At 37.6% G+C, this 126,474-nt stretch overlaps 12 protein-coding genes across 23 annotated transcripts; 5 read left to right on the top strand and 7 right to left on the bottom strand.

Annotated features, from left to right (window-relative positions):
- Window positions 1-1,099: 1,099 nt before the first annotated feature.
- LOC101169903 (solute carrier family 22 member 7-like) lies at window positions 1,100-5,661 on the bottom strand. The gene is made up of 9 exons (XM_004084289.5): window positions 5,173-5,661; window positions 4,985-5,088; window positions 4,729-4,883; window positions 4,436-4,604; window positions 3,999-4,122; window positions 3,816-3,925; window positions 2,609-2,823; window positions 1,546-1,654; window positions 1,100-1,422 (listed from the first exon to the last, which is right to left on the bottom strand). Exons 1-9 carry the CDS (start codon window positions 5,554-5,556, stop codon window positions 1,191-1,193), a joined length of 1,602 nt encoding a protein of 533 aa, XP_004084337.2. The 5' UTR covers window positions 5,557-5,661; the 3' UTR covers window positions 1,100-1,190.
- A 1,699-nt stretch (window positions 5,662-7,360) lies between these two features.
- LOC101170147 (solute carrier family 22 member 7) lies at window positions 7,361-14,389 on the bottom strand. Its single transcript, XM_023961116.2, has 10 exons — window positions 13,910-14,389; window positions 13,736-13,839; window positions 11,596-11,750; window positions 10,616-10,784; window positions 10,395-10,518; window positions 10,196-10,305; window positions 8,649-8,863; window positions 8,449-8,557; window positions 8,129-8,335; window positions 7,361-7,552 (listed from the first exon to the last, which is right to left on the bottom strand). Exons 1-10 carry the CDS (start codon window positions 14,288-14,290, stop codon window positions 7,510-7,512), a joined length of 1,617 nt encoding a protein of 538 aa, XP_023816884.1. The 5' UTR covers window positions 14,291-14,389; the 3' UTR covers window positions 7,361-7,509.
- A 1,163-nt stretch (window positions 14,390-15,552) lies between these two features.
- On the bottom strand, window positions 15,553-21,033 carry LOC101172381 (solute carrier family 22 member 7). 3 transcript variants are annotated; one of them, XM_078943480.1, is made up of 11 exons: window positions 20,601-21,033; window positions 20,402-20,505; window positions 20,265-20,312; window positions 18,055-18,209; window positions 17,809-17,977; window positions 17,598-17,721; window positions 17,424-17,533; window positions 16,345-16,559; window positions 16,161-16,269; window positions 15,870-16,076; window positions 15,553-15,714 (listed from the first exon to the last, which is right to left on the bottom strand). In XM_078943480.1, the coding sequence occupies exons 1-11, from the start codon at window positions 20,979-20,981 to the stop codon at window positions 15,642-15,644; spliced, it is 1,695 nt and encodes a 564-aa protein (XP_078799606.1). In that variant the 5' UTR covers window positions 20,982-21,033; the 3' UTR covers window positions 15,553-15,641. The 3 variants fall into 3 exon arrangements, with proteins under 3 accessions (XP_078799606.1, XP_023816770.2, XP_078799607.1); XM_023961002.2 differs by lacking the exon at window positions 20,265-20,312 and having other exon boundaries at window positions 20,601-21,032; XM_078943481.1 differs by lacking the exons at window positions 15,553-15,714; window positions 20,265-20,312 and having other exon boundaries at window positions 15,761-16,076; window positions 20,601-21,032.
- A 4,532-nt stretch (window positions 21,034-25,565) lies between these two features.
- Window positions 25,566-31,868, top strand: synpo2b (synaptopodin 2b). Of its 3 annotated transcripts, none has more exons than XM_078943478.1 (3): window positions 25,566-25,677; window positions 26,322-27,607; window positions 31,260-31,868. In XM_078943478.1, the coding sequence occupies exons 2-3, from the start codon at window positions 26,648-26,650 to the stop codon at window positions 31,737-31,739; spliced, it is 1,440 nt and encodes a 479-aa protein (XP_078799604.1). In that variant the 5' UTR covers window positions 25,566-25,677; window positions 26,322-26,647; the 3' UTR covers window positions 31,740-31,868. The 3 variants fall into 3 exon arrangements, with proteins under 3 accessions (XP_078799604.1, XP_078799603.1, XP_023816567.1); XM_078943477.1 differs by having other exon boundaries at window positions 26,322-28,315; XM_023960799.2 differs by lacking the exon at window positions 31,260-31,868 and having other exon boundaries at window positions 26,322-29,803.
- A 1,876-nt stretch (window positions 31,869-33,744) lies between these two features.
- LOC144990313 (myozenin-2-like) lies at window positions 33,745-38,377 on the top strand. Of its 3 annotated transcripts, none has more exons than XM_078943488.1 (5): window positions 33,745-33,961; window positions 36,407-36,573; window positions 36,954-37,038; window positions 37,611-37,773; window positions 37,853-38,377. In XM_078943488.1, exons 2-5 carry the CDS (start codon window positions 36,415-36,417, stop codon window positions 38,076-38,078), a joined length of 633 nt encoding a protein of 210 aa, XP_078799614.1. In that variant the 5' UTR covers window positions 33,745-33,961; window positions 36,407-36,414; the 3' UTR covers window positions 38,079-38,377. The 3 variants fall into 3 exon arrangements, with proteins under 3 accessions (XP_078799614.1, XP_078799612.1, XP_078799613.1); XM_078943486.1 differs by having other exon boundaries at window positions 37,608-37,773; XM_078943487.1 differs by having other exon boundaries at window positions 33,840-33,961; window positions 36,411-36,573; window positions 37,608-37,773.
- Window positions 38,378-39,412: 1,035 nt separating this feature from the next.
- Window positions 39,413-60,142, top strand: usp53b (ubiquitin specific peptidase 53b). 2 transcript variants are annotated; one of them, XM_020699703.3, is made up of 17 exons: window positions 39,413-39,861; window positions 40,878-40,993; window positions 41,677-41,837; window positions 42,454-42,546; window positions 42,679-42,813; window positions 43,002-43,115; window positions 43,226-43,308; window positions 43,780-43,885; window positions 46,687-46,833; window positions 47,011-47,160; window positions 47,265-47,433; window positions 51,461-51,580; window positions 52,016-52,697; window positions 54,162-54,223; window positions 55,211-55,289; window positions 56,400-57,217; window positions 57,322-60,142. In XM_020699703.3, exons 2-17 carry the CDS (start codon window positions 40,900-40,902, stop codon window positions 57,396-57,398), a joined length of 3,090 nt encoding a protein of 1,029 aa, XP_020555362.3. In that variant the 5' UTR covers window positions 39,413-39,861; window positions 40,878-40,899; the 3' UTR covers window positions 57,399-60,142. The 2 variants fall into 2 exon arrangements, with proteins under 2 accessions (XP_020555362.3, XP_078799602.1); XM_078943476.1 differs by having other exon boundaries at window positions 39,467-39,861; window positions 40,808-40,993.
- On the bottom strand, window positions 60,137-61,478 carry fabp2 (fatty acid binding protein 2, intestinal). The gene is made up of 4 exons (XM_004084292.4): window positions 61,323-61,478; window positions 60,800-60,972; window positions 60,439-60,546; window positions 60,137-60,334 (listed from the first exon to the last, which is right to left on the bottom strand). Exons 1-4 carry the CDS (start codon window positions 61,387-61,389, stop codon window positions 60,284-60,286), a joined length of 399 nt encoding a protein of 132 aa, XP_004084340.1. The 5' UTR covers window positions 61,390-61,478; the 3' UTR covers window positions 60,137-60,283.
- A 4,301-nt stretch (window positions 61,479-65,779) lies between these two features.
- On the bottom strand, window positions 65,780-82,600 carry gucy1b1 (guanylate cyclase 1 soluble subunit beta 1). The gene is given in 13 exon segments (NM_001104653.1): window positions 65,780-66,957; window positions 67,189-67,343; window positions 69,612-69,752; window positions 70,308-70,545; window positions 71,596-71,793; window positions 72,533-72,666; window positions 75,372-75,488; window positions 75,600-75,830; window positions 76,832-77,029; window positions 80,203-80,321; window positions 80,399-80,499; window positions 82,151-82,224; window positions 82,496-82,600. Coding segments are annotated over 13 exon segments (1,845 nt in total). The 5' UTR covers window positions 82,499-82,600; the 3' UTR covers window positions 65,780-66,821.
- A 1,143-nt stretch (window positions 82,601-83,743) lies between these two features.
- Window positions 83,744-97,844, bottom strand: gucy1a1 (guanylate cyclase 1 soluble subunit alpha 1). Of its 3 annotated transcripts, NM_001104652.1 has the most exons (9): window positions 95,851-96,258; window positions 95,540-95,607; window positions 94,813-94,901; window positions 93,956-94,671; window positions 92,549-93,034; window positions 88,838-88,981; window positions 85,289-85,443; window positions 84,537-85,005; window positions 84,008-84,042 (listed from the first exon to the last, which is right to left on the bottom strand). In NM_001104652.1, the coding sequence occupies exons 1-8, from the start codon at window positions 96,088-96,090 to the stop codon at window positions 84,867-84,869; spliced, it is 2,037 nt and encodes a 678-aa protein (NP_001098122.1). In that variant the 5' UTR covers window positions 96,091-96,258; the 3' UTR covers window positions 84,008-84,042; window positions 84,537-84,866. The 3 variants fall into 3 exon arrangements, with proteins under 3 accessions (XP_078799377.1, XP_078799376.1, NP_001098122.1); XM_078943251.1 differs by lacking the exon at window positions 95,851-96,258 and adding an exon at window positions 97,746-97,844 and having other exon boundaries at window positions 83,744-85,005; XM_078943250.1 differs by having other exon boundaries at window positions 83,744-85,005; window positions 95,851-96,323.
- A 4,568-nt stretch (window positions 97,845-102,412) lies between these two features.
- Window positions 102,413-107,678, top strand: LOC144990311 (ufm1-specific protease 2-like). The gene is made up of 12 exons (XM_078943482.1): window positions 102,413-102,545; window positions 102,779-102,860; window positions 103,036-103,210; window positions 103,643-103,709; window positions 104,254-104,408; window positions 104,492-104,684; window positions 104,834-104,980; window positions 105,061-105,225; window positions 105,334-105,458; window positions 105,536-105,612; window positions 107,239-107,363; window positions 107,446-107,678. Exons 1-12 carry the CDS (start codon window positions 102,543-102,545, stop codon window positions 107,530-107,532), a joined length of 1,401 nt encoding a protein of 466 aa, XP_078799608.1. The 5' UTR covers window positions 102,413-102,542; the 3' UTR covers window positions 107,533-107,678.
- A 1,130-nt stretch (window positions 107,679-108,808) lies between these two features.
- Window positions 108,809-116,177, top strand: LOC144990312 (cilia- and flagella-associated protein 97-like). Of its 3 annotated transcripts, XM_078943484.1 has the most exons (6): window positions 108,813-108,932; window positions 110,968-111,003; window positions 111,429-111,812; window positions 112,255-112,535; window positions 114,677-114,848; window positions 115,408-116,177. In XM_078943484.1, exons 3-6 carry the CDS (start codon window positions 111,461-111,463, stop codon window positions 115,494-115,496), a joined length of 894 nt encoding a protein of 297 aa, XP_078799610.1. In that variant the 5' UTR covers window positions 108,813-108,932; window positions 110,968-111,003; window positions 111,429-111,460; the 3' UTR covers window positions 115,497-116,177. The 3 variants fall into 3 exon arrangements, with proteins under 3 accessions (XP_078799611.1, XP_078799609.1, XP_078799610.1); XM_078943485.1 differs by lacking the exon at window positions 110,968-111,003 and having other exon boundaries at window positions 108,809-108,932; window positions 111,514-111,812; XM_078943483.1 differs by lacking the exon at window positions 110,968-111,003 and having other exon boundaries at window positions 108,809-108,932.
- Window positions 116,178-121,534: 5,357 nt separating this feature from the next.
- On the bottom strand, window positions 121,535-123,324 carry LOC144990467 (ADP/ATP translocase 1). Its single transcript, XM_078943890.1, has 4 exons — window positions 123,090-123,324; window positions 122,018-122,504; window positions 121,800-121,940; window positions 121,535-121,722 (listed from the first exon to the last, which is right to left on the bottom strand). Exons 1-4 carry the CDS (start codon window positions 123,198-123,200, stop codon window positions 121,565-121,567), a joined length of 897 nt encoding a protein of 298 aa, XP_078800016.1. The 5' UTR covers window positions 123,201-123,324; the 3' UTR covers window positions 121,535-121,564.
- Between the last annotated feature and the right edge of the window lie 3,150 nt (window positions 123,325-126,474).

Genomic DNA, 126,474 nt, shown 5'->3' with positions numbered 1-126,474 from the left:
TGCAACATGGTCAAAACAGTGATGAGACAGTTGATGCTAAAAATGAAACATGACAAAAGTGGTAAAGAGAGCACATCTAGTAAATGGAACAATGATGAAAGAAAAAAAGGCAAAAGAAAATAAGTAGGTGTTTAAAAACATTAAAAACCAGTGGGGGGGCGGCTGATGCAATAAAGTCGGGCTACAATTTCGAAGCGCTTCTTAGCTGTTAATAAAATACCTTAACGGACTTTAAAATAGACGACAGCTTCAAGATTGATCTGAAATATGATACACAGTTGGGGGTTAAGCCTCATGAATTAACTGCAACTTATAATATTTAAAATCAGTTGACTGGAAACTTAATCCATATGGAAGTAATCAACCTAATCCAGCCCATCACTTTGTCTAACTTGGGTATGAAAGGATGACAGCAGGAACAATTCATTGTAAGAGTCGGAACTCTTAAATTTGCCACTTTTTGAGTGAAGATTCTAGAGGATCTTCTATTTGAGCAACTTGAGTGGTTTTAAACGTAGAATCCATCTCCTCGCGCAAAACTTCAAGTTAAGAGTTTGTTGTAAAATTGCTAAACAAAGGGCAAACACTCCTTACAGATTTGAATCTGAATATTGGCAAACAAACACATCTGAATGAAAGTGACATCATTCAATTGTAGCTCCGGTTTCACCAGAATCTAGGATGGTTCTGCTGGTCAACAGCAGTCAAAGTCAGTGCAAAAACAGCTCAAAAGGAACTCATAAAATTTTCATAGCTTTAGTCATTTTCACTTCAAGTATTATTGATTTCAAGTTATTAACCCTTGGGCTATCCTAGGCACTTTAACGTTGGGAGTTGGGTCATCTAGACCCACAAGACAGTGCGCTAAACCTTTTTTTTTTCAATGATTTGTGAACCTCACTGGTGTCCATGGATTACATGAAATCTTTCCACCTTTATCCACCTTTGTCATGGTAGGGAGAACACATCAATGTAAGGGTGGGGTCATCTAAGATAGCACAAGGGTTAAAGGTTGGGAACTCTTGGTTTATACATCGTCAAGACATTTTTGGAATCAAAAACCATGTTGCTTAGCATTTTGCAAAATAAAGAAACAAAAATCGAGAAATACTTTAATACAGAAATCTAGTTGTTGAAACAACAGTCTATTCACTTTTGATTTATTTTAGCTGAATTTGGACCACGCCTGTTCATGACAGCGGCTTCTTGTTCTTCCACTGCTGTTCAATGTCCTCTATGGTCTCTGGCAGGAATCTGTTGCGTGTTTCTGAAAGCGTCCTCGCCACCAGTCCTCCTGTTAGAGCCAGAAGGCACAAGACCAACTGTGGGAGCTTCTCCCAGACCTCATCGAGTAAGAGGATGAAAGGGGCCAAAGCAACACCAAGACGACCCATGAAGGAGTTGTAGCCAAAGCCGTTCTGCCTAAAATACACAAAAAGATGCAAATATTGTGGAAGCAGTCGTGATTCAGTCCCTGCTATGCGGATTTATTGCAAGGAGATAACACATTTGAGTAAAAGTGTGCACGTTTCTGTGGGTGGTTACCTCAGCACAGTGGGATAGAGCTCAGAGCAGTACAGCACAACGGTTGAAAAGGATGCTGAGGAAAACCCTTTCCCAATGACTGCAACAACTGTTCTGGGGACAGACAAGTCTGGCAAAAACCAAGAGGCCAGCCATTACTGTTTATGTTTATCTAAACAATAACTATACAAACATGTTTTCTTCTTGTTTAAAATGATAGGAATATCAGAAGAAATACTGCATCCTGCAGGAACGCTCTCAAATCTGTGGTCTGGGATAAAAGTCCTATTATTTTATGTACAAAGGAGCAATTTCATATTTAGCACTGAAAAGAATATGAACATTGTTGATTCCTTGCAGTGCCACAATTATACAGCAAATTAAGAAAGTAGTAAACAGATTTTCAGACTTTAAACATGAACTGGTAAAGAATGACAGGTTTTGCACTGAAGTGAGTGAAACTTCAAGACTCAAACAAATCAAATCAAACTTTATTTTTAAAAAAATGGGCTTCTCATACTTGCGTAGCTTGAAGTGCTTTGGTGTTAAAAACAAAAACAGACAAAATAAATAAATGAATACTTAAAAAAATACAAATAAAAAAAACCCAGCCCCCCCTTTACCCTCCCCCCTCCCTCTGTTAACACCCATGACCCCACACACAATAAAAACTTATAAAAGTAAATTCTAAAGGTAACTTAAGGCTTGGGTCTGCTGTGAGGAAACAGTATTTTGAAGATGAATGAATGGATTTATGAACCAACAGTGTTTTGTTACAAATTTTTGAGTTTGCTGCATCAGTGAAAATTCCTACCTGTTCTTTAATTGATTAATATGTGTTTTGAGTAGCTGTGATCTATATTTCAAAATGCATTATGAATAAATGTTGTTTGCTTGTTACATACACCAGATATTCCTTTGGGAATTAATGAAGTGTTTTTGAATGTAATTGAGTTGAAATGACCACTGCTTACACATCTCAAATCTCAATGTCAAGTCTCAGTTCTCTGGGTACAAATCTTAAGCAAACTTTAAAGTCAGAGAATGTGTCAAGATAAACTCTAACCTGGAGTATTGGGCTTACCTTTCGGGATGACAAGGTTGATTCCAAGACAGATAGCGGCACACAGCAGAGCTCCCATCTGTGTGGGTCGTCTGCCAATCTTATCCAGTAAATAGTAAACTGTCCCTTTGGCTGGCAGTTCAATTAAAGAATAAACAAATTGAGTGAGGTAGATGCTGAGGCCTAAGCCTTGGATGTTGAAGCTGATGCCATAATATGCGGTTGCCAAACAGAACCTGAAAGCACAGAAATGTTCAAGTCCAATAATATTTTTAGAAGTTATACAAGCTATAATTAAAGAGAACACTACCATAAGAACAACACCAGAGAAGATGCAGGCAGACATTCTGGATGGAAAAACCTCTGTGGATTTATCTGTTAAAACCTCTGACACCCCGCCCACCCCACTCTTTAAAATACATCCGAGATGTTTCATCTGCATTATTTTTAACTTCTACTGTCAGGAGGAATGCACTACAGTTTGTCTTTTGTATTGTTTGACCTTTTGAAAATAAAGCAGACAGAAATTCGATTTCAGTCCAAAAATGTATAAATTTACCTTTATTACTATAACCTTTTGACAGATGAATGAAAGTTAAGAAAACAGAAAGGCAATGAATTATTTACAAATCTTTATGGATATTCTGTAAGATTTCAGCCTTTAAAACCTTTTATTGTAAAACTGTTTTCAGAACCTCCTTACTTTGCTCATCCCTGCTGTGCCAGAATTTCAGAATGACTACAACAGTAAAAGTTATGCAAAGCCTAGATTATCATAACCCCCCCACCCCCACCCCCACCCCCTTTTTTAATATTGGGTGATCCAGAACAAATTGTAATTGTTATCTGTTAGCAACTTATTCAATCCAGTTTGCTGCAACTGGGCTTTTGGTATGTTAGACTTTATCCATTGTTTATAATAAATAGTCAAATACATTACTGATAAAAAAAAGCTGTGGTAAGTGTATAAGAAAAGAAGTAAGCAGCAGTTTTTCTTCGCCCTCATAAATGTATAGCAGAAAAACGTCTGCTCACGCCACTTCCTCTCCTTGTCTGTAAGAACAGTGGCGACCTGCTTCTATGGTAAATCATTTAATCTGAATCCCACTGATGATGGCTTTTTCCTGTTAGCTGGTGAAATAAACAGTAAATCAACTCAAATTTCAGAGCTTGATTCAGAGTTTATTGAACCCTGACTTATGTCATTTTAAAAGATGAGTATACATACCACAATATACCTGTACTTAGGGCAATTTTTCTCATTTTAGGTGTCCTTATCAAATCAAGGTAGGAATAGGTTTGATCAGTTTTCTTCGTCTCAATGATCGTTGCTAGTGTCTGAAAGTACGAAAAAGAGATATAATCACTTTGTATTTTCTGCTCTGTTAAGTTGAGCTTGAAGTATGCAAACCTCTATACTCAGGATGGGACTTGACTCTTCTGCTCCATTCATCTTGGCACATTTCTTTAGATGAATCTGAGCTTGTTCAAACTTTCCATTGGCAATAAGCCATCGCGCTGACTCAGGCATCCATCTGATGCAGAACGAGAGGGAATTGTTTGTAAACAAACATCCGTAAAAAACACTTGTAAAATTAAGTTTTGCCCTCCCCAAATGTCCACAGAATTTATTTATTTTCAGTGTTTGGAAACCTGAAAATGTTTTAAGATAGTAATTTTAAAATATGTACTCGAAATCACATTACATGCACAGAACAGACAGTCTGGTTGTTGGATATTTTCTGATAATCTGATATTTATAACCCATTTAGTTCTAAAACAAATGCATTTTTAAACTTCATATAATATTTCATGATTGGTTGGAGTTCATATGAATTTCTGAGTTACCTCCAAGTGATGATACTCAAAATTAATGGTGACGAAACACAGAGAATCAGCCAACGCCAGTCAGTTATATGGTAGGCAATTCCTGGAAATACACAGTTCCAAACTGACCAGGAAAAGCTATCAACCACTCCTACCAACTTCCTGTGGTTGACGTCCACCCACTCCACACCTGTAAGGAAGTACAAATCATTGCTATGATCACCCAACAACATTTTCAAAAGTTCACCATTGACTTTTTGCAAAAAAAAGCTCACAACTTAGAATTCTTCAGATGCAAAATAAAGATGAATTACTGAGGACTGCTGAGACGATGACAATGCCTGTAATGCAAAACCCAGTGAAGAACCTCAGCACTGCAAACATCTCGTAAGTTGTGGAAAAAGCACTGGCAACAGCAAATATCAGAGCCGATATGTAGGAAACCAGCAGCATGACCCTCCGGCCGTATCTGCAGAAAGTTGGTTATTAGGTCAATTCCAGAGAGTTTAAAAAAACAACAACTGCCATTTCCCTTTTCAAGTGAAAAAATAAACACAGAAGCTGTCATACCTGTCACTCAGACTTCCAAAGGATATAGCTCCAAACATGACTCCAATGAAAAAGATAGTTGCAGATGCTTTGTTTTTATCACGCTTGTCACACACCAGATCCCACTTGAACCAAATTAAGATTAAGACAAGATCACATTGTTGACTAAGATCAGACAATAAAAGTCATCATGATTGTTGTAAACTTACCTCTGAGGTTATTGTAGATTTGAACGTTGTGTTGTCATAAACCCATCCGTTTTGGCATGATACAGTTAGCATTTCAGTAACATTAGGGGAGCTTAGCAACAACAAATGATACTGAGGCTCCACAAACATCTGACAGGAACTTGGAGTGCCATCCTGCTGGACTGGAATACTGACAAGGAGCTTCTCTTCCCAAGACAAGTTTTTAAAAATACCTTCATTGTCAAAAGATTTAATGTCACAGTGATGAGCTGGAACAGCCGCTATAAAATTACTCAACATGAAGTGGCAGGGCAAAGTGAAGCGACCCAGGAAGTTGATTCCAATGATCATGATCTGAAATTTTCCAAATCCATTAATTTCATCAAGCACATTCTCGAACTTCATTGTTTCTTCCAACTCCTGGCAGTCTGCCTCCTTTTAACATGGGCAACTAAAGCAAATTTTCTCCTGTTCTTGCACTTTTATACTAACAACAGGCTACAGTTTTGGGTGGATGCCCAGGCAAGCTAACCTTTGATATTCAACTTTTCCACTCTCTCTTGGATTGCTGATGAAATATGTTAATGTTTTACTTCATTTAACCACAAAAAAAAAAAATCCTAGATGGTGGTAATATATAAAACTGTATGTTCACTAAGCGTACTGCAATGGGTTAGTGACCTGTCCAAGATGTATCCTCAGCTTCGCCCAACAGAAGCTTGGATAGGCCAAGCGGGTTCGGAAAATGGATGGATGTTCAGTAAGCCTTAAATAAGAAATTGTTTTGTTGCTTCTTCTTTGAGCTTACATTGTACCTGAGTATTGGAAATAAACAATGAAAATAAATTTTTTATTTCCCGGTGGTACCTTTATTTGAAAACAACTCTGAAAAGGGATTAAAAAAATAGCTGGAAAATATAAAAAAGGCTTTAGCTATCCTCAAATTGTCCTCTAATTTTGAGCCATGGCTTTGATTGTGTGCACACTGATGTGTTTTTTGAACTTTTGTCCTCTCATTTTGTCAGTGTGCTCATGATTTGTGGACTCCAAAGACTGAAGTACAGCGTGAATCTGACTAGTAGGCCGAATCCGAATTGCTTTTCCTGCCCCTCTGGCTCCTCCCTATTGCTCTAATTGTAGGGGCATTTGTCCAAAAGAGTTTTTTTTTTTTTTAGGAGGAGGCGGAGCGACTTAGGCCTGGCTATTCTTCCACCAGTCGGGTGATCCTCGATGCACTTGCGGGTGGAGGAGAATGCATTTCTTCATGTGGGTGGGCTCTGAAGCACAAAAGTTGACTCTTAAATGTTAGTATTGAGTTTTCGTCTTTCATAACTTTTTAGAGTTATAAATGTTATGTATTTTCCGAGCGCTTGCAGCTAACGTAGATGACCAGCGGGCATTGAGGATGTCGGCAAGCAGTAGGAACATTCAAATTTGAAGACACTATTTTTTTTTTATCTCTCCGCTGAGATGGAAAAATGTAGGGACTGGGAGAAGCAGCTGGGGTAATTTGGATTCCGCCATACCACAAAAGTGTTTCGAGTGGTGAAGTTCAAGATAGTTAAGTCAGTTGGTCCTCAACCAGTGTCAACATGAGCTAAATACTAGGGATACCATTGTTCTTCTAAAAAACCACTATATGTTAGACTAGGAAACCGAATTGTGGCGAAAGTGAATTGTTGCATCCCTACTGCATAACAGTATGTTCCTGTTGAAATTGTCAAACAACTGTTGTGCTGAATTTAAGGGCATAGTAGTTACTGTTTTGTTACATTACACTAGGCTTAGTATGAGCCAACTGAAAGGTTTTCCTTCATTAATACGTAATAAAAAAAAAAGATTTTTCTGAATATTCAATTTTTTGTAGTTGTTTTGTGATACACAAATCATATATGGAACTGAAACAAAACCATGACCCAAAAATGGAGGTTTGAGCTGAAATTTGGGGAAACTGAATCATTGCATCACTACTAAATATAGCTTCAGAAAAACAAAGTAGGATGAGAAAAAAATGAAAAGATTCTTTGTATTATTTTCTCCCAGGACACACCTGATCCAAAAATACAACACAACCAGAGTCAAGAAACAGTAATTTAACATAGTTTTACTGATGAGCATTTAAGGGGTTAACTTTTCTTTCTCACAGTAATTATAAAAAGCTTTGAGGAAATCCTCTTTGTCTTCATGAACGCTTTTGTTTTCATTGTCCTATGCATGATACAGGATCTTTATTTTGGTTTACAGCATATTTATACAACTTTGAATACAATCACATCTAGTACCAAAACCCTAGATTGCTGTTTTTCAGCAGCTGCCATCACTCGCTGGTTCCTCCTTTGTTTGCATTGAAGAAAAACTTCATGAAGCAGATTTCTCATCACTTGTTGGAATTGATCGCCTTCTAAAAGTAAAAAAAGAACAAAAAAACAATCAAAGGATTTGTGAACAAAAATGTATAATATTTTTTCTTCATGTTAGCAAGACTCAAAGGAAAGGTGTACAAGACAGTGGTGAGACCAGCTCTGCTCTATGGGTTAGAGACGGTAGCAGTGAGACAGAGACAAGAGGCTGAGATGGAGGTAGCGGAGATGAAGATGTTGAGGTTCTCCTTAGGAGTGACCAGGTTAGACAGGATAAGGAACGAGTACATCAGAGGGACGGCTCATGTTGCCTGTGTTAGCGACAAAGTCAGAGAAGCCAGACTGAGATGGTTTGGACATGTTCAGAGGAGGGATAGTGGATATATTGGAAGAAGGATGTGGGAGATGGGGCTGCCTGGCAGGAGGGCAAGAGGAAGGCCAAAGAGGAGATATATGGATGTCTTAACAGAGGACATGAAGTTGGCTAATGTTAGGGTGGAAGATGTTCATGATAGAGTGAGGTGGAAAAGGATGATTCGCTGTGGCGACCCCTGATGGGAAAAGCCGAAAGAGAAAAAAAAAGAAGAGAAGGATCTACATAGGTTGTTTCATTCTACCTTTTTTGTTCTACGTCCTCTATGGTCTCCGGAAGACGGATGTTTCGAGTTTCAGGAAGAAAAGAAGCGGATAGTCCTGCTATGAAAGCCACGGCTGAGAAAATGGTGTTTGGAAGGTGAATCCATGTTTCTTCAAGAATCATCATCAGAGGGGAAACAGAAACTCCTATACGAGCCATGAAGGAGCTGTATCCTAACCCATTTTGCCTATGTGGAAAAAAAGAAAAAGAAATACATTACCAGTTCGCAAATACCCTTAAATTATAAGTGCTTACAATGTGCTAAAATTTAATAGCTTTATCAAAATACACTTTTTTAACCTCATGACAGTGGGGTACAGCTCTGTTGTGTACAGAAATACAGTTGTGAATGCAGCTTCAGCAAGCATCTTGCCCAAAGCTCCCACAGTGGTCCGTGCAGCCACCTGATCTGTGACAGTCAAGTTCATTTCGCAGCATTAAATAATTTAAACAACTATAAGCTTTTCTTTTAAAAGAAAAAAGAAACATTTTCCTTTTACCTTGAGGGATAAAAATGTTGCAGAAGATGCACAGTCCTGTCAATAAAAGTGTTCCGACTTGAGTCAACCTTCGGCCTATCTTGTTCAAAAAGAAAACTATGAAGGCTTTTGCTGGAACTTCTGTCACTCCATAGATGAACTGTGTGAGATAAATGTTCACTCCGAACCCAGTGACATTCAAGCTAATTCCATAGTAGGTACAAGCCACTCCAAACCTTCAAAAGATGAAAGATTATTTATTATTTTTTTTATTTTATCTTAACATATGTAGGTTTGTACACCTGTCAGGCACTTTATTAGGTACACCTTGCTAGTACCAGGTTGGTGCCCTTTTGCCTTCAGAACCGCCTTAATACTTGGTGGCAAAGATTCAGGAAGGTACTGGAAACATTCCTCAGAGAGTTTACTCCATATTGACATGACAGCATCACACAGTTGCTGCAGATTTGTCGGCTGCACATCCATGATGCCAATCTCCTGTTCCACCACATCCCAAAGGTTCTCTATTGTGTTGAAATCTGCCGATTGTGGAGGCGATTTGAGTCCAGTGAACTCATTTTTATGTTCAAGAAACCAGTCTGAGATGATTTCAGCTGAATGATATACCTGTCATCCTGCTGGAAGTAGCCATCAGAAGATGGCAAAACTGTGGTCATAAAGGGATGGACCACAATACTTAGGTAGGCTGTGGTGTTGTAACCATGCTTAATTGGTACTAAGTGGCCCAAAGTGTGCCAAAAAATTTTCCTGCACCATTACACCAACACCACCAGCCTGAACTGTTGATAAAAGGCTGGACAGATCCATGATTTTATGTTATTGATGTCAAATTCTGACCCTACCATCTGAATATGGCAGCAGAAATGAAGACTTATCAGACCAGACAATGCTTTTCCAATCTTCTAATGTCAAGTTTTGGTGGACCTGTGTGAATTGTAGCCTCAGTGTTCTGTTCTTAGTGATCCCCGGGTGGTCCTCTGCTGCTGTAGCCAATCTGCCTCAAGGTTGGACTTGTTGTGCGTTCAGAGATGCTTGCAGACCTTTGAGTTACTGTTGCCTTTGTACCAGCTCCAACCAGTCTGGTCATTCTCTTTGACCTCTGACTACAACAAGGCATTTCTGCCCATGCACAGAACTGTACTCGCTAGATGTTTTTTGGACGTTATCTGTAAACCCTAGAGATGGTTGTGGGTGAAAATCCCAGTAGATCAGCAGTTTCTGAAATACTCAGAACAACCCATCTGCCACCAACAACCATGCCATGTTCAAAGTCACTTCAATCACTTTTCTTCCCCATTCTGATGTTCGGTATGAACTGCAGCAGATCGTCTTGACCATATCTTCATGCCTAAATGCATTGGTTGATGCCGTGTGATTGGCTGATTAGAAGTCTGAGTTACCGAGCAGTTGAACAGGTGTGCCTATTAAAGTGGCTGGTGGGTGTACATGTGGATACTTATATATATGTGTGTGTTTTGTGTGGTATTCAAAATTTTGCACATTATAAACTACAGGAAGCCATCACAGTACTTGAGTAATGTAAATACCAAACTATGCCAGTAAGAAGCGCCAGTCGTCTCATTCTGGGGGTTTTCACAAGGTCCACATAAGAATATTTTCTGTTTTCATCCTCCACCAGTATTACTTTAGACAAAACCTGGAGAGTAAAGCGGAAACATCAATCAAAGAATAACATATTGAATACTGGTAATGCAAAAGAATATTGAAAAATAAGAAAATTGCTACCTCGGGCTTTAAGTCTGCCATGAAGTCCTCTCTGTGGTTTACAGTGGCACACTGATGAAGGTAAAAATGAGCTCTATCCACCTTTCCAGTGCTTATCAACCACCTAGCAGACTCAGGAAGCCAGCTGTGACACAAAGGAATGAAAGAAGTGGTTGCATGGAAGAAAAGTCACACCTGGAACAATTTTGAGTTGCATCTGAAGTCTTTTCACTTCTCCTCACCGCCAAGTGATCATAGCCGCAAGCAGCGGGGCTGTAACAGTGGCAGTCAGGGACCTCCAGTCATTCACAAAATAGGCCAGAGCAGGCAGTACTACAGTAGAAAAGCTCCAGTCCAGGCTCATCAGAACACCCACATATGTCCGATGCTTGATGTCCACCCATTCAACACCTGCAAGAGCATCATTCTTGTGTTAAAAGTTAGTAATTTTAATGTGAAAAAAAGTTTGTTTGTTTTTATTTGAGTTTTTGCAAACATACAATTTTTACATGTCGGTGTCCAAAAATTTGATTTGGCAACAGATAGTTGTTTCTTTTGTCTTTTTATTTTTATTTTTATTTTTTTTTGCACATACACTCAAAAATTTTTTTTTTGTAGATTTCCTTAAAAGCCTATGTCAGGCGGTTGCACACAACCATATTGAGTAATTGTTGTAAAGCATGATTATATAGTATGAGCTACGGAATCCCACAAGGATAAATATTCTAGTATTCTACTCAAGGGTGTTTCGTAATCCCTTGCCTAAATCGTTGAGGGATGCAAAATATTAATATTTTACTTAAGCATTTTCAAAATATGTGAAAAATTAAGAGTTAAATAAAAATGAAAAAATGCACTTCAGTGAAAGTAAAAACAGCTACAGTTTTCTTGAGTATAGCTAGTACTTAAATGCATATGCTGCTGGACATCCAGCAACAGCAACTGTCACTGCTAAGAAAACAATTGTTGGTGTATGGGTTTGTGTCAGCGCAACAGAGGGAAAATGTAGAAACAACCCTCAAACCTCAAAAAATGTAATGACAAGACACGTTAAACTGATAAAAAAAAAAATCAGAAATGTGGTATTTGGTAAACATGGCTTTGGTGCAGTTTAGTATTAACTAATAGCATAACATTTGCCACACTAAAGTCATAATTTGTGTCTTAAATCATCTTTACTTTTTGTAGTTGTAAATAGCAAAAACCAAGACGGTCAACTCACAAAGAACGATGGAAACTATACTTATTCCAGAAATTCCTACTCCGGTTAAAAACCTCATAGCAACGAACATGGGAAAATTATATGAGAAAGCACTTGCAAATCCAAAGGTGGTGGTTGCTATGTAGGACACCAGAAGTGTTCTTTTACGGCCAAACCTGTAAACAAAATATACAATATAGGTTAGGACATCAATCATATAAACATCAATGTTTCTGATGAGAATTTTAAAAGCTGCAGGTGGCTTTTATTCCTGTCAGAAAAGTTGTGACAAGATAGTGACTTTTTAGAACAAGGTCTTGTTTTTTATGTCTTTTATTAAAGGTCACTAAACAATTATCTGCCTCAGTCCTACCCTTTCCTCTTAAACATGAATGTTTTCTGTAAGCTCTAACTTCAACATCCAATCCTTCAACTAATAATATCTATGTTCAAACCCTCTCAATTTGGATTGTCTAGTTTCATTTATGAAACATCTTAAGATGAGTCGTCCCCTTATTCTTTCCATCCTCATTACTCACAAAAAACCCTCCACATCTCCAGTTCTGCACTTTTTTTATACCATCTACAGCATTTTCGTACAAACCTTTTTATTTTTAAGACTTGCTGATGCTCTTTTTGCCACACCTGACATTTACTCATTACAGCCTGCTGTCAAACAAATAAAGTTTCTCCATTGTTGTTTAATTTTAAATTGTAATTTGACTCTTGAAAACCAACTCTGAAGGTCAAAGGTCTACTTGTGTATAAGATCTTCCTGATCTTAAAAACGAGGGCTGGGTCAATAAAATCGAGTAATCGATCTGAATTGATCCAAGCTTAATAGATCAATAATCGATCCATAAAAGTTGAGATTGATCTTTCATGACTTTCCTTTTCCGGTGACCTAACGCTACTCTCATGAGATCAAGCTTTGAAACATTCATGGTGTACAACTGTGAAAACTGCTAGACAGTTTACAAAATACAATCGGAAGGTTGATGCAACATTACTAATATACTTTGATGCATCTACAATGTAATTTTAACATTAACAGCAGTACAGTCAAAGTATGCAGGCATGATGCTAACGTATAATGGAATTTCCCATAGGACAGATAATGCTAACGCTGGGTCGACCTAAAAATAAGTTGCTGACTAAAAGAAGAAGAAAGTGTAATGCTATTGCATGAGCTCCACCTAGTGGTCAAACTGAAACACCCTCCAGGAGAGGCACAACAATTATTTTTGTAACAATAATTGTTTGGAGCCTTTAAAATGTCAATGATCTGCACATTTTTGTTGGAACTTCTACCATGTAACACTGTATGGTGTTAACAATCTCATTGGTTTATTATTTCACTACTAAATCCTACAGTATATGAACTGTATCAGTTTAATATAAATGTACTCAAAAGATATGTATACATTTATAACGTATTTCTGTAGAAATATGTCTAAATGTGTAATTTCAAAACTGAGTTGAATCGAACAGATCAAAAGAAAAAGTAAACCAATCAGGCTCTGGTGAATCTTATCAAATCTATTCTGGGAACTATTGGTGAGACCCAACCCTAATGAAACCTGATTGATGGGAGGAGCTTGTTGTAAGTAAATCAAATAAAGAGCTGCTCCTTATGTGTCCGTTCCGTATTGGCAGCTCCTCAGAAGCTGCTTCCTTCAGATGTGTAGTTTGATATACAAGAAAAAGAGCAGAAAAGAATTGATCAGCACACCATTTGCCATGACAGTGTGATCCGTCACTTTCACAGGGCTTGGGGTTGAAAGAAAACTTGGTGGAAAACGGATGGGGAAAGAGTGAAAAATGAATCATTCATATCAGTCATCATACTGGTAATGCAGTGTCTAAATTAAAAAGTAACTCATAAAAGTTGTGTCAGAGGTTAAAAATATTAAATTGAAATACTGTTGTTTAGAATTTTTGGTTGCAAAAATGAAATCAATGAGATTTAATCTCTTTGGTGCAAACTGACCTTGAGACATCATTTTTTTAACTGCGGCATCTATTAGTCCCACATTATTTTGAATAATTGTTAGCAGCTTTAATTGCAGTTTTTGTTTACATATAAATGAATTATTCTAATTTCTCTTTGTAGAATTAATTTATAATTTCTAGATTTTAAAAATAGTCAAAAACCACATACCTGTCACTGAGATATCCAAAAATTGCTGCTCCAAGCATGACCCCCATGAAAAAGATGGTAGCTGTAGCTCTGTTCATGCTTTTCTTATCACAAACCAGGTCCCACTGCAGGAAAAACACACACAGAAATCAGAGGAATAAAAAATGCTGATCTGGTATGGATTTTATGTCTCACCTGTGAGGCCAGAGTAGATTTGAATGTGGTGTTGTCGTACCACCAGCCATTCGTGCATGGTATTTTGAGTGGGTCAGTGCTGTTAGTCCCGTTCCAAACAAGATGGTATTGAGGCTCTGCAAACATCTGGCAAGAGTGTGAACTCCCATCCTGCTGAGCGGGAATACTAACGACAAGCTTCTCCAGCTCAGATAAATTTCTAAAAAGGTCTCCATCATCCAGAGGGCTGATGTCACAGTGGTGAGAAGGAACAGCTGCAATGAAATTATTCAGCAGAAAGTGAAAAGGCAAAGTCATGCGAGGAATTACCAACAGAAGGATTGTCCTAATTTGAAACCTTCCAAATCCGTTAACCTCTGCCAGCACATTCTCAAACTTCATCTTGAAGATAAATCCCCAAAAATGACAGAAGGAGGAAAAGAAAAAAATTCAATGAAAGAAGCAACAGCGACGTCTTTCATCCAGATGCTGCTAAGTGAAAGATTTATTGTGCTCACTCAGCTATATAACAGGAGTCTAGTCTACAAGTTTGTTTTTTTCAATGAGTAACTTGCATTTTGTCTGCAAAATGTCAGCTTGCAGCCACCCTGAACAAGATAAAGCAGGATGAGACAGGTGCACCAAACATTAGAATTGACAAAGTTATGATAAAACTGTGTTTTGCAAAGTCTGAAAACTAATCATTTACTAATGACCTGTTCTTCTAAATACCAATTCTCACTTAAATGCCTCATAAAAAAAAGTAGAGAATTATGCCAATATTGTCTTGAACTTAATGTTTCTGGTGACCAAAATGCTGTAACCCTTGTTCTATCCTAGGCACTTTAACATTGGGAGTTGGGTCATCTAGACCCACTAGACAGTGCTCTGAACCTTTTTTCTTCAATGATTTGTGATCTTCACTGGTGTCCATGGATTACATGAAATCTTTCCACCTTTATCCACCTTTGTCATGGTAGGGAGAACGCGTCAATTTAAGGGTGGGGTCATCTAAGATAGCAGGGTTAAATTAGACATCTTACCCACCATGTTGACTTTTTTTTTTTTTACAATAACTACATATAGTGCTACTATTAGCATTATTTTAGTAACTTGTCCTAACTTTATTATTTAAACAATTTTTAAGTGCACGTATCTTATTTAAAATATTGCATAGAACAATGAATCTTACTCACTGAGCATTTCAATTATAGCAGTTCAGCTATCTTTTCCCAATATTTATAGTAATATTCTCAATTCAATATTCCCTTTGGTTTTCTGACATTCCAGTTTTTATTACTCTTTAAAACTTCATATTTTATAAAATTTAACTCTAACTCTTGTGCTCTATGCTGCTCCGACCAGGATTTTGTGAATGCTTTTTTTAAATACATATATATCATGTTTTAGTCAGTTTCTCACCCTGCATATCCTCTTAAATACCTGACAAAAAACAACATTAAATTAATAGTTATTCTTTTACTAATTTTTTTGAATTCTTATTTGTCTTTTATGTATTTATTTTATGACAATTTATTTTTCAATTCACAAACTAAAAAGTGGAACAAACAAACCTGTCACCGATGAATGACCACTGAACACTGAAGCAAGAGATGCCTCCCTGCAGCAAATACAGTCTTTTAGCTCACCAAGAAGAGACACACTTTTAGGTAAATGATTTATTGGGTTTAGTCATGATTTTGCCAGGATAAAAAAAAAACAGGATAAAACATGCGTTTTGTATTTCACGAAGCTAAGCAGAAAGGGTTGGTAACAGGTCATCGTGCATGTTTGATTGAATCTCTTCCCTCCTCACAGATTGTTTCCTGCAAATACAGATAAGACAGAGCATGCTGTAACGTGCTGAGAAATGTTACTCTGGGTTATTCTTTAACAGAAAGCTTCTACAGAGAACAATCCTTTACTGTAGATTAAATATTGGATTGCAGAACTTTTTTCTTGAAAACCGTTTCTCATTTACCTGGTTTTCTCAATGTCTTCAATGAACTCTGGCAATTGAGCGTCTAATGTTTCAGGCAGGAGTGAAGCAATCACACCTGAGCCGAGAGCCACCGCACAATAAATGCATGCTGGGAGTAGGTGCCATGCTTCTTCTGATAGAACGACCAGTGGGGAGACGGACACACCCAGGCGTGCCAAAAACGCAGTGTAGCCTAAACCATTCTGTCTGCAAAAAACAAAAGACAAATGTTGTGATGCCTGCCACATAACAACAAGGTGGGCTTAGTGACATAGTGTCTCACTGACTAACCGTACTACTGTGGGATAGAGTTCAGTCGTATAAAGGTACATTATTGTGAATGAGGCCTCTGATGTGGATTTTCCGAGAACTCCCACAATGGTACGAATGAGCCATTTTTCTAAAAAGAAAGTAAGCGCTTATCGCATATTGCTACAAAAATCAGTCAACAGTATCTATTTTAACAGAAAAGTACCTTTAGAAACAAAAATATTGATGAAGAGGAGGAGACTAGTGGCCAGAAGGGCTGTGACCTCACAACGCCTTCTTCCAAGTTTTTCTAAAGAGAAATAAACTGCAATCTTCATCGGCATTTCAATTGATGCAAATATAAATTGTGTCAGGTGAGGGTTGAGTCCAAATCCCGAAATATTCAGAGTAATTCCGTAATATGTAAAGGCAACTCCAAACCTAAAAAAGAGAGATGTCAGTTAAAAACTGATAAACGAATGTCATTGCAGTCTTTTCAAAAAATTAAAAGTTTATTATAATGTTTAAATTAGTGTGTTTTCGCCCATAAATTCAGATCCAGAATACGTGTTTATTTCTTTTAATTCTGCAAAAAATACCATTTGTATAAACTTAAGTTTGACTTTAATTGAATTGAACTAGAATAAGAGGCCTGCATTTGACAGCGTTTTAATCCAAAGTGCTTTTCAAAGTTATAATATTCTCATTCATCATTATACTTTTGTTTTTGATGCTTAGTTTTTTATTTTTACAAGAAATAAGTTCATTCTAAAAGAGATTACTGTAGCATATATGCCACAAACAATCATTTTTAAACATAAAAATGGTCTCTGCATTCCATCATTTTATCACTTTTTTATCAAGGTGTGCATATGTGTGTCTGTGTGTGTGAGTGTGTTTGAAGGGGGGGTTGTCGGCACTGTTTGTTTTGTCATCTTGTTTTTAAATTTTATTGTATTTTATGCACAGCACTTTGAGTGACGTGTTTTTTGTAAAAGTGCTATATAAATGAAGGTTGATTTGATTTGATTTGATTTGATAAATTAATACTTATTAGTTATAATAAAAAGATTGTAAATCTCCTTCGATCTTCTGAACCCACTAAATACCTTTTGGGTTCACAGGGTTGCTGGAGCCTCTCCCAGCTACTGTCGGAGTCTGGATTGACAGTCAGATTGACAGTCTGTCACAGAGCCAACATTTGAAAATATATTTTTTGCAATATTTTAAGCAGTTAAGTAGTTTTGGAGTATTTTGAAACTCAAAAAAAGACTCACGGTCCAACCACACACATTTCATACATACCAAACAATCCCTGTGCATATTGCAAGTTTTCTCATGTTTGGTGTTTTGAAAAGGTCTGCAACAGTGAACTTCTTTCCTTCACGTTCACTTTCCACAGATTCCAGTAATGCCTACAAAAAGGGTGACTGTTAGACTCACAAATCCACATAATTCATTGTTCATGTATAGACATACTTCGGGTATGATGGTGGTGAGGCCCTTGGATCCTTTGTTCATCTTAGCACATTTCATCATGTAATACTGAGCAGCTTCTGCTTTTCCATTTGCTATAAGCCACCTAGCAGACTCTGGAAGCCATCTGAAATTGAAAAAGGGTTATTTCATTTTTTGATGAAGTGTGATTCAGACAAAACATTTTTTATTAAAGTAAAGCCTAAGCTTTTACCTCCAAACCATAACAGCCAGAATTAAGGGTGAAGTTGCAGCCAGAATGAGCGTTCTCCACTCATTTATCCCATAAGCAATCCCTACCAAAAGCCAGTTTCCAAGTGTCCAATCCAAACTAATGATTATACCAGAAAAAGTCCTGTGTTTGGTACTACACCATTCAATATCTGTGGGGAAACACATTTAATAAAAGCAAAACAAATGATGCAAATATGGATGAATGTGCAATTGTTAGCCTCCTTACTTAAGGCAATAGAGATAATGCTTATTCCTGCAAGGGATATCCCAGTGAGAAACCTCATAATGGCAAACATGACAAATGACGTTGAGACTGCACTGAGAATAGCAAAGGTGAGTGAGGACAGATAGGACACCAGCAGCAGAGGCCGTCGTCCAAACCTGTTCACACAGGGAGTCATGGATTAAGTATGTAAAATATGACTGTCATATGCGACAAATGAAAGTCCATTGTTTAGTCAAAATTTAGCTTTAGTGGGAAAAAAAACAAAACTTAAAGATATTTTCTGTTTACATCCAGTGATATTTTTTGATTGAATGACATGATTACAAGACCATCAGGGTCCTAAAGGGCTTTACAAAAAAAGAAAGATTAAAAAGAAACTTAACATTAAGCAGATTAAGAAGAAAAAATAAAACAGCATAAAATTAATAATATTTTTTTTACTCATTTTATTGAATTCTTATCTGTCTTGAATTTCTGGTACCGGACGCAACACAGCCTGTTCCAGTGGTGGTCCCGGATGCACCTCAGCCCTTTCCTGTTCCGGTGGTGGCCCTGGACGCACCATAGCCCGACCCGCCTGCCCTCTTGGCTGTGGACTTGACACACTCTGACGACTGGCCTGACCTTCCAGCCGACTCCATGCCTGACCCGCCAGCCGACTCCATGTCTGACCTGCCAGCCGACTCCATGTCTGACCTGCCAGCTCGACGACTGGCCCGACCTGCCAGAGCTCGACGACTGACCGAACCCTGACTTTGCCATGCCAGTCCCAGACTCCATGCCTGACCCATCAGCCAACTACTAGCCTGACCCGCCAGCCAATTGCTGGCCTGACCCGCTAGCTGATTGTTGACTTGCCCCGCCTGCCTCAGACTTCATGCCTGACCCGGCTGCCCTATGGACTGACGACTCAACTGACCCCGATGACTGGCTCAACCCGCTGTCACCCGACTACTGGCCAGACCCGCCTGACTCTGCCACCCCGGCCCTGAACTCTATGCCTGGCCCAACACCGGCTTTGGGCTCCCTGCCGACACCTGAACCACCAATGCACCTTGACTTGGCCCCGCTAGCCCCAGACTTTATGCCAGACCCGCCTCGTCTGCCTTGCTGGACAGCGCGGCTTTCCGGCCGTTCAGACCTGCCAAGCCAGACTGCATGGATTCTGTCATGTTTGAGTTCTGTGTCCTGTTTTATTTTGGAAGGTTTCCTGTTTTGTCACGCTTTTGAGTTTTGACTTCCCTGGTTCCAATCTCCTGATCGTTGTTCCGGCCGTCCTCCGGACCTGCCATGCCAGACTGCATTGCCTTCCGGATGTCCTCCGGACTTATCGTCTCAGCCTCACTGGTGTGCCCAGCCCAGTCTCCATGGACTCTTGTGCATCAAAGTTCAACCTATGGGCTCCCTCCTCCTTGGGTTGACTTTTGGAACCTCTGTGCGGTTCCTTGGGGGGGGGTACTGTCATGGTTTGGATGTCTTTGCCTTAGTTTTTGTTTCCTTTTGTTTCTGTCATGTTTGAGTTCTGTTTTATTTTGGAAGGTTTCCTGTTTTGTCATGCTTTTGAGTTTTGACTTCCCTGGTTCTAATCTCTCCTGATCGTTGTCTTGTCAGTCCGGTCTGTATATAAGTCTTGTCTCTGCCTTCTTCTTGTGCTGGTCCATTACTCTCTTTCCTGACTGTCTTCTGCCATGTTTTCGTGTTTAGGTCACAGTCAGTTTAGTTTGGTTTCCCTGCTCTGCAGCGCTTTTGTTTGAGAATAAACCCCTTGCCCTGGAACCATTTTGGGTCCTTAATGCTCACCAGCCCTCCCTACCTGACACTATGTTTCCCAAAATTAATATGAGCTAAAGTGTGCATTAGCTTGTAAGTGAAAGCGGAAAAACAAGAGTGCAGAAAACAACAAGTGTTTCTTTTTCTGTTTATAATATCCATTTTTAACTACTGCCTCCACACTACAAATACAAACTAGTATAATCAGTATTAGCTACTGTAATAATATTAATTATAATCACAATAAAACTGCTTTTTATTTCAATTAAAAATAAATAGCTATCTATTACTATTATTATTATGTCATTTCAAAAGTTTAAATGTGTTAAATGGTCACCACCCTTACATTAGTAAAAACATATTATTTTGTAACTGTTTTCAAAGTTATGTATTAAAAACAAATAAATTGCAGTTTTTAAATATTTGATTTATTTTCTTACTTCACAGTTTTATCAAACACGTTGGACAGTACTGCACAACTTTTCTCCCTGATGGTTTTAACATTAAAAACTATAGTTCTTCTTAAAACAATGAACACTGGTACTTTAAGATATACATTCTTGCATGCCAGCCTTACCTGTCACTCAGATATCCAAACAGAGGTGCTCCAGTCATAACACCGATGAAGAAAACAGTAGCGGTTGCTTTGTTCATCCATTTTTTGTTGCACACCAGATCCCACTGCAAAGAAATCAGAGCCAATGTTTGGATGCACTGCAGTTTTAATTTTAAACCAAATACAAAAGTCCTTGAATAAATCAAATTTGTTGATGCACCTCTGTTGCCAAAGTAGACCGAAAGATGCTTTTGTCATAGACCCATCCATTTTGACACTTGACAGGATATGTCTCCTCGCTGGTGTTTGAGCTGAACAAATACTGGTACTGAGGATTTGTAAACATTAAGCAGGAGCTTGGAGCCCCATCTCGCTCTGTTGGAATGCCAACAATGACTTTTTGGTTGAAGGTTAAGTTTCCGAATAACCCTCCATCCTCGATACCTCTGATGTCGCAGTGGTGAGGCGGAACAGCTGCGATGAAGTTGCTCAACAGGAAGTGGCACGGCAGACTAATTCTAGATAACACCTGAATCAAGAAAAGCACAATTTGAAATTTTCCAAATCCATTGATTTCAGAGAGTATGTCATCAAAGTTCATTTTGCTGTGTGTCTCAGGTATCAGGAAATTCTGAATGCTGTGGAAGTCAGAGCAGCTGACCCGACTTTGTGTTAGAAATACACATTTACTTGCACAATGTTAATCATTTCAAACCAACATTAAAACAGATTTGTGACTTTACATTGTGGTGAATGCACAGAGGGGGGACTTCAGCATCCTTATTCACTGTCTTGATTCTTAAGGTAACTTATTTAACCAATTAACATTTCTCTAAAAAATTTAGATTAGTATTTAACTTTTGTTTTGCGAGAGATTCACCAGACATTTCTACATTTAAAAAAAATTTATATAACACTTAACACGAGCAGAAAAAATGCACATCTGTCAATCATTCATTCATTTATCTTCTAATCCTTTTATTCCCTTTCGGGGTCACGGGGCTGCCGGAGCCTATCCCGGCCTCATCTGAATGTGACACACACAGTGGTGGACATAATTGTTGGTACTTCTCAGTTAAAGAAAGAAATAAAGAAAGAAAGAAAGTCCTCAATGCTCACTGAAATGACCTGAAATGTTCAAAAGTAACAATAAATTAAAATTTATTGAAAACTGAATAATCAAAATCACCCATTACTTTGGAGTTGTTGATTAAGAGAATTATTAAAAAAAAAAAATGAAATAGGGCTGGACAAAAATTATGGTACCTCCATAAAAGACCGAGAAACAATTGTCCAGGGGGTCATGATGAACTCAGGTATGTCCTTTAATTGATATCACAGCTGTTTTCAAACCCATAATCAGTCAGTCTGCCTATATAAAGGGAGACAGATAGTCACGTTGTTGTTTGGTGAAAAGGTGTGAACCACACTGAACATGAACAACAGAAAGCAAAGGAGAGAATTGTCCCAGGACATTAGAAACAAAATTATAGACAAACATCGTAAAGGTAAAAGCTATAAAACCATCTCCAAGCAGCTCGAAGTTCCTGGGACAACAGTGGCAAATATTATTCAGAAGTTTAAGACCCACGGGACAGTAGCCAACCTCCCTGGACGTGACTGGAAGAGGAAAATTAATGACAAATTGAGGAGACGGATAGTTGGAACTGTATCCAAAGAGCCCAGAACAACCTCCAAAGACATTAAAGGTGATCTCCTAGATCAAGGTACATCAGTGTCAGATCGCACCATTCATCGTTGTTTGAGCCAGTGTGGACTTCATGTTAGACGACCAAGGAGGACACCACTGTTAAAAGGAAATCCTGAAAAAGGCAGACTGGAATTTGCAAAAATGCATGTTGACAAGCCACATAGCCTCTAGGAAAATGTCCTTTGGACAGATGAGACAAAACTGGAGCTTTTTGGTAAGGCACATCAGCTCTAGGTTCGTAAACTCAAAAATGAAGCATACAACCAAAAGAATACTGTCCCTACTGTGAAACATGGAGGAGGCTCAGTTTTGTTTTGGGGCTGCTTTGCTGCATCTGGCACAGGGTGTCTTGAAGTTGTGAAGGTCAAATGAAATCTCAAGATTATCAAGGCATTCGGGATAGAAATGTGCTGCCTAGTGTCAGAAAGCTTGGTCTCAGTCGCAGGTCATGGGTCTTCCAACAGGACAACGATCTAAAACACACAGCCAAAAACCCCCAAGAATGGCAAAGAGAAAGGCGTTGGACTATTCTGAAGTGGCCTTCTATGAGCCCAGATCTGAATCCCATTGAACATCTGTGGAAGGAGCTGAAATATGCCGTTTGGAGAAGACGCCCATCAAACCTGAGACAACTGGAGCAGTTTGCTCATGAGGAGTGGGCCAAAATACCTGTGGACAGGTGCAGAAGGCTCATTGACAAATACAGAAACCGTTTAATTGCAGTGATTGGCTCAAAAGGTTGTGCAACAAAATATTAAGTTATGAGTACCATTGTTTTTGTCCAGCCCTATTTCAGTAGTTTTTTTTTTAAATAATTCTGTTAATCAATAACTCAAAAGTAATGGCTGATTTTGATTATTTAATTTTCAATGAATTTTATTTTATTGTTACTTTTGAACGTTTCAAGTAATTTCAGTGAGCATTGAGGACATTCTTTCTTTAGCTGAGGGGTACCAACAATTTTGTCCACCACCGTATGTGACTATATTTGTTGTCAGGAGCAGGGGAACCAGGGCCTTTGATGTATCACTAAAATACTTCAAGGAGTCTGAGAAAATGGGAGAAAATAATGAGGGAATCTATGAGTGAAACTAAACTGTCCAACAGAACATGAAGAAAAAATTCACAAGACATCTGCAAATGTTTAACAATTTAGTTTTATTCAACCACATTTTTTAGGTCACAGCTGACATAATCTCAAGGTGCAGCACAAGGAATGCAAGAAAGACTTAATAGCATTTAAATGCATTATTATTTACATTAGTATATACACTATATATATATGATGACATCAAAATTGTGAAAGTGAAATGTTCTTAAAAGACAATAAAGCCTAGGTATAGATGCTGACCCCTCTTTTCAAGGCGACAAATCAAACCAAATGTCTATTGATGATACATGAGGTTGCTGAATGCTAAACACTGCATCTTTGCTGTTACACATTCTTTTTTCTTGGCTTTTTCTCCAAAAGAGGCAACAACTTGTAGATTTGATTAAAGCTGTGCCAAAGGTCAGGCAAAGCGTGTGGTGTCTACACAGCTTAGATCAGTTTAAAACCCCAACTTTTAACGTAACCCTCGTGCTATCCTAGGCACTTTAACATTGGGAGTTGGGTCATCTGGACCCCACAAGACTTTTTTGATCTTCAATGATTTGTGATCTTCACTGGTGTCCATAGATCACATCTCCTCTTCACCTTTTTCCACCTTTGTCATGGTAGGGATAACACGTCAATGTAAGGGTGGGGTCATAGGATAGCACAAGGGTTAAGAGTAAACTAAAGAGTGAACATCAGTAGAGTTGAGATATACAGTGGTTCAGTATGTAGTTCATCATGGTTGATCTCGATCTCAGGTGGTGATTGCACAACAGAGGTTTACCCAAAACCATTTTATTGATTTGAAATGACTCAAATAGCTAATTTACAAGGTCAAAATGGCTTTTATTCATTTTCCTGTAGGAAAACTTGAGGAGTCAGTGTCAATTTCTTCTTCAGGACAGAACCTGGACTACACCACACTCAGTTTGTTTTCGTGACAGGCCCTTCATGTTCTGCTGAAATGACATCACATGACACTACTGCTAGGTGATGTTTCGGCTCTCTGCTTTAACGGTGGCCCGTATATCCTGTTAAGAACGTCAATAATGTTGGATGAGAATGCACATTTAGTTTGCAGGATTCTCCTTTTTTACCATGTCTTCCCAAGTCTCAGAGCCTGTTTAGGCCAGATGTTGTGTTTCTTTCTAGTTTCACCCATTTCTGTAACTTTGAAATCAAGCCGACTTTTCTGTGTTGCCTTAGTTTGGGTATTGACCTTTTTCTATTTGGGGGAGACTTCATCTTATGTCTTGATGGTTTGATTCCTGTTGAAAAATTGGTCCCAGAGCAGCGCTAATCTTTTAAAAGATATTTTGTCATAAAGTTAAGGTTATTGTTGTTTTATTTTATAGTATTTTAGTTAAAGCTCACATGCCTCTATTGCCTTAGCTAGAAGCTAGAAGGATTTTACTTTGAAAGTTGATTTTAATTTTGTAGTGGTTTGGCACCACCCCTTGGTGAATATCAGGAAATGATTTTCTGATGTTTTTTTTTGCCTGCCTCTTTCCAAAAAAAGACTGTTTTAAGGCTTAATTTGGGAGAATGTGCAATAGATTTCACTTAACAGCACATTTTGTCAACTTTTTTAAAGGGTAACTGTCACTTTATAAAATAAGGAAATGAAGAAACTATTACCTAAGAGTTGGGAACACAGTTCTGGCCTTAATAGCCTGAAAATGAGAAGAAAAAAGTGCTGGAGATTCTAAACATGTGTTTAAATGTCAAAGGCAGATGAGAAACATGAAGTGAGAGATGGGCACAGCGCAGAAAAAGAAACCTCTGTGTAAACACAAGTCCGGAAAACAGCCCTCCTAATGTTTTGCTTATTCTGTTGGACGTGAATGTTGTTTGTCCCATGATATTAAATACCATTCCATTTACAGCAGTTGCAGGCCTAATGAAACTCCCAGAGCAAAGATGCTCTTCCTATTGGGGAATGGAATAATTTGAAGAAGTAAGTTAATGTCTTAGGACAATAGATGATTTCCTGCTTCTTGGTTTGAGCATGTCTTCATTGCAAATGTCTTGTCTCATAGTATTTCATGTTTAAAAACACTACTTAAATAAAAATCTGCATGTGGGAAAGAGTTAGAAAGCAACTTTATGGCAAATGTTTAAAAAAAAGAAATGAAATGGTATAAGTTGCCCACTTCTGAATCCTTACATTCAGATATGGCATGTGTCGTGGTCTGCATATCCAGAGACCCCAGACTCTAAACCTTTAGAAACCGTGGCAGCCACTCCAGTTTCTCTTGTTCTTTATCAACTTGGCCGATGCGACCCCGGTCTTGACCCCGACCACAAAACATGCCCCAGGGAATTCAAACTGGAGCACTGAACTTTCAGAGGAAGGAGGGAGTAAAGAAGCACCTCCTGCCTCTGTCTTCTTTGGAATCTTAGACGAGGGTGCTGAGCAGGCAGAGAGCTGGAACTCCGGGTCTGGTTCGGATCTGTGCAGACCGGACAGGAACAGGAGAAGGCACACAAGTAAGAGTCTATCCTCAACTCTCCTTTTGAATGAAAAAAAAAAAAACACTTGTGCAGATGCTAAAGATCAGAGTACGACTTTTTTATGCATATGTATTATTTTGTAAATGGACAGTGCAATGATAACTTTGCATGCAGGCAACCCAGAACTCTGAGTAAAAACTTTGAATATAATTTTCTAGGTTGTAATATATTTAGTTAAAAGGTAACAAAAAATGTGAGCATCCATTTTCGGGTTACAATCTTACAGTATATTCAAGGTGGACTTAAATGGTCCATCCAATGGCTTAGACGGAGCAGGATAAGAATAAAATATGACCATATGATGAGAGTGGCACTGGCGAGTTTGACAGACACCAACATGTGTCAGCCTGCTCTGTCACCGGATCTCTTTCCAATCGTAACTCTCGGCTGCAACGGAAAGTGAGCTGCTCATTTTATGTGCCTCCTTCAGTAGAGGACTTTTTTAATTATGTTATTCTTTAACTCATTGTGCTAATTTCATTTTTTTTTTTACTGCACAAAACCCTAAAAAGTATTTTTTTCCCCTGAATCATGGTGTATTTATCTTTGGATTTTTACATTTCTCTCAGATTTATTTATGTATTTTTTTTCATTCTCTTTCTGTTTTGTTTTTGTCTCAGGCACAAAAAGAGCCCTCAAAGAGAACTATGTTAAGGATAACAAGACTATATGTCATCAAATTGTCCGGGTTCTGACAAAAAAGAAAAAAAAACTGGGATCCTGAAAACAACAAAATTTGCTGTTCAACAGACACTAGTAGAGCCTCAAGAAGTACACACTGGAGAATCAGAGAAGCGGTGTTCATCCATTCAAAGCAAAGCCCTGGTAGAACGAAAACTGACTAGATTAGATCAGCCAGGTATAACAAGTGTCTGACCACAACGGAGAATATTCTATTAATTATTACCAGCATTGATTAAGTGTTAACTGGAAAAGAGTTGAAGCAATGGATGCACTACCAGAAACAAAAGGAAAAGGTGTTTTGATGTTTGTTCAAAGACGCAAACGGATTGATGAATTTATATTAGAGCAGGAAGAACTGAGCAGTAAACAACCGCCAATGGGTGCTGCAATAGAACGGCAAAGAACGGAAGAAAGGAACGTTAATGACACAATGAAAGTATATGCCAAAGAGACTAAATACATTGGTGTTAATCCAAAAAAGCCTTTGGAGCACCATCAAGATGCTCAACAGACAAACAACCTGTCCAACATGCCTAAGCCTTTGGTGCCAAATAGAACTGCAAGACCTTTTCTGGGGTTTCAAGGTGGCTTCACTGTAGCTGAGGAAACTCTTCAAGCCCCAATGGAGGAAGTAAAATTCAAACGGCCTTCACTGCCCAACAGCAACCCAAAAGTGTGGTCTCCAACAGCAGACATAATTGCCTCAAGAGATGAGCGTATATATGTGCCAGCAATAAAGACTGGCATTCTTTCAGACTCCAAAAGGAAATCTGCAAACAAGCAGCCGCCAGCATCTGCACAAGCATCTGAGCGCCAAAACAAAGGAGAGAGGAGGTCCTACATTGAACCAGAGGAAGACTGTTTTAGTTTGGGTGCTGAAGCTTGTAACTTCATGCAACCCAGGACAATTAAACTTAAAAACCCACCTCCTGTTGCCCCCAAACCCCCCATCAATCCAGCCTGCCCACCCTGGATGACAAAGAGTCCTTCTAGTGAACTACATGTTCCTTCAAGGAGTCCAATCTCACAACTATCTCGCAGTCCTGTGGGGGGTCACAGCCAGAATGACGGGGTCCAGCCTCAAAAGATGACAAGCGGTTGGCCATCAGATCAAACTCAGGCCGCTCTTCAAACACCTGCCAATGCCTGGGTTTCAGTCAGCTCCTCTCCCAAACTTCATCCCCAGCCAAGCACAAATAGCTGGAGTCATCAGCCATCATCTGTGAGTATGCAGGCCAGCAGTCCTTCTTACAGTCCCTATTCACCCTCAATCAGTAAGTCAGACAGCGCTCCAAATTTAGTTGCTTCTTCTTCATCACAGACAGAAAAGTGTCACATCCATGTAATAAATGCCTCCCAAGTTCCTTCAAAGGTCCCAACCTCCAGTATAGGTGTCAGTCAGGCTGCAAGAGGTACAGCCATGGCAGGAAAAGGCGCACAATTGTTTGCCAAAAGACAGTCTCGTATGGAGAAGTTTGTTGTTGACTCAGAAACTGTGCAAGCTCACCAAACCAGACCCCATTCGCCAACTCAGTCCCTCCCCAACTCTTGGAGATATTCATCCAATATTAGAGCCCCACCTCCACTGTCTTATAACCCTCTGCTTTCCCCATTTTACCCTCCATCCGCAGCCAAGAAGCCCCTTCCCACAAGCCCAGAAGTAAAGTCCAAAGAGAAACCTAAATCATTTCCCAAGCAGCTCAACGCCTTAGATATTATGAAACACCAGCCGTACCAGTTGGACTCGTCACTATTCAAGTATGATGTGGTCCCTGAGGGCAAAGCCCCTAGTCCTAAACCTACTCCTGCGTCAAAGTTTGAAGTTACAAAAAGCCGCAAACAAAGATCAGCCTCCCTTCGTTCCTCCTATAAAAGCCCTGAGCTTTCAGCTCAAAGCAAAGCAGAGACTCCTGCTAAGTCCTCTGAATCGGTAAGTCTCCAAGTTTTCTCTGCCAAAAACACAAGATCAGCTGGGCTGGTTGAGGCTGACAAGCATTTGGATAAAAAGCTCACTGCCACAACCACCGCCCATCGCGTAAGCAGCAAGCAAGCACCAAGAGCCCGATTTGCAAGCACATCATCCCAGCACTCGTCCCTTGGTGACAGCATAGCTTCAGCTTTCTCTCCTGCATCTCTTATTGCTAGAGGCGCACGTCAAATGGCTCCTCGGCCAAAGTTTTCAGCAAAGAAACCAGTGGTGACTAGCAAGCAGTGGAAGCCTGTTGCAATGCTTCATTCGATCTGATACAGAACATTGTGCTGAATTAGTAAAGTCTGAGACACCACTAGGCTCATTATAACTACAACTCTGTGACTTCCGCGTCTTAACAGGTCGAAACGTTAAGAGTTTTGCACTATATCTACACTTTATCCAATTTGAACCACACAAAAATTTCAACCCTTTTAAATTTGTGGTCCATGGATTAAGAAATGAACTTTATGTACTTCATTTTTATTTTATATTCTGCCAATTTGTGCCAAAAAGTAATTTCATATTTCAGAATTTAGTGCAATAATTCCCCTAAGATGACAATCGAATGAATCATTAAAAATTTTTTATTCAATTGCACGAATGATGTCTTTAAACATTTTCAAAAGGCCCTGAAAATGTTTTTGCCTCCTGAAAAGTAAGGAAAAATCATTATAGATTCTCAGGAAGGGCCATTACTTTTACCATGTCGTGTGCACAAAGGCCTATCAACAGTTTGCTCTGCTCTACATCAGCTGTTTTTTTATTTAGCATCAGAAATTATTAAACCCCTCCCAAACAAATTTTTATAAAGTTGAAATTAAACAGGTTGGCCATTTGAGGAAACAATATTTGACCTCTTTAGAAATTTAAGGATTCATTGTGTTTGGATCTAACCTGTAGTCATACTTTATTTGTGTGCACACAACTATAGATTCCTTCAGTCTCATTCCAGACTTTGATGGTGTCACAACAAATAAATGTTTCACTGCTGTGATTATGAATCCACATGACTTTAAATTTATTCATTACTGTGAGAAAGTATTTTCTGCAACCATCTGCTATGAATGAATGAACTGCTATGTCAGACAGGGTCTAAGGGCAGGGATACCCAGTTTAGTTAAGTTAAGTTAAGTTAAGTTAAGTTAAGTTAAGTTAAGTTAAGTTAAGTTTAGTTTAGTTTAGAATTTGCCTATTAAATTCTATGATTTCATGTTTACTGAACAATTACTGGTATGAAGCCCATTGAGACTAAATTATTGTTATAATATCGGGCTATATAAATACAAATGGAACTGAATTGAATTGAATTGAAAAACACTGAAAACAGAAATGTAAAGGATCTAAAATCGAATCAATCAATCAAAAAGAGAACAGAAAAACAACACTTTTGTTTGCACTTCTTCTAATGAGCATAGTCATACCATTAAACTTCTTTTTCCTCCTTTGTGTGTTTGTCTTATGCTTGATTTGTTTTTTAGTTTCCTTTTCACTGAATGCTAATTCTTCATCAACTGTCTTTCTCTCACCTTCCTGTCAGTCATTAAGGATTTACCTCTTCACTTTGGGAACACCTGTGTCTGCCTGCTTCACAGCTTTTCCAGCAGAAACCGTTTTAAGAAGCAACTGTACGTTTATTGGCATTGTATTCCCGGGTGATGTTAATGGTTGCCAAGGAAAGAAATCCACACGGAAGAGGAGTTTTCCTCCAAAAAAAATGATTTACTGGGTTTTCTGATTTCACTTGGTACAAAACTTTGAAGGTACCTCAGGTAAAGAAAGAAATGAAATATGTTACAGCAGTCAAAATATTGCCTTAGGGGAATTTAAATTATCTAAACAAATTATCTAAAAAAAATCTAAGTTGTGTATATAGTTAAAGAGGATTGTCCTCCTATCTTGATAAGAAAATAAACGTAAACTACAATCCTCCAGAAATATAAAATTTTCTTAACTGTCGAAACTAAACTCCTATCTATCAATTAACTTAAAAAAAACAGATGTTTAAAGCAAGTGTGGAGAAAGAGGACTCTTAATTTCACAAATATGTAATAAAATGATTAACATTTTCCCTATTGTATCATTGTCTAACGTTTAGATTTATAAACCGAACATGTGAAAACGTGGGCTAAAAAAGATTCTCAAAGCATCTATTTTCCATTTACACTGACTTGTATTAAATGTGTCGAGCTTTTGAGGCATTCGGCCAACAGCAGATAAAATACAACATGTGTTGGTTGAAAACCTAAATCAGACTGATGAAAGAATTACTTCACAAAGATAGCTTTGATTGATACTAAAAGTATTTGAAAAAAATTGTAATTAGGCATTAAAAGAGAGACAGCATTTATAATAAAACAATTTCTTCCTTTGGTTGGTTTAACCTCTTAACCCTTGTGCTATCTTAGATGACCCCACCCGTACATTGACGTGTTCTCCCTACCATGACAAAGGTGGATAAAGGTGAAGAAGTTTTCATGTAATCCATGGACACCAGTGAAGATCACAAATCATTGAAGAAAAAAAGGTTCAGAGCACTGTCTAGTGGGTCTAGATGACCCAACTCCCAATGTTAAAGTGCCTAGGATAGCACAAGGGTTACGACATGAGATAATAGTTGTGCTAACCCTCTATACATGTAGTCACATAACTTCGGTTAAGCAGACTTAGATACTGTGTTAATGTAACCCAAAATGTGATGTCCACATGGATGCCAGGTCTTAAGAGGTTAAACATGGATGATGATTTATTTGGACAGACTATTATATTTTAATTTCTGTAACTTTCTTCTCTTACGACAAATTTTAGTTTAAAAATCGACTCCTATAAATAAATCCAGAGGATGGCAGCAAAGGCTAGAAAGTTTCTGCTGAATAAGTACAATAACACCTGATTTTTTTTGTAGGGTTTTGGGAGGAGCCGTTCTCTGAGCCTGTCTCAGCAACTCAACTCAGCTCCTGTCTCCTCACTTCTCTCGCCTGGAGATCGGCCATCTTTCTTCCCAACAAGGCAAACGTCTTTTCAAGAAAAACTCCCCAAGCCACCAACTCCTTGGGAAGCAGCGTCTAAAAGCCCAACTGGCACCGTGGATGATGCCTTCAATGGTCTTCCATCTTATATTGCCAGTAAAGTTAATTGTGCAGCTCACCGCATGTCTCTGTCTGAGCCTCCAGTAGAATGGAAGCGCAGAGTGTCTCTTGACTGTGCAGCCGTCAGTCGTTGTCATCACTCTGCCCCGGCTTTTCAGCCTCTGTCCATGAGCTGTTCCTTCTCATCTGAAAAACCGGCCATCTACGGGCCTCCGTTCAGACCTGCCCAGCCTCTGAGGCTTTTCAGCTGGGCTGGCTCGGAATACAGGAGGAAAGGCTCAAGTCCAACAAAGTAATCTCCTTTTTATAGAGCAGAGAGTGATCAAATTAATGCCACAGAGATTAAGTCTAGCATACACCAGTTAAAGATAGACGCATATTTATAGTAATGATAATACTTCAAGGAATAAAAGGGTCAGTCTAAAGAACCCTTGATTAATGGTGGCAGATGTAGCGTTGGTTAAGATCTAAATAGTTAACTTAAAAGGACACCATAACTTACAGACCAAAGTAAGAAAAGAAAAAGAAAGTAATCAAGCAAGCAAGAAAGAATAGAACAGAGTGAAAAAGAAAAACAAGGATAAAAATCTTGTCTACAAATAAGTGCAGTCTACTGGCTATTATAATATATATTCTGCCTTATTTGTAGTTTTTTGTGTTGAAGTGGGATTCTGTCTCTGAGAAGGATTTCAATTTGAGAAATGTTGATTGGAGATGAGTAGAGATTGGAGATGGGGAAGATGTATAAGCATGTTACTGTTCTTTAATATTTGATAATGAAACTATATGTTATGTTATATACACTCACTGACCACTTTATTAGACACACCTGTCCAACTGCTTGTTAACGCACATTTTTAATCAGCCAATCACATGACAGCACCTCAATGCACTTAGCCATGTAGACATGGTCAAGACAATATGCTGCAGTTCAATCTGAGCAACAAAATAGAGACAAAATATGACTTCACTGTTATTGAACGTGGCATGGTTGTTGGTGCCAGATGGGTTGGTCGCAGTCATGCAGAAACTACTAATCTACTAGGATATTTACTGGTTTCAGCTGATAAATAGGAAACAGGAACTCAAATAACCATTCATTACCAACTGAGCATGGTTCCAACCCCACAGCCTATGATATGCTGCCATGTCAATACGGACCAAACTCTCTGAGGAATGTTTCTAGTGCCTTGTTGAATTTATGCCACCAAGTATTAAGGCAGTTCTGAAGGTAAAAGGGGACCAACATGGAGGGGTGTACCTAAAAGCTATTGAAAAATCCGCTAGGTTTTAGAATAAATCTATTTTTAGATTTCTCAGAATAGATCTAAAGGAGACATTTCACATAGTTGACAACTTTTCTGTTTGACTGTCATGTAAAATATTCACTTTTTGCTGCATTGCAAAGTCAGTTTGTGCAAAATTCCAATGTACTAATTTTCACTGAATTTACAGAACTCGAAACTTTTTCTCCATCAACAACTTCATAAGCATGTATTTGTACACTTTAATCTATATAATCAATTTTGTATGCATTTTATATAAATCTCTGTTACTTTACAGCACTTCTGGTATTAATATTATTATCAAAAGGTATGCATTTCATAAGAAAGGAATACAATTGTTCACTTATAAATTCATCCACAATTTGTGAGTACAAAAAATAATGTTTAGTCAAGTTCAATTCCAATCTGACCTTTTGTGTTGACTAAATAGTTGTTTTGTTTGGTTTTTCACAAATAAAATAAAATCGAATTGCATGTTTAACCATTTCCCATTTTTTTTTCTGATGTGAGTGTTTGATTCATAGTTGGCCAATGTTTTTTTTTTTAATTTATATTTTGACCCTAGAACATATTTAAAACCATACTCCGACAAAAAATTTAAAATTTGCAGATTAGATTTCTTTAACCCAGTCAGACCTTAATAAAACTAACAACAAATGTGTCTTTAGGAACTAAAAACCTTGGGATCTTAAATGAAAATAATAAAAAAAAAACACTCAATAAAGGAGATTGCAGTTGTAAAAAGCAACATTTTTTTACTTTTAAATACATTACAATTATTTTGATATTAGAGTGCAATACTGAAATAGGAAACTATAGTATTAAAAGGGAGGTGAAATTAGAATATGAGAGAGCTTTTTAAAATTATGTATGGTAACCTTCTAGACAAAAAGGGGAACAAAAGCATTCAAATGGAGGAAAATAATATTCGTCAGCAGGGACACCCTCACCCCCGAGAATGCTGCTGCAGATTATTACATGTGCTGCTCATGGTCCCCTCTCCTCTTTACCCTTGCTCCCCGGTGCCTGTGAGTGGTTTTGAGTGTTTGACAAGTTAAATTTAGCCTATTGATGTAAGCGTGCATTCCACTCACAACAGAGGCAGAGACACACTCGCAGTTTAGCTTTAGTGTCCGGGACTGTGAAGATCAGGAAAGATCTCACCACTTTATTGTGAGTTAACCCCTGAGCGTCCGTGTCTTCCTTTAAAGGATACAGGGGCACCATCACAGGTATGAAAAAACAATTTACTCTTTGTCTACTAATAAAAAAGGACGTATTTGAAAAGAGAACTTTAATACTCCAAACTAAACTATCCATCTTTTTTTTCTATAAAAAAAGAAAATACGCTTTTTATGACTTTATGACCCTTTGCTTGTTCTTCACACCATTGAATCAGATTTATATCTTTAGAACTGCATTGTTACATATTCTAAAAGACAATACAATAATTAAAAAGCCAACAGTGAGTTTCAACCAAAACAAACAAAAATTATTGCAGGGCTGTGCATTATTTATTTCAGGTGGATTTTTATTTCATTCATCAACTTGTTATATTTTTTTAACAAAATTGCAAAGAAATGTAACTAATATTACCTTAAATCCCCAAAATGCTGTCAGAAAAGACTTTAAATATTTCTACATCACCAATGCAAGTACAACAGGGTTCTGTGGAATATGCAACTCACTGCAATCATTACACAAGCAGCAGGTATTTGTAAAAATGACAAATAGGGACATTTTAGACTAATTTCAATACTGTTTGAAGATTTAAAAGAGAAAACATCAGTGATGTCAGGACAAAGTCAAGTGGGTTTTTTCTGTCTCCATTGGTAACCTGTCAGCTTTCAGGGTCACGTCAGGTCAAGCATCTCCACATAGCTCACAAAGAGCAACTATGCTCTTTGTTTACCATGTGTTTATGGTCATCTCCCCGTGTTGTTAGCCTCTCTAAAGAAACAATGTCATAACTATGTACGGCAGCAGCTGGAGAAAGATGGAGGCATGCAGCTGCTATTTTCGGAGAATCCTCTGTCCCAGCAGTGTTAGAGTTAGGCCTCGTCAATAGAAAAGCAAAAGAATATCCGTACTGATCTGAGATCTGAATGCTGGGGCTGCTCTCCTGCGGCAGCCATAAATAAATATGATATTTTACTTCCTGAGCTGGTTAATCCTTTATCTCAGTTTCTTTTTCTGGGTGAGTGATGTCCCTGGAGGTGGGGTTAGGGTGCCCAAGTGCAGCGCTGTTTGTGTGAGGGTCGTGAGGGTCTGCAACAGCTGTGGTGCATTCTCTCAATGAATGAGGAAACTGTGTGTACCAGGATTGAATGGGTTCCATGATAACTAATTTTCATGACAGACTGTACTGTAGAAGGAAAAGCACACATCTAATATTGTCTAATATCTCCTAAATAAAGTCAGCTGATTTAATTGCACACTAATTTATGGTATAGTTGCATATAAAGCCAGAGCTGTTATACTCTAAACTCAGTTTCAATATCCTGTTGCCAGACAACATGTGGAAGCAGTTATTGATATGTTTCTTCACATTCATTTTAACTGGATCGCTTCTCACACTTTCTATCGGAAACCCTCCAGGGGTGCTTCCCAAACATTAGCAGAGGGATGGTCTGGATCATTGACTGTATATGACAACTGGACTTAGTGATCTCACTTTGCAAATATGAATTACCTGCTGGTTCCAAGAAGCCAAAATCAAATAAATTTCTATTGAGAAATAAACAGTTTTTACTTAATCTTTACATTTGTCAGAATAACCCTTCTTGCTCTGCTACCTTTTTTAACATGTTCTTGCTAATACAATTTTTTTTTGTGATATTGTTTCTGTTGTGAAAGTTTTTCAAGCTATAAATTGACAAATCAGATGCCTCATAAAATGCGGTTTCAGGTCAAACTTTTGAAACATTTGATTCTCCCAAGTCCACATTCAATTGAAGGAGTGTGGACTTCCAACAAGCTCACTCCTGATTGCCATAGAAACATTGAATCAGACTGACTTGTACCAATCACTGCTTACTGACATTGTCTGGCTCCACCATGGTGGAATCCATATGTCAGAAAAATGGCGACGAAATTCATTTGGTTGGAGATGGAAGTAAGCGATTTTCTAGGTGACATCACACCCATCCAGTTCTTTTACACAGTCAGTAGTCCTCTCGTTTACAGTAAAGACTGGCCATTTTCAATGTATGCACCTCAAACTTTTGGAACATTTTTGAAAAACTGACATTTAAAAGAACAACGTACAATTTTGTTTTCCCCTCACAACTTTCTTTTATTAATGTCTATTGGCCTTTGGATTTATACCACAATTTAAGTGGATAACAGTTTGTGTAAACTAAATAAATATGATTCACCGAGAGGGAAAGCAGCCTCTATAGGGTTTTTTTTTCAAGGTGCTTCCCACTTTAAGGCACCAAGAGATAAAATTTAGAAGATATGCCCTTTTTTCAGTATCTCTAAATCTTTTTGGCTGCCCTTCTTTCCTCTGTGGGGGGTTCCAACACTAAATTGCAAGTTAACAAGACATAGCCTGATTCATTTGCAAGATCAGCCTGAGAAATTTGGAGTTGTTTTATATATTTTTCCTTTTGTTCATTTTATGTGACTGGTTTCTGTTGGTATTTATACTTTTATTGAGTCTTGTTTCCTGTCAGGAAGTGTCATGGATCTCGGAAAGAAGCTCAGCACTCCAAAAGACATCATGTTGGAGGAGCTATCGCTGCTTTCCAACAGAGGCTCTCGCCTGTTCAAAATGCGGCAGAGGAGATCAGAGAAATACACTTTTGAGAGTATTCAAAATGAAACAAACGCGCTGCTGACTGTGAGTCAGCTGCTTTGAATGTTCATCATTTCACATGTTTGAATGACTGCATGTTAATTCTCTCTCACACCATAATGACTGATCCTTTCAAGGGTTTTCTGGCAGACCTCTTATAACGTTGTCAGTAAAGATGCCTGAGCTCTCTTTATTAATTAAACTTATCAGTGAAGCTCTTAGAAAAGATGCATGCTAGTTTTTATCATACAGCTAAATCTTTTTTAGAGGCTGCTCAGGCACTTTGTTGAGTCTTGTGTTGATCTGTTGTGACAATGTTAGAAGCCATTGTGTGCCTATGCATTCAAGTACATAGATGATAATGCAACACCTCGACAGTTAGCATAGTAACTAATAATTTTAATAATAAGTTCTTGTCTTTGCAGAATGATATTCTAAATCGAAACAATATAGATTTTATGGTGGATCCGTCAACTCAGGGAGACCAAAATGCAAACAATCCTGCTTCAGGTAAATGTTTAGTAAGTCCATGTCATAGTTAAAGTCATAACATAAGTGCACGGTACATCATTTAGTGTTTTAAGCTCAAGATATTATTGAACGTTGGAAAAAGAAGCTTTTTGTTGTGTGACAGAGTTAGAACATTGTTCACTTGTATCACACAGTTAAACAGCCATTTCCAATATTAACACAATATTGAGTCATGCACTGTATGTTATGATTTATTACAGAAACAGAGCAGATTTAAACCCTTTTGTTTAATAATTTTTGAATAGTGCAGTGTACTTATTCTAATGTAGTGCATCAGTCATTCCCAACACATTTCAGGATGAGCACACACTTCAAATGAGCTATTTTAGGTGCTCAGATCATGATGGACAACTCAGTCTGTCAGTGTTAAGTGTTTTCAAAGCACAGTATCTATTCTTAATCTCATCTACAGGAAAAGAAAAACTGCTCTGCATTCACAACAAGCCCCAAATAGCAAACCAGACCTTCAGATCGCTCTGTGATATTAGAACAAGCCACACCAGTGTGATCTCCTGTCAGTATAATCCCTCTCTGTTGTTTCCGACCAGCAGATACGAGCCAAGAAAAATCAGACAGCACGGGCGTGCACAAGACCTATCACACGCCATGGGAGGAGGCCATCCTCAGTGACCCTGACCTCGCTGAAACCATCAAACTCAGAATGCCAGAACCAAACCCACAACCAGAGCTTCCACAGTTCAGATGCTTTAATAGGTGAGGAAATTACTAGAAAGAGTTGAGAAAATGACTAAATTTGATAAATGTTCTTTAAATATTACTTTCTAAACTTCAGGGTTGCAACCCCTTATGGTGGCTTTGACAAAGGTCCCAGAGGAATCACTTTCAAGCTCCCCGAGGTGGACCTGAACCTACCACGATTCCCAGAGTTGAACGAGTCAAGGATGAAGAGGCCCACCTTTAACCGGACAGCCCAGGGGTGGATATCCGAAGGCACACATCTGATCATCCCAACTATAACCCTCGAACCCACTAGTGTTCCAGAGTCTGACGATCTGTAGAATATCATCTGGATGGAGCCAAACAAACTTCAGCCTGTATAGTGTTTGGGTTCAACAAAATGGAACCTGCGCTTTTTTCTTTTTTCCCATTTTCAAACTTCTGAAAAAAAGCAGCATATCTGTTCGGTTTCAGTTCTGTTCTGTCTGCTGCTGTACAATGGAAAAAAACAGCAAAAAACAATGTGACTTGTAACTCCCTCAGCACAGAAAAAAAAGAAAAAATGTAACTCTTAATATTTGAAATGAGGGATGAATAACTATTGTAAATAAAGAATAAAACAATTATTGTACATGAAGAACATGGGAATTCAAAGGTAGTCACAGTGTTTTTTTAAGCTGAATACCCCTGATTTTAGTGGAAATGCTCAGAGTTTTACAGCTATAAGCAGCAATGGTCAATGGAGAACTGCAAAAAAACAACAACAAAATGAAAACAGGCATGTCTCCAAAAATGTCTCCAAAAATAACATGAAGAACATCAGCTCCAATTTTGACAGCTCGCCTGAAAATAGTTCAACTGTGCCAAAAACATCAGGAGAAATATAAAACAACATTTCTTCCATAAATAATATTTAAAAAATAATTTTGTCCCTCGAAGAATGTTTTGTTGTTCATTCAAATCCCAAAACTTTTCTGTACTTTCTGTAAAACATTTGTTGTCCAAAAATGTATTTATTTCAGAAAGAAAGATGCTCCGTGTAGATTTAAGACCAAAACTGGAAGATAATCTAATAGCCCACTTCTCTTCTTATATGTTTTGCATATTTTAAGCTTGTTTCTTTATCATTATTTCCAAATGAAAATAAGATTAAAACAAAGATTTTGCTGTGATAAAAAACAAAAAACAAAAACTGATAATTGCCACAAACTTGCAAATGCTAAAATGTAGAGAGACACACAAAAAAAACTGGTGTCAATTTTGCTGACTGCAGACTGCCTCAGCCCATTTTACTCCTTCTGTCTTTACTTCCAACCTGCTAAGCTCTGCAGCCTTTCCCCCTGCACGGCCCTCCATCTGCCCCAATTTTTTGTACTTTTCTGTTTACTGCAGCACGAAATTCTCCCACATGGAGTTTTTTTTCCTGTTATTATTATTTTTTTTTTTGCAACTCTCCACAAACAGAGGACAAAGAAGAAAAGAAAGAGCAAACTTCAAGGTTGTCATTTGCAGCATGATTACTCATGCACATATAGACTACATCCTATAGCTTTAAAAACATTAAACCAGATGAAATGCTTCTGCTTTTTTGTCTTTACAGAGAAAAACAAGTAGGAAAACAGGAAAGGGTTAGTCCCCACACCACTGCATGATTATGAAACCACTGTGATCATGTGATGCCTTCTCCCATCATCATCATGACAAGTTGGAAGTCTGACCTTCCGCCAGCACACAATTTGCCAAGCAGGGACTGAGGAGCACAATACAACAGCAGTGCACTTTAGAAAACACTAGGGGCGGAGTTTGACCTCTCAGGTCTCAGAACATCACTAATCCGAGTCGGACATTCCGGTCCAGGCCATCATCGACCCAGTTCGCGCGGAAGATGGGAGAGATTTCCTGCAAAACAACACGATCCTGGCCGCTCTGCGCGGTTCCCCGCTGAGCTGCTGCCTGCCTGTCGCGGCTGCGTGTCGGAGGATGCAGCGCAGATAGAGCGCCGCGTGCGCCAGGGGGAGCATCTCTCTGCAGTTGTTCGTTGTGTTAGCGGGATGCAGGAGAAAGTCTGGGGATTTGAGCGCTGACAGCTCGGCCGGAGGAGAGAGGTACCCGCCGCCGTCACAGGTGAGCGCATGCAGAGCGCGCGTTTTCTCCAATTGTGGATGCAAGTTGAAGCATTTTGAGTGTGTGTGTGTTTGAAGATGCTGTGGCGTGTGTGTGTGTGTTTGAAGATGCTGTGGCTGAAGCAGAGCAGTTGAGGTCCAGAGCGAACCGTGAGGCGGTTCCACCGCCGTCTGCATGCCCGCTGACGGCGGGAAATGGAGCTTTAAAAAACAAGCTTTAAAAACTGCTCCACTAATCCAGCTCTGGAACGGCTACACGCCCTTTAACACAACATGACGACAAACTGGCAGCTCATGGTCAACCTTATGGGCCTGCATAGCAACATGCTGAGTTTTTAAGGAAAACTTTAACAGCTTCTAAAAACATAAATATTAAAATGCTAAACATAAGCATTATTCCATCGGTCAGTGTCTTTGATGGTATTTTGAGTGGTTCCTTGTTTGATATGTAACTTGAACTATAAGGGTTATTTTCATTATTTCTAAAGTAAAAATTTAAACTGTGTTATTTTGGAAAAAAAAATAAAAATTAAATGGGTTTATTAATTATTGTTTAGAAGTATTAAAAACATTTACAGATGTGGCTGCAGTGGTTGTAAGGCCCTGGTTCAAATCACAGCTGAGACCTTTCTGTGTGGAGTTTGCATGTTCTCCCCGTGCATGCATGAGCTTTTTCCGGGAGCTCCGACTTCCTCCCCCTGTCCAAAAACATGCTTCACAGGTTGATTGATTACTCTAAATTGCCCTTCGTGAGTGTGTGGGGTGTGTGCTTGTGTGCCCTGCGACAAGCTAGTGACCTGTCCAGGGTTTACCCAGCCTTCTCCCCTACAGCAGGCACTGGCAACCCCATGACCTCAAAGGGGATTTAGTGGATTAAGACAATGGATGGCTGGCTAGAGGTGGCTGCTCCGTTTGCCCCATCCTTTCTTTTTCTTATTCTTTCATAGCTTACAGTAAATGTCCAAAAACACACTTCCAAGGCTTCTCAGTGGCTGATTCTGGCAATGCTTCTCGCAGACCACCGTGAAGGTGTGTGGGGATGAGATGGATGGAGCCCATGGCCAGGCCAGTGCACCAGCTCCCATGTCCCACCACATCCAGCTGCAGCAAGTCTCCCTCCAACTCTGGAGAAGGTGAGCTCAAACATCTACCATGCTTTGCTTTAAAATGAATATATCAATTACTCTTGGTCTCTGTTATTGCTAAATATCAAAATAAACAGGATTGAGGTTAAAATAAGCAACCACCTTAAAGATCAACTCTGATGAAAATGGTGTTTTTAACATGTTCTTGTGGCATTTTTCTGATGGAGGACATATAAAAAGAAAATTAAGCTCAAAATTGCATTTCTTTGTATTTCTTTATTCAAATTGTTGTGTATCAGGAGCAGATAAATGCTGTTTGAAAAAGTTTGTAGCAATGATGTAGAAACTACAATCGGAGGACCACAAGCTCCCTGCTGTGGTCCATTCGGATGCATCCACTTGCAGACAAATAGATCCATGTACATATTTGTTTTCTTCATCCGAGCTGTGAAGTAAGCTAGCAAAGAGCATCAAATTGAAGACAGGATGTGGGGGTAGGCTTATCCCACGCTAAGAGTCCCGCCCACAACTCAGAGGCAAATTTCTAATGAACTAGAACTAGAACTGTGCAGAAACTTTGTCTTACAAAGCGACACAGGCTTTTAGATTTTGGCTAAAAAAGACCACTGGGAACGCTTTGAAAATTAGTCAAAAGATGATCGGAGGTGGACTTTAACAAAAGGTGCTTGATCAGAAGCACAGACAGAGACATTGCACTTTGTTTCCCTTAGCTGCAGCCTCTAACTCCATGGCATGGGTGAAGATGTTTAAGAAACCCGGAGGAGGCCTGAAGAAATCCTACCAGCCTGGAAGCATGCTTTCACTCGCTCTTACAAAAGGTCTGCTGAACGAGCCAGGGCAGAACAGTTGCTTCCTCAACAGCGCTGTTCAGGTGACTGCTCTATTAAAAGCTTGAACTCCACCTTTCTTTTCCACCCGTCACATCTTTCAGATATGCATCCCTTGTCCATCCTGATTTTCCCTGAGGGAAATTCAAAACTGATTGAGATATGAAACTGATTTCTAAAGTAAAACAACTTCTTACTAAAGTAAAGTTTTGGCTGTGTTAAGTAAGAAATAGGGAAGAGGGGGACTCCACTATCCAAAACATTCAGCTAAAAATTAGTCACACTAAGAAAGCTGCTGTGTTGAGTGCTCGGGTTCAGCGAGTCCTGCTGTGTTAGCAAACATTACACAGAAGCAGAGATGCACTCATCGATTGATCAGGGACCAGAATCAGCCGAGCTTCAGCTCCATTAGCCATGACGGCTGAAAGCACAGCATCCAAAACTTGCAGCATGTAACGTTTGGAAAACAGCGTACCTGACTAAACAGTCAAAACATTGAAACTGATCTATTTATCAAGACACAAGTTTTAAATCACTGCAGCACTCTTTTTTGTGTTTTCCCTTTAATTCTTTTTTTTTTTTAGAATTTATTTAGTTCTAAAATGTATTACATTTTGCTTTCAGCTATTGTCAAATTTATATTTTATTCCTTTAAAAAAGGTGCTCTGGCAGTTGGACATTTTCAGGAGAAGTCTGAGGCAGCTCTCAGGTCACTTCTGTCCCCGAGACGGCTGCATTTTCTGCGCTTTAAAGGTAAACCACGCAAACAAACCAAAAAAAGTTTAGCTCTGGCAAAAAATTTGCACCAATTATCCGTGCAAATATTAGGTTTTCCTTTGGGGTGTTTGTAAAACTTGAAACAATCTGTGTATTCATTTTTCCCAGAGTATTTTCAGCCAGTTTCAGCAGAGCAGAGAGCGCGTGCTCCCTTCTGACAGCCTGCGCAACGCTCTGGCTGAAACTTTCAAGGATGAGCAGCGCTTTCAACTTGGTTTGATGGATGATGCTGCGGAGTGTTTTGTATGAATTTCCTATGGTTTTGACTTTTAATAAACACATTTTCCTGTTTTTTAATGATGTGGCTTTCCTCCACTCTGATTGCAAGTGCCAATTAAAAAGAAAAATCAGCACTTAATTGACAATTCAAGACATATACTCATATTTGTCCAAGTATTGATGCCGTTTTTGTTCTTTTTCCCGCATGCTAGGAGAACATCCTGGAACGAATTCATTTGCACATAGTTTCGGACACAGCGACTGACGCCTGCTCCTCCAAATCCTGCATTACTCACCAGAAGTTTGCAATGATGCTCTACGAGCAGGTACCTAAAATAATTATAAATCTGCAATGAAATCGTGAAAGATCCCATCGTGGTTGTACTGCTTGACATATAGTGAAAACTTAGGATAATAAACAGCTTTTATTTTGCAGTTTGTGTGCCGCTGTTGTGGTGCGTCCTCAGATCCTCACCCGTTCACAGAACTTGTACACTATGTCTCCACCACTGCTTTATGGTGAGTATGGGGAATTATCCTCAGTAACATTTGTTTGATATTCTCCTTTAGAAAAAGAAGCTGTCAGAATAAGCCTTTACACTTTAAACGAGGTGCAGGAGTTTGTACTTCTGACCCTGAAATTGACTTTAAGAGGGTCGGTGTATCTTTTAGTAACTGCTCTGTTTTAGTAAACTCTTTACCTCGGCTGATCAGTTAACGCTGCTGTGGTGTGCTGTGTCAAGTCCTAAATCTTCACCTGTTCTCTACAAACAAAGGTCTAATTTTCTCGGAAAATGTAGTTTCTTCAAAACTATATAGTGGGGTGCTATAATAATAGTACATGTTGTTGTTGTTCACCTTACGGCACAGGGGTCACCACAGTGACTCAGCTTTCACTGTTTTGCACAGGTAGTTTGGCAGACATTTTTAAGCCAGATGCCCTTCTTGACACAACCCATACAACCCAACTCATACTTTCTTGATTTCCAGCCAGCAGGTTGATCGCATGCTGGGGAAGCACGAGCGCCTCCGGTCTGACATGTTTGGAGAACTGCTGCAGGCAGCAAACAGCACAGGAGAACTGCGGAGCTGCCCCGTAAGTTACCGATACACTCCAAATCAACTGTTTTGTTCTGTATTTATCTCTGAATTCCAAACACCTCGATGATTACGTACTTTTTCTTTTCTTCATGGACTAAATTCAAAAGTTACAAAAAGACTTATACTTTATGTAAAGGTTTTATTAAAAAACTGGTTCAAACTTGTTAGTGTGAGATGATCACCAAATGTATGGTCTTAACTGAATTGAATAAACTCAGTGCTGTGGTGCTGTACTTGAAGTGGCCAGAAGGAAACGATGCCAAACCAGAGTTAGGATAAAAATAGCAGCAAGGGCTTATCTACATGTTTTCATCTGCATTCGTTACGTCTTCCTCCCTTTTCGGTTTGCATCACTTTTTGTTAACTGCCAAAGGTTCTTTTAGGTTTTTCATTTTTATCATATCTGATTATTTTCATCCTTACAGGTTTGCCAGAATAGAATTTTTGCATTTATTTTGAATACAATTTTTAGCTGCTTAGCCCTGTGGTTGTCATCCAATTTCCAAAATCGTGACCTGCATTTAACTTTCTGAGGGAGACAGGTTTTTGCTGCTGGCCTAATGCACACACTCTGTTAGTAGACTAGAGTGAGGTCTTACAGTGTCCTGCAGAAAAAAAGGGTAAAAAAGACACATTTATAGGAGTCAGTCAAAAATATTTCATTAATAATTTTGGACTGTTTTGAATGTATTTGTTACTTTATTGCCTTGGATACGTTTGTTGAAGAAGTGTATGATGTTAAGTTTTGGATGTATTACTTTTGTTTATTGCTAGACAGTGAAATGTGGGCGTGTCATTTGTTTGTGCTGCTGGATTGGATGTTGGATGCAGATGTTTACAGCATGTAGCGTTGCATAATCCCAAAGACACCAAGAGTGGCACAGTCTTGTGACTATCTTGGATGTTTTGTTATCATATAACCCTCTAAATAATAAAGTACATAATAGTGAAAACAAAATAAGTGAATGACTAAAAAGAACCAAAGAAGCAAATTGTTTTCATTTGGACGGGTGAATAGATGATGGAGAAGTGCTTGGTGTGGAGGCAGAGGAGTTCTCTCCTACAACACTGATGACAGCAAATTCTTCTTCTATGCTGCAAAGTTACTGCAGAATACAGTTTTAAAAATGTTCTTTGCATGTGTATAACACATAAGTCATTCATGTTACATGCACTATTTTGTCACATAGGTTTCTGCTTTGGTTATATCTTTTATTTGTTATAACTGTATATATATATATGTATATGTTATAACAGGTGTGCTTAATAGAACCAGTGATTCATTTTCTGACCCTGGAACATGTGTCCTCTATGTCTCTGTCTGAGAACTGTGCAGGACTTCTTCATGGTGTATTTAGGTGGTTTCTAGATTACATAACAGTTTCGGGTCGCATTTGTGGACGGAGCAGAGCTCTGTTATGTGTGATAATGGTTTTCCAAGGAACTCCCTAGGCAAACAGGTCATATTGATTACATTGCAGGGCTCACATTCATTATTTATTTATACAAATTCAATTGGTCACCTGAGAATAAAAGAGTCTTCTTTGTACTCGATCCCTGTGACAAAAACACAGTAAGTACCAAAGTGCAGACAGAAGTCTTTGTTTTATTGCACAAACCTTATCACTTTTCTTTCCATACAGGATGTCTTGCAATTTACACTTAGTCCTACTGCACTCAGTCATACTACATTTATTTTGATGATTCTTATAGAAATGTTATGAAATTGTCAATTTTCTCACAACGTGTGTCTTAAATTTAATTTACTAGCTGAGACAGAAATTAAATTCATTCATGAATCTGAGAAATTGTTGTGAATCAGGAGCAGACCAAGAATTCAGTTTAGAAAAGCTTGTAGTTGTTATGTAATAATTACAAATTACAGTTTTTCTCGTCTGAGCTTCCAACAGGCTCTAAACTGTACGGCTGGATAGATCCAATATTGCTCACCATTCTTGCTGCACCCCTAATGTTAGCCTGCTGTTGTGAGGGGCTGTGAGATAGTGTAAACAAAGGTATGATGGGAAATGAAGGCAGGCTTACTCTGCGCCTAGGTCCTGCCTACAATTTAGAGGAGAATTTTTAATGAACTATTGCCGCTCTGCAGAAAATATGTCCTAGAAAACAACAGGTTTTCTGATTTTGACCAAAGACAGCCTAATCATAATCATAAGATCATTGGGAATTCTTTTTAGAATATGTAAGAAGATGATCTTAAGAGCAGCGCAAACTTCCTGGATACATCAAAAGTTTCTGCTCAACTGCTGGCAGTATTTCTTTAAATGACAACTGAGCAGAAAAGAAAAGAAAAAAGCTTTTTTTTTCATTGACGAAAACTGACTAGTTTTTCGAGTGGAATTGTGTGAATGTTTTCACTCCATCACATTTATTATTGAGACAGTTTCTTTTTCTGATTTGCAGAACAGAGTGCTTGTTTGGTCCATATCAGACTTCAGAGGAGTACTCACACCAACCCAAACAATCATTCTAACAATGAAAACTAATGGCAGACCAAACAGTCCTAGTGTGAAATCATCCAAAGAAATAGAGTTAGGTTAGAACCAGGTTAGAATTAATTTAAGGGAAAATTACTCCTCTTTTGCATAAAAACCTAAACCTGAAACTCCCTAGTCTCAACTTCTACCACTATGCAACATGCGTACAGACTGAAAGTTAAAAAGATTTAAGTGTTGCTCAGAGTGTGATTTTTTGTATTTATATCCCTGACAAATGGCAGGTTTTCTGCTTGTTGATGTTATTGTCTTCTGTGGGTTTTTTTTACATTCTACTTTTCAGAGTGACTGTGGCCAGAGCATCAAGATCCGCCGGGTTCTTATGAACTGCCCTGAGATAGTGACCATCGGATTTGTGTGGGATGCTGAACAGTCTGATCTCACTGACGATGTCATCCGCTCCATCAGCCCCCGCTTAAACTTGTATGGGGTAAGAGCTGTTACATGGCATTATCCTCTGCTTTCTTAAGCAGTTTGTTTATTAAATAAACAGAATACATAAAGTAAAATTTTGCGATTTTAAAAAATAAAAAAGCAAATATTATATATACTATATTTTTTAATAAAAAATATATTGTGAACCAGAATCACGTATTCTCTCTTTTAGCTTTTCAACAGGGTCACTGATGAAGCTGCCAAACGGAGTGAGCTGCATCTGGTGGGGATGATCTGCTTTTCAAGTAAACATTACTCAGCTTTTGCATATCACACCAAATCTTCAAAGTGGATTTTTTTCGATGATGCCACTGTGAAGGAGGTTAGCACAACTGTGATTAAACCCCTTTTTTAAAATCATTTTTTGAGTGTCCTACCTGTAAAACTGTGTAACATGCTCTGATGTCAGACTTTTTTCTTTGATAGATTGGATCCAAATGGAAGGACGTGGCTTCTAAATGCATTAGAGGACACTTCCAACCTCTCCTTTTGTTTTACACTAATCCTGAGGGGAGTCCGGTCTCTAACGAAGATGCACCGCGACAAACCACCGTGTGTCCACGATACAAAGCCCATGTAAATGGTGACGTGACCAGTAAGACAGCTTTTGATTACTAGTCGTTGCACCTTCTAAGAGTTCCAAAATGTTTAACGTTTTCATGGATAACATATTTTAAGGCTAACAAATCTGTCAACCTCTGAATGCAAAAATAAGCAAACTTTACAGTATTATTAATCAGTTAATCTAAAAGGTAAAAAAATATTTACACTAAAAGAGTAATATTAAAGGCTGAAAACCAAGCCTTAATAAAAAAATAAAAAAATATCCCCCAATATTTATTATATTGTTATATTGTTTCTAGTTAATTGTGATAATCTGGTGTTTCATTTTTGTATTCTTGTATTGATATGACAAAGGGTGTCTTACACAGGACTGTCTGCTTTAAAACTGCAAGCTTTCAACCTTTGTATCATCAAGTGTTTGGATCACCTCAAAAAATAATAAAAAAACATTAATATACAGAAAAACTTGTCGGTATTTTAGAGTTTTGTGAATTTAAACTCCATTTTCAACAGCTGTCAAGGTGTTCCCTTTTAAGTCTAATGCCTAAATCTTTCAAATACATAGAACATTGACTTCATAAGTAGCTCTGTATATATAAGAAACCATACAATTGGGGACAATATGCAACCCCATAAACTGACTGTCATGTACAACCTCACTTCAAAAATGTTTCCATGTTTGGAAATTATAAGAGACTCACTTGAATGTAACGATAATTAATCCAAAACAGTTCACCAGCAACAACAAAAGAATAATATACGTTTTTTTGCAATTTAAATCAATCTTTGCTTTTGGAGTAGGTGGACATGAAATGTAACTAACTTTTGTAGTTACCAATCCACTTCAGCCATAGCCAACACCCTGTTCAAGCTCACTTAAGTGTGTTGCGTTGGTACAGTAATAGTAAAAGAAAAACATATTGCATTATAGTATGACTGACTTCAGATTTATAAATAAGATATTAAATGTTTTACCATTATTTAACATCAACAACGAGGTAAATTTTGTTTTTCGGTGGCTATTGCTTAAACTTTCAGTGAGCATTTAAATATCTTGTTTGTTCATTGAAATGTTTGTAATTGTGCATGAAATAGAACCTAACACCAGAATTATGGGTGAATTTGGTGAAGCTGATGTTGGTGTAGCTATATAACAGATTTAATGGTTACCTTAGCTTTGTGAGTGAACTGTTACAACAATGTATGGTGTAAATGATGGACTGCAAGGCTGAGCAATCAATGTTATTTTAATTCTACGGATTACCAAAACACTAGAATGTTACATTCTTGTAACATTTGAAACGTTTTTTAGAGCCTAAAATAATTAATTCTAAGGTTAAAATTTAAATCTACCAGTATTTGCAACAGCCCGGATCTTCTCAGAGAAAAACAGGTTACTGTCATGACTACCGTAGGGATTGAGTTATGAAACCATGGAAAGAGAGACTGCCTGGCCTTATGCGCTGGCTTGAACTTCAAATGAGGATGATGCCTCTGTTGCACGCAGATTACCACCCACGCCTCTCTCCCTAATCCCTGTTTCTGTGGCCAAATGCACTCATGGTCTGGCTCTTCAGCTCTCGCCCCTCCCATTATTTATTTATTTATTTTTTTTTCATTTCTTTCCACTTCTCAAGATACTTTTTATTTGACATTTTGGGCAGTCAGATCTTTCCAGTTTCAGTAGTTGTTTCGTGTCTCGACACTGTAGAGTAGGATGTCAGGTGGCCCCCTATGGTCCAAAACATATGGTAGTTAAAGGATGCTAAAACAAAGAATACAGCAAGTCTAGTTTATTAGTAGGCTACTTGGAGAAATGTGACTTTTTGTTTCAGGAATTAAAATTGTAAATGCACAAGATCGTTTTTTCTTTTAGGTCACAAAGTGGGACTTTAACCACTTTGCTTGTTTTTTCTTCTATTGTTTTTCAGTTGTTGTTTTTTTTTTGGTAACATATGATCAGGTTGCTGATTTAGTTCTATAACCAGAGAGGACTTTCAATTTCTAAATGCATATGGGGGATCATGTGTGCATTTCTCAGTCAGTGTTTTCATATAATAATGCATGGTGTTGCTTCATCTGATACATTTTATTACATTGCATGCTTTAGTGGAGTCTGAATAATTTTCTCTGCACAGCAGCAGGAGTTCTAATTTTTTGTAGTGCATTCTTGTGCACCTTATTTCAGCTGCAGTAAATGATGGCAACTGGCCTCTATTGTGATAAACTTGCATAACAACCTGCTTAACTTCAGGCAGCAAGATGCATGTGTGCATTAGTTAATTACTTGGCAGATGTTAGAGAAACACAAAGGTGCAGTCAGAATTCTCTATAAGGAAAATTTTGCACAGTAAAAACTGCAATGTGTTTCCTTCATCGTGTTCCAAAATGGTCGAACTGATGTATTGTTTTCAGTGAGATTAAACCTGAAAAACCTTTTAAGGGTGCTATAATCTGTAGTGTTCCCACTAAAAGACAAAAAGTGATATGAAAGGTAAAAACAGCAGCTGTTAGACAAACAAGCTCATCTGAAGGCTGATCACATCAGTTTTTTTTTACAGTCACTTGCATGCCAGCCAAAGCAAAACACACCTCAGGGTTAGTAGAAGAGGCAGCAGCGCCTTGTTTTATCTCAGTGAATGATGCAGCATCTGTTCTTTTGTGAGATTTATTTTTGTTCCTGTTCTCATTTTCAGAAAGATGCAGAAGATAAGACAAAGCCACCTATGATACCTTAATCCTGATGTGTCAGAAATGACTGACATAATGACAAATTGGCTCCTTTTGAGTATTTGAATCATCTCAAAGCTGTTTAAAAAATGGAGATCTATTACTCCATATTGTTGTAAGTGATATCAGGCCTTATTGCTTATAGTTTAAGGTAAGTTGTTTTTGTGCTACTGGATGCCATCAAGGAGCCAACAACATTCACACCTGAGCATGCAGAGAACTAAAATTAGGGGCAATTCAGAGGTCATTAGATGGTTGTCTCATATTCAGACTGTTTGTCTGATGCAGTCATGACCTGCAGTCATGTTTTGGATGCTGAAGGACAAACATCTAAAATCATATATAAAAGTGGCTTTGGATTCTGCAGTGATGTAGATCTGCTGCATCAGCAATTAGATAATTAAAGGTATATCTTGCCAGCAAAGCAGTCCATGAGCTTCCCCCCCAGAATCTTTAGGGTTTAAAATCATCTGGGCAATCACTGACGTTTGCTCCTGTAACAGAAAATGGTCTGTGTTTCAAATTGAGTTACCCAGCTCCAAACAGTATTATCTTTTGATAAAATGTTTGTTTTTAAAATCATTGTAAAAAATGTTGATTGCCCAAATATTAAACAGAAAACAACAGTACCAGGCGCATGTAACTGAAATTTACGTACTTAAAGTTGAATTAACTGTGAATAAAGATTCATTAGTTTCACCTTTTTAGATAAAAAAATTACGGATTTCTTAATTGTTTTATCAGTTCATTTATATCTAATTTTAGGTTTTATGTGATTTTTTTATGCAAAAATGTTCAAATTGACAGACTGTTCAAACAGCCACAGTGCTTTGAGCTGCTACTGTAAAGAGACTCCATGGCCAAAAACAGAAGATAATTTTAGACAACATTCATCTTTTATTGGCATAAAAAATTATTAACTGTCTCTCTTCCCTTCTTCACCGTACATTGATAGAATACTTGATACGGGAAGCAGCTATGAGCCAGCTCAGTGGCTGACTGGTGGAGTGTCTGCCCTAAGACTGGGAGCATGTGGGGGTTTGATTCCACTGTTGGGCCATTCTAAAATCTAGATTTTTTTATGAATGCTTTAGCAGGTTTTTGCAGTGAGATATCTGTGAGTCAGTGAGATACTCAGCTGATTCCACTGTGTTGTAAGATTTTTCTTTGGTCTGCTTTTACAATAAAATGCAACCTTTATCTTTTTTTTTTCTTGACACTCAAAAATTTAATCAAAAAGAAAATATGACAAAAAATAGACAAGAAAATCGCAGTTTCATAAGTTTTAACTACGTTTCTAACATAATTTTTGATTTGTTTTTCTTCAGTGAAACATCCTTTTGGCAGTCCGAAGCAATATCGTGAACCGTTCATGGAGAACTTGCAAAGACCAAGTGAAACGTCAAAGGACAGAGGACTTCAAAGAATTGAGCCGCTTCAACACAAAGGTAAAGTGATCTGTTTTAAACAATCTGTACTAAGAAAAAGAGACAGGAATGTACATCTACAGAGATCAGCAGTCATAATGTATTTTTGTTAATTTGGTTTCTCACTAAAATCAAAGTCTTAAAAAATACAGCGGTTTGTTTTCTAAAATTCTTTTTGTGTCCAATAATAGGAGATGTTTTTAAAAGTGTGAGTTGTCATCAACCTTTAACTTGCACAAATGCAAATTAAGTAAAAAGAAATAAAGGAAATCTAAATTTGAGAGTTGGCATTTAAATTTTTGTTCTATAAAACCTCATATAGAAATTAGTTTTAAAATCTAATACACATTTTTTTTAAGTGACTTTTATTTAATCAAAGAATTCTGTTATACAAAGACCATCAGCCCCTCATTAAAAAAAAAGTTGATCAAAAGTTGCTTTTTCTGCCTTTCTCAGATATCACCAATGCACGATCTGCAGCCTCACCAGAGAATGGACCAAGGCCTCTCAAAAGTTTTTCTGAAAAGCCGTCTAGCAGTTCATCCAGAGTTCCTCAGGAGCCTCACAGACAGTCCAGCAGTACGCAAAATAGTCGGAAGTCAAACACGTCCCAAGGTCACTCTGATCAGGAGAGCCGCCATGATCATTGGGACAAAGGAGCAGGAAGTCGTAACAAGTATAAGCCCGCCTGGAGGCCCATCCGGGAGGTTTTGAATGTGGACACAGTTCTGAACGAGCTGGAGCAGCGGCGTCAGCAGCAGCAAGACAGCAGCAAGACTGTATCCCAGGAAAGAGGGCGCTCTGATCAAAGAGTTAGCACGCACGAACATGCACAAACTGTAGATGAACGCAAACAAAAGTATTTAATGACAATTTACGAGGAAGAACATCGGCAAAAAACTGACAGTCACAGCTCTATGGAGTCAGAGAGCAAGGTCAGCCAACAGAGGAACAGCCGACTCAAAGGCTGCTCCAAGCCTCTGCTGCGAAGTGATACCTGGACCATTCAAAGAACAGAGTCTGGCTATGAGAGCAGTGATAGACTCAGCAGTGGCTCCACCAATCCTGACTCTCCAGGCGTTGATGGTTTTGGCATTAGACCAGACCAGAGATCCACACCTGAGGCATACTTGCAAAGGTAAGAAATGCTTAAAAGTAGCACAAACTGTAAAACATGAACACTAAAGCTCAAGAAAAAATAAATACTGCTCAAAAAATACATTTTTATATTTTAGATGCATGTCCATAAATTTAAAACATTAATATGAATAATTGTGATAAAAAAATGTTCTAGATTTTCCAAAACATTATTTTTATCATAAAATGCAGAACTGTATAGATACATCTCTAGGTTTTAACTAATAATTGTTATTGATTAATTTTATTGTTAACTGTGTTTTATCTGGAAACTTTTAAATTTACTTGCAAAACTTCTTAATTGTCAAAATTACTTAAAACAAAAAGTTCAATTTGACTACAGGTAGTTGCAAACATTACATATAGATATGGTTCCTGGTAAAAACTAAATGAAAGGATCTCAGTATCAAGCACTTTAGCAAATCAACAAAGCATCAAGTATCTGGTCGTGCAAAACTGATCATTACAACCCTGCAAAGTCACAACACTTGTTTATGACCAGAGTCTATCAAGGCATTTCTATGTGCAATAGATAGACACGACTGGACAGTTAAAAACAAACAGTGATCTCTTTGTTTTTGCCTCCTCGTTAAAAAAGCTGCAGAGCCAAGACCTTGTTTTTAAGTCCGGTCTAACCCTGTTAATTTAAAAGGTATGGCATGCATTTATTATGCCATCAAGTGACAACAAATTTAGATGAAAATGTATCTTAGAGTCATAATTTATTCATAATTTATAAGTAAAAAAACAAATGTTGGAATAGGCACCAGGGCTTTAACTCGAGGGGACTGTAATGTTCAAAGGCGCAGGACTAAATTCAGCCAAACAGTGGTGTCAATTAGAGGCACACAGTTATGGAATACACTGCCACAGCACATTAGGAACTGGGAAAACTACCCTACCTTCCAAACAGCTCTTAAACGATGGCTAAAAACAAACCAGTCCTGCAAACATTAGTTATTGTTGTTTTTCTGTGACTGTCTTGGAATTTTTAGACTTGCTTTTTATTGTAATAACCTTTGTAAATATTTTTACCTCTAATATTGTGCTATTTCATTGTGTTGTAAATGTAATTGTTGATATTTTTATCCTGTCCTAGGACAACAGATGAAATTTAGCTCCTGTGCTAACTCTGGCATATTTATGTTAAAGCAGCAGCTGAAACATTGTTTAATATGCATTGTCCTAATTCAAATACATAAATAAATAAAATAAAATAAAAACATAAACTGTAAATTAAACCTGAAATGTGTAGTTTCCAGCTTTTTTACTAAAAAAAACAAATACATTTTAATATGTTAAAATCTGCTTTGATTTGTCTTTTTTTTTAAATGTGAACTTAGAATCTTTGTACTTTTGCCTTTGTGAAATGCAATTTTTTAAGTGTTTTGGTACATCACTCTTTAGGTATTTCCTAGCTGTAAAGCTTGTAGACATGCTCAAGTGTGTTTTCCTTTATTTCCAGCCAGCTGCATCAAAAGGGCATCAGTGCAAAAACGAACATGACGTCCTCCCCCCCGCATAATGGTAAGTCAAAAATCTAAAAAAGCATTCTAAAGAAGAGTTTCTGTATATCGCCGTTCTAACCTGTCGAGCTGCTATCCTCAACTAGATTTCTTACCATTAAACTTTTCTCATTTTCCCTTTTCCCTCCCTTTCTCTGTCTGTACAAACCAGATTTCTTATAAAGAGATTTTAAATACAATTTAATGCATGTTTTGTATTTGGGTTATTTCTAAGCCCCAACATGCTTATTTAACTTTTTTACCCAGACGATTACGCACAGGTATTAATCTGATGATAATCCCACAAAGCTCTCTCAGGCGGCACAGCTGGACACTGCTGCTGGTTTTGCCACACATATTCGTTTACAGGCTGAACTCGGAGTGTTCTGCACTCCATGCTGGACCATGTGCCTCAGGAGTGGAAGAGTGGAAGCTTTTATCCTTGCATGGACCTCTCAGAGGCAACAGCAAAGAGAAAAGAAAGCACATCTATATTTAAAAGAAAGAAATTCACTGTCGCACTGTCTGTCTGTGCTGGTGTGTAGAGAGAGTGCTGTGATTGATTGAGTCAGTTTGGGAAAATCTGATGTGTTTAACTCTTAGCTGCTGCCACCTTGTGTCCTCAAAGGTTCACAGCCTTTTAGTGGGAAATAAATCATTTTGTTTATCTTTAAAAAAATTCTCTGGTTCTCTAGTTTTTTTTATCAATGTCTTTAATTGCTTCTTAGCTATAAACACCATGTATACCAGGATCAGGTGTTTATTTAGAACCTGGAATCACCAGATCTAGCTAACGTGTGCATGACCTGAATAAGACAGAATAAAAATGGCTTTTAGGGAAAAATGAGGGAAACTACCATAATAACCAAAGATAGCATAGCGAAAAGAGGTCAATTTTGTTTAAGCATGCACAGGTATGTTTACCTAATTAACTGATGGCTGAAAATGAACAGAAAGACAGAAGTGCATACATCTTTTTTTTGTAATGGTCTTCCTTTGGTTCTTACAGGAAAACATCAGCCCAGACCTCAGGGAAAAAAATATGATCAACCTTCAATTCCACATCAGAAGTTCAGTCCATGTTCAAGGTATTGTTCACTTTTGAGAATTGCAGTCTTTCATTTACCACTTCCAAAAATAATCACTTCTCCCACCTTGACAAAAAAAATAAATTATCTAACTAACTATCAAAACACTAAAAGATATTTGTTGAATTTTTCTCTTGGATTTGTGACATCATGGGAAACTGGTCATCCTGCCGAGAGAAAAGAGCTCAATCAAAGTCAAATTAGGGGAAAGAAACTGCTGGAAAGTGCTTCTCAGCAATGAGCAAAATTTGGGTTCGATGTCCATAATGAACATGGTTGTGCCTTGAGACCACCATAGTTCTGAATTGGCAATGAATAAATAAACTGGATTTTAGGAAGTCTTGACCCCTGAAAGCCTATCTATGCAACTACGCATCAAACTACTTTTGCTTCAAAATGACCTTAACTTAGCATCTATGTGAAAACAAAAGTATAGGTAATTTCTTTATAGCTAGAAATAAATTCAACGATCAAATTATATAAGAAAAACAAAACAAAAAATTGCAATATTACTCATTTGAACAGATGTTACGATTTGTTTTCATTATGTAGAGAACTGTAACCTTTATTTAACAAGATAAGGAGCCATTGAGATCAGAATCACTTTGTTTCTAAATAAAGCTGTTTTCTTTTTTGAGACAAAATGTCTTTCCAAAATGATTATATTTATGGGCTGCACGGTGGCGCAGTGGTTAGCGCCCTTGCCTCACAGCAAGAAGGCCCCCAGTTCAAGTCCCAGCTGGGGGACCTGAACCAGAACTAGGTGTGAATGATGTGAGAGTGCACGGGTGTGATTGTGGACAGCCTACCCTGCAACAGAGCAGGGTAGAGTGGTGCTCCCTGCCCACAAGCAGCCAGGATAGGCTCCAGCAGCCCTGTGACCCCAAAGGAGAATTAATGGATTGGAAAATGAATGAATTTTATTTATTTATTATACTTACAGTTAAATGACTGATAAATGGTTCAATACTCAATGATTGTTTCTCAATGAACCTGCTACTTATAATTTACAGGTGTACAATATTTTCAATTTGGATCCTTTGTAATTATATTTCAGTATGTTTTCTTTAAACAATAAAATATCATATTTTGTTCTTTTTTATTTTGTAGACGTAAATCAAAGTATGGAAGCATCTCCAGAAAAGAAAAGAACTTTGCTGGCTCTGAAAACAGGCACAGCGAGTTAGAGGAGCTGACAAACTTCAGAGGGCACAGCGAAGAAAGTACAACCCTGAAGCACATGACAAAAACCAGTAGCTCTGAATGGAACAGCTCAGATGATCTTGCTCTATCTGAGTCTGAGGACAGAGAAAGCACTTATCTCTCAAGTAACAGTGAGGCTGTCTCCTCCGACTCCCAGTGCCCTCAAATTTCCCTGCAATACCACCCTCCCAACAACGGGCCTGCAGAAGCTCTCCTACCGAACAGTCTACGTCAGCTCGGTCCAACAGGGTCGCCAAACATTCGACCCTCGCAACGGATTTCTCAGCAGGGTGAAGCTAGCCATGGCTTTAGCTCCAGGACGCTTCAAGAACCCTTTTCATCAAGTCCTCATCTTTCATCTACGTACTTCTTCAGCCCTCACCGGAAGACTGACATGTCAAGTTTGCGAACTTTCTCAGATGCTAGTTCGAAATCAGGCTCTGACCCTGAAAGGAGTACTCAGTCATCATGTGAAAGTGAGGAGAGACCTGCTGGGGGTAAAGCGGAGCAGGCAGCGCCAGCTCAAGAAGTTTCTCTGACGACCTACTTCAACGTGGATAACTGTATGACGGAAACCTACCGTCTTAAGTACCACAACCAGAGGCCTCTAGTCCTCTCGGCCACAGTGCCACGGACTGCAACCGTGAGTGAGCGCAGAGAGATCAGCCAAACATACCCCAACGACTCAAACTCACAGGATGTGCCAAAAGCCAAACCTGAAACAAGTATGTCCACATAAAAAAATTAAACGATTTGAACCATTGTTCTTTGCTGTGCTGTTAACATATAGCCAAAGCACTGATGTAGGATGTGTCGTTTTTCTGTGTAGGCCATAACAGCAATAAATCTACAGCAAAATGGAACCCGGTGACAACCAAAGGACTGGATGAACGAGGTTTTTTATGAAAGTTGACTCGGTAAGTTTTGATTCACAGGAATGAAGAGAAAAAAACGGATGCCAAAGAGTTTACGGATTGAACACGTGCTCAGAAGCCCTGACCACTTCAAACCAGGAGGGACCTGTTTAATGGAGCCTGTAACATGAGCAAATGAATCCTGCTATGCATTGTTGGATGGATCGTCAGAAGTCCTCTATTGTCCTGCAGTACGAATGAACTAATATTAATTGTATTTCTTTGTTTGCGCCAAGGATTAAGTAATTTATGTCAATGTTTTTCAAGAACTTTGCTGAGATTCCGATATTTTTTCATTTATGCAGAAGTACTGCAGGAAAACGTAAATATATTTAACGGAAGCATTGACAGATAATGGCGATCCTGAACGTTGAAAATGTTTAGAGGAAATAATCAACTTGTTTCTTAACTGTGTATTTGTATGTTTAAGCTACTTTACCTGATAGTTGTTCAAAGTAATACATAAAAATCAAAACTTGCCTCCTGCACGTTGAAGACGGGTCACCTGAGACCTGCCAGAAGAATTTGGTTTAAAAGTTTTATATGGATTTTTCTGCACAGCGTATTGGTACATTTATGCACGTGTCACCAGATCCTGCAACACAATCAGTTCAACGTCCTTTCATTTATCAACTCCTGTACAGCATTCATTGTTAATGAATGACCGTGAGCTGCCCCACTGTAGTAGCCATCTTTTTCTGTCAAACTCTATAACAGAGAAAATATTTCTCAGTCCTCCTAAAAAGTGAAAAACACATTTAATGCCTCGTATTAATGTGCATCTTGGTGATTCTTGCATGGCTGCACTCAGTTTGTAATAAAACACTGTTTGAGAGCATGTTATTCAGTAGGTTGGGAGGTTCTCAGGCTATTCAGTAATTCATGATGCAAAACTTAAACCTTGTGTGATTCTGTCTTAGAGTTGACCTGTTGTACTTTTTTTGTAATTCAAGTTGATGTCAAACTGTACTTTTTCCAGTCTTCCTCTTTATGAGTGGACAGATACAAAAACAGGTCTATATTTGCAGGTATTTTCATAACGATGCCAGTGTAACTGACACCTCTGACAAATTACTAACACTCATATTCTTCCTTCCGATTTTTAAAACCTGCATGTGGCCTTTAACAGTCTGTCCTTTAGCTTTGTGTGCATCATTAGCATGAACATAAAAGGCTTAGAGGCGGAGCCTTGTCAACATTATGTGGACTTTATTTTATTGTAGCAAAATGAGTCAATTGGAAATTTGTAACCTTGGTTAATTTGGAAACTTGAATATTTTTTCTGTCGCTTAAATAAAAATATGCTTATGCATTTTGAATCGAAGTTTGATGCAAACAAAACGCGGAAAGACAGCAAACGTTTCAACAAAGACTATGCATTCTGTAGATTTTTTTTTTAACTTTACATGCACCTTCTTTATGTATCCAGTTCATCAAACAATTTACCAGTAACAGAAGTCTTTTGTGTTCTACCTGAAGCTATGTGCAAACCTTTTTTCTTTTATAGTTTTTTAATATCTTTTCCTACAAACTATTTTTTTGTATCTGTTTTTCTCATCTTTCAAGTATGTCTGCTCACAAAAAAAACAACAAAAATACTTTTTCAAGGTGTTTCTCACTGAGCACATTTAGTCAATAATATCTCAGGCTGTGTTTGTGCTGTCAGAGACCAGATAATGTTTAGACTTTCATGTGTGACCACACCTTTCCCTTTAACTGTAGCAAATTATTTCACATTTCATTTTGATTTAATGAAAGATTTTCTGCTTTAAAAAAGCTACATCTCTTTAATGTAGCTTTTATTTAAAATGTTAATTATGATGAATTTATTTGAAATTAAGAACCATTTACACTCCAAACTAAGTTTTTTTTTTCTATAATCATAGCCTATTTTATGACTGAATTTGAATGAAGTTATTCTGTTCTTTGACTCCAAATGTTCGTCATAATGACTGTGCCTTGATATCTTTTATTTCGTTTTATTTAAGCAAATAAATTCCTTTTTGTAATGCAGGACATTTTAAAAAAAATTACTCACTTTTGAGGATATATATGTAGTAAAAACATTCAATAATGTGTCATTACAGCTCATTATACGTGTTCATCTCTAAAGTATGAAAGTCTTCCTGGGGGGCAAGGTTGGATACTGCAACCTAAACGTGTACTACTACCAACTTTGTTTTTTTGCAACACTAAAGTTGAGTTAGTGTATGTATATGGACATGTTTTCCCAGCACCCCCATTCTGTAGCGTACAGTTTAAGGCTTTATATTCTCCAAAGGATTGTTTGACAACGGGTGGTGGTCTCCTGTGCCACATATGGTAGCAAGTGATATTGTATCGACATAAATCTTTTATCTTGTGCTAAACACACAGGGACAGACTCTAATTCTACTGATGTGCATCAAAACAAAGAGAACTTTCCACATTGTGTCACTGATATTTTGTGATGAGTTTGGCCTGATGTTTCCAGGCCGTGTCGCGCCTCTGTGCTTCTGCCGCACAGAGTGAGTGGACCTGAATGCATTTTGACATGTTTCAGTACCATTTAACTGCAAGTAACATGTACAAAAATGTGTCTGCACTTTCTATTTTTGGAGATAAAATATTTATTTTTATTCATTGTTGAATAAATTTTCATTTAGTGTCTCACACTTTAATCAGCCCCCTGACTGTCTTTCAGTTCCCAAACTTTTGAAGTAAAAAGAAATAAAAGACAAAAAGAAAATGTGAAAACGAGAAGTTATGGCTTTATTAATGCAAGTTTGAAAATGCATTAAAAATGTTTTTTTGTTTTGTTTTTCTGTTGTTTTTGGAGTACAAAAGTTTAATGACTCGTAATCCATTTCAGACTTCAGTTTGGTAGACTTGTTTGGTCTAACCCCTCTTAAAAATCCTCTTTGCATCCACACCGTCATAGTTGTAACTCTGTTGGAGACAGATGATGTCAGTGTTAACATTTTGATATATTATTCCAGGAAAGATTCCCCAAGTATTTATCAGGCCTGGACTGAAATTGGAGTCGGCCTCACCTGAATCATTTCATCTCCTTGAATTACTCTGGTAGTTGTCAGTGCTTTTCCATTGTCCTTTCTGGTGAAAGTTCCCTTTAACACATCCCCTTCCAGCGCCCATGCACCCTTAAGAATGAAAACATATCTTTGCATTAATAGTATTTTTTTAAGTATTTGAAAACGTGCTATGAACGCAACAATCACACTCAAATTAGTGCAATAAAACCAAGCTTTCGATGTCCTTTTTAAAGTGAATGAAACAGCACCTGGGGTTTTTTGGATAAAGACTGACACCAATTAATCCATGCTACACCTGAACCAAGGCACTGTTTGGCCTACGTTTAGTTCCTGGGTGATGTGGTGTGCAGCTTTTGTTTACCGATAGTTCAGTTCCGTCTGCAAGGCTGTACTCAAAGGTGACACCCAGGGTGAAGTCTATTTCAATGTTGCGGAAGTTACTGCTCTCCTTAACGTGAAACTTGTCTCCAGTCTGTTCGATGGTTATTTTGAGGTTGTCGTGAGCAGCCAGCTTCCTCTTCACCACGTTAACTCCTGGCAACAGACACATCAGAAACATTCATCAGAATCTGAGAGTGCTCAGGGGTAAAAACTTGCCAAAAGGAGGTTTGTTCAGCAAATTTGGGTTTGCTATTTTTATTATTATTATTTTTATAATTGATGCCCATTGATGCAAATATACATCACCACTACATGAAAGCAAAAACATAAGGGAATTAATTTTTTTTTTCATTGCTGGAAATAAATTAAGGCATCAAGGGGTCTAATAAAACAGTTTATATACCATCCATAAATATTCATCTGATTTTGATTCTGTGGTAATATCTCCATCTATACAGCATGCATTGTTAAATTAATCCAGGAGAAAACCTACCAGTACCCACCCATTTGTTCCATAAACTTCTCATAGTTTTCGCTGCGATCAACTTTCCAGGTGCCGTTGAAGGTCATGGTGACTGTGAGGGTGAGCTGGACCACTCTGCAGAAAGGAGCGTCTTACTCCAAGTCTCCTGCTCCTTTTAAGCCACACAGCCTCTTATCTAATCACCTATCTAATTTGATGATGTGGCTGTTTAAAGCTCACGCTTTCTTAAGGCATACATTACATTCACGCTGTTTGTTTTTTGTATTACTGAACGGAAAATTTGCTAAGGGACTAGAATTTCTGTTTACTTAGGGTGGTGGAATCAAGTTAACCACGTAGCAAGCTTTTGCAGGGTTTTTTTAAAAATTTAATACATTGAGCTGTTTAGATATGAAGGATTTTTTTTGGCCTCTGGCTCTGAAGTGCAAAATTCAAATTGCTGCATTCCTGCTTTAATTGGAAATTTCCTTTAATCTCTCTGAATGAAACATATCTCTACTTTACTCCAACATGCTGATGAGCCTTTATCTAATCGCCTCACTAAAATTTTTTGTGGTCCTCTTTTACCTTTGACCTCAATCTGGCCATTATCAATGAAAAGGACCTTTGATATTTAGGGTTAATATTCCACCAGTATTTGTTGTTTAACCCTTGTGCTATCTTAGATGACCCCACCTTTACATTGACGTGTTCTCCCTACCATGACAAAGGTGGATAAAGGTGGAAAGATTTCATGTAATCCATGGACACCAGTGAAGATCACAAATCATTGAAGAAAAAAGGTTCAGTGCACTGTCTAGTGGGTCTAGATGACCCAACTCCCAATGTTAAAGTGCCTAGGATAGCACAAGGGTTACAGCTAGTGCACCAATGAGCTCATCTTAAATTTAAATGTATGTCTTGGGAAGTTTCTTTGAGTCCATGGTAAATGTAAGCTTTTTGTAACCTATTATGCAGTTTTGTAATAATCACTCCATTCTTTCCAACATGGCTGACATTAAGAATTAATGTTGACACGGCAAGGAAAGGAAGAAATGTAGTCTAAAATTATGTAAAATCTTTTCAGATTTATACCAATCACACATCAGAACATTGTGTCGATGGTCTGCACCTATGGGCTCATGACATCTATCAAAAGGATGTTTTGATGGTCCAAGGATTCCCTTCAGAATGACTGCAGCACCGAGCTCAGCACGTTTTTCCTCTAGTCCGTTAGCAGTTTTTCTGTTGTCACTGATAGATTTTTGATCCCGATAGAGTTTTAAGGGGTAAAAAAAAACAGATAAGACTGAACAAATGTCTTGGTTATCTGAGTTTTTCTGGTCCGATGTACCGCGATGAACCTTTGCTTGATCTTCACTTCAGTACAAATGCTTCTTATCACACAAAAGACCTTTCTACCATGCCTGAAGTAATAAAACTGTCAATTGAGCTTGAGGCTTCTCGAGCCTTATGGATGCTAATCTTTAACATGTTTTTATCCCTTTTGGTTTTATCTGAGGTGTAGTATCAATTGTGTAGGAAAATAAATATTGATAACACGCAGTCAAAGAGAAGAAGGAGTTTACAGAGTAGGTCAAGGTCAGGTTCAGGAAATATTTATGTCTGCATTTAATGCGGTAAATGTAGATACATTTGTCATTTTAATTTAATTTAGGTTTCCTATGCAGCGACTTGATACTTTGGCACACATTGTTTTACACAAATTACAAAAAATGTACTTTGATGGCCACTGACAGAAAAAACAGGATAGTACTTAAATGTATTCAACTGCTCACTATACTGGACAGTCAGATACCAAAAACTTCCTATTTAAGATTTACATTTGATGACAATAAAAATTGACAAATTCAAAAAAGGCATCAGAGCCAGAAAAAAATGCTGTTTTAAAGTTAAAGTCCTATTAGTTGTCATGCATCTAGGTGTGTGAAACTTGTTCTCTGCATTTGACCCCTCCCCTGGGTGAGCGGTGAACTGCAGTCACAGCCGCGCTCGGGAACCATTTGGTGGTTTAACCCCCCCATCCAACCCATTAATGCTCAGTGTTAAGCAGGGAGGCATTAGGTCCCATTTTTAGAGTCTTTGGCAAGGCCGAGTCAGACCACTTTATTGGACACACCTGCCCAAATGCCTGTTAACGCAACATTTCTAATCAGCCAGTCACATGGCAGCAACTCAATGCATTTAGGCATGTTGACATGGTCAAGACGATCTGCTGCAGTTTAAACCGGGCATCAGAATGGAGAAAAAGGGTGAAGAGTATTTCAGAAACTACTGATCTACTGGGATTTTCACCCACAACCATAGGGTTTATGGTTCAAAAAAGAGAAAATACCCAGTGAGCAGCAGTTCTGCTGGTGGAAATGCTCTGTTGATGTCAGAGGTCAATAGAAGATTGGAAAAACATTGTCTGGTCTGGTGAGTCTCCATTTCGTATGGGTGGGGGTCAGAATTTGGTGTCAACAACATAAAAGCATGGATCCATCCTGTCTTCTCAACAGTTATGGCTGGTGGTGGTGGTTTGTGGTGTGGGGGATATTTTCTTGGCTCACTTTGGGCCCTTAGTACCAACTGAGTATAATTACAACACCACATCCTACCTGAGTATTGTTGCTGACCATGTTCATCCCTTTATCACCACAGTGTGGTTAGCTTCTGGAGGCTACTTCCAGCAGGATGATAGCCATGTCATTAAGCTGAAATAATCTCAAAGTATTGAGTTGAACTTTTGATAATGACCAAACACTAATTTTCCACCATCATTTACAAATAAATTAGTTAAAAATCAGACAACGTGATTTTTCTTTTTTCATTTTGTCATGTAATCTGATGAAAGTTGTGAAACTGTAAAAGTCATCCTAGCAATGTCAAACTGTAATAATTATGCAGTCACAGGGTGAAATTAAATTGGTCTATGCTTCTTTTTTTTGCTTAATCTCATACACAATAGGGAGTAGTGGGTTCATCTTGGTTTTGTTGAGCATCTAGGATGTTTTTTTGATCTTCTGTTCTGTTCAGCCCGTTTCCTTGTGTTGCTTCTGCGTTGTGTCACACCCGGTTTCTGTTAGCAATCACAGCAGCTGCTTCCCGTTTGTTGTCTCTCTGTAGGTTTCTTTTGTGATTTACCAGATCCTCTGGTTCCCGTTTATGTTTTCTTTCAGCTCTTACTTTCTGGTTTTTGGAGTTGTTTTTTTTTTTTCCTCTCTGGTTATGCTATAAGTCATGCTGCAGTAAAAAAGTTTAGTGGGAGCCTCTTTCCATCACCATTTGTGATCATTTGGGCCACTGGGTCAAAACTTCTACCAAATGTCCTTAAAACCATGCCTTTTCTGCTACCGGAAACTGTTTTCCCCACAGGTGTCGGTTCTGTTTAGCATTAGTCTTCAGTAGCGGATGAACCTGCTGTCCCTGCAGGTTGTCAACTATATTCAAACAAGTCCCATACCCTGGAATTCATAGCTGGTCCTTTCCACTTTTTTAAAACATTTGTCACAATAGAAAAGTTATAGAAGTGCTCCAACAAATCATGCAATTCACTTTTTGAGACTGTTTCTTGATTGCATAAATTGCAGAGATGAAAAATACTGGTCATCTTTCTTGCAATATTCTCCAAAATCTCCTAAATTCATAGGTCAACTCAAAGTATTTAAAAAAAATATCAACCCTCATTGGATTGTTGTAAATCTTTATAAAAACACTGCAAAAATGTTGCTGATATGCACTCCCATTGTCTGGAATCTTTATTTTAAAAGTTTAACGTCTCACATAGCAAGACTGTACAACAATGAAATTATTTTAGTTCTGATTTCCATAGCTTCTTGTTGCCTCTGAAAAATCCCTTACAACCAGACTGAATATAATGACCGCAATGATCTAATGTTCCACTAGAGGAAGCCCTTTGCAAACTTCTATATTTTCTGTAAAATCTCCTATTTGCCATTTAAGGCAAAGATGTGCCTCCAAGCAATTTTTCATAAATATGCATATCACAATAAAATACATAAAACTGTGCAATAACTGAATGTTATTTAAAGCAGTAGACACTATCTTATAAACCTTAATGAGCTCACATTTTTCAGCTCATTAAAAGGCACAAGCCTTTAGTACACCTTTTTCTCTTGATTAAAAAAACATCTAAAAAGAGATCAACATGTTTAATATTTTAGAGTAGGCAAGAAAACTGTTGGATTTCTCTGAACATTGATTGTGTATGCAGCCTACTGGATAAGATAAGATGAAGCTTTATTGTCATTGTACAGTCACACTTGGTACAACAGTACAACGAAATTGCAAATTAGTGCCATAGTACCATAGGATAGTGCCATAATGCGTGATTTAACGCAATTATTATTCCACCATACTACTAATAATGCTGTAATAGTTTAGTCAATAATGTTAAACTTCATAAAGTAGAAAAAAAATCAAAGTATTTAAAAATTATGAATGATATAATACCCAAGTATAACTATAAATAATAGAAGACACATTTGAAAGTTTAATCATAAATAAGTCTAGTATACATTTTGTTTGGGGAGGTGAGCAATAAATTTATGACTTTGAATTCTTAGCAAAGCAGAATAAATACAAAGTAACACTAAACAAACAATAAATATGCAAACATTAAAGAGCTTCTAAAACAATTGTGACACAAAATACTTTTTTTTTTCCTGTAGTACCACTTGTAAAAGCAAAGTGAAAACAAATAAGTGCACAATAAAACTTATCAGTGTTACACACAATGTAGCCATTTAAAAGTTTTGTTAAACACATTTTATGATTTAAAAAAAAGCTTTGCTCATTGATAAATAAAACTGAGTTTTAATTTTTAGAATACTTTGAGGTTGTGCTTAATGTACAACCTATGCCATAAAATACTATTAATTACACTTAAATGAATATATATTGATTCCATAGCTTTGAAATGTAGTGCTCCCTCTATTATAACAATGTTCTTGATGCTTTTAAAGCCAGTTTGTGTAGGAAAAAAAACAGATTTCCAAGTCGACAAATAAAAACAATTCTCACGAACCGTTACATATTTTTTAGATTTACTAATATTTTTCTTTTATAGCTGTAATACAGAAAGTCACTGTTTTATGTCAAAGTGAATTTTCTAATACGTAATAACACTAAATCCACTGAATAAAATGTTGTTATTGGTTAAAAGTGATATGACAGGTAGGTGGTTTATGGGAGTGAAACTGCCTAACAACAGCACCAAAGTTGACTTTTTTTAATCAAAAGCTTTTGGGAGAATATCTAACTACAGAATGTTTGTAGCATTTTCTGATACTGCAGAAATATGAATAAACAGAGAGATCATGAGAGAAAACGAGCAAAAAGTAAAGCCACGGTAAAAAAGCAAAAGACATACAGTGGCTTTTACCACTAAAAATGCTTGAATGTTTTGGACCAAGAATAATTCTATAGTTCACTTCATATTTTTTGATCAAAACCTCATCTGACAGGAATGAAATGTTCGTGACTAAACCTTCAAGGGTAGTTGTGTGTCGGTCCATTATGCCTTGTCAGCGTCGCTGCTTTTCCTGGAAAGAAACCACACCTTCATTGGTTCCTTCTTCCCTTTCATGGTGATGGGGCCGCGGTACTCCAACTGAAACTGAGGATCTGCATTCTCAGCACACTGCAAACACCTGAAACACAAAGACAAAATCACCACAAACTGATGATGTTTTTGGTTCTAAAAAAATCCTTTGACTGTACATCTAACAAAAACTTTAGCCTGTCTTTCAAATATGCAATTGGTCTTCATTCTCCTTAAATGGCATGGCTTAAAAAAGAAATCTAAATTGGCTGATAAAGCCAATGTGCTTTATTTAAAAGTAAATTAAAGTCATACAAATGCTTCACGTGCCAATACTTACCTGTAAGTGTATTCTGAGACATTAATTTTTCCTTTTTCGCCAGTTGTTTCAGTACGACTTGTGAGGTTGACTGTATTTCCAAACAGACAATATCTGGGCATCCTCTGACCAATCACCCCGGTAACAACTTCTCCTGTGTGGATGCCGATGGTGATCTGCAGGAAAGAAAAAGAAAAAAGAAACAAGGTCAGAATGGACTATGATGCTTATAACTCTTTCAAACTAAAATAGAAATGACAGTGATATATTCATCTCTCTGAGCTCTACAGCCTGGTGTTTAAATAAAAAGTAGAATTAGCAGTTCAACTTTAGATATAAAGTGTCATGAAGTTGGTTCACCTCTAACCGAGCTGTATCACCATGGCAACCTATGATGAGGGAATTACGTACGCAGAAAGTCAATCAGTGCATTTACACATTTTTTTAAATGGCTGCACAGATATCTAAAGTCTCTTTTTTTGTGCATCAAACCCTTTTATTTGGCTTTAAGTGAGAAGAATCGTCATTAGAGAAATCTTCAGTGGAAGCAAACAGAGGTCGATCCCACTAAAGCTTGATCTTGATGACTACAAGATTTAAAAAAAAAATGCTCTCCTCCATGTCTGTCTCATACACCATGTGAAACCAACTAACAAGACTATCCAAATCTCAGTGGTAAAAAAAAAAGAAATAAAAAAATCCATCCCAACAAACAGATTTTTTTTTAATTTTAGAATCTAAGACACAAAAAAACTTCCCTTTTTGTAAACGAGCCATATCTTAACCGGTTTATTAATGCAGAAAATGTCATACGGTAAGAATAAATTCGGTATAAAAGCATGCTATAAATTATCTCAATAGGGCAGATCTGCAAAACTGAAAAAGGTGCTTGATAATAAATCATGATATCTGCGTCTGTTCTTATGATCTAGCATTGTTATTAATCACATTTATTTATGCATTTGCATCGTCAGCATTCTTTCTACTCTCAGCTTTCCTCCTTACTTTAGTTGCAGCAGTTATGTTTCTTTCATGCAATAAATTCCACTTTTTCAGTAGATGAGAATTATAAGATGTTTTCAGATATGTTGGATTTATCTAATTCAAAAATACATTTAAAAATATTGGCAGCATCTGCAAGTCTAACAAAAACTAAGCAAACCAAATGAAAAAAAGAAAAGCCTGAAAATGTTCATGTAAGGAATGTTTTTAACAGGACAGAAACAAAACAAATCTTTTGCTAACAATTGTTTATGACACAAAGTAAAAAGGTGCAACATTCAGTGGGTGGATGAAAGGTTTACTTTGCCAGGAATCTCTTCATCCACATAATTAGCTTTTTTTCCCCTCCCGCTTATAGTTGCAATAAAGATTTTCTACTGGAGTTCTCAATCAAAATATTAACATTTGACCTAATCGGCCCTTTGTGGTTTTTGTCTGCAGGCTATGAACATGTTCTGAGTGTCTGGGACAAATGAGAATCTACTTTTAGCTAATAGACCGTGAGAGGATTGCAGTGCATTTCTTTCACAAAACTACACATTGCTATTGCTAGTACTATGCTCCAAAATAAACAAAACTTTGCAAGCAGATATGATTTTCCAGGGGTAAGTCCTTTAGAGAACAACAATCCTGAAAAGTCTGTAAAACAAAAGCATGTTAGTTTGTCTTTTCCAACTTTTTCAGCTAAAAAAAAAAAGAAAAAAAAAATCACAAATACAACAACAATCATTTTTAAAGTTAGACAGCCACTGTTCTGGAATAGCAGAAGCATTTCTTTAAAAAAACAAAACGGGTATAAAATATAATAAAAGATAAAATAATAACTACAGTTTGAAAAATCACATGTGCCAAACACAAAGACGGCACCCTTGAAAAGAAATAGACTATTAGTTGTTAAAGGTATAGTTTTCCATTATACCAAATGCTTTATTTAAAATATTAAAAAATTAAAATAAACTAAGCATACCACTATTAGAAAAGATAATATAACCTCTAGAAAATAAAAAAAATGGACAAGTATTTTCAAGTCTTTGGAAGCTATCCTAGTTTTTTTGCTGCTAACAAGTTTATGCTTCAACTGTATAACGCCACAAGCTTTATGTCTGATGCATATTTTTAAAGAGTTACTGGGTTATATAAAACCTAATTTATAAATATAAAATAAATAAAAATCTTATTAACATATTAATAAATGTTTAATGTAAAAACCGTTAATACTATGTTACATTTGGCTTAAAGGCCCCAATAATATCCTCTAAATTTCAAATAATTTCAATTTTAGGATTTTATCGCTTGGGTCAGATATTAAAGGGTTAAAAGTGTCAAATATAAGATGGCTTCTATTCTGTTGCTAGATTATGCAACAGACCGTTGTAGAACTGCTTTGGTTCAAACATATTCCCTCTAAAAAGCAGGTTTCCTGCACTTGAACGTTATCCCACCTGCACGGATTCATCATCCACTTTGACCTGTCCGGCGATTTCCATCATGTCAAGAGCAAGGTGGCAGATCGACTTGGCGTGGTGTGTGCACGGTTCCGGCAGGCCGCTCACCGTCATGTACTTATCACCAACTGTTTCCACCTGTTTAAAAACACAGGCTGTGTTATTTTCCACTTCGTGGTGGTTATCATACTTGCTTTGCTTTTGTTGCAGCAGTTTCTGCTCCCACCATGTAACAAAAGCCGTCTCCTGAAAGCAACAAACTGAAACACCCAGAGACAAATAGACGCTCATAGATCAGCTTTAAGACCTCTAGAGCCTTTTTGAGTTCCACTAAAGCACCAAGACCACCTAGCCTTTCTTCTTGTTGAGTAAATATTACTTATTCTGGTGACCCAGTGCCTGAAGCCAATCGCCAGAAAATGCAGAGATTTGTTTGACTTTCCAAAGTGCATTCTTTTCTGAAAGCATGGAGTGTAAATCTGCACCAGGCCTATAAAATGCTCCAGCTTCTCTGTAAAACTGAGTTTAGAGGTTGGGGTTAGGTCACGTATGTATTCTCTTTGTGGTCTAAATGTGGATAACCATTCAGAATGGAGAACCAGCTACAGACAACAGCCCAATTATCTTTTAACAACCCTAACGGCCTATTTTTCCTTTCTGTTTAAATTAGCGACAAAAGTTTTGTGTTTTGACCTTGTACACATAAGGGTTTTTCCGGGAGTCTGTCAGGATGTCAAAGCGTGTGTAGACGTCGTTGAGCAGGTTGACTATCTTGATGGCCCCCTCAGCTGAAGCGTGCTTGCTGCAGAAAGTGTTGAAGCCGACGATGCCGCTGAAGAGGATGGTCACGTTGTCGTAGCGCTTAGCTGGGACTGGCCGTTTGTGCCGCAGCTCATTGGCAACAGATGGTGGGAGAACGGAGTACAGCAGTCTGGGGGAAAAAATGAAGAGGGGGCAATCATTTAGAAGGACACAGTTATGCTGAGTTTGAAGTGCAGCAATGCACCGGGTCTGCCAGACTAAATACCATCCTCTGGATCAGCAGTTTATTTGCTCTTCCCCCCACCTTTTGGTCACTTAACCATGCAAGCTGCTCGCACATGGGAGGGCGGTGTTTCTATGGTAACTGTTGGATCATGGCTGTCTTGTTAAAAGCAAAATAACTTTCCTGATGCATCACAATGTCTGAATGCATGATCAATTCAAACCCTGGCCTTAAATTCTGATCAAAATTTAGAGCCAGAGCCCCTCTGAGACTAGAGAGGAGTTGGAGTAAAAATATGAAGATCCAAGAAAAGGAATTGCGTGTTTGGTAAAGAAGTCTTAATAAAACCATTGTCCAGCTTTGTGATATCCTTCCTCCATCTCCTGCAGCTCCTGAGTCAAATCTGTCCTCACAATAACAGGAACCGAGCAGGACTTTAGGGAAATATCTCACAGTAAAACAAACTAAAACCCAAACCTATTGTCCCCCACAGAACATGAGCCAGAATGAAACGAGGATCTGCATCTTAATGCTTCTACTATGTTCTAGCAGAGAGCTGTTATCACCCCACAAGCTGGACTAATGAACGTCTGCTTCTTGTGTTAACAGCAGAGTTCCAGCTCAGAGGTTACGAGGCTGACTCATAACACAAGTGACACAAGTATAGTGTGTATTTATTCTAATGTCAAACAAAAAAGCTCTTAACTATGCTCTACAGAGTAATACATGAATACACTGATGCATTTCATTGCAATGCAGACTCAGTGGTTGGTTGTATGGTTAATAGTGCTTTAATGAGGAATTCAGATGTTTTTAAACTCTCTGCAGGAAAAGCTGAGAGAAACAAAAAATGTTGATGCTGTAAGTATTTTCAGAAAAATATTCAATACGTCTCAAAAGCAATGGAGTATCCACTGTTCATTCCTTAAGCTTGATGAAATACATAAACAACTCAAGTATGATTGAAGCTAAATCAATGGCAGAAAATGGTCAAACCTATCAGTCTTCTTTTTTTCATCCTCCAGGGCCCGGAGAGTGTGCTGAAGACGATCTGTCAAGATTTCCAGCTCTTGGGTCAGCTTGTACTCCTCCCGAAACTGCTCACCCAGCAGAACCAGGTCACGGGTGGCGTCATGCAGTGGGATGTCACTCAGGTACAGCCCCCTCCTTGTTAGATCATCCAAGTTCATAACACTAACCACAAAACCAGAACACAGCTTCAGAAAGAAAGAAAGATGCAGAAAACGATCTTAACATGAAAAGAATAGTTTAACACCTAACAGACTAAGATGCTTCTGTCTTTGGGAAGCTGTCTAGACATGTGTTCTGTTCTTGCTTTCATCATAGCTGGATGTAAATTAAACAAAGTACTGTGTAAAGCACAAACGGAGGCTGCAAAGCCTGGTGCTTCAAAATAATTTATCTGCTTGTAAGTTAAAAAAAAACACTGCTCACCCTGGTCAGCTTATTTCTGTTGGGCATCAGCTTTTTCTAACACCACTTCAAAGCATTTTAAGAGGGCAAGATCTCTTGAGTTCTGCTCTCTTGCAGCCCAAATTTAACAGCTAAGATGCAGTGTGATTAAGAAATCCCAGGTTATTTAAGGAAGCAATGATCTATTGCCAAATACAAAAATAGTTTTCTTTACCTTCATAAAGTGTTAAGTGGAAAATATATTAAGGTAAACGTTTAATCAAAACTAAAGCATTCAACGTTCAAAGTCTTAGGCAGTCATTTGGATATTTCTTCTAATATTAGAGAAAATTGCAAAAAAACAAAAAATAGCTAAATAATTACTTGTATGTTTATACTTATTTTCTTTTAAAATGGGGACAAAGCTGAAGTAGCTCCTTTGAGTTGCTTTGTACAAATCCAAAGCATTATTTAGGAGAGCATTTTGCTTCTACAAGACCAGATGGCACAGTGGGCTTACCTGGGTGAGCAAAGAAAAAGAATGTTCTCTGCCTCTGGCAAGTAAATCATCTGCCCTTTCAGTCTCAGACAGCTGATCTCCACCCCCGTTAGCTCATCCTCATTCTCCACCGTCTCCACATTTAGTAGGCCCTCCTGTCAGGATTACATCACATAAATATTTTATTACACCGTAATGTTCTTTACTAAACTGCTAAGAAACTGAGCTCCTTTCTTTTCAAATCTTCGTGTTTTTAAATAAAATATTTTAGATCTCTAGAAGCTTAAAAGAATGATCAGCTTGGTCTCTTGTAACAGGTAACAGTGGGACATCGTTTTCAGGACGAGACTCTTCAGAGGGAGTACCGCTACACCGATGTGATATTAGGACAGTTGCAATTTCCACGCCACCTTTGCTAAAGTTTTCTTATTTTGAAGTTTGCGCTTTGCAAAAAGGTTTATTCTGTTCTTTCAGCTAGCTAACTCAGACACACTAGGGCTCAAAAAAATAAAAATAAAATCAAAATCAGAAAAACTAAGAGTTTTTGCTCTTTTAAATGATCCGTTCCCTCTAAATGTCAACACTCATCTGCATGAACAATGTCAACCAACCCCCCCCCCCCCAGTCCAATTTCTTGGAGCTTCTAAAAATATCTGTGAGCTCATCAATATTTTAAAAAACCTATTATGCTCATTTCAGCCTCTATAATCTTAACTGCCACACTGGATGAGTTTTGCATGATTTATAGCTCCAAAACCCCAATTTTTAACTGTTTTTTTTTAATGCAGTTGTAAATGGGTTCTATTGTATAAGTATTTTTTTAAGTCCTCCTTCCTCTGTAAACCCTTACATTAAAAACCCTTCATCCTGACAGGTTTGCAGAACCTTTTCTACCCGGACACACAACACGGTGAGACAGCACATTAATTATTGACAAATTTCACTTGGAAATTCTCTCAACTGGGCAACATCCATCCCTCCACAATGCCAGATTTTAATATTTTGTTTCCAGTAATAAAATTGGTTTCACCAGTTTGTGACCTTTTTCTAAAATTGCTTCCATTTTATTTCAACAGATTACAAACATGAGTACAGTCAGGACCATAAATATTTGGACAGAGACATATTCTTTCTAATTTAGTTTCTGTACATTACCACAGTGAATTTTGAATAAAACAACTCAGATGCCATTGAAGTGCAGACTTTCAGCTTTTATTCCATGGGTTGAACAAAAAGATTGCATTAAAATGTGAAAAACTAAAGCATTTTTTAAACTCAATCCCTTCATTTCATGGGCTCCTAAGTAATTGGACAATTGACTTCCATGCTATGCATGGGCAGGTGTGGGCAATTCCCTTGTTATGTCATTATGAGTGAAGCCGATAAAAGGCCTGGAGTTGATTAGAGGACTCGTGCTTGTATTTTAAAGATTTTACTGTGAACAGACGACATGCAGTCAAAGGAGTCTCCATGCAGGTGAAAGGAGGGTACACTGCAGATGCAAGCCACTCATAAGCCTCAAGAATAGGAAGGCTAGATTAGACTTTGCTAAAAAGCATCTAAAAAAGCCAGCACAGTTCTGGAAAAACATTCTTTGGACAGATGAAACCAAAATCAACCTCTACCAGAATGATGGCAAGAGAAAAGTGTGGAGAAGGCGTGGAGAAGCTCATGATCCAAAGCGCACTACATCATCAGTAAAACACAGTGGAGGCAGTGTGATGGTCTGGGCGTGCATGGCTGCTAGTGGCCCTGGGACACCAGTGTTTATTGATGACGTGACACAGAACAGAAGCAGCCCAATGAATTCTGAGGTGTTCAGAGACATACTTCAGGCTGTCATTGCCAACAAAAGGGTTTTCAACCAAATACTAGTAATGACCATTTTGTTTTCAGTTATTTCATTTGTCCAATTACTTACAAGCCCATGAAATGAAGGGATTGTGTTTAAAAAATGCTTTAGTTTTTCACATTTTTATGCAATCTTTTTGTTCAACCCATGGAATAAAAGCTGAATAAGTCTGCACTTCAACGGCATCTGAATTGTTTTATTTAAAATTCACTGTGGTAATGTACAGAAACTAAATTAGAAAGAATGTGTCTATCCAAATATTTATGGTCCTGACTGTAGTACATACAACATGGAAGACAAAAAAGAAGTTAATCCATCTAGATTTAACACAATTGTGACTCTGTGGCTTCAATATGTTAAAAATTTCAGGTGCACAAGAGCAAGAAGCTGCAACTTCCACAAAGAAACTGAGATTCCAACAGACATTTCTGTTTTGAAAACTCTCGCAAACGCTGCTTGCGGTTTGTCACGAGCCGTAGCAGTCCAGTGAGACATGATTCATGCCAAGATAACAGAATAATCTCTCCCTGAATCATTTGTTTGCATGTTAAGATACTAATTCAACTAAAATAGAACAATATAAATGGGAAGAAACTGAAGTTGGTCACTTAGTGTGTTTTTTTTCCCTCTCTGCAGTACTCTGGAGGCAAGTCAGTGTTACGCAGATACACAAACTGAACACAAAAAAGAAAAAAGGAAAAAAACTAAAAATGATTGAGTTGTCAAATGTAGATACGCTTTGCTCAGACATCGTACAATATAAACAGTTGTTTTAAGGTAAAACATCTAGAATGAATTTAATCCAAAATATTATTTATTTATATATTAACTTTTCAGTATATTTTTTAAATATCTCTGCCAAAAAGTTTTGCAATGAAACTGCTATCCAGTGTTCTATGCAACCTTTGGAAATGGTCACAAAATACAGAAAATCACAATGGTTCGAGTTTTTTAATGTTAGGCGAGCTGTAGTGAAATAAGAACAAACTTCTTAAATGTCATATCTACCTTGCTGCGTAGAACAAAGACCGTGTTTATGTGAGAAAGAATTCCATGAAAACTGAAGTCGATATGAGGCCGGACCAAAGAAAACACTGATGGAAGGATACAGCTGCCAGGCTGGAGCTAAGGGTTTGAAAAAAAAAATGTATTAGTTATAGGAACACACAATAGGAGGACAAAAATGTAGCACTTTTTCAGTGAGCTCCCACACTTTGAGTAGAGGTAAGTGCAAACCTGCGGCAGAACCCGGTAGATGGCATTCCCACACTGGGTGAGCATGAGGTCCTTGTCGAACATGAGGTGAAAGGGGAAGGCCTTGCAGAACGTGTAGGGGCTGATCCGAGTCTCCTGAGTGCCGTTCTCCTCAAAGCCATCAAGGTCTTCATTGAACGCCTCCTCCTCAGAGTCCTTCTCTTCAATCAGAAACTTGATGTGGTCGCACTCTTCACTTTTTTGTTGGATTACCTGCAGCAGGCGATGTCAGTTAATTTAAGAAGTACGTTTGAAGACAATTAAAATTAAGGTTAATCTATGATAGCATGATTAACAGCAAAAAAGAAACCTTCATCAAGCATCTACTGTGGTCATCATTGTTCTTCTGTTCAAATTATGCAATTAGGAGGTTAATAAATGACATTCTGTGGGTTTTATGGGCATCAGGCGTGCTGACGTCAACCTGCTGTCTCTGCACCCTGTTGCCACAGCAACAGAGGCTAATATTTCCAGAAAATTGGGTGTCACATTTAGAGCATCTGCCATTTTCTGCTACCCCCCCACCCTCATTCATTTATTTTATTTTTACACGTGCAACTATAGAAAAGATAGGATTCCAACTATGCATGATTAGACTTGAAAGAGAATGATGAAATGAAATGTCAACTGCAGTACACATTAGGGAAACCTGCTTGAGTTCCATTAAGGAGTACAACCTGTAAACAGCAAAGAACAATAACATGTAAACAAAGGATTGTAAATCCAATTACTTCCAACAATACATTACCCTGATCTAATCAAAACCCAATTTTCCTGGTTGGGTTACATGTGATTGTCAAATAATCATTTTTTTGATCCTGCAACTGTTAGACAAAGTTAATCCTAAAGTGAAAAGAAGAAAGCCCCGCCCCCCCCAACAACTGCCAGCCTAAAGCGAGGAGCTCTTCAACTTAGATCTAAAAATATCCACCGACTAACAGACCCCAAAAAACTGAACTGCTGTAATAACACCATTTCCTTTTGGGTATTTAAGAAGTTTATGTTGTTTAATTTTCACATTTTGGCATATTCCATTATGTTCTGGGCCATAACTTGTCACAGTCTGATACAAAACATAACAGACACGACATGCTTCATCTAGAGGGGGTTAGAAAACTGAAGGCATGTTCATTTCTCAGCTGCTGATGAGGGGAAGCCGTTAGCACTGCAGACTTCTTCGTGTACGAGAGGGAAATGGAAGGAAGGATGCTGACCTTCATCTCGATCTCTGTTCCATGGATTTGTTGGGCGACAGTTTTAATGATGCCAATTACAATATCTTGTAAGCCCTCCCTCTCAGAGTAGTAATGAAGAATCAGATTGTTTCCCTTCTCTGCATCCGTGCAGCGAAACGAGGGAGCTCTCATTCCGGGATAAATGGTACCCAAGTGATCGTGTAGAGCATCCAGATTCTGCAAGTTAAGATAAAAGAAAACATCTTTTCAGAACAGCTGCCTATGGTTCTACATCTATAGAGTAGTAATAAACATTTGACAAGGGACACAGATATAGGGATTCAAGCACTGGAAATAAGAGCTGTAGAGATATTCAGATCTCTGAGCTGGTATCAAAAAATGTATTTGTTCCACACTGAACTTTGTAAAAATGTTTAAACTGTCTTATTGAAAGGTGCATCATACCCTCAAGTCAACAGAAATGTCAGACCTGCAAGATCATAAAAATAACTGCTGTAGAAATTGTCTTAACTTGAGAGAAATAAAGATTTCCTAAAAATGTTCTTACATTCTGTTTGAACCCAGAATGTGGTTTGTTTTCTTACAATCCACCACATCCAACCAACCGTAATCTCCTTTAGACTGGATATAACTAAATATTTCTGAGGTTTTAGTAAAATATCTATTCAAACAAACAGAATATAAAATATTTCCAAATGATTCTTTGTCTCTAAGAAATTAATTTGAACCAGTTTTGGAAAAACGACTTCCAAAACCTTTTTTCACAGTAAAATAATTTAGTGTGACAAAGCACTAAGCACTTGTAACTCGTATGGAGGAGGTTTTGTAACCCTGTCAAAAAAAGGAAAAAAATACATTTATCTATTGTTAGAGGTGCAAATGACAGTTTAGGGCAACATAAATCCTGCCAATTCAAATTTAAAGAAAAAAAAGGTACGATTTAAGAATGAATCTTAACTCAGAAAATTATCCTTTTCTAATTTAATATTTGAAATAACTTTCATTTTGATTTTTTTTTAGGTATAAAACAGATTTTCTTTTTGTTTAATTTGTTAAATTTCATTTATTTCTCTGGGTTTTCCATGAATTTGTGTGGGTTTTCTTTTAGTACTCGACCTCAGTCCTGGAGGGCAAATACATACTAGTCTCCAAAAACTCAAAAGCTGTTGGAGGCCATTGTCAATATTTGTCAAGAAGTTTAAAGAGATGACCAATAGAATCAGCGGGAGAATTGATGAATTGATCACACCAGTTTTTGTAATAATTTAATCTGCATCACTTGACCCGTTAGTTCTGTAAACTGGTTAACAGTTGGTGGTGTGTGATTTTTTTTTTTGTTTGGTTTGTTTTCTACATTTTGATTCTCTACTATTTTCATTCTGTTTCGGAGTGAAAGCATCCACAGTTGCCTTCTCCAGAACATAAACAGATGGATTTGTGGTGTCACTCTTTGGCCATTCAATGTAAAGTCTGGTGATGTTGCAAACTAACTCCAAACAATTGAAACCACAGGCTTGAGCGACATAAAACAAAAATATGGCATTTCGTATACCTGCACAATATGGGAAATACCATAAATCAATAGAAAACAAGACCCAGAGTAAAACAACAGTAAGACTTTGGGGGATATGTACTGTGAATATATATACACCCAGTGACGTGCAGTCAGGAGAGGCAGGTGAGGCTGTGCCTCACCTGTCATTATGGGATGAAAAGAGAAAAAATAAATTCAATGATTATATTTAATTAATTTGTTAAGTAATTTGTGCCTTGCAGTCATTTTCCATTTAAATTTACCATTTTGGGGGTTTTTTTCTTTTCAAAATCGCTGAATTTCCGCATTTGCCGTTCAGATACTAAGTGACGTGCGGGGAGGCACCAGCCCGCTGAGCCTCACTTTGGATTGCGCAATACCTATGCAGTCAGACGGTACTGCTGTCTCTCTATATGTCGGTTCAATCACTTGTACTATATGAGCTGAGTTTACATAATTTAGGAGATGTATATGATGTACAGTGTTTGTTTTTATAAATAACTGTATGTGAGAGACGTGTTTCTTGTGCTGAGCGCTAAACGCCGGCGAAAAAGCCGCTGGGTGAGGCCAGACATTCTTGTGCCTCATGTTAGGGGGCGCCAGTGAGCCCTGAGATTATGACGCTAAAAAATACTAGAAGAAGTGATAGCAAGCGGCAAGTCACTTTCTTCAGAAGGAGCGGCGTATGGACTTTATTTACAAGTAAAGGTAAGACGATAATAACATTTGTGCTTTTTTCTATGCTGCAGTTTGCATATGAAAAAAAAAACACGTTGAAATGATATTTTAAACAAAACACGTTAACTGTTGTCAATTAAATGGTGAATAAGTTACTCAGTATGGTTCATATGTTTGTAAATCTGACTGATGACGTCAGTGCCTCACCAGCCATTAACCTCACCGCACGTCACTGTATACACCCCCCTTCCATTAATTTGAATGGGAAGGTCTGTACTGTATATGTTTCAGTGTCTCATAAAAAAAAGAAAAAAACGTCATGCTAGTTGGGAATATAATAAAGATATCATAAAGAAAACAAAAGTTCAGCTTGTTTCCATCTTGCCTGTGGTTGAGCACAGGCACAGTCACAGTGAAAGAGGTCAAAGTTCAACCAAGATGAAGCCTAACTGTGAAGCTCACCATGAATTTTGCTCAGTGTAGCGACACATGCATTGAAGGAAACTCTTAAAATGAATGGGTTTCAAGGGAGAACAGAGTACGGGATTCCAACAACAGATGCCATCATTGCTGTGAGAGGCTTATAACACAGCTGGGCTCTGCTCTTCCCTTCTGGACTTCCATTTTTACAGTTTGTTTAAACATTTTAGTCTAGTTTAATTACATTAACAGTACAGTGTAATCCTACATTGATATATCATTTCAATCCTAATAAAAAAAGATTAGACAGACACACATCATCCAAGAATTGCGCAGAACTTCAACTTAAATACAATGTTTTGTTCCTAGTCTACATGCCCTCAATTAAAAAAATGTTGGCAATAAAATCAACAAACAGGAAGCTTTGACTCGGGGCTACAGCAGCCATCCTGGCTAGGAGGTCAGCAGTTCAATACCCAGTTAATTAAAAATTAGAACTGGAGTACAAGATCTCTATCCACAATAACAAAAATCTTTTTGATTTCAGAACTTATTGGACGTAGCTTTTATTATTTTGTAAAATTATAATCTCAGGTTAAAGAAAAAAGTTGCTCTTATTAATACTAAAGATCTGTTGACGCCTTAAAAGAGCCAGTGTTTGAACTTGTGGAGTAAAAACTGATCTTTATTGCAGAGTTCCAATCAAAATGCATTGAGATTATTTTATAAACTACAAACAAAAATTTAAAAAGCTTACCTGCAAGAATTCTCGAACATTGGAGCCCAAGACACGCAAAATAGTGTCATATCCTGATTCCTGGCAAAATTCAAAAAACATCTTCCCAAACATCTGCAAGATGTCTCCAGCATTGATCTCTGCAAACACACGGTGATGGTTCTCACACACCAGTTTTGTCATTTTTGTTCGTTTTTCTGGATTCAGGTTTACTTACTTAAAACTTTGCTTGCAGCTGCCACAAGATCATACGTTTTGGCATCTTCATAAATGATTCTAACAAGAAACTGACCCTCAATATCAAGCTGAGCCTCCCTCCTGCAATGAAAGCAACACCATTACTCATGAGCTAAAGCAAATGTCACAGGCACAGTAAATTAGTCATTAAATTCAACTTGTTCAATGACCAGTACCTTTGTTTTAAAGGCCAAATTTATTTCTCCCTGCAAGATAACAACTAGACAAATAGTTAAAAATAAAATGTTCCTTTTTTTTTGTTGCAACCATGAAAGTGCTGTCCTGACTCATTTCATACATAATTCAAATCGCTCCATATGACTTTAAAGTGGTGGTTTGGATTTAGGAGAACGCTGCTAAATTAAAGCCGACAATCAATAACCATCTTCTTCTTGACGATTCAAATTTGTCTAAACCGTCAGGATCTGATTGGAAGGTTTAACTGAGAAAACAAAAAAGATTTACAAGCCTGACTACTAACCAAGGTTTTATTACAATTTGCAGCAGCTGAATAAACAGCCCAAACTTTGAAATGCTTTGAAGAGAAAATCAGGAAAAACAAAAAAAAAGAGCCCTACATTACTCATTTGAAAGCAAAAGTGGAGCCGGATAAATCAGGCATTAAAATTATAGCAAGTGCTACTTTTATGTATAGTTTTGGAAGATAGTGGCTTAGCATAATCACTTTGAAGAAAATTTACACAACTGCTGCTTCTGCTGCTTTTCATTTTCTTTTTTCTTTTGTAGGGTCGGGTCAAGGCTAAGCCAGCTCGTTCAAGAGATGAAAAATAAACTTAGGCTGAGGCAAACATTTCACTAAAACCGAAAAACATCATCCTCAGTATGAACAGGAATTTTTAGGAATAAATATAATCTTTGAGAACACTTTCCAAGTGCTGCCAACGCCCAAACGCATGCCTGTTTCAAACGTAAACCTTATATGGATGAGGAGAATCAACTCCCACTTGCAACTCTGTCATTCGACCATCTGTACTTTGTGTTGTGTCCAAGTGTTCTCAGCTGGGGTTGCCTTGAAGTGCACAGTTGTGTTTTAATCCAACTCAAAACTAAGTATTGAATAGATTGTAATTGCCAGCAGCAGATAAATTGTCCAACAGCAGCAGTGCACAGGGCATTGGTGGGTAAAAAATAAAATAAAGCAATAATAGACAGTACGAGGCTTAAGGGCAATTTAAAAAAAATAAAAACAGGAAAAACAATGATTTAACAAAACAGGAAATAATTACTAGAATTAGTGAAAAGTGAAATGTGCAGTTGTGTTTTTAACCATTTTACAGAGGGATCGTTTTAGGGTATTTAGCATTTGTAAATATATAACATTAATATAACAAGTGTAAAGATGGTAAAGCTATAATTTGATCGACGATTTGCTCATTTTTAAAATCAAATCTATTTTTTGTTATTTTCTATTTAATTAGGTTTCTGCACATTCAGTAAACTTTAACCCAAAAATATAAAAGCTACAGAAGGAAAACTGTATATTGTCCAGCACTGAATGCAGGTGAAATGTTATATTTGATTGTATTCAAATAAAAGAGTTTGTTTGTCCGGAGAGGGACAGCGGTAAGTGAAGGCAACTCTTTCTATTCCCTCTGGAAACACACTGACTGGACGGACTGCGGGCTTTTCGGGCCTGTTTTGTGTCTCTTTTGGTGTCAGAAGGTCCACTCATAAACAAATGAATCCACAGTTCGCACGGCCCAAGACTTACTTGATGTCTTCCCACACTTCCGGACCGTAATTCCTTAAAACAAGCAGCTCCAGGGCGTGATTCACAAAACCATACTGGAAATGTAAGAACACAGGTAGCGTCAGCATCATTTCACCGATTTAAACGGTGTTCTGCTCATATTTAAGCATTAGTTTTATATCATTCTGCAGTACGGAAAATGTACACGCATGTTAATAACGGTTTAACTAATCCCAGAAAACATTACAACCGCTATTTTGGGGGCTTCCAGGAGGAAACGTCAAAAAAACGCTACACAGGAGCCATGAAGTGTTCGTCTTTTTTTTTTCAACAAATATGGCTTAACTGACATTCTTTTTCACTTACCATGTTGATTGCAGATTCTCTGCTTCTTTATTTTCCAGTTAAAGAAGTGAAAACAGGTAAAGCGTTCATCGTTAGGCACAGATGCTGAGATTGTCGGTGTTCATCCCCAGTATAGTCGGCAGACTTGACAGACAGCTCAGCTGTCCAATAGTTGTGCGGAGAGGGTGTTACGTAAGCGAATCTCAACCAATCAGAATAAAGGTGCTGATGATCAAGTGATGCAGATCAACCTGCTTTGACTTGCAGTGTTACATGTCGTTTATATTTTTCTATGTTTCTATACTTGTCATAATTGTATACAACTGTCACAAGTTGTAAACCTCAAGTGTTGTCAATTAAAAAAAAAATTCAAAAAAAACTTGCGGGTGTTTTCTTTTTAAGCCCATTTGGCTTTATGTTTTTTTTTTTTTTTTTTTTTTTTTTGTAAATAGAAGGTTCAAAGATATTATGCAGCTCTTATAGTTTAGGTATAGTTCACAGACCACAGTCGATGTTTTTAAACCCTTTAAACGTTTGTAGCCCTTATCCAGAACAGATTCAAACTATAGCATCGGTAGCAAAAAAGTGCATTTGAACTTTGTTTTTATTTTTGAGTATACGTATAAATATAGCAGGTACACTAAACACGGAGTTTCCTAAAGTTCAGCCAACTGTTATTTTTCCACATCAAAATGACACAAAAGGAACGTTATTAGAACAATTTATTACACTGTAATGTCTTTGCTGAATTCAGTTTCCACACAATGGACTGGAATGATGCCTTGATTATTCTTTGCTGCCATCACATGTGTGTTCTCTACTGTGATGATCGTTTATAGGTTCTAGTAAAATGATCCTGCCATGTCTCATTTCATATGGTATTTTCCAAGGTAGATTTATTTCATTTCTAAACCATTTTGTAATGGTATTGATCGATTCAATTTGATTACCAAAGTGTCTCAGACATATTGATCTGGTTGGATTGTTGAAACATAAATTGATTCATCATCATCATCATCATCATTTTACAAAGAGTATCAGCAGCACTATTCTAATGGGCTGCATCTTATAAAGTTATTAATTATATTATATATTCTTATAAACTTATAAATATGACATTTCCAATTAGCTTTAAAGTCATAGTCAAGCAAATTATAAATTCAATCTCAGTTTTAGAAGTACCCACACATGGAATTACATGTATCTAAATCATTTTTCCAAAGATCTATAGAAATGGAGATGTATTTTTAATAACATTCATTTAGTCACTTTAGTTCATCAATGACAGCATTTATTGCACTTTGATTACATTACAATAGAAGCACATCATTGTCAGTGACATTCATTGAGTTTCTAGATGTGTCATTTTATGTACTGAAAAAACAATGATGTGAAATGTATAAGGAATATGTGGTAAGCCTGAAAAACAAGGAATCAACAAAAATACACAAGGAGACACATAGGCAAAGTGATACCAAATCATTTTCTGCCAACAAACCACACAATTTTTTTTAAATTTTATTTTATTCTACTATTTTGTATGTAAAAGAAATGTGGGGAAAGTTTTACTTTGTTTAAATTTAAATAAACTAAATTGAACTTTTCATCGTCACGAGTTTCCCAAATGCATTGTTTATCTGAGACTACTGGCATGTACAAAAAGAATGTGTGTTGCAGTATAAAATGCTATACATTTTATCAAGGGAAGATCCATAACTTTTCTGAATAAGGAAAATATACTACCAAAGACATTTTATACCCCATTTGGCACATAAATGGTCAACTTTTATGAAAACTTTGTCTTGAGGCTAATATTTATATGACATTACGTGTTGCAACCCATTTAACATTTAATGCTGGTACTTATGATATTTTGACAAGTGTTGTGCTTTCTTAGCCTCGTTTAAAGTATCTAGAATCTTAGATTTCGAATGGAATAAAACAGTCCCAAGATTTTTTTTTAAGATGTGCTACATTCCATTCAAAATGTCCGTGTCATATTTGTCCTTTGCACTGGTATTTGCATCATTTTAAACAAAATAAAACAATAAAAAAAGTTTTATCCACAACCCACACAACTCTGCCGTGAGAAGTGAGTAGTTGTTTTTTATGTTTATATTTATTTTTTTGAGATATGAAATTGTAGGAATGATTGATTTTGGAAGACGGATGAGGAATTTTCTCTATTCTAGAGTACAAATGGATAATTGTACAAAAAGAACAGGTTTTACAGCAAAGTGACATCATTGTAATTAAGCAGCTGCTGCAAAAATTAGGCTGTCAGACATCAATAATGAAACAACCTGGAACGAAACATACAAGTAGTTGCACTATATAATCACTTTATACGTTTCTCAGGAACAATGTGTTTGGGTGTTGCTGCAGTTTGGCCTCATTTTTTTGTAAGTTTTGACATTTTCAAGGCTGACTCCAAAAAGTAACAAACACCAGGGATGTCTTCTGGGAAGTTGGCCGGAAGGTCTTGTCTGCTCCTGGGAATAAAAACAAACTCTGGGCGACCTTTGACCAATCTGGGAAGAAGAGGACACAACTAAAACACAGATCTACAAAAACTGTGGCAAACTATTTGACACAGGAGAAAAAACAGTTATTCTCTAGAAGTAGTTTCCTGTCAAGAGCACATATTTTTTTCTTTAAATACAACAGTCACTTGTTCAAAAAATATATCTATATAAATGCACATTTCAAACAGAAAATATATCATTATTTTACATTAGGTACTATAAAATGAGTATGAAAAACAGCAGCAAGATGATGTGACAGTGATGACAGTGACTTTCAGCCTATCTTCACCTGTGCGTTGTTGGGCTGATGTTGACTTTTCTCGGCTGGCTGCATGACTCAAACTTGTTGGCTAATGTAACATTGTTTCCAAACAAGCAGTACCTTGGCATCCTCACCCCAACAACACCAGCCAACACTGACCCACTGTGGAGACCGATACGCATCTGAGGGGAAAAGATTGAGGACTTATCTAATGCTTGCCAGAGCACGTTCAAGAAGATGTATGCAACAATTATCAGGGTGAGTCTTTCATTCCTCCTTACAGTTACAAGATTTTACATTTACTAGCAGAAATAACATCTGGGCAAAGTAATGTAAAAAATAATTCAGTGAGACAACAAGCAGGTAATACGTTTCATGTATATATTGACTATTTCATACATTGACTAACATCAGCTGACTGACCAGATTTAAGCAAATGAACTGATCGTCGTTGAACACAAGTACAAATACATTATTTCAAATAGCTATACTGACAATAGACAACCAAAATTCAACCAAAGCTGCTATTTTTAGACCAGGGGTCTGCAACCTTGAACAGCAGAAGACCCTTTTAGTCCTGTTTCTCACTGACCAAAACAAGAGCCACAAAGTCCCACTTTAGAAAAGCTACTTTTATTTTTGTGACCATTAAGCAATGGATTTATAAAATGTAGCTTTTAAATATGTACAATAATTCAATTATAAGAATGTTTTCTTTTCTATAATATTTTTAACTACTTTTACTTTTGACAACAGCACATAGAAGTTCCTTTCAAAATAAAATACGTGTCAAATAAGCTTCTCCAGTGGAAATGTGGCTCTGCAGCCTCAGGTTTCAGACCCCTGGTTTAGACCCTGAAAGGATTTAATGAAGATCTGGCTCTGATCTGCTTTGTTTTATGTTTATGCCAAACAATAAATCTGTAGTCAGTCAGAATCCTGTTTTTTTCCTAGTTTGAGAGCACAGGGTTGAGAATCTTAACAGTTAAAGTTAAGATTGATTTCCACTGTGCTAACAGGGTCAGAAAAGGTGTAAACAACATGAGAGCATGGATCCATTCTGCCTTGCATCAATAGTTCAGGACGCAATAGCGTGAGAGATATTGTGCTGGCACACTTAAGGCTCTTTAGTACCAACTATGCACAGTTTACATTTTTACAGGCAACTTGAATATTTTTTCCTGTGCCTTTTCGTATTGAATTTTACTGAGACATTTACAAGAAGATAAGATAAAAGGGAATAGCTTTAAAGCATCTGGAAAGATGTTGCAGCTAAAAGCAAAAAAGTTTATTTTTATAGAATTCATTGTGACAATTATGAAACCCACCTGGAATTTTATCTAAAACCTTTAAAGCCCTACAGAATAATCAAAGCTTTAACTAGTTTGAATGTAATTTGAAAACCTTGAGAACAGACAGTGACTGCAAAGGACAAATAGGAGAAAATAACTATTTAAAAAACATTTATGTAGAATTAAGTTTAGATACTGATTAACGATGCTCATTTAGAAATTATGTGTATTTTTCACCAAGTTGTTGAACATATTTTTAACATGGTATGAAGATGGGAAGACATTATGTGTGACCATATTGTGTTGGGTGATTAATTTTAAAACTAAATGAATACTGCTGTATAAAAAGCACATGTATATATGAATATATTTGCTTTCTAACTGCAGGATGGAGCGCCGTTTAAGTCTGTCAGTTCATATTGTTACTGTAAAGGTAAGCAGAACACATCAAAACTAACGTCACTTGTGGATCCATCTTTACATGAACACCAGCTTTCCTAATAATCCTAACGCGCATGTCGAAGCAGGCATAAGCACTTGAAAAAAACAAATGTAGACACAATTACAACAGAAAGACACTATCCCCAATCATCCAATTACCCAAAAAATACTCTGCTTAAGTGTGCTAGCATTATGTGAAATATGACAGAGTAATGCTATAAAAAGAAAAAATATATTCTATTCTTATTGATAAACTCTGGCTGTTTAAAGTGTCTAGTTACATTAACACAGTCCTCTGCAACGTGTGGCCCCTTTCAATGAAAAGTCTATGTAAATTTGCTAAAGTATATGTAAACGCAGGTAAACACGTGTTTTGGGCTTCTGCATTCAAAACACACGTTCCCGTGTGGCTTAGCTACAATTTTTTATGACCGTTTTTGGGCTCTATGTGCAAAAGGCGTGGTCAATAAATGCGTGTTGAAAGTTGAACCAGGTTGAACTTTGACCAATCAGGGACTCAGACTTGTAAGTGACGTATGGATTTGGTTTATGTGCCGGACCTAGACATGGTGACAAGCCTGATGACGTCTGCGTTAGTTTTTTAAATAAAGATTGATTAATGCTTCTCTCCTGTCACGATGGTAATCCATATCCACCATTCCACATACGCTAGTAATGAACCGAACCATTTCCGTTTTGTGCCTACATTGCAAGGTTTGCACCACCTAAATATTCAAGCGTCTGTAGGTGATGGACAGGCTCTAGTAAATAGTAGGAAAAAAAAGAAGTCCCCCGCTTGTAAATTGGCTCTGAAGACCTAAAAAATATCTGAATCATGTGTTAATTATATTATATTTTCATAAATCATTCCAAATTGTCTGTCCATTCCCTTTTTTGTGTTTGTGATGGTTATGCTGCTTCCAGACAGATGTCGTTTCACATTTAACCAATTGCATTTCAGCTGTCCTTTGTTGCCAGGCAGGGCAGAGCTAAAGAGGCCTTCACTATCAGCTCTGATGGACATTAATTTCCTTAAACCAGTCAGATTTTGGGTTGGTGTCAGTAGGGCCTTTTAGCAGGGCCTTCTAGCAGGCTTAGGCAACGTCACAGTATTCAGACTTTCTAATTGGACTGAAGTTTCAGGAATACAGGAAAATTTTCCCACATGCAGCCTTGCCCAGTTTGACACAGAGCCACAGAGCACTTTTTGATCTGTCTTGGTCAAAAACAGAGCTGACTGTAATGTATGCCATGGAGGATTTTGCAGGGAAATCTCCCACTGATCTCCTTGACTCTCTTCATTAGAAAAATCTGAGTGAGATCGTGAAGCAGCTGTACATATTTCTGTGTTTGACCATCCCCGTGTTCACTGCGTCTGTCGAGCGGACATTTTCAGCTGTAAAGCAAATTCAAACCTAAGCAGAAACACAACTGGACAGACTCGACTCTCAGCACTGGCCTTGATGGAACAGAAAAGGACTTCTTGATGGAACTAAAGCGCGATAATCAACATGACAGGGTGTCTTTGAGGACTGAGAGGAGGATGGATTTTGTCTCCAAATAATCCGATTTTTTTGATGAGTGAAATGATAAATATCATAATAAATAATATTCCATATTTTGTGGTTATTTTCAGTGTTTTTTGCTGGCTGTACTTCCATAATGAAATTTGTTTACTGTTTTGTTTATTCTGTTTATTTAGAGGCATTTATTGTGGCTACAGAAAGCTCGTTTCTGCATCATAAAGTGGTTTATGAGGGGTTGAGTGATTCAGACGTAGCACTACTTAAGGCCCAGGTGTGTAATGCATGGTCAGCCACTGGTAAATATGCTTCATCCTTACCTGTATTGGCTCTCCGGTTGGTGTCAAAACTTCATCTGAAAGCTCAATCATCTTCAATGCCATGAATGCAATTTCGACTGCATGGGTTTCACTCTCCCTGTGCAAGCCACCGGCTACACAATAAGCATCACCTATGGTCTCTACCTAAGACGAATGAAAAGTAGTATAAATCAATCAATGCATACAAAAAATGATCAGTTTTTTGCTTATTTGCACAAAAGATTATATGAAACTGTTTATTGGCAACTACACACCTTTCTCCAGTTTTATGCCCTTATAAGGGCTAACTAAGCCTTGAATATTATATTTGTCTACACTTTTCAAAAACGTGCACCAGCTGCAGCAGCCCGTAGGAACATTTAATAGACACTTTAAGATGGTTGTAGTTTACATTTATCTGATGCTTTCTTATTTATGCCACCATTAGTTTATAGCAAAACCTCTATGGATACACTGTAAGTCTACATAGCAGCCTGTATTTTCATTACAGTGCAGATGATATTCCGCTAAACATTAAACCAGATGCAATTATTCAGTTACAATGCAACTAAATGATGAAAATGGAAATGTCTTGAGTTTTTTCATTGCTGCGACTAAACAATATAAATTTAAGTGCAGAAAAGGCATTTAAACATCACCATCTAGAAGCCCTGGTGCACAAATATATTTTTTATCATTTAACACAATTGATATCAAATTACATTGAAACTATGCAATAATTACATTTGCGAACCATGTTTTGATTGTTGAACAAATAGCTCAGAGTCAAACAAGTAATGTTAATGTTTTAGTGTATGGAGGTGAGGTCAACATTATCTTTTATAGTTATTGTTGTATTAATTGTCCTTGGAATGAAAGGTACTTTTCTAGTGTTTCTTAATGTGTTAAATGTTTCAAAAGCCTGTAGTCAATTCGCAAGTCTACTGTTGAAGCAGCCAATCCAGTTATTGTTGGGATGAAGACGTCACTCCTCAAATTAATTTCTGTTTCAGGTCCTCTGGCTGTTCTTAGCTCAGGCAGAGGATGGACTTCCCATGATGCAAAGAGCAACTATTTCTTTCTTCAACCTTTTCCTAACATGTTTTGGGTCAGAGACACAATTAATTGGACAAAACTGTTTAAAAATTAGATGGGATATAATTCACTAACAGTTTAAATCTGATTATTTTGCTGAGCTTTTTTCTGTTTAATGGATCTTATAATCATTTTGTCTACAAAGGATAAAAAAGGTAAACTTGTACTGAAAATCTTTAGTTGGTATTACAACTGTCATGTGATATCCTTTGCTTTTTACATTAATCTTTGACATTAATAGTTATAAATGACTGTGACATTGAACTCTTAACAGGGTGATTAATGTTTAGTGGAAATTTATCAAAATCTCTTTAACTGCCTGAACTTTCTTTGCAGTTGAAGACAAAAGGTTACATAAAAAGATGAATTAATGCAACTTTTATCAGTAAAATTACTTATTTGAACATTTTTAAAACATTTAGCTTTTTTTCCTCCATTTTCCCCTTCACTGTTTGACTCAAAGTTGATTGAAGAGCACTCAGCTGTCTGGCTAAGACAAAGTAAAACTAAATTTAGTCTCATATGGAGTGGAAACATGGTCCTCAAGAAACATCTAACTTCCTATCATTTATTCGTTAAGCAGGACTTTCATTTTGTTATGCTTTAGTGACATTTTGATTATGCTATCCAACCTCCCTGCAGATTAGCAACTCTTGTAAGAAACATGTTATGTGTGTCTGTGACATGCACCACATCCATGCAGAGTCCCTAATGTCTACTGTGCCAACCCTAAAGCTAAATAAACCCAGTTAATAAAAGTAAAAGAAAGTCAACTTTGTTAAACTTAGGATCACATATGTGTAAAATGTACAGTGGTGGACAAAATTGTTGGTACCCCTCAGCTAAAGAAAGAATGTCCTCAATGCTCACTGAAATGACTTGAAACGTTCAAAAGTAACAATAAATTAAAATTAATTGAAAATGATATTATCAAAATCAGCCATTTGAGTTGTTGATAAACAGAATTATTTTAAAAAAACAAACTACTGAAATAGGGCTGGACAAAAACGATGGTACTCATAACTTAATATTTTGTTGCACAACCTTTTGAGGCAATCACTGCAATTAAACGGTTTCTGTATTTTACAATGAGCCTTCTGCACCTGTCCACAGATATTTTGGCCCACTCCTCATGAGGAAACTGCTCCAGTTGTCTCAGATTTGACGAGTGTCTTCTCCAAATGGCATGTTTCAGCTCCTTCCACAGATGTTCAATGGGATTCAGATCTGGGCTCATAGAAGGGCACTTCAGAATAGTCCAACGCCTTTCTCTTTGCCATTCTTGGGAGTTTTTGGCTGTGTGTTTTGGATCGTTGTCCTGTTGGAAGACCCATGACCTGCGACTGAGACCAAGATTTCTGACCCTAGTCAGCACATTTCTATCCAGAATGCCTTGATAATCTGGAGATTTCATTTGACCTTTACAACTTCAAGACATCCTGTGGCAGATGCAGCAAAGCAGCCCCAAAACAGAACTGAGCCTCCTCCATGTTTCACAGTAGGGACCGTGTTCTTTTGGTTCTATGCTTCATTTTTGAGTTTACGAACATAGAGCTGATGTGCCTTACCAAAAAGCTCCAGTTTAGTCTCATCTGTACAAAGGACATTTTCCCAGAAGCTTTGTGGCTTGTCAACATGCATTTTAGCAAATTCCAGTCTCTCTTTTTTATAATTTCCTTTCAACAGTGGTGTCCTCCTTGGTCGTCTAACATGAAGTCCAGTCTGGCTCAAACAACGATGAATGGTGCAATCTTACACTGATGTACCTTGATCTAGGAGTTCACCTTTAATGTCTTTGGAGGTAGTTCTGGGCTCTTTGGATACAGTTCCAACTATCCGTCTCCTCAATTTGTCATCAATTTTCCTCTTCCGGCCACGTCCAGGGAGGTTGGCTACTGTCCCGTGGGTCTTAAACTTCTGAATAATGTGTGCCACTGTTGTCACAGGAACTTCGAGCTGCTTGGAGATGGTTTTAAAACTTTTACCTTTACGAAGTTTGTCTATAATTTTGTCTCTAATTTCCTGGGCAACATGACTATTTGTCTCCCTTTAAATAGGCAGACTGATGGATTATGAGTTTGAAAACAGCTGTGATGTCAATTAAAGGTCATACCTGAGTTCATCATGACCCCCTGGGCAATTAGTTCTCAGTCTGTTATGGAGGTACCATCATTTTTGTCCAGCCCTATTTCATTAGTTTGTTTTTTTAAATAATTCTCTTAACCAACAACTCAAAAGAAATGGGTGATTTTGATTATTCAGTTTTCAATAAATTTTATTTTATTGTTACTTTTGAACGTTTCAAGTTATTTCTGTGAGCATTGTGGACATTCTTTCTTTAGCTGAGGGGTACCAACTATTTTGTCCACCACTGTAAAAGACATCTAATTTAAATCACAAGTAAAATTTAAATGTAACACTAACATTCAAATTTGATTAAATAAGAAATGACGGCAGCAAAAGAGGGAAAGTTTGCAATTTCAAATGAGCTAAACATACAAAAAAACAAAAGAACAATGATTAAAATCTGTATTATGTTTTATGCCTTACTAAAAATGCATATTACAATAAAGTATTACCGTAGTTGCGTGTTAGCTAAAAAAAAAGAAAGAAATTCAGGTTTTTTTATGAGCTTACCTTATAGACATCAAGCTCTCCGCATTGATAGTCAAATTTAGTGTACAGCTCATTGAGCATGGTGATCACTTGCATTGGTGTGCAGAGGGAGCAAACCGCTGTGAAGCCCACAATATCAGAGAAGAGCATCGTAACTTGGTTAAACTTCTTTGCTTGAACAGTTTCCCCCTGCCACAGCTGCTGGGCCACGGTGCCTGGGAAAATGGAAAAGAGAAGATCTACTGTCTTCTTCTTCTCCTCCTCCAGCGCTTGGTGAGCGTTTTCCAAGGCTGCCTTGGCTTTTCCCAGCCGCTTCTTCAAGCCATCCTGGGCTTTTGCCTGCTCACCAACCAGAACCACGTCTCTAAGTGCATTATGAATAGGGATGTCTGAGAGGTAGAGGCCGCGGCCTGTTAGCTCCTCTAGCTTGTCCACACACGGTGAGCCCAAGAACAAGATGGCGTTTGACTCAGGGACGTAAATCATCTGACCTTTCAAGTCCATGGGCTGAAAGAATAAAATAGATTGAAAAATAGAGAAAAAAGTCAATTTTACAATTTAAATATACATGTTTACTTCTAAAACTGCATTAAAAGCATCCAATTATCATGTAGGAGCAAGTGGTCGAACAATTTTTTGCTCTTAGAATGATAAAATTTATATAAATTCCTCCAGAATGTGGTCTCAGATGAGAACATAACAAAAATAAGATGAAAAACGTTAAAAAATTATTATCTCTAAATCTGCAGCTGTGTAAAACTTTCCCACAGCAAGACCTGTAAACAATGCCAGAAGGCCTATTTATATATTCTAGTAGAGCGAAAGTTCAAAAAACATCAATCTATCTTAACATTTTTTATAGCAACATGTCATGAACCCTGCATGAGAGCTCCTATTTCATAAGTACAGAACCCAAAATAAAAGAAAAAAACGTGTCTGTTTTTTTTGCTCATTAGAGTGTCTCAGTGTCTTTTCTGACTGGTCCCGCGGTTTGAAATCGTCACGCATGGATCTTTATGTTAACCGTCTCATTTACATTGACATTATAACAGGTTTGTGCACAGCCGACACTCAAAAATATTCTTTAGATATGAGACAGTACTTGTTTTGTTCGGATCGTCACACAAAGATTTCTGCCTGTTTTACTCCGATGTCATGTTTACTGTTTTCTTCTTGTCAGAGCAGCTAACTGCTGTGCACTAGCACATAAAAAACAAAAGAACAGCTTGGTGGCAATAAAATAATATGACATTTTCTTCTCATCTCTGTGGGAGGAAGTAGATTGTTGATCTCTGCTATTGGCCAAGTGTGTTGAAGTACACCACTTAAGGATTTAATTTCCCTCTCTATTACAGATTTGAGAAAACCCTCAGTGTCATTAAGCACTAACGCCATTTCTCCCATTTTCCCACAGACGTGTTTACATACCTTCCCTGTGTTATCTGTGACAAAGACTCCATGTTTGATCCGAATGATAAACTGCGTGTTTAGCATGGTCAGAATACCCTGGAAGGTGCATTTGATCTGAGGGGAGACGATGGAGAAGTGCTCTTGGAAAGTGGGAGACCTTCTAAGTCCGTCCTTCCTCGTCAGTCTCTTCCTAAGGCCATGTCCTATTTGTACCAGAACCAGGTCCTGGTCCAGTATTAGATGGAAAGGGAAGATGGTGGAAAACAGAGAGGTGGGGAGCGTTCCAGCAGAGGTAGCTCTCAGTGGACTGGGGCTCAGAGTTTTAGCATCCTTGACTACAACTGTGTACAGAAGACTAGGCTGTGGGCTGGACTGCAGTATGCTGTCTTTAGAAGTGAGGGGGTCCTTCAACACATCCACTGTGGTGTTGTACAGTAGGCAGGCTGCAGCTTTGATGACCCCAGGGAAAAACATCTCTGTGGTGGGGCTAGGGTTGAAGAAATAGACAGTAAGCAGACCTGGATCCTTGTCTAAGCAAAGCACAGATGGTTCGTTTACACAATCCTCCCTATCTGGACTGGGCAGCATGCTGCTCTGTTTCAGCAAGACGTTGAAACTGTTGAGGAAGTCATGCAGAGCTCCCCCCACCACTCTCAAAATATGCCCGTCTTCCTCATAACACATACTGAAGATCTCTTCTCCAAGAGCAATTTTCAAAGCTTCCATCGGGATTGCTGTCAAATGAAAACATGGAAAGAAGTTATGATGTTTTCATTACATCTTGTTTCATTTATAGCTGATTTATATTTGTCTTTACAAATATAATAAATTGAAACAACCAGTTAATTGCAACATAATCTCCAATTTGCCAGTACCTGTTTTGGTTGAATAACTCTTCATCATATCCACTAGATGCTTAGGTTTGTCACTGCAGCTCTGATAGTGACAACAGTGGAGCGATGTGCTAAAAAGAAAAAAGGAGGAAATACCAACGTTTAAAAAAGCCTACTATTATTGCTGAGAGGAAAAGACATGAAAATGAACTTTCAAATATGGTGTGCAAAAGAAGATGAACATTTTCTTATTAATGCAATCTCATACATGTACAGCTGCATTGCTTCGCTCTCCAGCACTCAGAAGAATTCAGTGTCGTATAAATGTAAATTTTAACAGTCAAATGCAACACTGGTTAATGAACAATTCCCAAAATACCGTACCAGCAGTTCATTAATTGGTTAACTGATTAATCTTTACGTCAAAACAGAGAAAACACAATGCGCCTTTTTTTCCCTGTGTTGTGTTTCAGCTGATTTGTAAGCAGTTTTTTTTTCCCTCCCTGTATCCATGGCAGCCGACGTCCCACCTCATTGTTATTATCCTCATCAGCAACCTATAAGTCTGTTGGGAAGGGTGACAGAGGCATTTTCTGAGGACATTGGAGACCCAAATGAAGCTGCAGTCTCTAATAGAAAACCATGTTTCGTTATTGGAACGCATGGTGCGGTGAAGATGACAAGCCAGACAGATGATTTCACTGAAAGAGCAGGCGGCTCCGGCGGTGAGCTTCACTCTGCTGTTCACGAGGAAAGCAACAAAAGTTACCTTTCGGAGTCCTTGCTGTGATCTGCTGCTGTCATCATGCGTTGGAGGGCGTCGTGCAGCCTTTGAAACTGTACCACAAAGTGTCCAGCAAGTTAATCATCATTATGTTGTCACTTAATCATAATTACAGGGACACATTACATATATGGTGAAAGCAGGGTACATGTTTTATTCATTCAAAGCGTGCATTTGGGGGAGCGCGTGTAAACGCGCGCAGTGACAGATGACCGGTTCTTGCGCCTTTTGTGCGCAAAAGGGGCCTATACTATAGACGCGCCAGGTGTAAACAAACAGACGCATTTATAACTCACCCCCGGGCATGCTAATTTTCGGATGCTGTCCCCAAGTGTATGCAGGTTAACTTTGGCTCTGCTCGCCTTCTGGCGCGGTACATTCTCTCTTATTTTTCCGTGCACGTCCTCGGAAATTGGCAATGAATCCGCAGCGTCACTTGAGCGGACCTCAAAGTCTCCGAGCTCATTATTTTTGGCGCTGCTGGAGAATGGGCACTCTCCGGATATCTTCAGTTCTTTCAACTTGGCGCAGAACATCTTCCCAGCTGAACAGCCCCCCGCCTCTCTGCTGCCTTTATCTAATTTGAGACGAAGACAGATGCGCTCGAGCAGCCGCGGGCTCTGGAAGAAATCCCATCATTTCGGTTGTTCATCCATGATGCTTTCATCTCCGCAACGTGCTGTTTCAAATGATCAGCAAGAAGCTGGAGAGCGCATACAATATTCATTGAAAACTGCATGGTGGGGAATTAACATTGCCGAACACCAATAAGAAACTGGGGAAAAAGAGCAGTAGACCAATCCATGCGAAGTGGGGCTGGTGAATCTAAAGAACCTATCAGCAAAGAGAACGAATTTGCCGTCTATCATACTCTTTGCATGCAAGATTTTGTTTTTACCTGTCTTTTCTCTCAGACAAAGTCTGAACTGAGCGCTGTTTTCTATATATCTTCATTCATCTTCTTCCGTGTGATCCCTTTCAGGGTCACTGGGCTGCCGGAGCCTATCCCGGCCACTTATGGGCGAAGGCAGGGGAAACCCTGGACAGGTCGCCAGTCTGTCTTCTATATATACACCAAAACCAAAATTGTCTGTGTTTACAGTCATATAATATCAATAGGACTTATAGTCAATTTTACTGCACATTTCTCTCCTCTTTTTTATTTGTTAAGAAAAGGCATTTTCAAATCATAGTAAAATATTTAACAGTTAACTTACATTATTTGGTAGATTTTGTCAGACATCTTATACTTTTCTTCATAGAAACTGTATTATCTTAAACACAGTGAGTTTAACAGAATTTCATGTGGTCTGACTGGTATATTTATACATGTTAATAGGTCTGCACAATAAATCGAAATATAATCAACATTGCAATACCAGCTTGTGCAACATGCATATCTCAAAAGGCGGCATAAGCCGTGATAAATGGTTTCTAGGGGTGTAAGGATTAATCCATGTAATTAATTCCTACAATCCAACCATAGACCTTTAAGGCAAGTTGTTAATAGAGTCGGCCTGTACCATTACATCATTGTTTCAAAATGAAATAAATGGATTATAATTGAGATTGGTAAATACTATTTGGTTTGAGGTTTAATTTAAACATGATCAAACACAGACATTTGATGACAGCAAAAAAAATGATCAGGCCATCATTCCAGTCCAATGTGGGGATACACTTGGAATTTAGCAAAGACATGTGACCATACAGGGTGGTAGAATGTTCTAATAATCTTCCCTTTGTATTATTTTGATGAGGGAAAAAAACAGTGGGTTAAACTACATAAAACTAAAATGTGAATGGATTTGCCATGAATTCTTGTTTGTTTTTACACATGTTTAATTTATACTTGACTATCTTGCAGGAATTAGAAGGAATCTGGAAAACCTCTGAGTCCCACTGGTTGAATATTTGACTAAAGATGTCCTGGATTCATTATAGGTCAATGAATCGGATCGGCAACCAAAAATTATGTTTGAATCGAATTGTTGTTAAATGAATCATCACACTCCTACTGGTTACCTTAAATAAATACGCATGCATAGACAGAGTATTCATTTTTAAAGAAATGCCCATTTAAGAATTTGAGGTATATTCAGAAGAAATAGCCTGCTTCTGAGGTTAGACCTTTAAAAAAATCATCAAACAGACAAATGCAGAGCGCATGTTTTTGTTAAGCTGTGCTTACCTGAGCTGAGGACAGCCGAGAAACTAGACCAGGGGTCTGCAACCTGAGGCTCTGGAACCACGTGCAGCTCTTTTGTCCCTCCATTGGGGCTCTTTGGCTTTAAAGAAAAATGCTAGAAAAAAAAAAATAACATAAAGTATTTTATTCGGAAAGGAACTTCTATGTCTGAAGTAAAGGAAATAAAAGTTGTTATAAATTAAAAGGAGAAAAGTATGATGCTGTTATACTGTTAATTCAATTACTGCAAATATTTGAAAGATAAACTTTATGAATGAAAGGCTTAATGACCTAAAAAAGAAAGAAATAAACTGTATTTTTCCAAACGGTGGAGTGGGATTTAGTGGCTCTCATTGGGCTCTGGTCAGTGAGGAACTGGCTCTTTTAGTCTTAAAGGTTGCAGATCCCTAATAAACACTTCATAATTGAATGTAAATGTTATTTTTTTTCTTCCTGTAAAAGACTTCAAGCTTTGTTCTGATTGAGATTCTGACTTCATTTTGAAGCAAGACACGGCACATACTTAAACTCCTATAAAGTTCCAGTTCCTTCTTTAGGAACGTCAGAATCTCTGTGATTGATTGACCAACAAAAATGATTAAAGAACACTGAAGAAGAAGCTCCACAGAGACCTGTGCAAATGTTCTTTTGATCAAGAGCAAACTAACAGTCAGTGTGTTGCTTAATGCACTTAAAACTAAAATTGCTTATTAAAAGATGGTAATGTGGCCGTTAGATAAAGCTGTTTTACCAAAACACTTCAGATTTACATTTCAGACTCCCCCATCTGCCGCAACAGAGAAGACAGCTGCCGTCTGCTGCTTCTCACCAGAATCCAGAGAAAGGAGCAGCTGCTGCACTGGAACGCACAAACATGTGTTGTGATTATCAATAACATGGAACCCCGCGACTTCTGCCACTACAGGAAGATGATCCAGATTTTCCCGCAGTCTCTTAGTCTTAAGAGAAATAGATCAACTTTTATGTAAAAGTGAAACAAAGCCAAACCCTTTTTTGTGTTTTAACATGTTCTTGGGACATATCTAAAAGAAAACTAAGCATATAGTTGCATTTCTCAGAATTTCTTTATTTAGATCGCTGTAAGTCAGGCAGTGGCCGTCCTACACTAACTTACTCCCTGGGCGGGGACTCTAAATTGTTCACGCAAATAGCACAGAATGACAAATGAAACCATGCTGACGAAGCTCCAGCATCTCCATTTACAAATTCTTAACAAAAATTGAACTTTTAGACCTTTTCAACTTTTTGGACCAATGTTTAGGGTAATTATTTTGTTGGAAGTGCCTGTGGTGATGCACATAAACCCATTAAGGCCAACATTGCTGGTTTTATCTAAGATGCTATGCAGCTTTGGCCAAAGCAGAAAAACATTAATGTTCTAAAAAACTAAAAAACTAAAAAAACATGAAAATGCTTTTTACAGTTCAAAATGTTTAAACATTAGTTTTTCTTTTTTCCATTGATCAGTGAACAGTTGTTGTGTTAAACAATCAGACTTGTTTGTAACATAAAGCGAAGTAGAAGACAGTTTAGTATCAATCAACTTTCCAGACATCCAGGGGTGATTAAATGCTTTTGTTCTGAAAATCTCGCAATCAGTCAAGAGAATTAATCTTATTCTGCTCACCTATTTGAAAATGAAAGGAAAATGGGCAGCTGTCATCTTCTGTCGAAATTTCACTGTTTTGTACATTTTGTTACTTTAGGGATGATGGTGTCACTTTTGTCTAAGATTTAAAGATTAGGAACTCAATTGTTTAAAAATTAGGCACAATTGATTGGAAGATTTTGATAAAGTGTCAAAATGTGTTACATTGCTAAGTTGTAATTTATAAGGTATTTACGTAAAGATAGCTTTTGCTAAAAACATTAGCAATAAAAAACAGAATCATAATCAAGGAAAAGTGCCTTCTCACTGCCATGAACATGGTTATATACAGACACAAACAGCATGAACATAATCTCATAGGACAGCAGTCAAATGTCACAACCAGCTTCAGCAGGAAGGGGGTCCACTGGAGAAGTCTCAGAAAGTACAGTTTCTGCTCTGTCTCTCCTTCAGAGCTACAGCAATTTGGTTTAGACTGGTGCAGTTGGGATTTGTACGAGGTTGACACAACTAATGTTTGATTTATGCCCAACGCTGTCTGGCGGGATTTGAAAAACCTTCCCGACTTTGTTCTCTGTGATAATGAACGTATGCTTCCATAGTTCATACTGCATTTCCAAACTCTGCATAAACCCTTGCAATGATCTAATGCTGTTTAGAATAGAGCAGAGATAGCGAATCTCATCACAAATCAAACCCAGCACATTGTCTAAAGAAACCCTGAAAGATGTGACTTCAGAGCTCAACAATGTATACGAGACTGTGCTCAGTTTAACAAGAGGAAACTTTTTGCAACAGTCTGGCACATTGAGACCTTCAATGGACACTGTCAGTAAATCTGAGGCAGCTCTATGGTAATAATAAAAAAAATCCTGTTGATGTTCTGACCAAACAGCGGGCCAGAAGCAATGCAAGTCAACTTCTGTCCACAGCATAGTGACTTAAATCACGCTATTGAACAGAAATAAAGGTAACACAAAGGTAAACACAAGTTTATCATTTAATTTGATAATTGTAAAATGTAAAGAAGCCTGGTTTGTAAATGTTGAATGCAAAAAGAAAGTTTTTAAGAAAGAGGATTTTATAAATCAGGATTTTATCTCAAAAAATGCTTTTTAGTTTGGATAAAAACACTGCTATGTCAGGTTTGGTTCAAACACCTGTTGATGTTTTCAGTGTCTGGAAATTTAGAATTTCAAAACCTTTACAAGTACAGTTTTGTATTGAGCTAAAATACAAAATTGTTAAACAAACAGCCAGTGAAGACAACAAAGATGAATCAATGTACTTATGATTTCAGGTTTTGGTCAGTACCACTGACAAAACATCAGCATACTCTAATCTGTTGGACAATAACTAAATTGTGGGAAAATATTCTTATTTTTCTCAACGTTTTAGATGTCATTAAATACATTTACTTTATTTTGGTCAAATCTGCATGAGAAAAAAAAGATTCTGCTCTTTACTGTCATGTCTTCATTGATCAATTGTACATTGGTGTCAACCATCCATTTTCCTAGACAATCTCTTTTAGATCGCAGACATATTTGTTCTAACTTGTGAATAAGAGCATTTAAAAAAATAGGTTCAAGATCTCTGTAAAAATTTGCATGTAATTGTTATTTGGTATCATAATTACCAACTAAAACTAACTTTTAGTTGAAAAGATCTGATGTGTGGTATGACTGTGTAGTCTATCATGTCATAAGGATGCTTTTCTAATATCAAATAAAAAGAGGGTTTCTCTGAGGTAGTGTGCTGATACAGAAGTGTCTTCTTTCTGTATTAAAGAAGGGAGAAGCACTGTGATTTTTGCAGACCAATGACCTATTTCTCATTTCTAAAAGGAGATGAGCTGTACACAAGGCTTTTAACAACTTTATTTAAAAATGACAGATCTATTTAAAGGTATACAATGCAGAAGCATTAAAATTGCTCTTGATGGGTGTGGCATGGTGACAGTAATTGTTTAAATTTTATTTTGTGATTTTTGCGGCGTAAAAGTAGTACTCTTGGAGCTAATTTCAGAACCGTAATAAAAAGGTGAATGATATTTGGATTATACACTTTAGCCAACAAGTTAAAGTGATGCCTTATGCTTTTTCTAAAAATGTGTAGGATTTTTTTAATTTTTATGAAGAAATCATAAAAAGAAATTATGAGTTTTAATGTCTGGCTTTTTTTGGTTTAGGATAATTTGAACTAGAATTTGTGCTTAAAACGATAAGAAATTATCTGCAGATATTTTGATTTAAGTCTAGCTGTCTGTCTAAGAAACGTTTATAAGACTATATATAGATATTGTACAGTTTTTATTCTTCTGTAATGAAGGTGCTGAAAATTCTCTTTTTCAAAAAGGTAAAGGCACCCCCTACTGGTCAACTACACTAACGCAAAAACCTGTGTTATTGGGACTTTTTCACCTAAAAACACAAACATGTGTTTATACTCTTGTGTGACAAAGAAACTCTGTGAGCATAACAATTTTTAGACATTTTGGTACACGCCTGTTCATTTACAAAAATATAGGCTACTGTGGGCCTTTTTTGTAAAACGTACTTAAACTTCTTTCACATTTCAGATTCAACTCATTTTGTAATCCTTACAACGATCACAAAGTAATCTGCTTTTGACAAATACCTGCGAAATATCACTGATTAAAAACTGCCAAAGGTGGAAAAGGCTGCAATTTTCAATTGTATGCAAATGTTTGCAACTATTTTTTGTATGTGTGTTTCTCTTAAAATATTTCCAATTTCCAGTATTGTAATTACTTTTTTATACACGTTTTTTAAAAACACAAACAGATTAAGACGATTTTTGCCGTAACTTTATATGCCTTATTTATTGAATTCGACACATGTAATAAAAGGAAATAGTTCCATAATAATAATAATAATAATAATAATAATAATAATAATAATAATAATAATAATAATAATAATAATAATAATAATAATAATACGTTCGAAAAACAAGTAAATTATAATTAAAAGTTCATAAATTGTAAAATTCGAGTCACTTTAAACGCAACATGATAGGAGGAGCCATTATGGTCCAATAGAGTGCCTCCTGATAGATCAACTGCACTTCCGGTTCTGAGTCAGGGCTCTGGTAGAAGCATTTATGTGTGTTTTTTCCCGTTTTAAATCGATATTCAGAGCGTTACTATGGTAAGACTTTTGACATACTGACTGGTGCAAACATTTGTTATTTGAAAAAGAAACAAAAATGTCCGTCTTTACTCAGTTTCCCCTGGTTTTTCCTGTATTCGTGGCCAGCCAGCTGCCAGCGACTGTGTATCTTGTACTTTGACCCCTCTGTCAAATCAAATTAACTACACAAAAATAACTACTGCTTACCGATTACTTTCATACCTTTTTTTTCTTTATCTTGTGCATCACAGGTAGTTGCTGACCCAAACACTTTGACAATGTTTCGGGTCAAAGGGTCTTTAGAGTTAAGATGTCATCTGGACAGCACAGAGGGTAAGCATGTGTTTCATGGTGGGGAAATTAATTAATACGGCTTCGTATGTGTGACAGTAGAGGTGGCTCTATTTGTACCAATACAAAATCCGTTTTTATTTTATACAAAAAAATAATAGTTCAAGTTAATTTGTGCTAATGCATTATCTTTCGTGTTTGTGTTTTTTCTCTGCAGCATCTCACATTCAGAAGGTTTTGTCAAGAGCTTTTGAGAGCCTTCGCACTCAGATGAAATCAGAGTCCTGTGTCTTTACAGTCTGCGACACTCCTGTCATCATTTGGCCAAATAAAGGTGTTTTTGAAGACATAAGTCCAGACTCACCATGCGGTGATGTACTTCAAAGGATACAGTAAGCTGATCATTTTCTTGCCCTCAGGATCCTCCTGGCGGTTCTCTGATGCTCTTTGACAGACTTTTTTCTGAAGTTAATGCTTCAAAGTGGTCAGACTGGGGGCTAAATCACTGTCTCCCTGTAAAATATGAATGCCATAAAACCCGAAATGGGCAAGAATAATTAAATTGTGTGAAATTTGCAAAAAGCTAAAGACAAACGTTCAGATTGGTCAAAGAAGCCAACGATTTTCTGACTTTTTGCTGTTGGTGCATTGAAGGTTTGTAAAATAAAATACTTTATCTGCCAAAGTCTTTTCTGACCTTTCATTAAAACAGTGCTTTATCTTAAGTTGACTTTAATTCCTTTTGTTCCGTCTATTCAATTATTATTAAATCTCTATTGACGGTGAGTTTAGATTGAAATATAATAGACTTTTACTAATTTCAGGTCAGATGAACCAGAAAGTGGTGGCAAGAGAGCAACAAAAAAGAAAAGCAAAAAAGATTGGTCTGCGGTATGTCCATTTCCACTTGTAACCTCTGTTTTTAATCATTTTAGTACGTTTTTATTTTGTCTAATGCAGCGGTTCCCAAGCTTGGCTATAATTTCATTGTGGTTTTTTACCTGCTTAACTTTGAGTGCTTAGACTGGGGAAACACTGTCCACTTTTAAATTCTGTCCTCATAACCACTGTTACAGTAGACTATTGTGCTGTAATTAGTTAAAAAATAGTTTTTAAGGTATTTCCTCTGAAGTAAATACTTCTTTCTACTGATTTTTTGTTAGTTTTGTAACATTTTTTTTCTCGGTCAAGAATGTTTACAAAAGAAATGACTCACAAAACAATGAAGTGATCAATTTGGCATAAAAACTCTAGAAATTCTACATGCTCAGATAAGCAAAGTTACTATTCATGAACTCTGCTGTCCTCTGTTTACTTTTTTGTTATTTTGTATGTATTAGGGCCAAACATAACAAATTGCATTAAAAGTTACTACCGTAGTTTAATTTTTCTTTGAAGCTTGCGTTAAAATGGGAATTTGTTCTGGACGATTTAGAGCGTCGCCAACCTTTACCTGATGGTGGAGGTGACGAAGCCAGGCCCTCTCTCAGCACCAGTGATCAACAAGACTGTTCAGAAAAGCCATTTCCTGTCTGCAGCTCTTCCCCTCGACTGTGCTGTCCGTACCCACTGCAAGGAGACAGTCAAAGAGTATGCTTTGGTTTAGATATGCCAACTTCATGTTAAACTTTTATTTACTTTTTCACTTTGTTGTATTGCTTGTGGTGTTGCAGTGTTTGTGATCGACTGGTTGAAGCTTTAACTCAGCAGCTGTGTGAGATGGAGAAGGTGATGCTGCAGCACATGAAGGGGACCACACTGCTCATTCCTGAGCCGCTCCACTTCCTCCTTCCAGAGCCCAAAGGACTGGTGACGGTCATCTTTCCAGCAGGAGTGCCTGATAAGGAGCTGGAGACACAACGAAGAGTGAGATGTAGCCACTGTTTAAGCTACTGATAATGTTGTTGCTATTACCAGGTTTTTTTTTGCTTAATAAGTGGGGAAACTGAACAATAAATTGATAAAGACAAACTCATTTAATATCATTTTTGCTCAACTTCTTTTTGTCTTAGCAGGAGTTGCATCAACGGTTTGAGCTGTCTGATGACCGTCCATACTTCAGAAGAGCAAATGCTTACCACTTTCCCAATGAGCCCTACAAGGATGGCTATCTCCGAAACCCGCACAATGCCCTCACACATCCAACTCTAGAAAACGGAAAAGTAATTGAACATCCTTTCCAAAATGCATTTGAAATATTGTCCCTTTTAAAAGGTTATTGTGTTATTTTTTTCCTTCTAAGGTATATATGGTCCAGGGGATCTACAGCTACCACCATTACATGCAGGATCGGATGGATGACAATGGCTGGGGATGTGCTTATCGTTCCCTGCAGACCATTTGTTCCTGGTTCCAGCAGCAAGGTTATGTAGAGCAGCCTGTGCCCAGTCACAAGGAGATCCAGCAGGTAGAGTTTCCAATAAATCTGCTGCCATTACAGAAGGAAGGAACGTAACTAGACAGGCTCAGATGTCACTGACCATCAAAAATGCATTTTTTCTTTCTTTTTTTTCAGGCTTTAGTGGATGTTGGAGACAAGCAGGCATCTTTTGTGGGGTCACGTCAGTGGATTGGATCCATTGAAGTTCAAGCCGTCTTGAACCATCTCCTTGGCATCACCTCCAAGATTATGTTTGTGAGGTACAAAATCTAACAAAAAAAGTTTATGCATCATTATGTTGATGAATTGAAATGATGTGAGTGTACATATTCTTCAGTCAGGGCTCTGAGTTGGCATCTAAAGGTAGAGAACTGGCCAACCACTTCCTTACTGAAGGAACCCCTATCATGATCGGTGAGCTAAATCCTAAACTATCAGTCTTTTGATCATCTACATAAAGAATCAGGATTTTAATGTACTCTAGGGTTGTGTTTGCTTTACAATTTTTTATGGTATAAACCAGTGTTTTTTAACCAGTGTGCAGCGGCACACTAGTGGGAGATGGTCAAGTGTGCCGTGGGAAATTGCCCTCATTAACTGATCTAAAAACATTTACCATCTCCAGGATATCAGCTCTGTATTCATCCAAACAGGGCCTGATAAAACACTGAGTAGTTAGGAATATGAAAGATCATAAAATAAGTTTTTTTGTGTTTATTTTATTCTATTAAAGACATTTTGATAAGAATGATGGTACCGCGATTTAGCCGCAGCTTCAGCTGTATTTTGGAAAAGTCCCGCCCCTTTAACTGTCTCCACCAATCATTCTTGGGGAGCTTAATCACATGTCATCAGTCTGACCAATCAGAAGTGGTTAAAGTCGTCACTTCCTTGTCCCGATTTAGCTCGTAAAGTCTCTCAGTTCTAACAAAAAATACAAGATAAAGCTCGTCTTTAGCGGTATAGTTTTCCACAAAATCCGGTGTCAGACCGTGGAACAAGTGGTAAATCGCCTGTCCGTCCTGGAGGAGGATCCCTCCTTCATGTGGGCACCCCTGAGGTTTCTTCGTTTTTTCCGGAATCAGTTTTTTTTAGGAGTTTTTCCTTACCGTGAAGGGGGGTCTAAGGGCAGGGATGCCAGTATAGCTTAGTCAGATTTTTAGTTCATTTTAGTATTTTCCTATTGAACTCTTTGTATTTGTGATCCTTTTGAGTTCATGTTTTACTTCGAAGCCCATCGAGACGACTGTTGTTGTGATTTTGGGCTATACAAATAAAATTGAATTGATTTGAATTGAAGTGAACAAAACAATGAAGCTCTGAAAAGCGATCTCCAGCCGTTTTATGCACTACATCGCCCATGATGCATTGGGTTAAAGTGACAGCGCACAATGAGATCTGTTGTTAAACGTCTTAAAACCACAACGAACACACCTTAAAGCGTTTTTAAATCTTCTAACTTAACTTTTGTTACATCTTTTAGAAAAAAAACAGCTGCAGCTTCCAGCTTTTTCTGCTACAATTATCACAAAAATGCACGTGAGATTGCGGAGGGACTGTAGATCAATACAGACTGAGTTTCTCCTTTTTTTTTTTTTTTTGGATGCTGGTGTGCCGCGGGATTTTTTTCAAGGTTAAAGTGTGCCGTGGTTCAGAAAAGGTTGAAAAACACTGATATAAAGTCTTAATAAAAGATGTAATGACTTGGAACAGTATAATATTTAAAGATTTTCACAGGCATTTTCTTTTAGCAATGAGTGAATTCTCCTCTGATGTTATCTATTGTTTTTTATGAGTATAACCTTATCAAGCACCTAACTTTTCAAAATACTTTTGTAGTCCACCATATGACTGAAATTCTATTATTATTCTAAGTGAAACCAACATTTAGTTTGAATTGCTAGTTTTCTGTACTTCTTCATTTAAATTTGAAAGCCCATGTGATCTGTTGTTTAGAAAGATCTTATACATGCTGTCACTTGAATACAGAATTAGTGTGTGTTATGGAATCAATTCCATTTTCTTTGATTTGTGTGGTAGGTGGAGGAGTTTTGGCCCACACGATCCTTGGGGTGGCATGGAGTGAGTCTACAGGACAGATTCGGTATCTCATTCTTGATCCACATTACACTGGATCAGAGGACCTTCAGGTCATTGCTGAAAAGGTACCAGCTCATGCATACAATGTTTTTTCTTAATTTTCTAATGATTGAGTATTATTCTTAATGACAGCATCATCTTTCGCAGGGCTGGTGTGGCTGGAAAGGACCAGAGTTTTGGGATCAAACTGCATATTATAATCTCTGTCTGCCACAGAGACCGAGGGTCATTTGAACATTTTGGTTGACTTAAAAGGACATTGTGGCAGGTTGCTAAATTGATTTATTGGTAATTGCAGTAACGTGTCATTCAATCTATTATCTGTTAAACAAGTGTATGTCAATACTTTAATAGTTGTTAAATAAAAAGAGAACCGGTTTTCTTTGTTTTCCAACTGTTTTTTTGGAATCTACTATTTTATATTTTGTTATTTTGGAGAAGACCTAAAAGAATTTGCATTAAAGCTTCTTAAAAGACAATCTTACACAACTAGTTGGGTTTCTCTTGTGCTACTTATAAAGATTTGAACAATTTAGGAGTAGTCCATGTAGGCTAGTGGTCAGTTTCCCTCCCTTGCATTTGTGCTTCTTGCTTAATTGGATTGGGAAGTTGGGTGTTTGGAAAATTCAAGCAAAGTGTTCAATATGCTTTTACCTCAAGCTCACATTCAGTGTTAAAGGTTTTTCTGCAGAATATGACATCGCTTGGCTTAGTTCAAGCAATTTCAGATATGAAAAAAGGAAATAGACAGTAAATATATATGGTATAAGAAATCTATATAAGATATGAATTCATAAATTAATTTAAAAAATATGATTATGCTATTGTGTTGACCTTTTAAATACCCTAATCAGATGTGTTTGCACGTATGCATAAAGTACATTTCTGTAAACATTTACTAAACAATCGAAGGATCAGCCCTTTGGGATGGCACATCTTGTTTTTGAATCCATTAAATATAATGAAATAATTCTGTACCAGATAATTTTCTGTTTGTAATATATCTGTCAGTGTCAGATTATCTCATATTTTGCAGAAAAGTTGTTTTCTAAAGTTTTTGACCCATTTACTAGTTGTGTAGTTGTTCAGCAATATGACCTTGCCTTTCTTTGAAAACATAATTGACTCAGTAATGTATTTATTGTTGTTGTTTAAGAGAGCAAGACTTTCAAAAAAATGGGAAAGCGTAGCTATTGTAAAATATAAAGAGTTTCTCTGGATATTAAAGGCACATATTATCTTATTTCAACACGATATGCATAATAATATTAACCTCCTTTATAAATTGTAGTTACTTTAAAATATAAATGTTAGTAGATCATCAATTATATGCATTTCTTTGGAAAAATTTAACAAAGGCCCTATATACCTTACATGATAGTTTGCTCATGTATTTTTCAGAGTTTACACTAAGCACTGCTGCATCGCTTCACCGCACGTCTCCTCCATAGCAACCGTTGCCAGGAAGTGACGTTCCATAGTTACTACTAGCAGCAAGCTGGTGTGTCATGCTGGGGGGGGTTCGGCAAGATGGCGGACAGCAAACACACGGGGATCTAAACTCGCTAATGTTTGCGAGCCAAACCCTGTCTAAAATCAACAAGACAACAAATTAATGCGCTGACGGGCTACTGGTAAGAGAGCTTACTCTAAAAGCTGAATTCAGCAGTACGTACTTGCTCTGGGAGTTCCTGCTGAAGAAGGACTTCAACCACATCTTTGATTTAGCCTCGTCTGTTAGTGTTACTACCTAGCTATTGATATCTTCATGCCGAAACGCTATAAGATTATAGGGAACATGTTAATGGACACGGATAAAGTTCTTGATAGGGCGCAGGTGCAGCATGGTGTGCACCACTGCTTAACTATCTTGTTTCAAGTCCTCTTTCAAAGAAGCAGTGATCATCAGGAAAGAAAAAAAAGAAGAAAATGTTTCAAACGCTGATATTCTCATTGCAATCCGCGAATATTAACGGGCAGATTTGCTTCTCTTGAGGAGAAGATCTGTAGAAACACTGCAGATATTTTAAACATCAAAGAACCAGGTTAAAAGAAGCGAGGGAATGATGCAAGAGTTGAATCAAAAATGTAGAAGGATGGAGGGAACTAGGGCTGCACGATATGAGGAAAACTTGCGATATTAGTGATCAATATTGCGATAACGATAAATTTGCGGTAAATAAACAAATAGAAAAATAAACAAAAACATCATTCCCATTTCATTGCAACAGTTCAAAAATTATACTCCAAATGACCCTCATCGAAATGGGGGACAAACGTCAGGGTGGCTAACCCTGGTCCTCAAGAGCCTCAACCCTGTCTGTTTTCCAATTCTCCCTAGACTGCTCGATAATGATAACCAAAATCAGGTGTGTTCAGTCAATCAGGATGTGAAATCACTTGAGTCAGCCAATCAACAGCAAGCTGGTTAAGTAGAGCTGGAAAACAGGCAGGGTTGAGGCTCTTCAGGACCAGGGTTAACATAATAGGCCTCCATCTGATTGGTCAACAATGGGAAGGCGTCCATCTGATTGGTCAAAGCATAAAGGGATTTATTTGATTCGTTAAATGCTTCAAGCTGCCATAAGATTGTTTTAACACATTTTGGGTTTACGATTTATTGCGATATTCGCCGTCTTTTGCCATATGCATATTGCAGAGCTGGATATTGCGATAACGATAAATTTGCGGTATATTGTGCAGGCCTAGAGGGAACGGTGTCTGCATCCGTATCCTCTTGGCGTGATGGAGAAGCGCAGAGCCACTTTTATCTTTTGTGCATAAAGGCTAGTTTATTCATAACAGAAAGATCCAGAACATGCTCCTCAGATCAGGGAGTCTGCTATACACTTTAAACATTGCACATGCGCAGCTCAGCTGCAGAACCACAGACATCGCTGTTATCAGCTTACCATAAAGCACCTTGTATGAAAACACCCTAAAACATACACTCTAACTTTACCATAACACATTGGGGATTGGCGAACTTCAATCTTTACACCTTAACATCAAGGATTTTCTGATCTGGAGATGATGACGGATTAAATGAAGTGTTACAGTTGAAGGTGGAATCTGAAGCTGTTTAACCTCCCCAAATCCACAAATGAATCGACGGAGGATACAAAAGTAAAGTTTTTGAGGTTTTTGCATGGATTGCTCCAGAAGAAAGACAGAAATCTGGCTTTCTCATTGATACAGTGCATCGTGTAGGACAAAGAAATGAAGAAAGCAGGCCAAGACCAGTTATACAATTTACAATGCTTGTCTTCGGGTAGAAAATGTGGAGGGCTTCAAAGGATGCTGCAATCATAAAGGAAAAGAAGCTTCCAAGCGCTGAAGAATTGGCTGCTGGTGGAAAAAGTCAGGAAAGAAAGCTGCCTGGTGAAGACAGGATGCCATCATCGATTGAGTTTCAGCGGAAAATCTAAAAGACTGATAAAGGAAATTTAAATGTTTGAAATTAAGAAATATTGCCTTTACAAAAGTCATTTGTTGGCTTAGAGTTTACCTTACAAAGGCATGTCAAACTTATGATACGTTTTTGTTTCCTACTTATCCCTAAAGCTTGGTAAGTTGGTATAGAATTGTCATTTGGTCTTGGTTTTGTGTTCCATAAGCTATGTCTGATTTTAAGTTTAACTCTTTAAAAATAATTTCTTTAAATTTTAGGTGACTACGTGATACAACCAAGAGAAAAGCATTACGGTAGTCCTTTTTCTTAACTTGCCCAAAACTCTCCTTTTAAATTGACTATAACCGCTCAGCTTGTAGCTTCCTCAACGTAAACGTTTTCAAATTCTTTACTTCCATGCCTTTTGTACTCTGTTATTGCTTTTATTTGTATTGTGTTCAGTATATTTAAAATGTACAAATTAATTTTCTGAAAATTGTTCATTGATTGCTTATAGTGATTTCTTTATTAGTATCAAATTGGTAAAGTTGAGATGTTTTCATCTTTTTGCAATTTTTTATAATTATTGTTGTTTTGGTATTAAAACGTATGTAAAAAATCCTTAAACACTTTGCTATATAATGTTTAACCCCTTGTGGAGGAGTTTTCCACACTATTGCTACTATCCTACATCATTGTGCTTTCCTGATGTTTATTTAACATCCAATTCTTCTTCTAGTTTGCAGGGTTCTTGTGGCGTGAAAGGGCACCATGTTCAATTCGGTAGAACTAGAAGGTGAAGTGGATCACTCCTTTTTTGACAGTGGCAGCGATGGCAGTGATGGAGAGCCAGGAGTAGAGAAAAGCTTGAAGGCTAAAAAGCAGAGCCTTGGACGACAAAAGAAGACAACGACTAAAAGCAATGAAAAGGCAGATGATGAGGACTCTTCACAAGCTGAAAAGACAGAAGGCTCTGAATTGCTCTCTAAAAAACCCAGTGGAGCATTCATGAGCTTGTTAGCCGACACCACAGAAGGCGAGTCTGTCTCCCAGAGTCCAAATGAGATTGAAGAAAAGGATGAGGCGGAGGAAGAGGAGGATTCGTACAAGAATTTAGATAAATGTGAGTAAACATTCTTTCCATTCTTTCTGCTGTTTTTTTTTTAAATTATAAGTAAGTACTCGGCTTACATCTTCAGTGTTTTAACAGCAGCTTTCAAATAAAGCTGGCTTCTCCATAACTCAATTATTTTACTTTGTTTTCTCCTCATAAAGACATGAACTTATTGTTTTCCACAGAGAGTTCCTGCCTCAGCTATGTAGGCTTTTAATTTTTAACCCAGAATAGCTTCCATCTTCATAATGTACCACATAAACCTTTTGTAAAGGATTAATTACTTATTTAGGGTATAAGCAGTTATGTAATTTCTTGAATTTATTTCTATTTCTCGAGTTCAATGTTTACTTTTTCTTTTAAATTGGGTTCTTAAACCTTTAAAGGATTTGAATGTTAAAGATAAACATCAACCACTTTAAAAAGCTACATTTAATCAACTTTCTTTCAGACTCTCTTAGTTTGGAAAGTTCTTTAGAATATCAGCTCGCCCTCAACTGCCGAAGAAAATCGCAGAGGAAGAACTTCTCGTTTTCCAAGGATGAGGTCCGACGCATTGAGCGAGAGAATCAGCGGCTTCTCCAGAAGCTGACGCATCTATCATCAGATTCTAACCAGAAAAGAGCGGTGAAGAAGTCAACGTCAGTGGCCATGAATTCGCCTGTGAGTCGTCTCTCTCACAGCGCTTTGAACAGGCAGCGAGAGCAGCAGAGAATCCAGCGGGAAAACCTGGTGAGTGATGAGTCCTTGCTCCAATTCAGGACATTTTGATTTAACCTAAATACATTTCAAGAATGATGCACTCGTTATAAAAGACTCAGTATAGAAATTACTGTTTTAATACTTTTGTTTGTTTGTTTCTTGCTGAACGACACACAAAATTAAAAAAGGTATTATTTGTTTAAGACGTTTCTAACATTAGACATGAGTGAAAGGCTGAAGTAATATTAAACAGGAATAATCATTAAAAAAAACGTTTATGCTTTTCTAAATATCCACACTGTAATAAATGTGTATTCAAAATAATTAATATACATTAATCTAATTTTATCTGGAATATTCTAAATTATGAACACCTCTCCCTGGTTTTGCAACATCTATTAGAAAAACCACCTGAGAATGCCCTCTCTCTTTGAGCTCATAATAATTTTGTATGATAACTATTGGCAATTTTTCAAAGTAATTTAAACATTTTTTTAAAGTTTGATGTTTTTTGAAAAAGAGTGGAGGATTATTTCCTTTGCTTAGCTAAGAAATAATGAGCTGCTTTAAAAAACATACAATGGGATTTCCTGGATTCTTTTTCTATATCCTGTTTCTCACAATTGAAATGTAACTATGATGAACGTTACAGACCTCTCTCCAATCTTTACTAAGCAACAAAGTGCAAATCTATTGACTGACAAAAAACTTGTTGCTCCACTGTGTATATTGAATATTTCATGAAGATTTTGGTTTTAAGCATGATTTGTGAAACTTTTTGGGTCACTTTTTTGTTCCTTGTTCTTATGCAAAAGCTCTGAAGTGATTCAAATTCTGAAGCTTGTTTTATCGTGACATCGGGTTCATGAATTGATTTGATAAAACATTGCATCGTCCCTCATCGTCCCTCTCAAGGATTTTGGTTCTAAACATAAGGAAGTACAGGAGACACATCAGACTCAGATATATGAGCTGATGCCTCTAGCAGGTACAACTGTCCTGGTTTTATTTGTGCATCTGACTAAAATAAAGTTAAATAAAAAGGTCACTTCTATGTAGCTCTCTATAGGAAGATATTGTCTGCTTTAACAATTCAACTACAGCAATAAAATATCTCATTGCGGTTTTTTTGGTAATCAGTATGGATGATCTCTGTCTTCAGCTAAAACAAACAATGAGTAGCACATTTAATTAGCTCATTTAAAGAAAGCAACATTTTAGTTAAGTCACAAAAAATTATAGATGTTCTTATTTTCATCAGCTATCAACATTTGTATGTCCCAAATAATAGAATTAAGTCATTTCATGTATTAGTATTTAGATGAATGAAGTTGTCATTTGTGGATTGTTAATTTATAGAAGAGGGTAATGGTTTGGTTCAGTTGGTGCAGCTCTGACAGCACCCCCTAAAAACAGACCCTGATGAACTTGGATGGACGGCAGCAGGTGCCAGAAGTGCTGCAGTGACATGAGAAAGTTCTTTAGCCTCCCTCCTCATATCTTACCATCTTGGCGAAGAAACGTACCTCTAGAGTGAAGTTAAGATGGGAATAAGATTGTTGCTGAAATGCTAAAATGTGGTTGCATCAGTTGTTGGTAAACATGGAGTTGATTGAAGAGAAAAACCTCCATGTTTTATTCATTTCCCCCTTTTTTGTTCTTGTTTCTTTTGTTTCTTGGGATCAGTGATTGAGCATTTTTCTATTCATACAAGTGGTTTTAGTCATTTCCAGGACAAAATGTTCCTTCTGAAGTCTGACTAGGATTCTGGCTAGAATGCTTTTCACTTTCTCTATTCTTGGAGAGAAGTAATTGAATCTGGTGTGTGATCAGTGCTTCCTTCCCACATATCACACATATGACACACCTCATTTCTAAGCTACAAAAAGGTGTTCTGAGTATTACAGTATGTTTTTTTTCAAAGAAGTAAAATTTATAATTACAAATACTCTTTAAAAATGGATTTCAAATGAAAACTATCACCTTGCAATTTAGCGCCTATAGAGCCTTTTTAAAGTTTTCATCATGAAACTGTTTATGTTTTGCACCCAGCACACTGATTTGTGTAGAAATGCTTTGTGTATGCACACACTTTTTTGTGTGTTGCATTACTTGAACGGTTTTTCCTCTTGATGTCAAATGTTGTTGTTTTTTTGTTTGTTTACTTCTAGGCTCTCCTCAAAAAACTTGAAACTGTCAAACCCACACCTGACCTAAAGCGTTCCAAACAGCTAGCAGACTATCAGCGACTCGCTGGATACCTCAGGCCTGAAAAAGCTCATCCATCCCTTCACATCTACAGATCCGTATCAAATGAAAGACCAAGCAACAGTTCATCCTCAGGTCTGTATTCACTGTAATGAATAGCTTTAGAACTTTGTCATCATTTTTATATTCCTATACAGCGAAGCAAAAGCTCATCCAAGCCTCTTAGTCTTAATGTAAACAAAACTGTTTTTTGGCACTTTGATACTGTTTTTCCTCTAATGTACAGTTTGACTCAACTATAGCAGAGAATTAATCTACAATTGATTAACTCATTTATAAAATGCTTCAATCATTACGTGTGAATCTTACTAAACAAAAAAGTTTCAGTAAAGGTTGTCTTGTAATATGAAAGTAAATCCACCAAGTACAGTACAGAAACGACACATTGGGTTAAATGATAAATACTGATCAATCTTAGTCACGTGCACTTGCTTTGTTTTTAGTGAATTCTAAGTAAAAGACTGAATAGATTAACTCACAACAGTATAGAGAATTAATACAGAGAGCACTTAATTATAGAATAGAATAGAATATTTGATTTTCAGGAATAAAAAAATGTCTCTTTTGTTCTGTTGCTTAATTCATTTTTGATTATATTTAATAAATCTCTGCATGGATAAATCTCTCTCTTCAGGTTCCAGGTCAGTCAGCTCCAGAGCCACAGTCAGTGAGACGGCTACGCTTGAAGCTCCAACTACACACGATGCAACCCAAGAACCCTGATGCTAAGAACATTGCCCTTTCAAAGCCAGTTTGAAAATAAATTTATGACATTTCTCAATACAAATGATAGACTGTATTTGTGTTCGGAAAAATCCAGTCATATTTGAAATTAAAAAAAATTTCTACAACATGGAAACAAAACAGTCTTTGCTCACTTTAACTAAAGAGCTGAAGTTTATTCCAGTAATTCCTTTTATGAGGCAGATTAGTCTGTTCAAAGCAGGACTGTGGAGAGAGATTAGCATCAGACCCCACCTACGACCATGTGAACACGCAAAAGTCTGAATGGAGATGGAAACTAGTGACTTTGCTGTCTTAAAGACTTGCATCGATAACCATGCCTGTCATTTTTCACCAGAGCTTTTACTTATCTAATGTAGTTACAACGTTTTTTTTGTTCACTATATATTGCAGGTGGTTGTCTCAGTTCAAACCTGGAAAAGTTAACTTCAGAACTTCCATCCGTTTTCTTGTTGCAGTGACTTTGTAACTTCTTTAATTGTACTTTTTAGAAAATGCTCAGTTTGTTTCAGCAAATGCATAAAGTGAATATCCTGGATTTTGTTGTTCTTATATTTCAATTATTTATGGTTTTGGCTAAAGAAATTTTTAATTTTTAATTGTATAAATAATATTTGTGTTTTTTCTGTTCCATGTGAATAAAGGTTGCTTTTTTCACTACTTACTACTTAAACTGTTTTTTAGTGATCTTGCTGGTGTGGCTATCCTGCCCATGGAAGGATTGCATTACGGGAGTTTTTTGTTTGCATTCTTAAAACCATGAGTGAGTTGGGCAGCCGTTACAATATTATATTTTACCATGAATATTTTTCTATATAATATATTTGCTGAGAAGGACATTATTGTGAAAATATATAGCATTTTATTTATTTGTGGGTAGATGGTATGCAAAACTCATCTTTATAAAGTTATGAGCCTTTTGCAAATAATAATGAATCCTACATTTGATCTCCACATCGTCACAAGTATCACCGTTGTAGAAAATTCTCAAACATCTATGTTTTTATTTTACCTTATTAGTTTTGTTTTATTTCAATGTGTCACATAATTTTGCCTTTTTTCATGTTGTCTCCTAAATATCAACCTACTTTTAGGACCTAGAAAATGCCTTATTTTAAAAATTACCTGTCTGGTAAAATATGAATTAAAAAAAACAACTTCACTAAAAGCAAAGGCTGGATGGCTCATCTGGTTGCATGTAGGCACTTGGGAAACCTGGGTTCTGTGCGATGACCTTCATCTAGTGTGGGCCCTTGGGCAAGACCCTTCCCGCTACTGCCTAACTATGTAGCCACAAGGGGGCCTTAGACTAGTCTGCTCTAGTGGGAGTGGGACAGACTGGGCTCTCAGTACTAACCTAGATGGCAATAGAGAAGGACTTCTCGACTGACCTGAAGCGTGAAAATCTACATGACAGGGCGATCAAACTGTTTTTGAGGAAAGAGATTCTTTTGTTCTGCTCACCTATTTGAAAATGAAAGGAACTTTTAAAAATGAGCAGCAGTCTGTCTAAATTTCACTGTTTTGTACATGTTGTTACTTTGGGGATGATGGTGTCCCTTTTTTTAAGAATTAAAGATTAGCAATTCAATTGTTAAAAAATTAGGCACAATTGATTTGAAGATTTTGATTAAGTGTCAAAAACTATTACAGAAGTAACAGTAGAATTGTGTTGTTCATTGTAACAACACAACATCAGTAGGGTAAAACTAACCTGTTTCATGACGGTCTGAACCTAGTTCACGTTCCCTATTAGTGAGTGAACAATCCAATGCTTGGTTGTAATTTAGAAGATATTTACATAGAGATAGCTTTAAGTAAAAAAATAAAAGCTATAGCCGACATAATACTGAATCAAAATCAAGGAAAAGTGCCTTCTCACTGCCATGGACATGGTTATATACAGACACAAACAGTATGAACATAATGTCAAAGGACAGCAGTCAAATGTCACAACCAGCTTCAGCAGGAAGGGGGTCCACTGGAGAAGTCTCAGAAAGTACAGTTTCTGCTCTGTCTCTCCTTCAGAGCTACAGCAATTTGGTTTAGACTGGTGCAGTTGGGATTTGTACGAGGTTGACACAACTAATGTTTGATTTATGCCCATCGCTGTCTGGCGGGATTTGAAAAACCTTCCCGACTTTGTTCTCTGTGATAATGAACGTATGCTTCCATAGTTCATACTGCATTTCCAAACTCTGCATGAACCATTGATCTGTTTATATTTCAGCGCGCACACACACTGTTACATCCCACCCAGAGGGAGGGAGAAAATAGGCAACATAAAGAAATAATGGTAAGCCGGTAAGGGTTGAATGGCTGTCAGTGCAGCCGTTTATTTTAAATGACAGCTGCAAAAGTAAAGAAGGTGACAAACTTAAATGCTCAGGCACTAATGCAATAAATAACCAAAAGAAAAATTTAACTACCTAGATGGACATCACTAAGATACAAAACATAGTCCAAAAACACAGATCACAACTAGAGGGGAAAACCAGGCAGTTTCCAACAGGCTCTAACGCCAAGTCCAACAACAGGGGTCAGCTGATCAAACAGATTCCTCCCAGGAATTCAGCTGCCCCCTGGAACATAGGCTCCTCCAGGCTTTTATGCTTCCCGCCCAGCCTGGTGATTGGAGGAGGGAAAAAGCTGCAATCATCTCCTGCAAGAGGTGAAGTCAACTGATGTGGGGGAGGCTTCTGCAAAAGACACAACCACACACACACACACACACAACACACATACACACAACACACACACAACACACATATACAAACACCAAAAGGCCTGGGGCCGTAACACACACACACACACAGAAGCGGAACTTTTGTCCATTCTTCAACAAATCTGATCACAGTTGCAGAGAGGCAGGTGTATGTATACAATCCATACCAGTCACGTGTGCGAAACCCAGGCGGCATTACAGTCTGAGGACAGAATTAATGTTGTGTGGGAATTATAATTAAAAGTATATTAATGTTTTATATGTGAGTCAAGCAAACATGAGACATGTGTATGATAACTTGTGACTTCAAGTTAAGGGTGACAAAGGTTAGAATGTGAACCTGGAGGCTGTGAAGGATATGGTTAAGAGAGCTTTAGACAAAGGTCAAAAGAGGAAATAAAGGGTGACAAAGGTCAAAAGAGGAATGTGAGTTAACCTGGAGGCTTTAAAAAAATAACTGAGCAGGGTGTAAGTTATGCATACATTATGTTTGGATCAATAAAAAGAGCTGGCCGACAAGGGGAAGGCAGAGTTTTAGCACAGTCTGTGTGAGGAGCAGATGTGAGCAGCTGTGCTGGAATTCACCCTTTGCAAAGGCGAACCAGGGTTCAGGGTGTGAAGTCTTATTATTATTACCTTCAACCATAGGATCCTTCTGACTCCGAATCAGAACCCGGGGAAGTCAATTTGGACTTCAACAATTGTTAACGGCGGCGTTACAGTTCTTTTAAGACATTAAACCGCCGTTAACAACAATAATTACGTCTTCAAATGTCACAGTTAGGATTTGGTTAATGTGAGTGACTTAAGACCCACGTTTTTTTACGTTCCGCCAGGTGACTCCCCTGCCCCCTGAGATGCCTCCGCGCCCCACAGTTTGAGAACCACTGACATACAAACAAAACTCAAAGCCTACTAACTCACCACCATACATACTTCCTTCCCCCTGGTCCTTCTTCCTGTGAGAAACAACTTATATCATTATTTAGTGATGTTGCTGTAATCGGATAAAAGCTGTTCCTCAGTCTGCTAGTATGTGCTATAATTGTTATCTAAAGCTGTCCAGATGGTAACACTTCAGAGTGTCCGTGTGTGACCTGTCCTTGGTGATATTTTATTCTCTCTTAAGTGTAGATGTATTGGCACTAATGTATTTATTTTCTTTTTTTAACTGAAGTAAATGTGGTCCTGTAAAGAGTGTGGGACAACTACATTGACAAGACATAATCTTCTGAAACATTACAGGTTATCTCACGGTCGTTTTGGCTGAAGCCACCCCTACCCATGCTCTCATTTTGATTGCCCATGTGTTTTCAAAACACGGAATGCACTTCATACCCATTTAAGCAGGTCATATGTGAAAGAAAATGTAAAAAAAAAAAAAAACGAGAAGTGGTACTTCAGATACATTTAATCGTCATCTGTGTTCCACTTCTAGCATAGCATCAGCACAAGAGTATTTTTGTCACATCAATACTCACTTCAAGAGCCATGAAACTGTAAGTTGCAAGTTTCAGGGTTGTTCTTTTCAAACGAATGTTTATGGTACTTTCAAATCCCACAAAAATAGAAAACACACTCCATATTCTCTTCAGGACTTTAAAGAAGGCATTGTTAAAACAAGGGAAGCAGAAGATTTAGCAGATGGTGGACCCTGCTCATATTGTTGAGTGTAATGTTGACAGTGATGGCTATATAGAACCGGAAACTTCAGAACAGGATATATCAAAAGTATTTGAACTGAAATTAAGATCCCTTATTCTTAAACTTGAAAACTATTTCCAAGTTCTACGCACAGCAGAAGACGAACTGCTTGCTGAATTGCATTATTTGATAGGATCTGTATCTGTGCCCGTATCAAATGAAGTAATTGTAGTGACCTTTAGGAATGACAACATCTGCATGGATGAGTTAGTGATTAAAGACCTAACCACTGTATTATCCTCATGTAATAATTTGTTAAAAGCTACAGCAAAGATTGGCCCTCTATCTACTGCTCATAAACGTAGCAAATACTATAAAAACTAGATCAGAACAACTAGTCAATCTAAGAACACCTTGATATCCAGCCAATCAATTCATGACAGCGGCGTGACGTCAGTGTTCGCTTTCTTTTATTGGAGCCCAAGATGGCAGCAAATACGGTGCTTCATATCTCCAGATTCTCTTCTCATTTAAATAGTTTTATTGGTAAGAAAAACGTGAAATTTTGAGTTTCAGAATTAAAAACACTGAAATATTTATTCATTCGTTCATCTTCTTCAGTTTTTTCCTTTCAGGGTCACGGGGCTGCCGGAGCCTATCCCGGCCACTTGTGGGCAAAGGCAGGGGACACCCTGAACAAGGTCGCCAGTCTGTCGCAGGGTCACAATCACACACCCATTCACACCTATGGACAATTTAGAGCTGCCACTTGACATATGAAGCATGTTTTTGGACAGTGGGAGGAAGCCGGAGACCCTGGTGAGAACCCAACCAATGCACGGGGAGAACATGCAAACTCTACACAGAAAGGAACCCCATTGATGTTCTGTTTCGAGTCCCCCAGCCGGGACTTGAACTGGGGACCTTCTTGCTGTGAGACAAGAGCGCTAACCAGTGTGCCACCGTGCAGCCCAAAACTGAAATATTAAAGATAAAAAATAAAATTTCAGGGCGTAACATTTACCTGTTTTTATATTTCAAAGTTTTAAAAAATTCAGAAAGAATATTAAAAGATTGAACAAATTCAGAATCTGATGGAATAGAATAACCTCCTTACATGATTTGTTGTTTAAAAAACATTTTATTGAAGCGTCTTTTTCTCTGTTTCTCTAATCTGCCCTAATGGGAGGGGGGGGGGTCTCTTGTGCCAGTCCCCAACAAAGCGTTGCAAACAGACAAACCACATGTGTGAAAGCTGATTCTTTATGGCGACCCCTAGGCATTCGCTGAAAGATGAACAACAACTTGAATACAAAGTCTTCATTAGACCAATACAGATTCATTCATAATAAAATAATGTATACGGAGGGATAGAAGCATCAGTGGTCAAAGTAAAACACATTTTGGGCCTCAGTAACTTCTGCAGAAACACGAGGAGTGTCCTCGTCTTCTCTGACTGTCTCACAGGAAGATTGAAGGCTGTTTTTCCTCAATGTTGAACAGGCCATGTATACACGTTTCTGACGTTACCCTAATCAAACACACACACACACACACACTGTCCTGCTGCGGCTGTGCAGACCGGCAGCATGCATGCCCACATTTCAATTCATTAAGATGTTGTCAGTGAAATAAGACTTAAACAAAGTGGAGGGTTTCCTTAAGGACTTGGACTTTATTATGTGAACTTCTTGATCTCATCATAGAGCACCAACACAAAGGCGCCACCCATGCCTCTGATCACATTGGACCAGGCACCCTTGAAGAAGGCCTTAGATCCCTCATCTTTTAAGATCTTCTTCCAGCAGTCCATTGTGCCCTTGTACATGATGTCAGCTTTGGAAACAGAGACAGTCAGGGTTATGCATAACACTTAACAGTGTTAAACTATGAGAAAGTGCGGGAAGGCTTACCTCCTTTGCGTCCTGACTGCATCATCATACGACGCCTGACTGTGTCAAAGGGGTATGAGATAAGACCTGCGGCGGCAGTCACAGTCTGTGCGATCATCCAGCTCACCACTATGTGCGTGTTCTTTGGATCTGGCAGCATCCCTGCAACAAGAGGGTGCTTGTTCAGTGACAAATATATGCAAAGATGTGCCTGTAGAATGGATCGAGCAAGTGCTGACCTTTGGCTGTGTCAAAGCATCCAAAGTAAGCTGCTCTGTAAATGATGATACCCTGCACGGACACATTGAACCCGAGGTACAGACCCTTGAGCCCATCGCTTTTGAAGATCTTTGTGATGCAGTTTCCAAGGCCAGTGAATTCTCTCTCTGCTGTCCCCTTTCCAATGTCAGCTGCCAGCCTCGTCCTGGCAAAGTCAAGTGGATACACAAAACACAGAGAAGTTGCACCTGCAGCGCCGCCAGATGCCAGGTTACCAGCGAAGTAACGCCAGAACTGTGTCTTCTGATCCACACCACCCAGGAAGATCTTCTTATACTTGTCCTTAAAGGCGAAGTTCAGGGCTTGCGTGGGGAAGTAACGGATCACATTGGCCAGGTTACCTCTCCAGAAGGAGATGAAGCCTTGCTCCTTAGGGATTCTCACCACGCAGTCCATGATTCCCTTGTACTGTGTCTCAGCTGTGATCTGCTTGCTGGCGTGCTGGACCTGTCAGAACAAGGCACAGATGCACAGATCAGTGACCCAATTTCATCACAGAAAACTAAACATATTTAGATTAAATATAGCTAAACATTAGTCTATAGATTTGTGGATTGCCAGCATCTGTTTAAGAAAGAGATCTCTAAGTCTGGCACATTCCTGTCACGTGACACACCAGTATAAGATTACATTTTAAGTTAATTTTAGCAAATTTGTTTCATTTCATATAACTTCAGATACCTAACATATTAGCATAAACATTAAGTTTACAAGGAAAAAGTGGAAAATTATTATGGTTCTGAACGGAATCTCAGATCAGAAGTCTTGCCGTTATTTCAAACAGCCTTGCGCACTGTGCGCACTGTGCGTAATACTATCTCCACGCTGATCCCTCATGTGGCCCCTGTCATTACGCACGGGATAATTTGATCCCCCAAGGGGCAGAGTGCAAGGGTCTGTCAGCTTAAGAAAGCCTGGGTTAAAAACGTTCATATTTGACTTACAAATGGCTTAAAAAACCATGCATGTTTTACACACAGAAGCTATAAACTTGCGCGCCTTCCACGAGCAACCCTAGCGCAGTTACTTCACCTGCAGCAGCAGCTTGACCCTCTCTATGGGGGCGACCGCTGTTTTGGAGATGGCAGCTGCAATGCCACCGGCCAAAAAGTCTTTCATAAAACTAATCACGGCGTCCGACATGGTTGCGCTCAGTGCAGAGTTTCAAGAGCCGTTCCAAACTTCACCAAGCTCCTCAAGGAAACCCAACGCTCCTTCAAGTGGACGAACCACCCCCCATGTGTGCTTATATATGGGATTCATGCATCGCGAGAATTTTTAGTGATGGATTTGCAGTTTGTCAAACAGATAAACGAGGCTGGATAAATTTCCGAGGTTGAAGTTCAAGTTGTGCGCCATGTTTCTGAGTCAACAGCCGGCCAACCCAGGGACGTTTAAAGGACACAATCAAAGCATCATGATAAGAAATTTAAACTCAATGTTTTTTTGTCCTATTATCAGCAAAGGTGCCATTTCTCAATAACCAGTTCAGCGGGGTCACCTGAGTCAGTCAATGAAACAATATTATCTAAGAAGCATCAAATATAATATTCATCTTTTATTTCAGTTTGTATTAGTCACATTCACTCACAGCTAACGATTTCCATCATCAATAACAGTATTTTCACTCCGACAATTTTTAAACAAAACATGTTTAGTTTTCATTTTTGCCACATGGAAAAAAATGTATGCATAAAATGTTGACTTTCCATCACAAGTGATAGTTAGTCTGTTATATGCAATAGAAGTGGTCCGTCCCTCTTTTGGTAACTGGAAGTGACATTTCGTAACGGAAATCTTTGGGCTGTCCTGAAATGTGAATCCTTATATGAGAACAACAAGAACGTAGTTCAAACACAGCAAACGAGCCAACTTGGTTCCGTTTTTTTCACGAACGCACGGGACAAAATGTTCTTTAGGCACATGCTCTCTCCACGTGGATGCGTACCAATTACTCTTTCAAACATGACATTCACCTCATTAGAAAAGCATCATGAACATTTTTTAACTCTTCACAAAAATGTAATTGAAAGCTAGCCATAAAAGTCAGATCAATGAAACTAGTGTTTATTTTAAGAATACTTAATATTATTTGCAGATTCTAGAAGAGTTTCCATGCAAATAACCAAAAATACACAATATTTGTGTGCGTAAAGTTTGCCAAACATTTTCCTTTTTGACCACCTGAGGGCGCTTATAGGCTGCCTGACCAAGAGTCACTTCTCAAGCAGTCAAACATAACATGTTATCAGGTAATGTAGTTTAATTTATTTATTTACATTTACCTTTCTCAGAGCTATAATAGGTTACATGATCTCTGCATTATTTTTTCAGTTGTCTAATCTGTAATACCTGCAGAAGTATAACAAAAAAACTTTAGGGAAATTAGTTTAGTCCAGAGGTCTGCAACCTTCAACACTTATAGGGCCATTCAGGGTCGATTTCTCACTGACTGCAACCCAGAAAGAGCCACAAAGTCTGACTTGACCCTTCAGAAAAATGAGACACTGATTTGTATTTATGCTATTGTTATTATTGTGATAAATATTGATTTGGAGCATTTTACATATATTTTAATATATATATATATATATATATATATATATATATATATATATATATATATATATATATATATATATATATATATATATATATATATATATATATATATACATGTATATGTACATATACATATATATATACATATATATGTTATAGGCATAAATAAAACATAAAGAGAAATTTGCTTTAAAAAAGAAACAAGGTTTAAAACTTTTGAGGTTCACATGACGTCCTTTCAAAAATAAAAGACACCTTGCGTCACATTAGATCAGGGGTGGGAAATCTATGGCCCGGCCATATCTGGCTCGTTAAACTATTTAATCTGGCCCACCAAACTGGAATAAGTGATATTGATAATCTTCAATAATGCTTCTGTTTTCCAGTAATTTTGGTTTCTCCCCATAGATGGTGCACTACACTTACATTGACCTTTGTTTAGGTGCAGAAAGTTATTCTGCATTCATGTAGTGTTGGAAGATTTTTTTTCTGATGTTCATGTGTGTTTTCTAAGTCAAACGGGCATTTTTCCTGTCATTCTGACACTTCATGAACGCAGCATTTCTCTATGTTTGTGTTTTTTCCTAATTGACATCAACCCATTAGTGCAATTGGCACTTAAATTAGAACAAAAGTCAAAATTCTAAAATAAAAACTCTAAATAGTTGTGTTTTAAAATACATATAACAATTTTCAATTAAAATAAAATTATGTTTTCATCCAAATTTCATGTTATTTCATTCTCTAATGAGGTGGATTACCAAAATAGCTGGTCTGGCCCTTTTGTCCAATTTGAGAACCCGTTGTGGCCCACAAATAAAACGTTTGCCAACCCATGAATTAGATCATCTCAGTGCTCTAGTGTAAGTATAGTGTAATGTCAGCAGTATTAAAAAAAATGCTTATGTTACTGTTTATGGTGCATCTCAGACAGAAATTTGTAAATCTAAAGAACCAAAATGAAACCAGAGTTAATTAGGTGACCCTTACTGTATTTTAAGACACACTTCAAATTCTTGAATTTGTTAAAAAAAGAAAATCTGTTTTATAATCTGGTGCACCCTAATTCTGGTTGTGACCACTGAACTCCAGATGATTTTCTGTGGCACACGGCACACAAAAATCATTCAAAAACTTATAGTTCGACTTGTGATGTGTACTGTTCTTCAACAGCTTGTTCAAACGTGTCAAATAATGTTTGAGCGTTTACTTTACCTTTATATTTTACTTTACTACTTACTTACTTTGTAAATTTGAAAACGTTTTATTTTACATTAACTAGCGAGCCACAATTTAAAAGAGACACATGTGCCTCTGGAGCAGACCCCTGGTGTATGCCATGAAAACCGAGAGGAAAAAGCCGTCTACTTTGAACAATCTCAAAAAATACAAGACCAATTAAATAACCTGAGGTCTCAAACTGTTTCAGAAAAATGTTTCCTAATGAAAATTTGCTTTACAACAACAATAAAAGTTGACTTAGTGAAGGTAACAGTAACAGACGTGTCAGGAACACTAAAGTAAAATAAATGTTTGGATATTTGAAACCCAACAGAAAATGTGGATCAGTTATAAAATGAAAGGGACTGGGTACTTTTTTCATTATTTTAATTTACATTGTCCTGCTGCCTTGCACAGTTACATTTAGTCAGTTTATCATTTATTTATTGACACTTTTGAATTCTCTTCTCGATCCACCTGTTGCTGTAATGCCCAATTCTTTCATTAGGTGGCAGTAAAGAGCTAGACCAAAGGCAGCATCATCAACCCTGCTCAGCCCAAATGCGGTTTCCAATACAAAAAAGTATTTTTCCTCACTTACTTCCCACACAATAAGATTTATGCAGCATTTTAC

The sequence above is a fragment of the Oryzias latipes genome (assembly GCF_053564925.1).
Source record: "Oryzias latipes strain Hd-rR chromosome 1 unlocalized genomic scaffold, Olatipes_Hd-rR_3.1 chr1_Y".
NCBI classification, from domain to species: domain Eukaryota; kingdom Metazoa; phylum Chordata; class Actinopteri; order Beloniformes; family Adrianichthyidae; genus Oryzias; species Oryzias latipes.
Note: the sequence above shows the minus strand (reverse complement) of the source record. Positions and strands in the feature narration are given on the sequence as shown.

Bases quoted from the DNA above. Each gene is read 5' to 3' on its own strand.
- LOC101172381 (XM_078943480.1), bottom strand. From the start codon at position 20,981: ATGAACTTTGATGACATACTCTCTGAAATCAATGGATTTGGAAAATTT. The intron at 20,506-20,600 runs GTGCATCAACAA...ATTTCTTTGCAG, and splicing joins GGTCTACTTTGGCAACAGAG to TGGGATCTGGTGTGCAACAA. The intron at 17,722-17,808 runs GTAAAAGCTTAG...TTTCAATTTCAG, and splicing joins CTGGCTGTTATGGTTTGGAG to ATGGCTTCCAGAGTCTGCTA.
- LOC101169903 (XM_004084289.5), bottom strand. From the start codon at position 5,556: ATGAAGTTCGAGAATGTGCTTGATGAAATTAATGGATTTGGAAAATTT. The intron at 4,605-4,728 runs GTAATTCATCTT...ACTTCCTTACAG, and splicing joins CATCGTCTCAGCAGTCCTCA to GTGTGGAGTGGGTGGACGTC. The intron at 1,655-2,608 runs GTAAGCCCAATA...GGTTTTTGCCAG, and splicing joins CAACCTTGTCATCCCGAAAG to ACTTGTCTGTCCCCAGAACA.
- gucy1a1 (XM_078943250.1), bottom strand. From the start codon at position 96,090: ATGTTCTGCGCCAAGTTGAAAGAACTGAAGATATCCGGAGAGTGCCCA. The intron at 93,035-93,955 runs GTATGTAAACAC...TTATTCTTTCAG, and splicing joins TCACAGATAACACAGGGAAG to CCCATGGACTTGAAAGGTCA. The intron at 85,444-88,837 runs GTAAGGATGAAG...TTTTCCCCTCAG, and splicing joins CAACCGGAGAGCCAATACAG to ATGCGTATCGGTCTCCACAG.
- synpo2b (XM_078943477.1), top strand. From the start codon at position 26,648: ATGGATGCACTACCAGAAACAAAAGGAAAAGGTGTTTTGATGTTTGTT. The intron at 28,316-31,259 runs GTAAGTCTCCAA...TTTTTTTTGTAG, and splicing joins CTGCTAAGTCCTCTGAATCG to GGTTTTGGGAGGAGCCGTTC.
- fabp2 (XM_004084292.4), bottom strand. From the start codon at position 61,389: ATGACCTTCAACGGCACCTGGAAAGTTGATCGCAGCGAAAACTATGAG. The intron at 60,973-61,322 runs GTGGGTACTGGT...GTCTGTTGCCAG, and splicing joins GAAGTTTATGGAACAAATGG to GAGTTAACGTGGTGAAGAGG. The intron at 60,335-60,438 runs GTGAGGCCGACT...TGTCTCCAACAG, and splicing joins AAGGAGATGAAATGATTCAG to AGTTACAACTATGACGGTGT.
- LOC144990467 (XM_078943890.1), bottom strand. From the start codon at position 123,200: ATGTCGGACGCCGTGATTAGTTTTATGAAAGACTTTTTGGCCGGTGGC. The intron at 122,505-123,089 runs GTGAAGTAACTG...TTGTTCTGACAG, and splicing joins GGGTCAAGCTGCTGCTGCAG to GTCCAGCACGCCAGCAAGCA. The intron at 121,941-122,017 runs GTCAGCACTTGC...CTCTTGTTGCAG, and splicing joins ATGCTTTGACACAGCCAAAG to GGATGCTGCCAGATCCAAAG.
- LOC144990312 (XM_078943483.1), top strand. From the start codon at position 111,461: ATGTTCAATTCGGTAGAACTAGAAGGTGAAGTGGATCACTCCTTTTTT. The intron at 112,536-114,676 runs GTGAGTGATGAG...GTTTACTTCTAG, and splicing joins GAATCCAGCGGGAAAACCTG to GCTCTCCTCAAAAAACTTGA. The intron at 114,849-115,407 runs GTCTGTATTCAC...CTCTCTCTTCAG, and splicing joins AAGCAACAGTTCATCCTCAG to GTTCCAGGTCAGTCAGCTCC.
- LOC101170147 (XM_023961116.2), bottom strand. From the start codon at position 14,290: ATGAAGTTTGAGAATGTGCTGGCAGAGGTTAACGGATTTGGAAGGTTT. The intron at 10,785-11,595 runs GTGAGTTGACCG...ATGCTCTTGCAG, and splicing joins TATAGTTTCCATCGTTCTTT to GTGTTGAATGGGTGGACATC. The intron at 8,336-8,448 runs GTTAAAAAAGTG...TTTTCCACATAG, and splicing joins CTGTACCCCACTGTCATGAG to GCAAAATGGGTTAGGATACA.
- usp53b (XM_020699703.3), top strand. From the start codon at position 40,900: ATGAGATGGATGGAGCCCATGGCCAGGCCAGTGCACCAGCTCCCATGT. The intron at 42,547-42,678 runs GTAAACCACGCA...CATTTTTCCCAG, and splicing joins GCATTTTCTGCGCTTTAAAG to AGTATTTTCAGCCAGTTTCA. The intron at 55,290-56,399 runs GTATTGTTCACT...TTTATTTTGTAG, and splicing joins AAGTTCAGTCCATGTTCAAG to ACGTAAATCAAAGTATGGAA.
- LOC144990311 (XM_078943482.1), top strand. The intron at 104,409-104,491 runs GTATGCTTTGGT...GTGGTGTTGCAG, and splicing joins TGCAAGGAGACAGTCAAAGA to TGTTTGTGATCGACTGGTTG. The intron at 104,685-104,833 runs GTGAGATGTAGC...TTGTCTTAGCAG, and splicing joins AGCTGGAGACACAACGAAGA to GAGTTGCATCAACGGTTTGA.
- LOC144990313 (XM_078943486.1), top strand. From the start codon at position 36,415: ATGGATCTCGGAAAGAAGCTCAGCACTCCAAAAGACATCATGTTGGAG. The intron at 36,574-36,953 runs GTGAGTCAGCTG...TTGTCTTTGCAG, and splicing joins AAACAAACGCGCTGCTGACT to AATGATATTCTAAATCGAAA. The intron at 37,774-37,852 runs GTGAGGAAATTA...TCTAAACTTCAG, and splicing joins CAGTTCAGATGCTTTAATAG to GGTTGCAACCCCTTATGGTG.